The sequence below is a fragment of the Chelon labrosus genome, assembly GCF_963514085.1.
Source record: "Chelon labrosus genome assembly, chromosome: 14".
Taxonomy (NCBI): Eukaryota; Metazoa; Chordata; class Actinopteri; order Mugiliformes; family Mugilidae; genus Chelon; species Chelon labrosus.
In genome coordinates, this window is record NC_140347.1 from 20,646,915 (window position 1) to 20,789,753 (window position 142,839).

General features: G+C 43.6%; 6 protein-coding genes across 16 annotated transcripts in view; 4 read left to right on the forward strand and 2 right to left on the reverse strand.

Moving 5' to 3' along the window:
* The first annotated feature begins 16,529 nt into the window (after positions 1-16,529).
* On the forward strand, positions 16,530-53,328 carry runx2b (RUNX family transcription factor 2b). Of its 4 annotated transcripts, none has more exons than XM_084560175.1 (8): positions 16,530-17,043; positions 17,260-17,383; positions 34,145-34,407; positions 35,864-36,020; positions 37,991-38,095; positions 47,565-47,726; positions 49,498-49,659; positions 52,144-53,328. In XM_084560175.1, the coding sequence occupies exons 2-8, from the start codon at positions 17,326-17,328 to the stop codon at positions 52,620-52,622; spliced, it is 1,386 nt and encodes a 461-aa protein (XP_084416301.1). In that variant the 5' UTR covers positions 16,530-17,043; positions 17,260-17,325; the 3' UTR covers positions 52,623-53,328. The 4 variants fall into 4 exon arrangements, with proteins under 4 accessions (XP_084416301.1, XP_084416300.1, XP_084416303.1 ...); XM_084560174.1 differs by having other exon boundaries at positions 16,530-17,039; XM_084560177.1 differs by lacking the exon at positions 49,498-49,659 and having other exon boundaries at positions 16,530-17,039.
* Positions 53,329-64,038: 10,710 nt separating this feature from the next.
* clic5b (chloride intracellular channel 5b) lies at positions 64,039-77,945 on the reverse strand (the record flags this gene model as incomplete). Of its 2 annotated transcripts, none has more annotated exons than XM_084559830.1 (6): positions 64,039-64,203; positions 65,838-66,019; positions 66,230-66,336; positions 67,772-67,897; positions 67,999-68,108; positions 77,292-77,945. In XM_084559830.1, 6 exons carry the CDS (start codon positions 77,943-77,945, stop codon positions 64,039-64,041), a joined length of 1,344 nt encoding a protein of 447 aa, XP_084415956.1. The 2 variants fall into 2 exon arrangements, with proteins under 2 accessions (XP_084415956.1, XP_084415957.1); XM_084559831.1 differs by lacking the exon at positions 77,292-77,945 and adding an exon at positions 72,632-72,682.
* A 1,347-nt stretch (positions 77,946-79,292) lies between these two features.
* enpp5 (ectonucleotide pyrophosphatase/phosphodiesterase 5) lies at positions 79,293-85,777 on the reverse strand. Of its 4 annotated transcripts, XM_084559829.1 has the most exons (5): positions 85,556-85,566; positions 84,339-84,661; positions 83,321-84,219; positions 82,858-83,034; positions 79,293-81,637 (listed from the first exon to the last, which is right to left on the reverse strand). In XM_084559829.1, exons 3-5 carry the CDS (start codon positions 84,198-84,200, stop codon positions 81,219-81,221), a joined length of 1,476 nt encoding a protein of 491 aa, XP_084415955.1. In that variant the 5' UTR covers positions 84,201-84,219; positions 84,339-84,661; positions 85,556-85,566; the 3' UTR covers positions 79,293-81,218. The 4 variants fall into 4 exon arrangements, with proteins under 4 accessions (XP_084415955.1, XP_084415954.1, XP_084415952.1 ...); XM_084559828.1 differs by lacking the exon at positions 84,339-84,661 and having other exon boundaries at positions 85,556-85,777; XM_084559826.1 differs by lacking the exons at positions 84,339-84,661; positions 85,556-85,566 and adding an exon at positions 85,156-85,544.
* A 7,310-nt stretch (positions 85,778-93,087) lies between these two features.
* On the forward strand, positions 93,088-100,305 carry hmgn3 (high mobility group nucleosomal binding domain 3). Of its 2 annotated transcripts, none has more exons than XM_084560929.1 (6): positions 93,088-93,253; positions 95,019-95,069; positions 95,327-95,356; positions 97,005-97,055; positions 97,436-97,534; positions 99,424-100,305. In XM_084560929.1, the coding sequence occupies exons 1-6, from the start codon at positions 93,239-93,241 to the stop codon at positions 99,460-99,462; spliced, it is 285 nt and encodes a 94-aa protein (XP_084417055.1). In that variant the 5' UTR covers positions 93,088-93,238; the 3' UTR covers positions 99,463-100,305. The 2 variants fall into 2 exon arrangements, with proteins under 2 accessions (XP_084417055.1, XP_084417056.1); XM_084560930.1 differs by having other exon boundaries at positions 97,439-97,534.
* Positions 100,306-103,800: 3,495 nt separating this feature from the next.
* Positions 103,801-137,120, forward strand: phip (PHIP subunit of CUL4-Ring ligase complex). Of its 2 annotated transcripts, XM_084560631.1 has the most exons (40): positions 103,801-104,412; positions 104,526-104,584; positions 104,670-104,699; positions 104,851-104,910; positions 107,953-108,103; positions 108,330-108,428; positions 108,587-108,747; positions 112,687-112,908; positions 114,399-114,499; positions 114,861-114,931; positions 115,339-115,439; positions 115,877-115,917; positions 116,427-116,525; positions 117,557-117,713; positions 118,256-118,390; positions 120,706-120,834; positions 120,937-121,162; positions 121,807-121,938; positions 123,594-123,777; positions 123,906-124,008; positions 124,089-124,226; positions 124,446-124,549; positions 124,689-124,896; positions 125,823-125,933; positions 126,266-126,373; positions 127,379-127,503; positions 127,693-127,775; positions 127,915-128,026; positions 129,852-129,913; positions 130,009-130,197; positions 130,809-130,929; positions 131,017-131,142; positions 131,237-131,312; positions 131,690-131,749; positions 131,884-132,036; positions 132,481-132,633; positions 132,745-132,956; positions 133,059-133,300; positions 133,747-133,890; positions 134,555-137,120. In XM_084560631.1, exons 1-40 carry the CDS (start codon positions 104,373-104,375, stop codon positions 135,262-135,264), a joined length of 5,538 nt encoding a protein of 1,845 aa, XP_084416757.1. In that variant the 5' UTR covers positions 103,801-104,372; the 3' UTR covers positions 135,265-137,120. The 2 variants fall into 2 exon arrangements, with proteins under 2 accessions (XP_084416757.1, XP_084416756.1); XM_084560630.1 differs by having other exon boundaries at positions 103,801-104,584.
* A 2,918-nt stretch (positions 137,121-140,038) lies between these two features.
* The window catches only part of LOC311499162 (uncharacterized protein), a 3,212-nt gene continuing 411 nt past the window's right edge, over positions 140,039-142,839 (forward strand). The window contains exons 1-6 of one of the 2 annotated variants that reach the window (XM_084560037.1): positions 140,039-140,291; positions 140,528-140,744; positions 140,978-141,067; positions 141,291-141,385; positions 142,336-142,496; positions 142,586-142,702. In XM_084560037.1, the coding sequence (XP_084416163.1) occupies positions 140,617-140,744; positions 140,978-141,067; positions 141,291-141,385; positions 142,336-142,496; positions 142,586-142,702 (591 nt within the window). In that variant the 5' untranslated portion in view covers positions 140,039-140,291; positions 140,528-140,616. The remainder of the gene's footprint in view (positions 140,292-140,527; positions 140,745-140,977; positions 141,068-141,290; positions 141,386-142,335; positions 142,497-142,585; positions 142,703-142,839) is intronic. The other variant, XM_084560036.1, reaches the window with a different exon arrangement.

A 142,839-nucleotide genomic window follows, 5' to 3' on the forward strand; every position in this document is an offset into this window, starting at 1 on the left:
TTTCATTTCATTTCCATTTCATTTAAAACTTTACTGAAATATGACTTCCTATTGTTCTGTTAAATTTGAATTGAACAGATCCTGCAGCCGTTTCTTTTCCGGCATAGAGATAAAGACTGGTCATTAAACAAAGGTCTCAGCCAGATGTAGCTCATGGTTGGCGAGCAAACCCAGAGGACAAGCAGGATAATTAACCAGCAGGGTGCCTCATTCTGCAGTTATTATTTTATAGTCTTCCGTTTGTCGAACATGGATAAAAGATGTTATGGCCATACTGTATATAAGCAGAACGTGTTTAAGCTACAAGCCTGAATGTAGACAAGCTGATGGACATCTGAAAGCTGGTGTTGCAAGGAGATGCACTGTCAACATAGGGTTAGGGTTAGGGTTACAACGGACTAGAGAACATCATAGCCCTGATTAACCCACAAATAGCTGTGCCCTGTTGTGCCTTTAACCACCAGCATTTACCACCACCAGTCATGTGCTTTAATTTGAATTCCACACACAAAGTGGAAGCTAGTTAGAGTAGCTTATTAAAGTTAGCAGTAAATCTTGCTAAGCATAATTTCTTATCATTTTATCGAACCACTAACCCTCTGGTTTGTGGACAACCCGCTCGTCTCTACCACAGCAGGTAGAGACGACAATGAATTTGACGACTTTTTAGAATCCTTCTTTGACAACTTTTTTGGATGAGCTTAAACTGACGGTGGTCAGTGAATACAGCACAACGTTCATTAGCATTACAGTGCATGAGTAGTGAATGCAGGGGAAAGGTCCCACCCTTTCCAGTTTAACATCTTCCGAGGTTACATTCGAAAAAATCCTACGATAGCCAGAAGATCATTTTGCATGTCAAGAATCTTGACGAAGGATGTAGTTCACTGAGCAAACAAACAAAATAACACTATCTTTGCTACAAAGTGCAACTTTCTTGATTTTAAGTTGATAAACTTCACATTTGTAATTCACGGCACAATTCAAATGGAATCAACACCGTGTTTGTATCTAGTTATTGAATACCATACAGCTTTTTTAGTCCCATGGTGTTCTAGTGGAAGTTACAGGACTTGGATTCTGTATACGCGCAACCATCCTTGTTGAAGCTCAGGGCTACAGGGCCTATTACTTCCCTCAGCAGCTTAAAATCATTTACTTCAGCCACACTGCACATTCTGCTTGCTTTGCACAGTGTTACTGCTGCACCGACAGCTTCCTGATTTCCAAAATTACGCTGTGGTCCATTGTCATAATAACAGAAAGTGCTTGTGTTAATCGTGGGTCAAAAAAAAAAAAAAAGTTGTAAAGGGAAATTGTGTTCGAAGGAATTTGTGTTAACACGTTATTAATGCATTAACTTTGGAAGCCCTAACAAGAAATTCTCTCTCTGTTAGTCAGTTGTTTGTCCCTATCATGTGTCCCTTTCACCCGCCCTACTAACTTTGTGCCTGTTCCAGATTACTCAGATGAGCCGATGAGTCCTAAGGTTTAATGGGCCTCTGCTCTCTTTCATCAGCAGAGAGCCCAGTCATCACTACTGAGTGGAGAGCCTATGTGGGATGACTGCTCAGGGAATAAGAGCAGGATTAAGTGATATCATATTGTTTAGCAGGGGATCTCCCTCCCTTGGCTTCAGCCCTGAGATTCAGTCATGCCTTCAATAGGGGGGTAGTCATCGTATCTTCTGATTCGCCTCTGTAACAAGAGCTCTCCACACTGGTGATATTTTATCTTACAGCTGTCATGACAATAAATTGAAATTAAAATGAAGGCATTTGTTAGAAACGGGTGAGTCACTTGTATATCATACAGGCACATTCGTACAGTCATATTACACACGGAGAAGCATCTGCTCCAGTCGGTCTTTCTGTTCCCCAGCTGAGAAAGTGAGTGGGTGCGACCTGTTACTTCATTCCCTCGAGGCTTGTTTTTGCATGGAGAGTAAGTCCGTATTGATGGTGTATATATTATAGAACATTTTGTCTTGTTTTTTAGTAATTACTCCAGTAACACCAGAGCACTTGGCCCTGGAGTTTTGCGCTTGTATGTACACTGGCTTACACTGGAACTTAGATGAACTTACTGTAGCACAGATATGCTTTAAGGAAGCCTGGCCCTGGTTATAAGAGAATGTCAGGGTAGATAACTGCTGCAACTGAGAGACTTTATAATAGCAGTTGACACCGGGCCTCGGATGGCTCCCCTGTGGCACTTTAGCTCACACAACAAAAGATAACGTCAATTTCAGGGCCTTCACACTGTGAAACCTGAACTCCCTGAAGCCTTACAGTATTGTGCAAAATTAGACCATCCAAGAGAGATTCATGTCTGGCTGAATTGGACTTTATGCTTAAATAATACGACATGTGTATCCTGATTCATTTTGAGGTTTTCTGAAATAAATGAAAGGAGGAGACGCTGTACCTGAAACAACACAAAAGCACTGCGGTTGTATTAGAGGAAAGGGCATAGTTTGGGCCTGTGAATAAGCAGACCCCTACGTCCACCATTCCACTCTAATTAGGTGCAACAGATTCAATATAAACGTCACGGATTTTCATATAATCGTGCCCATTAAAATAAGAACCATCATTAGGGAACACTGATGTAATGACTGTTATGAAGGCAAGCAGTTCTAAATGTCAAATGTCATTTGTCATGGCCACCCAAGTTTTTCCAGTTTTATGAAACCTTCAGGAAGGTTCACAGAGGATTATCAAAATGCTAAACAAGACCTTTTCTTGGTCAAACAGACAAATCCCAAAAGGGAAGAGGGAAGTATGAAAGAGGATAAAATAACGTGTTTCATTTGAAACGAAGCACATTCTCCAACTTGGCTTCCGCTTTCAAATAAAACATTCCCAACTGCAGGTTTAGCTACATACAGAGGTACAGTATGTTAGGGAGTACATTGTATTGTATCAGAAATCATACAGGCACTGAAATTGAAGGGGAATTACCATTTTTTACAACCTGGACCTTATTTCTGGCATAAAATACGATCGTTTACTCACCACTATAACTGTGGTGTCAATTTGGTGTTATATATCCATATATTTTCCAGGGGGCGGATGTGGCTCAGTAGGCAGAGTTCATTCACGAACCAGAGGGTAAGCAGTTCGATCCACGGGATGTGCCACATGCCGAAGTGTCCCTGAGCAAGACACTGAACCCCCAGTTGCTCCCAGTGGTGTGTGAATGTGTGTGAGTGCTTGTGTCTGTGACTGTAAAGCGCTTTGAGTACCAATAGGTAGAAAAGCACTATATAAAAGCAAGGCCATTTACCATTTACCATATTGGGAGTGACTGGGGCACCGAAACACAGCCTCTAAATAACGCATTATCTGCCGCAAAACTCATTCATTTCACCAGTATTTTGTTATGATACGCTAGTGCTATTACCCGTTGAGTCCACAGCTACCTGTTATCTATTCGCGGACGTGCAGCAGTTTGTTGTTCTTTGGCCAGCTGTTCCTCTCTCTGAATGTTTCGGTGCCCCAGTCACTCCCACTATATGGATATACGTAGATCTAAATATCATCCAAACAACTCCAAATGACACCAAAGTTATATGGGTGAGTAAACGATCGTATTTTATGTCAGAAATAAGGTCCAGGTTGTAAAAAATGGTAATTCCCCTTTAAATATTATATGACTAGGGTTTGAGCTAGCGATATTAACAAATCGTAACGTCACACTACCTTGACCTTTTGGCACCCAGTTGGCCATTAAAAATCATAAATGATATTAGGTTTAAATTTCCTCAGTTGTAATAAACATTTTTTGAGTGAACCAAATTATCCAATGAACATGCATGACAGCAGTGTCTCTGCTCCTAGCATCAGGTCAAAGTCAATTTGTTATGCAGTGACATGTATAAATAAGGACTGTCTCCTTTTGCATTAGGCTACTGACTCATGTTAGCTGATAGGTTGATCACTTGGAAGCTTTTAAGTATGAGATGACTTTCTTCTCTTTAGCGTAAGGGCCATTTTACTCAGTACACCTGTCAACTCTACAATATATCAGCTCAGCCACAACAGCTTTGATTGACAGTTTTAGAAGGTTGATTTAATGATACGGTTAGTTTGCACTGGAGTTGAGCATGACTGCTTCCAGTAAAGAGATTCTCGCAAAATTTGTGCAATCATGAGATCTCACGGCAGACCAACCTTGCGAGGCTTTAAATTACGCTCCTGTGGCAGATCCACATTGGTGCACAGGGTCCTATGAAGAGCTTCTTGCTGTACGTTTTAGAGTCACTTTTACGCACAAATATTCCTAACAAAGACCGGCTACCAATATGCCGACTATAATGCTAGTTACATTGGGTGGTTGGTGGCTTTCAAAGCTCCTCAGACTGAAGATTGTTATGTTTTCTCTTCTGTGCTTTCCTACCAGTGACATGGTTTCTTGATTTGACTGGTTGAAGATAGCCAGACAGATGTTTCATCCAGTCATCGGACAAGTATTTTTTGAAAGTGTCTGCTCATTCCAAACAGTTTCCAAGGGCGACTCACTGAAATCTCTCTGTGTAACAAACTATCTTGCGCATCACGTTACAAGATATAAGAGCTAACACACTGTATACCTTTTCCATTTCTAGATATAAAGTGTTAATCACTGCGTTTACATGTTCTTTAGTATCCCGGTTTTGAGGCTTATCCCGGCTTTGAGCATATCCGGGATATGGTGTTTACATGGAACACAGAGAAACCCGGTTATTCATATCCCTGTATACATGATAAATACCAGAAACCCGTTTTCTGATCACTGCATCCTATCTGCGCATGTGTGTTTTACGTCTTTTTCAATGTTTTCCAACGCGACCTAACTTGTTCAACAGTGCGAGGTGGAAAACCAGCGTCACGTAGCTTTTCCGCAACAGACTTGAATATGTCGGCAATTCTGTGTTTTCTGCCATCTAAACACGTAGTTACGTTGAGTTCTTTCATTATTTTAAGGCAAAATTCAGTCTCTTCGTCGCTCCAAAAGTGAGAAGTTCTCGTTGCCGCCATGTTGATTGTATATCTAGTGCGTCGCCTGGCGTCACTCGCGCCTGCGCAGACAGTGGGCAGCCGTCAGAGATCGGGATAAGGTGTATACATGCTCCAGTATCCCGGCTTCCATCGGAGTAGGCCTACTCCAGGTGGCAAAACCCGATTTCTGAATTCGGGATATGGTGTTTACATGGACAAACACAAAAACGGGATACTTCAAAAACCCAATCAAAACCGGGATACTAAAGACCATGTAAACGCAGTCAATGACAACAGTTTTCTGTTCACGTATCTTGTGTTGAAACTTAAGCCAGGGCGAGTTAAAATCATTTTAAGAGTGCAAACGTTCATTTGGCACCTGAATTACTACAGATCACCTCTGCATTATTAGAAACAATAAAGAAATTGCATTCACCGCAGAATTTACAAGTGTTATCAATAGGTTTAAACTAAGAAATGCATAGTGGTTAAACGTTTCTACGTTTTAAAGTGAAAAAGCAGAACTTGGGTTATATTGATTCATTCCCCTCATGTGTAATTTTAGTAGTGCCTTCTGGAAATATCTGTTCCTGTGGTTGGTTATGCTAAGAACAACACAAAGAGACACTTTAGAACATTTCGTCAAATTTCATGACAGGGAGAAAAATACAACAAGACAAATATTATTTTTAAGTTTATGACAGTTGACAGTAACTGTGATATATGAAGTGCAATGTGTAAGTTAGAAACTTCTTCACTTCTCAAATGCGGCCAGGTCTTCCAGAGGAAACAGCTTTAAGTATGAAGTGTTCCTTCAGTCTATTTCAGAGTCAGCGTTGGTTTACTTAATATACTGGAAAATCACATTTTCTATGCTGGTCTGCAGCACAAAAAAAAGAGGAAGATTTTGGATTCCAAATAAAGACTGAGACGGTTTTGTCTTTAATGTCTTATTCTTGTTATTTCAGCAGGATCCAGTGGTTGTACTTTGCTTGAGCAGAAGTCAGTAAACAGTACAGCAAATATGTACGTTGGACAGACTGGAATGTCTCAGCATTTAAAAAGTAAGTCTTGACGAACTTCATAAGCTTAAAGAAATCTCCTCCAGTCAAGAAGAGCTTATAGTTAATTGTGTAGCGATGATGTCTGTGCAGACATAAAAATGTTGCTTCCCCACCCCGACTCTTTAGGGAAGACACCAAGGGGAAAAACTGTAAATCTTTCATATGCAAGACTTTCAACAATTTAGTCACCCTTTGAAATTTGCCTTGATGAGCAGTAATTGCCATCCAGGCCTTTCCATCTTCTGCACACTTTCATGTCCCCTCAGTGGGTCTTGAATCATGGCATCTCGTGGTCTCCTAAACGACCCTTTGGGTGTCTGATCTCTGAGAGAAGACCACCAAAATTGCAAAACTTTGGCACCCCAGAAGGTCCTTTGGTGTGCCCATTAAATCATCCAACCCTATTCCCATCCCAATATAGCCATGTATTTCTGAACAAGGTAAATATTTGACTAATACATACTGTAGGTGCAGCACTGGGCTCGGGCCAAGAGCAGCACTATCAAAACATGAGGGAAAGAGGAGCATTCATAAGTCGCTCTTTATTGCAGACGCAGTGTTCGCACGTCTCTGATAAGGATCTTTTTTATTTGGAGAATTGAACTCCAATTACACCTTGTAAATAAAACATCACACACTGACCTAAAGCCACAAAGTCAGTCTTTGTATTTAGATTTCTTATTGATACAAATTAGCCTTTACAAATAACATCTAGAAAGGTTGGCAGGCACTTGCGCTCTTGAAATCTGCCGGTTGAAGGACTATTTGATAATTAAATAGAAAAATAATTGCAGACTAAATGTCCTCGGTTTCAAAGGAAACTTAGTTACATTCAGAGCTTTTCCTTCAATTACAAACTGTTTCAAAAATATCAGATATAATGTGGAAAAAATAAACACTGATAATTTGTTGAGAGACAATTTTGAAATGTTTACGGTATCTCAGTTACATAATGCCTTTTGGGTTGTAGTCCAATTGGAGAGACACTGCTGGCTTTCATTAGCAGCAGGCATTTTTCTTCATCATATTGAGCGATGCTGCCAGAAGTCTGTGCTTCTGAAAACATTGCAGGGCCCTGCCAACAAGTCCCCCCGGCCCCCCTCCCCAACCTCACCCCCGCCGCTCCCGGCGCAGCCAGAGCGGGGCCAGATTGCTGAAAGGCAGCACAGGCAGTGTGGCGCTTCTCCAAGCCTGGCCACTTTGGAAATCGCCACACGCAAGCTGCTGGCCTCCCTGTCGGTGGCGTGATGGGGTCACCTCTGGGGCCTGGGGTGGGTAAACACACATGACCCAAGACAAACTTTCACAATTCCGCCAGGTGTGCAAACAGGAGGCCGCAAAAATACCCGGAAAAGTCTGACCATGCAAAAACAATATAACTACCTCTGATGAACTCCTCCAAATGCAAAAGGAGAGGCAGAAAGGCCAAATACTCAAGGGTGCAACTCCTGTCAGCCGAGAGGGCATGTTATTATGCATAGAAATTTGTCAAGGATTAGAGAATGAGTTAAATGATTGATTCAGACCAAAGACTTACCTGCCCTGACAGGCCGCCAATGTGGAACTCATCCAGCCCACCCAGCTAGCTGAGAAAATCCATATCTTAACGGAGGAATAAAATGAGAAACGGGAAAAGAATACATGTTTTTAACAGTGTAGATTAAATCTGAGCCGGCCTACGTTTTGCCTCGTCTCCAGAATTGTAGCTCAGTAAAACGCCCCACGTGGCCAGTGGTCTATTTAATGTCTCCAGCCTATTTTTTTATTTTTTTTTCATGGCCTGCACCAGCGATTCAACCACCCTGTCCTGATCCATTGTCTCCTGGGCCGGTGAGTCCTGAAGCTGACCTCTGTGGGGAGTCTTCCAGGCACCGCATGTTGGTTTTGTGTTCATATGAACTCGGCTTGCTTGAGCAGTTGGGCCTATGGCACCAAGTCTGAAGGACACAGCAAAACAAGAATTTAACTACAACCAGATGCAGCACTGTCCTCGCAGATCATCTGTTATGCTTTGTGTCAGATCTCCCTCAGATAGCCGTGCTGCCAGTGGAAGGGCACGTCTGTTTGTTTGTTCACAAGGGACAATCAGAGCGCTGCAATGCATTCGCAAATTTATTTTAAATTGTATTTATTTTAACTCTGGCTGCCAGCTATTGCCATGGCACAGACCAAACATCTGGTTATGCATTTCTGAATGTGTTTTTTCCGTTTCAGAATTATTCATTAATGTTAATTAATGGACAGTTTTACAACTGACACACAGTGTAACGACAAACAGATCATTTTTTTTTGAACTGCTGTAAATCTCTGTCATAACAACATGCAATTTGAGCCAACCAATCTCTCCTTCATAATGATATCATTGTTACAGCTTACCTCTGCTCACCCCTGCTGCTAGACATTGAGTGAGCACGTAGCAGCCTGCTGGTTATACTATTAGCAATACAGATGAGAGATGTCTGCATGTCTGCAAAGTCAACCTGTAATTATCATGGCTGTATGTCCCGAGGCAAGAGACTAAGTCAGATTTATAGATTTATTCTGTCTTCAAATTAGCATCATGCCTCGGATTCCAGCATTTCATCTTCCAGGCTGCAGGAATGTTTTGAGAGTAAAAAAAGGGAGTCATTGTAATTCACAACTACACATCCCAAAACCGCCATCTGTAAAATGGTGTTGGAGAGGCAGCTATGTGCGAGTGTACTTTTCAAAGCACACACATTAGAAACCTCATTTCTCTGCAGCTGTGCTCCTTTTTGTATTTTTGGAAGAGCTTGGGACTGTTTGGGATGAGTTGGGATTAAAAAAAAATAAAAATATGTAACTTTGTACATTGTTTGGAAATGAGACTGGACTCCTACAACAGGGAGACGTGCAATTAGACGTCCACAGCAACTGGAACTGCATTAGGTCATTTTGCCAGTTTAGACCTCATGAATGATTTTTTCCTGCTGCGTTGACATGCGTTGCCGCCTCAAGGCTGGGTTCAGCAATCCATTCACAAATAGAGCCTTTCAGCAGTACATCGAGAGACACACATGTGGATGCTTAGTTCGAGCCGTGATTAAAACTGAAATTGCATTTACCACAACACAGGTTAGATCACATTAAAACATGTTCCATTCACCTACTTAGTCTTTTAGTTTGTAATGCATTTTTATCCCTTTTTGTTCTCTGTGATGGCACAGTAAGATATATAAACACACATAGGAAATTAGTTTTTAATATATATAATAAAATAACCTTTTACAAAGACAAGAAAAATCCCAGTGGTAGCATGTACCAGGATTTTACTTACTTACGGTGTTTACATTACTTTGGCTAAGTCATTTTATACTACAGTTCTCTCTTTTATAGCATTTGGTCCATGATACTCCACTACTTTTATCTAATAAATACTATTATTAATACTTTTGTAACATGTTATTTCTAATGCAGGACTTGTAATGAACCATTTTATTCACTACTGAATTCACTACTGAATATATATATATATATATATATATATACACTTGTATATATATATATATACACATATATACACATATATATATATACATATATATATATATATATATTATTTATTTATTTTATTTATTTTTTTTCAGGTATGCATGCAAATTCAAATATTCTCCTGTGCCACGTTTTGTAACAACATACTTCTGTGCAACAGAGGTTTTGAGAGTCTTGCTCTCACGTAAAAACGTCTCCCAGCTACAGTCAGCTTGTAATTTTTCACAGGCCAATTTAATCCGCATGCGTTTTTCAGCAGCGCATACTGGAATGTGTTTAGTGCTGTCTTACCCCGCCGTACTGTAATAAATGCGTTCCTGCGCGCCAATATGCTGTTTGAATTCCCTCATACATTACAGTGGGATTGCCGCTTTCTCTTTGAAGTTAAATGCTTTCTCCGTGAGGAGTAAATACATTCCTCAGCTGGCTTGTCCTGGACTGATCTCTGCTGACTCAGAGGAGTGCATACCTAGCAAACATCTAATTGACAATGCCTTGAGGCTACCTCTGTGCATGCTTTGTGTGGAGAACAATGTTTACAGTTCAGCCCAGTCCTTGGGGTAGCGACACCGACACTCAATTGTGTGTTTCTGCAGACATTAGTACCCCACTGTTGACAGCAAGAAAGACACATTCGTCTTGCAAGAGGTGCAGGTGATGCATATCATCACTTTATAAATCCTTCCCCGAAACAGCTTCATTGTTCTACTGATATATTTGTGCAATGCTTCACACTGTCGCAGCTTCCTTTTCTATTCAGTCTTGATCTGGGTTGAGTTGGAGTGCTCCCATCTGATCTGAATTTGATATTCGCACAGCAATAAGATATAAGACCTTAAACTGTGGCACAATTGTGCGAGCACTCTTTTCAAATGGTTCTCCTAAGACAATGCAGCCAGTGAACTCTGGGAGCTCTGGCCTGCCTGTCTGCGCTTCAGGCTGTATTATGACTGGTTCAAGTCGGCGTCCTGCTCGTACATCTTTCTAAAATTATACACCACAACGAAGAAAAGCGGCCACTTCTAAACAATGTCAAAAATTCAGATTTAGGTGCCCCCCCTCCTCATTTTTTTTTTTTATTTTTTTTTTATCTTGTTATTGTGTTACACAGGGACTGAAAGACGAGTCACAGCATTATGAAATCATGTGAGGAGGGCAATTATCCATCACAAAAGCCCCACAGAAAAAAAAGGAATAACCCACCGGCTTGAGAAGACAACAGAGCCTTTTGTTCGCCCCATTGTCAGTGACACAGTGCCGAACTCCTCCTCATAATAGCTTGTTTCTCCAGTGAGCTGTCTGCATTTATCAGGGATACTTTGTTCTCCTCGGCTAGTAAACTGAGTTTCTGATACACATAATAGACAGCTTATCTGTAAGCTCATTCAGGTTGCGACTGGCTGTTTTGACCTCCAGATCTGAGTCACGGCCAGCGCAGAGTTAATGTATTCTCCCTCGCGCTCTCTGTGCATGACACACAGTCATTTCTGTTATTGACATTTGCCTAGAGTGACGGCATCATGTGACCAGGGGGTGTCACGTGACCCTTGCCGTGGAGTTGTATCATCAGTGCAGTGTAATTATGATGCTGACTTAGCAGTTCAGCTGCTTGAACTCTGTCAACCTCGGCCTAGCAACTATTGTAAAATCTCTGAGTTGTTGACAAGTGACCGCACAATGACAGGGTGGCCACAGTGGCCACAGCTATACTGTACCAGCTTCACTGGACAAGGACTGGAGAGAAAATCAGAGTGGAGCAGGCGCAGGGATGTCACCAAGGTCCTCAGTCATGGTCAGAAAGTCTTTGGTATGAAGAAGCCACTGCACGTCTCAGCTCAGACCCCGGCGGCTGAACCTGTCTTCACCTTTAACACAGCATGGCATATATAAACCAGACAGCGGGACTTGTCGAAGACCAGCGTGCTTTCACAGAGAAAGTAGCATGAAGAATCACAGAGGTGGAGAAATAGCGGGAGACTGGTGCGTGTGCCAAAGTAAGGAAGATATATATAAGTCCAACTCCATCTACTTAGCACACAAATTAAACCAACTTGTCAGTGAACATTTAGAAATCATCGCTTGGGTCTCAGCGGGCCTCGCTGTTTGAACTGCAGTGTAGGTAGGCACTGTTTATCCTGGACCGGGCCCTTGATTAAAATGAGGAATGGAGGAAGAAAAAAAAAAAGAAATGGCTCAGTCTCTCGGTGGTCAGCCACAGCCTCCTCATCGCAGCCTCCACCAATGATCTTACTTTACCCCTTTTATTTTTTTTTTCTTGCAATTTTATGTAATCACAACTCCAAGAGCTATTTTTAATGTGTGTTTGGGTTGTGCGCGCGCCATTCGATATTAAACATTTCCCCTTATTACTTAAAGGCCGACTTTATTTTCCCTCATAGCTGTGACTCCAAAAACAGCTGTCCAGACACCACAAGAAAGGGCCTTAAGTCACTGGAAGATGTAGATACCACTGCTGGACTCCAAAAGAAAAATATCTACTTTTCGTTAAGATTATACCATACCGTACTTCACCAAACAATTCACATAGAACATCAACATCCTCTCGCCGAAGCGGCGTCGTAGGTTGAGTTTCTGCTCCTCCGTGAGTCTTGGACCGGGTTGAAGCGAACGTCTCCGCGGCTCTTGCTCCATTCTCCGGCTGCGAGTCGCCAGTCTGCCTCGGCGGCGCTGTAAGGAGATATTTACGTTCGCACCAGCGGCGGGGCGGCCAACAGGAGCTGATTGCAAGTAGCGGTGTTTGTTTCCAATGAAAGCACGTTAATTCGGGCCCGGCCGCAGTGTAAACTACCTTGGCGTTTTACAGATGTCGCCTGTTAAAGTGAATCACTGTACCTGCCTGTTTGCCCCGACCGGGCCGTTCTGATGCCTCGCCAGAGAGAGTACACAACACGAGCCAAAAGGGCTATTAATAAGCCCTACCTTTTCTAATACTGTAATCCTTCCACGTGTGTAATGTCTGCTGCTAATTATGTCATGTCATTTTTAGCGTTCGCAGAGCAATACAGACAGCCTCTGTCTGAGTTAATTTTAACTCATCTTAGGTGTCATTATCCCCTAATATTTTTCCAGAAATACTCAGCTGCAAGACACAATTTTCTGCGAAAACAGCCGCCTGCGAAGGTCATCCCCCGCGACAAAGAGAGGAGACCGTCTGCCGTGCCCAGCAGCACTACATCACACGCGTGTTAATAGCGTGCGTCATTTTAAGCGTCTTCCAGCACATGATACCTCTATTATGTTTCTTTGAGAGCTTGTGATAACAAAGCGAGTCCATTTGAAGGTGTGTGGTCCTGAGAGGTAGGAGAGCGAAAGTGTCTGGCAGGGTGGGCCATCAACCACAGTCCTCAGGGCAGACCTTGGCCAGAGCTCAGGGTATGGCCAAGCACTTCAGCTCCGCGCAGACACACAAGTATAGCAAGTGTAGTATACGGCCACCAGTGGAGAACCAGTAATGAATGAAATATTATATTCCACATCATATTCCAGCCTTAACATTATTACCCAAACATAAAGGTATTTTTTTTTTTGACAGCAAGGAGTACATATATTACAAAATTGTCTCTACAGCAAAATTAAGCCTCTGGACTGGCGGTGCAGCCCTCTTTTTTTTTTTTTTTTCATGAGATGCTGTATAGTACTTCCACCTCTACTTATATACACATGTCATATGATTAGATATGTTAAAACCATTAAACAAAACAGATGGGCTCTGCCTTGCTTAGCTCTTGTCTCGACGTAATTTCCAAAAAGTCTTCCAGTCAGTCCGGAGCAGAGTCGATAAATGCATTTTCAAATGTTAATTTACCAAACGTTCCAAAAACATTATTCTTTATGAAAACAAAATCAGACCTCGCATGGTTTCTGGAGTCAAATCATGAGAGTTGCTTACAGACAAGAGTAGCGCTTCCAGTCAAGGTTCCAGTGATGGAAAAGTTTGTTGTGGTTTTCTTAAGGTGGGTGAACCGCTGACCTGACCGAGAAAAGAGGCAAGAAAAACAATATTTGGCCTGCTTTAGCTAAACTTTGTTACTGTATCGGGCAGGGGAGGGGGGCTCCATCATTTCTTCTACTTGCAATCACTGCAGTTCGTCCCGAATCCGTGCAGAGATATCCGAGACTCCAACATCATCACAGTTGAGATTTTTGCCATCAAGGTTGTTTATCACACGCCATGCCACCCAAGAAGCTGCGTTTCCTGCCACATGAGCGGGGCTTGACATTCATGCTTTATTTTTCATTCCATGTTTTAGATTCAAGCACGATGTGCAAATTATATCCCCATCAAACTTCATGTAATTTAGTGTGGCTCAGCGGAACTCACAGCGGGGCTGGACTCTGTCCTAAAGTTGAATGCTTCTGACAGAAAATCATCCATTTGCAATAACCTAAAAAATGTTTATACATGACCTTAAATATTATTCTTGAAATACTTCAGTATCAAGTACCAAACTAATCCTTATGTATAGCCGGTCTTTGCTATTGCAGTGCTGATCCAAAACGTATGAAGTCTAGCAATTATTAAGGATTCTGTTCCATAGTTTGGAGTTTTTATATTTAGACTGAAGGTAAACTGCATGGGTGACATGATCGATTAAATCTCCAGATGGAAACGGGTCCTGTGTGATATTCAGCAGTGTGTTTGCAGAATTTGAATAGCCCTTCCCTAAGGATTCTGTAACATGCGCTGCAACTCAAGAGGCATGTTCTTGTTTTAGACAGCAAATATTTACAAAGCACCGGGCCAAGGAAAATGTTTCACTGCACAAAAATAAGGTAGGTGGCAAGGATTTGTGGAAATGCTGTTGTGCTGTGGAGGAGTGGGCGGAGGTGCTTATAGTTTACGTTTGACATTTTTATTCGCTTTTTTTTTTTGTTTTTTTCTAAACTTATAATGAGGTCAGTAATATTAGAAAGAAATAAGGGCGCAGACTAGAATATGACAACATGCTGGGCTTGAGCATTTGGACTAAAAGCGTAGAGCGTGTAATTAGGTTTTTATGGCTTATTTACTTATTTTAAAAAAAATGTTTAGCAAAGATTTTTTTCAGATTGAGCTACAGGCACTAATTCATTCATTCGCGAAAAGAGAAAAAGTTAATTGCTGATACACATTAGTTTTATATGTTAGTTTGGCCGTGTGCTGTCATTTTTCAGAAATTGTTTCTAAAAGAAAAAGGTTATATTTGTTTTATTATTGAATTACTACATCTTAAAATACTCAGCCAATTATCACATTGTTACATCAATGCCATTATGCTTCCTGTTTATACCATATAGCAGTTATCCATTAAAGCTAATTACAAATTACAAGTTTTCTACTTTCATACTGTAAGGTATCTTGCTTCCTAAAATGTTTTAGTTTCATCTGACTAGCTTTAAAGACACTAAAGTCTACTACCACCCAAAACCAACTGAGGTCAAATTAACTTTGATTGTGGTGCTATAAATTTGAATTAAAATTTTTGCAGCGTGATTAATCCACAATTCAGTTTTCACTGGAACTACTGCCTGAACTTTCTACCAAGGAAGAGTTCTTGCAAAAACTGGTCATGGTGATAAGTCGCAACCACTAATTATCCTGTTAGCCGTGTTTGTTAAACGCAGTCCAAAGTTTTGAAGAAATTCTGTTGGTGGGGGGGTAGGAATATTAAGGTTTTTAAAATCCTTGGCCCACGAATGCAAAACTACCTGCATGGCTAGTTAATTAGATTTCCTTTCTTTAAATTGCAACTAATTAAACGCAGAAAGTTTCTTCTGCCAATAACAAACCTTAACAAAGTAGACTGGTCTATGTCTGTGAAGGTTCTCAGCTCTCCAGGTCAAGGTATATCCAAAGACCAAGCTAAAACAAGAGCAAATGGACTTGTAGGGTTTCTTGAATATGTTTCACCACTCATCCAGGTAGCTTCTTCAGTTTTAAACTCCCCGTCAGTCTTTAGAACTGAAGAAGCTACTTGGATGAGTGGTGAAACATCTTCAGGAAACTCTATAAGTCCAGTTGCCCTTTTTTTTTTTTTTTTTTTACACAAGCCTGGTCTACCAACCCAAACCTCTGCTACTTAGTCACACTTGCCCGCTTGCTGGTGACAAGAGACCTGATAACACTTCCAAACCTGACCGAGCTCCCAGCTTCATTCCACACATTCCTCCGCGCCTGTGCTAATACCCCTTCTGCGTTTTTGATCTGTTGTAACAAACACCTGTGATCGCTGATCAAAGACGAGCCGTGCTGGGATGTGTGAGAATGCTTGTTTATGTGTGTGGCATAGGTATGTGTGTGTGGGTGCGTGTGTGTGATGATTCATGGCTGATTGTCATGACCTGCCTGCTCTGCGCTACATGCTGGCGAGGCCGTTCTTGCAGGGCGTCTGTGTTTGCATGTCTCCGAGTGTTAGCGAGGCAGTGAGAAGGCATCCCTTTCACGGAGAAGACAGGTGGCCAATGATCTATGGCCTCTTACAGGAATCGCCCACGTCTGTCGCGTCTGTGAGAGCCGGTGAGTGCTCGGCACAGGCCTGGGTATGTGCGCAAACACGGCTATTACAGTAATAACACAATAACATGACTAGTGTCTGCGACAGAGCAACACGTGAAACAGGAGACAGAGAACGAACTCGGGCTGCGCTGAGGCGACTCTTCAGACGCTCTCCTCTGTAAATAAGCAGAGTGTCACACCACCTCCGCTTCCCTCCACACACACACACACACACACACACACTAAGTTTTCTCTCTCTTTCTCAACGCTGCATACGCAGACAAACACACACGCTCTTACACACCCAGTCTCACACACCGCCAGCCCGCCAGCCAGCCATTCGCTCCTCACTCACACCCTCGAATCTTACCACGCTCAGCTCTCCCTGCTCAGAGGCAGACAGGAGCAGCACGGCAGCCTGTTAAAGGAGTTGAGGGACGGAGCGGCAAAGAGAGGGAGAGAGGGAGAGAAGGGAGGGGGATGAAAGAGTGAGGGGAGAGCAAAGCAGAGAGAGCACTGTTCCCCATATGCTGAGGGGGCATGGGCGGTTGAACAAGCTGCCCCCCACAAGCTGAAGCCTCCTGACTCATGGGAGCGTCAGACCCCGGTCCCAAGAGAGCCTGGAAACGCTGCCGAACCACGCGCAACAGAGAAGGAGGGGAGCCAGAGAGCGCAGAGAAAAAAGCCCGTGGAGAGGAGAGGCGAGGGAAGAAAGCCACAACGGTAGGCTGTCCCACTCAACTGCTGTGCCGTGATGACGTCAGAGGGCATGTGACCCAGGCTCTCCAGTGACGGCACATGGAGGGCAGGAAAGAGACGAGTTTTAAAGCTGGTGCCTTTTGGGTTGTGTGAGGGCTCTGCTCGCCTCCCAAACAACCACAGAACCACAGACGTGCGGCTCGGGGTTGGTGTTTGAGGGCGACCCGGAGTGTAAATGGTTAATCGTCGCGGGCCAGCACCAGTCACAAGGACGGCGCTAAGCGAGTAAGTACGTTCCAACCACACTCGCCAAGCAAGCAAGTCCGACACCATCTGATCTATCCGCAAAGGCGATATTTGCCTCTGCAATTTTTTTTTTCTCTATAAAACCAGACCTGGTTGTTACTTGTGGTCATCCAAATAGTTGATACGTAAAAGCATGTCTTGTGGATGGCTTTTTCCATTTTTTTCCTTCATGACATGCTCACGCGTGCTCTTGGTTTAGGACGTGTCAAGGGTCACGGAAACCACAGAGGAACAAAAGTGGGGCTTGCTGCGACCAGAGGCAGCTATGGCATCTAACAGCCTTTTCAGCACAGTGACACCATGTCAACAAAACTTCTTCTGGGGTGAGTACTGCTTCGCCGGCTGCTTTTTATTTTTTCCCTGCTTGAAGGTGGGTTAGGGGCTCGGGTCACGCGCAGGACTCGGGGTCAGGTGTTGAGGTTTGTGGAATTAAAGGGTTTGGGTAAAACGGTTCAACGTCTTGGATCCGATGGAAGCGTTTGCGTCCAGATGAGTGGAGGGGATCAGCTGAGGTCATTGAGGACTCTGCTATCAAGGTCCAAGCTTTTGTGGTGGAACAGAGACCCAACTATCATCAGGGATTTTTTTTTTTTTTGTGGCACACAAATGCAAAAAAGTAACTATAAAAAAAAAAAACTCTGCGCTTAGAGATTCCAGTATTTACTCTATGTGATGTTTATAAATATTTCTGAAAGAGCGAGATGACATGTTTGTGCAACATACCCTTAGATTTACAAAGCGATGCCATTGCGGAACCAAAAACAAAAGCACGGGTGATATTTTTGACAGACGTAAACAGACGACGCACAAGAGAGTTTACAGTTGAGCATTGAAACAAGATGTGGGGATCACAGGGCTGTGTGCGCCGGGTGTCTCTGTTGTGCATGGAGAAGGAGCTTATTGATTAGTTTGCCAAGAAGGCTCTGTAATCGCTTCCTGAAATTGTTCAGTCACGCTGCTGTCGTTGATTAATCAGTGTCGATTTCTGTGGCCTCCGGGGAGCGTTTAATCGGCAGACATAAATCCAGACCGAACAAGAAGTTGATCCAACGTCGGCTTTCATTCTATGAACTCTCAAGTCAAGTCTGTAGTAATTAATTTAAACCTATAACAATGGCTTTGCTCGGATTTATTGCCTCTGCACAAATAACTAAAACGATCAAATTTGATTTAGTTGGGATGCTAAAATCTTAATTAGCTCTTTCTTCTCCTAGAAATATTTCACTTTAGAAGCTTATTTTATTTCTTGTGTTTTCTTACTCTTTATTTGTCCAGTTCTTAATCCAAGATCATCCCTCCTCTCTAAAATGAATGTATAGGAAACCAAATATCAAATATGTGAGCCAAATTAAATCCTGTGAACAGTAGCTGTGACATCCTAATGATTTCCAACTACCTGTGAAGGCCAGCCTTGCACGCTCCAGTTTGGGGCCTCTGCTTTGGCTTTGCTGTGCTCTGCTGTGACAGCTCCTTTAATTTAATCAGCTAAAGAAATGATGTTTTAGGTTTGCCGGATGAGTTTTCCCGTTCAAAACAAACACGTCCCTTCCCCCGCGACAAGAAGGGGACAGGCTCGGTTTAAATAGACCCCCGGCTGCCTCCCGCTCCGGTCCGCAGCCTCCGCTCCTCCTGTCCAAATCAAATGTTTAAAAGATGTTTTTAAGAAGTCGCCCCGTGGTCAGGCACAGCTGTTACGGGCTCCTGATCCGCACAGAAGCAGGGTGGCTCCTAATGCGCTCTGAAAGCCGGGAGAGAGTGAGCGTCCTCCACCAATCACCACCACCTATTACCACGTTAACCCCCTGACCCCTCGGTGCGTCTCAGGGGTCGGAGCGCGGGAGAAAGAGAGGAGAGGAGCACCGCCACAGGAAATTGAAAGCATGCTGTGCTAGTGGCAGGCAGACAGACACAGAGAGAGAGCGGAGAGCAGAGCAGAGCAGAGCAGATGTGCACAGATGTTCAGGTAGGAAGACTCACAGGGAAGACACTCACTGATCTCTTCTCATAAAGTATTGCTGATTGATACTGTGCCGCGCCTCATTGACATTGCCCCTGTTTATGAACATCTGGGCAATAAATCTGTCAGTACAACCACAAAAAGTCCCCTTGACAGCACAGTGTGATTTTGCAAGACCACCAGCTCTTTCAGTTGTATTTATAATTCTGAATAAATAAATGTAGTGTAGTGTAGTGTAGTGTAGTGTAGTGTGTCAGAAATTAGGACTGGCATCCTGAATATTTTTACTTCGGTCAGAGAAAAAGGATGTTAAATATATCATTAAAAGCACAGATTTCAAAACTAGACGTCTTAACTCAGAAGCATTAGCTGTGTTTTCTCTTATCAGTTCCTCTCAACTTGAATCCATATGGTGGACGTGAATGTGATCAAGCCGAGCACAACTACTGCCCTTTTGTTTATATAACATATTTTCTTAAGTTCCCCTTCTATGTTTCTCCTGGATCATTTTGTCTGGCGTCAGCCAGTTTGCTGAGAGTTACAAAATATTGTTTTGCCAGTTAGAAAGCCACATTACTCCATTCCGTCTGTATATTTGCGTTTATTAAGGACATTTTTAATTTAGGACTGAGCATACATTCCCAGCGATAAATTGAGCTGACTTGAGGGAACGGGCAAATATTCCAAATTGAGAAAAGGGGGCTCATTAAAATTTGTCTTGGCATTTACATCAAGCAGTTTTCATTTAAATTGCTTCAAATACATTTTTTATAACTTCTCATACTGCCAGCTCGGATGGAGAGGGCAGAATAATCTTCAACATGTGTGGCACCCACTCAACCACCATGCCTCTCTGGGGAACATTTAAGTGCCTCTTTTCTCTATTACAAACTTAATTACATATAGACAATTAAGTCATGGGAGCAATTATCGTTCAGTAAAGTTGCGCTGTCGCAGTAGAGAGAGAGAAAAAAAAAAAAAAACTGCTTACAGAGAGAGACCCAAATCAACACGATCAAAAGAGGACCGGGACGATGTGGGTAAATATCTGAAGACTCCAGGCGGAAAACTTTCCCCAAAGAAAATCTCCAATAATTTGCAGGGAAACCGTATATGTATTTGAGTATTTGAGAAAGGCAGCTTCTGTTGCATAAGTGTTGCCTTAGATCTAACCACAGGCCTGCTTCTTGGAGACATCTTAAGAGTGAACCAGACATCCTCCCTCCTCCCCCCGTAGCCAGGCAGAGACGTGAAGCCCACTCATCAATAGGTAATTTGAAAATGCCAGGGGGGGAAAAATCTGAGCGCTTCACTGGCTGCTACTGTGCAGGGAAGACTCTTCCCTTAACCCGTGGCTCAAAGGAACTCTATTTAGCGTCGCTTAATTGTACCTCAGAGGCAAACATGTTATTTAATCCCGGCAGGCTCATTGATGGAGTAAAATGGCGCTGTTTGTGTTTGCGAGCTGCGCCAGCTATTAGGTCTTATTAGTGCTGGTGGTTCGCATTAGTCTTCATAATTCCTGGGGGTAATCAGGGAGGTGCAGAGTGTTAATGTGATCAGGGTTTAATCAAAGATAGATTAATTGGTCTGCAATTCCACTCAAACGCAGTGAATGGTGGGCTGATTGTGGCCAAAAATAGGCTGTAGGCAGTTATTAAGGTCTAAATGAGAGCGTCGTGGGAGCACTAGAACCTGGGATTTTAATGGCACCAAATACGTCTTTCTCACTGCTGATGTGAAGGTTGTGGAAGGTTTTCTGTAATTAAAAAAATAAAACTACAGTGTCAATGAGAGTTTCTGAGGCGAGCGAAAGTTAGGACTTCATTTTCAGTCACTTTCCTTTATGCTGCAGATTTTAAAGGCTGCTCCAAACCTGTAATTTTCTATAAAGTGTGGTGTCCTTCCTGTAAACTGACGCACTTTGTTTCTCGTCTGACTGCGGAGATCTGATTCGTGTAATGTCGGCTTCTCTTCTGTCTAAATAAAGCTGTGAAAAGTTGTTGGAACGGGTTAGATTACGCTCAAACCTGTAATAAGGAGACTGCAACAACAAATGGAGAAATCAGTGTAAATACTCGCAGGACATTCTGTGTTATCCCTTGTTTTATCCCCATATTCAGTAGCTGTGGGGCTAATTACTCTATTATGATAGGGTAACCCGCCTGTAGACTGTGCTTACTGTAGAGTTCTGCCTATTTGAAGTGATAATAGACTCAAAAACAATCTTCCTCAAAGGGGCTATAAAGCTTATTTGCCAAACACCGTTAGAGCAAATATCTTTGCTTTTTAATTAGCCTCATACATCAGTGCTAAATATCTTTGCAGTGTTTACTCGAGATAAAAGCCAAGCTATTCTTGGATAGCTTCGCATAGTCGTGCCTCGCATAGCTATGATTTTTGAACGCACCATAATTACCAGGTAGCTTGATGCCACTGCGTTAACCAGCGGAGCTTTTAATGCTGCGCTGTGCTATTTTCACACTTAACAAGATCCTGCAGCCCATCATCCATTTCAATAGCATCATGCTGGGCGAATTACCGTTATCCGATATAAGCCCTCAGAGAGGAAGTAACTACCTAACACTTTGAAAATTGGTCTATCTTGGAACCGGTTCACCCTAATGAAACAGAACACCAGTATTATAACTCGGTTCACTCTGCTCTTTCTCCTTCACGTCCTCCCTTGTCTATTTATTCATGTTTTATTGTAGCTGTTTAAGTCAGAAGATGGCTTTAAGCAGAGCTGATACAGCAAACCGCAGGAAGGCTGAACGGTATTGTTTCTCCACGCCTCCCCGCAAAAAAAAAAAACGTTTGCGCCGGCTTCGCTTCCACTCTCCCGTGTTTCTATAAGGGGGAAATATGGAGTGTCGAGCCTTCTGGATGTTTGGATTCAGCCTGTAACGATGTGAGCGAGAGCGCGGCTACACCAGCGCCTGCACAAGGCCTTACCTGTTCTGCCCCACGGCGGGGAAAAGCGCAGGTTTTTCACCTTGTTGGTTTAATCTTAAAGGAATGCGGCATCCCCTCTGACTCAGGCAGGACTCCCGAATATATAACCCTGCTTTGCAGCAGATCAGGAGAAGGCATGGACGTGTTTTGTTTGAAGACATTCTAATTATTTACATGATGCAACACAGTACGTGCAGGATCGTGTTCGGCTTTTGAGGAGAAGGTGAAACGAGACGAGTAATCATCAAAGAGTTAGCGTGAGCTGGCTGCGATCTATAGCCTGGCAACACATCAGTGGAGCCGTCTGAGGGGATAAGTACAACTTGTTGCAGTGTGTCTGCAGACGGTGGTATCAGCGCTCGCTTTTAATCATTTATTTTTTGGAAGCTGGGAGTTTGGAATGTAAAAGTCATGAAATAATGACAGAACAGTTTGTAGTTATCAAGCACAATAGAGTGTGTGTGTGTGCATTAAAGGTGTGTGTGACAGGAAGATCTGTCCTCTTGATTAATGCTCTCACTCAAACTGGCACCTGGAACCAATCCCCTTGTCCTGCTGCCCCCATGTTCAACGTGTGTGCATGTGTGTGTGTGTGTGCATGCCGTACACTGTGCCTTTAGAGGGACTGAGGGTGGGTGTTCAGCGTGAGGCGCAGATGGCACAGAGGGACTCGGAGCGGAAGAAAAGAAAGGTGTGTGCTGAGGAGGGAACAATAGGTGGACGTGCAGTGGAGGGTATGGGGTGTCATTAATAGCGCGCAGGCCCCATCTCCTAATTTGCTCAAATTACCTGCCCACACAGTGGGCCCCCCGCCAGCGCTGAGGTGTGAACACAACAGATCAAATACACCTGAAAATCAGAGAGCCCACCCACTCAGCAACGCCCACACAAGCCTTTTATGGCGGTCTCGCCACTCTGAGCGCATTTGTGTGGACGAGGCGTGTTTTTGTTCGTCATGTTGTGATAGAGTTAAATGTGGGAGTGGTAAAAACATTAAAAGAGAAAAGTGAGATAGGATACAAAGGAGAGGATCAGTTCGAGATCATGAGGCATCCAGCAAGAGCAATACAAAACTGACTCTTTCAAACCACCTCCCATATGGCACCGTGGGGGTGGTCATTTGCCATCATCATCCCTCCTTGCCTCCCTTCTTCCCTTTGCTTCCTTCTTCTCCTTCCACTTAAGTCCTCCCTCCATCCTTCCCCTCCCACCCACGCTTTCAGGAACAAGGGGCCGATGACAAATGTGATGGGGCGGCGATGCTTTGGTCACCGCAATAATCAGAGTCACCGGCGCTGAGCCACCTGTGGCGCGCACAAGCACACGCTGGAGACTCGAATTCAAACGTGTGCGGGGACACTGAAATTAAATATGCCCCGGAGACACAAAAGGGGCCAGGAGGGTGTGTGTAGGTGTGTGTAGTGGGATGCTGGTCTTTGAACTTTGAATGGTGTGTATAGCTGATATTGACAAGTCTCTGGGGAAGAGGGAGGGAAGCCAGAAAGGGTAGCTTTCATTTGTCAAGTGGCCTCCAGAGGAAAAAAAAAAAAAAAAAGAAAGAAAGAAAGGAGGTTGCGTGCTTATACTTTTACCCCCATCTTTAGCATTTAGAATGAATGTAAAATGGTTTAGAGTACACAGTAATGTAATTAGAAGCAGATACAAGGACACTTTTCTTGCCTCTAAGTGTTTCTTTGCCAAACAATTTAGACCTTTCACTGGCGCACAGATGCACATGATGATCACTGCGATCACAAATGAGGACTAGAACCAAAGGAGAAGCCCAAAAACCTTTCCCAAAGTTTATTTAGTTGTCTGCTTGTCTGGGAGCTTTTTGTCACAGCTTAAAGAAGTTGATTGTCACAAGAGATGCATTAATGATTATATTAGTTCTTAATTAATATTACTAGAGCAAGACTGCGGTTTAAGGCCCTCATCAGAAAGAGTTAGAGTTATTAACAAAGGCATTGCAGACATTTCATTTCCTTTTATTTGCTGGCAGCAGCATTACATTACATTGTGTTCTAAACCACTCATTATGTGTTAATCTATTTAACGCTAAGCACGTTAACATAGTGTTCTTTTGTCCTTCAACTTTGCTGTAAATTTTCTGAAGTCTGCGGCGTCTTCTGCTTGTGGAAACAAAAAAAGTTTCGAACAATTTCTGCCGGAACAGCAGTGTTACAAAACTGCAGAATCCCCCCCCACGTTACGTTTTCTGCTTGTTTCAAAGTGCTTTCCTGTGACCGGAGCTTTTTGAGAACTTATTTTCACGTTGATCCCGGAGCTGTTCCAGTTCACACAATCCAATCACACCGCTCCGACAGGCGGCGGCAGCGGCGGCGGCTCCGTCTGATCAGGGTCTATAGACATGCACGCCGTCTGATCCTCGCTGCAGCAGGCTTTTCAGTCTGGAGCTGAATCCTGTCACTCACCCAGACAGCTGCTCTCTTACAGTCGTCTGTAGTTTGTTTTGTTGTCGCAGTCAAAAGTTTCCCTTCAACTGTTGCTCTGTTCATTCTATTTTGCGTCTTTCCCCCAGAGGAAATAGGTCTCTCTCCCTCTCCCTCTCTCTTCCTTCTTTTTTGGACAGAGACCAATAACAGGCCTTTTCCACTTCACTTCTCCTGATGCTGAATGAGCAAAGGAGGATCCCAGAGGAGCAGGAATATTTTATTAGAGTGATATTTTGAAAGTTCCTCTCCTCCTCCTCCTCCTCCTCCTCCTCTGTCTTTCTTCCTCTCCCGTGATGGAATTTTAGGATGCTGCAACAATTCTGTCTGTGTGTCTGTGTGTGTGAAAGAAAACAGCTCACACAGAGCAAAGACAATTCAAAGCTACAGCTAAATGACAGGCTGGGAGCTCCACTCTTTTGAATTGTATTGTTTTCTTTTAATGCCTGCTTGGGAGAAGGATTGGTGAAAAAAAAAAAATAAAAAAAAAAACACACTGAAAAAAAGCCCAATTGGGACAGAAAGCGAGCAGTCTGGTCTCCAGAGAATTACTCTCAGCACAAACAAAAATGGCAGTCATTTTTCTGCTGACAAACACTTTTTTAATGCGAGGGTGTGTTTTTTTTTTCTATTTTGTGAAGTTGGGCTCTTTTTGTTTTCTTATTTATGACAAAGCTTCCATTTCGGGATAGAAAGGGGCGAGTATGTATATCGCAGCCTTGATTTACTGTAGCTGCTTGAAGATGTATGAGGAGAATAGGGCAATGAGGGGACGTCGGAGTCCTTTAGTTGGGAGCAGCGGTTCCTTTAAAGGCAACAGATTATGTGTGAATTTAGATAAATGTATAATTCACATGATCTCTGTAACAGCCACAGACAAATTTACTTTCACCAACAAAGAGACGCTCTGGCATTTAGTTTTCCCTACGCACAGGATGACACCTACGCACTCTGTTTGCGCGCACAGACAGACAGACAGACAGACAGATACACACCCTTTTCCTGCAGGACCCTGCAGATGCAGCAGAAACAGTAGAGTCGGCCTCTCTGGTAAACAAACAGTGAGAGGCTGCTGGGAGTCTTCACTGGGCCTCTAAATTATAGTCTGGTTAACCAAAGTCTCAGAGCCAGCCCCTTTACTGCTACACATATACCATACATACGCGCACGCCCACACGCGTATGCGCACATATGCACATGACTACGTACATTAAAGGCACTATAGAGGCACACGTATACAATCGGGTTCTAATGGGAACTTGTCTGTGCTACAGTTGAGTTGTAAGGGTAGAAGGTTTTATAGACATAAGAGAGACTGAGAGGGAAGCACACCCTAAGGGCCCATAATAAATATTACCCAATCATCAGGCTCACACTGTGAGCCTATTACTGATGAAAAAGAAGCCCTCGCAACGTAAACACAGGTTTAATGTTTACAGCTTTTAACCCTCTATATCCGTTTTATGATTCTCAGGTTTTCTTAACTGGAGTAGGGCTGGTCTGTGACGCCTGAGACATGGTTCAGGGAGCTTTACGATAAGCCTCCGTGGTTTGTAAGACGTCAAATATTTGCCTCTTTTGCAGGAACGATTCAAATAGAGCACTTATTTGGTGATAAACTTTTTTAAACCGTGGTTTACTGAGAGGATCTTGGCTTGTTTAGAGCTCCTTTAATTGTCTGTAAATGAGTTCTGCAACTACTGGGGACAGTTTTGAGTCCCTGGAGGACGCGAGGACACATCAGAGTGATCTATGGTGCCATAAAATCTAGTTAAAATATTTAGGATGATCAGTTCTCTCGAAATTATTCGCCGTAAATCTTGTGCTTCCAGAGTGACAGCATATTCCGAGCGGACAATTTAATTGTCAGCTCGAGACCACATCCCAACAACCCCGTTGCCACGGAGGGGTTTTTTATGTGCGTGACGTTCGGATTCTCAGCTTTGCCATAATGCAACACCACAGAATTGATTGTGTTTGAAGGACAGCGTTTCACAACCTAATTGATGTTCCCTCTGGGAGCGAGCAGTCGATGAGTCTCTGCTGAGGACTCGATGTAGGCGCTGTAAAGCTGGCGTCATCGGAGTTTCAGCTTGGGACAGAGCAGAAATGACATGTAAAGGCCTTGTCCTTGAGTAACCAGCAAGTTCTGAGTGTACGTGAAAAGTACAGGGTCATAGGTCACATAATCGCACAACATAGTCATACAACAGTCATTTATCTTCTGCATGGTTTCCCTTAACTTCGATGATGCTTTCGCCCATTGAAAATTCTTTTCCAAACATGACTGGAAGTGATTTTGTCTGAGGACATCATCAGGCTGGAGGCGATGAAAGTGAACTCCATCCACCCGTCTCTTGTCTCCACACCCCCACCTTGCCGTGAGTCATTTCTGACCAGTAGCCTAATAAGCACAGTGTAATTACAGGCTAAGGTTTAAGGCAAAGGCCAATCTCTGAGTGAGCAACATCAGGCGTAGCGCTCTCAACTTTAACTCATTCAGCACACAGGGCATCGGATCCTGCACGTTAAGGCCTCTCAAAGCGTTCACGAGCCGAGGCTTCCTGGGGCCGTTTTGACGTCTGAACGGTTTGGAATTCAGTACGTATGGCTCCAGGTTTCAGGGTTCAGACTGAGTGCGTTGGAGCTGCTCCGAGCTGGACCGTGATCAGGAAGAGATCAGGAAAAAAGAGGAAGGGAGCGAGATCCAAACGCTCAGAGTGGCTGTTGCTCGACGCAGCCCAGTGCGGTGGCTGCTCGCGCTGCCTGCCCGATACCACTTTTCTTCATTTTCAGTTTATCTGATTGGCTGTTGTCTCGATGTTCGACATGTTCACATGACTGACTGACAGCTTTTATGGTGATTGCCCCCCAGAAATGAAACAGCAAAGCAGTGCCAGGGCTTTCACTAAAGCTTTTCTGCTCGGACGTAGAAGTCCATTCCTAGTGCCCATTGTGTGATGATAGCCAAGCTAAACAAATGGTGTACTTAATACAAATTTCAAATGTATATGGGACATTTCCAGGTGTGGGTTTCCTCCATCTATGGTTAAATGTTTATGTCTGTGTGCAACTGAGCATCCGCGACAGACTTTTTCCCTCCTCCATCTGGCAATTCTTCTACACCTTCCCATGTTGATTTGGACATTCCTCCTCACTGCCTCCATACATACACATACATACATCCTTGCCTCCTGTCTGCTTCCCCTTCCTCCCTGTCTCCAGCCACTGCCTGTCCTTCCTTACCTTCCTCCAGTCTCGACACAGGAGCAGTGGAAATGGGCGAGCGATAGGCGATAGCCCCCCTGTGAGCGCTAGTCTGGGCTGCTGCCTGTTCGCCTCTCTCTGCGTAGTCACCCTATCTATCTCGCCTGTGCGTCCTCACCTCACATAAATCATCCTCTATCGTACCACACAGACAGGCAGAACAGAGAGAAATATCCCCCCGTAAATCTGGTATTAGTTTTACCTCGCATAATGAACACAGGGCTAAACGGACCCGGATACATGAGAACAGCATGTCTTGCAGATGTACTATAAATATTTTGATACTAGCCGGCTAGTTTGCAGAGGGGAAGTAGACCAGTGAAATACACAGAGGAAGGGAAAAGTGTAAAGTGGAATGTTGGCCTAGCCCGAGTGTCTGTATTGTCTTTAGCACCTACAGAGGGTCTCAGTCCAAGAAAAACGCTCTTTACAGGGTTCCTGTTCCCTGCCGTGGTCCGGTACCACTCCTGGATACGCTGCGTTTCCTTCAAGCCAATCCTTCAAACTGGTCTCAGAGGAGCAGGAGGAGGGGGGGTCATTGTTTGATTAATAGCCCGATCAGACCTGATTGAGTGATAGATGGTTTGAAAAGAAAACCAGCACAGCTTTAGGGACATTCTGGGACCTAGTCTGGGAAAGGCTGCCCCAGGGAAGGTTTGATTGGTGGAACGGCTGAATTGAAGTGAAGGAGTAATAATAGCTTAGCTAATGACACAAAAGCTGCACAGAGATTTTCTTGATGGCTTTACAAATATACTGTTGCAATGTAAAGACAAACTGTGAAATATAAGACAACACTTGCATTCAGAAGTGGAAAAACTGACCCCCCCCGCACACTTTATGGCATGTTTCTGGGCTCAGCCTTGGGCACTGTCACCCTACTCCATTAAAGAGCCACACACACACACACACACACTACACACGCACAGGAAAACTACAAATACACATGCACTCTTTTAGTGCATTGACAGCAGGTGGTGTGTGACACGCCAACATCTGAAGGCTCCCTGGCAGACACAGCAAGAGTTCTCAGCTCCTTGCCCCAGTCGCTCTGATCTATCATTGGGACTCTTTAATGGCAGCCTTCGTCACATATTACTGCTTTATTTTCTCCTCTCCATCGCCCAGGCCGCAGAAGTTCCTTTTTTGTTCCTATTTTTAAGTACAAGTGATCTCAATTAGGGACCTCCATGAAGGCTGTAGGCGGCAGACAGTCAGAGCAATAAGAGCGGAGAGGAAATTGTCTTTATACCCCTCCTCTCTCTCTCTCTCCCTCCCTCTCTACCCTCCTGCCACAAGCATTGAGCAGACGCCCCCTCCGTGTCTCCATCTCTTGCCTTGTTGCTTTTTATTGCAAAAAGAGTGAAACTTTTTCTGCATCGAACTGAAATATACGTACATTAGACTCCAGCTCTCTCGAGGGCTATTACAACTTGGATTGCCCTCTTTGAAAATCGTTGCACAGGGACACACACACACACACACACACACCACAAAACGTGCCATCCTCATCCTAACAGTTCACGGTGATGTCACGGGCTCGGTCGCAAACAGTCATTAGAGGCTTAGCTGTGATCTGGGATCAGTGCGTGGATGTGAGTCGGTGAGGTCGCGCCGATGAGGTCACGACGACTTCCCGCCCGTCGTCATCCTTTTCAGCCGGCTAGCCGCTACGCTAATGGCCCGGCCCGCGTCTCTTGTTCTCCTGGTTGACTGGCTAGCGGACTCTGATATTTGGCTGGTTCGCTGCCTAGCCTGGTGGGCTCGCTGATTGGTTTGCTGGCAAGCACGCCGGGCTGGTGGCCTGCCAAACGTGGAAACATCCCGTTAGAGCAGAGAGAGCCTGGGCCTCGTCACTGCGCCCCTCTAGAAAGCTATAATTAAGTGTCTTGAAAAATGCACCAATGTGAAATGGAGCCTTAATCCTGAGTCTTAAGTGGCTGTACTTTTCCTCTTGAAGGACGAGAGTAGAGTATATGCTTGTGAATAGGAGAATGACTGGGGAAGAGTGGTACAGAGAGACAGTAACGTTGCTCACGAGTGTTTGTCTATTAAAAAACGTATAGCCCGTGAGCCCATGCTCTTTTTTAGCATCAACATGGCGCTTTATGTGTCCTGTCATCTTTCCTAATGAGGTGTTGTACTTAGCGAGGATACAAGGGCCTCTTAAGTGTACATCTGTGTGTGCATGTCAGATAGTGAAAGAGATGTAAAGTGAAGGATCCTGCACGGTTAGTTTACTGACAACATTATAGACGGCGTGTGTGCCTACATGTTAGCGGCTCACGCAGTCTTTGTCATTCCAAGCGGGAATGAGTACAAGAAGCTTTTATTACACGCTTGATATCTCGACAGGACGATTAGTCAGAGAATGTCAGCTGAGTTTGATTTTTATTGAGAGCAAATAATTGAAACTGAGCGGCAGAAATACAATATTACCATAAATCATGAAACGCACATCCTGCTCAATGTGGTACACTGTGGTTCCTCACTGTTAGTGACTTCTCCTACTGTGCGATGACTCCAAGCCAGTGTAACACAGTAGATGAATAATACCAGAGCTGAGGGAGACGATCCAGCTGTGCGCCAGGCGAGCAGAAAACCCAGCGAATCGCTAAACAGCTTTATGCTCGATTCATTACTGCATCACATTAAATCTGTTAATACCGAGCAGGATCGGTCAGATATCTTAAAAGTCCAGCGTTCACATTTAATCAAACGTTAAAGGATAAATCCGCAGCGGCGAAGGGGAGAAACTGTATTTTTGATTGAGCATATTCTGGCACATTAACGCCTGCTCTGCTGTATCCCTCACATCTCCTACGACATCAAACGGTTGGACTTTAAACTCGCGCAAAGTTTGCCCAATACCTCTAAATGACAGAGAGCCAGACAGCGAGGCCTCGCTGTATGAATGCATCCTGTATGGAGCTGGAAGACAGATGCTGGATGTGCAGCGGAGAAGTAAAGCGGAGTCAGATGGGACAAACACTCTTTGATGAGCCGAGCTTGTCAGGGCTGGAGTCACGACTAGGTGGAGGGGGGCGTTCAAGGCCTGAGGTCGGGCAGGGAAAATATGCCGCCTGTGATGGGACAATAACAGAGTGCAGCAAATCCAAATTTAGAACTAATTAGTTTGCCTTAGAAAAGTTGCAAAATTTTAACAATGTACTTCTTGATGGGCCTTTTACTCATAAACCATGCAGAAAGACAGCTCAAAAATGAAATTCCATCTCAAATTTGAGTCAAGATTAAAAGTAATAGGCCTTATTGAGCTCATGGCATGAAATCGACTCGAAGGTTGTTATTATTTCATCCCTAACATTTCCTAAATTAAATTCCACTACAACATTTAGGATGTTTTCCACATTATTCCACATGAATTCATCGCTAAAAAAACAATATTATCTGAGCTGAAACTTAACTCTGTTGGAATAACCGGCTCCACGGTTCCTGCAAGGCCATGTTTATCGCTATTACAGATTTAATTACTACTATTCACATTTATCCATCCATGAATTGTTAGTTGATCTTTGAGAATGTTGGACAATGTGAACCATATTTCTGGTGTTTGGGGCACAAGGAAGGGAAGTGTAACTCAATCACTCTCCACCCCCCCCTCCCCATCCACATGACGAGGTGCCAGATGCGTGTCAGTGCTTTCAGACTTTATATATATCCCTCCCACATCCTCACACTCGCACACATGCTAGCAGATGTGTACGCCTGTGCACACGCACGTATATGGATACTTATGAAACATAAGAAGTCGAGTTATTTCAAGTGCTCCGGCTGAAGTCCTTAGGATAAACCTTTTTTTGTCGCAGCACAGAAAACCTTTTGTAAAACGTATATAAAAAAGTATATCCAAGTTTAAAACGTGAAAACAAACTACAAAAGCCCTAACAGGATCCAAATAACCCAACAGCTGTGCCTCCCAGTAGTCCCATTTATTTTGAAACGGGCCCGAAGTATCAAAGACCTTTGTCTTAAAGACTTCTCTGCAATAAAAGCCTGTTTGGGAGCAACGGAAAAGGAACACAGAGTGGCAATACAGATGCTGCTGTGTGATGTGGCACTCAAACAAGTCTCCCTGGGAGACTGATGGGTAATCAGGGCAGAGGGTGGGGTGGGTGATGAGAGCCAGCTGAGATACGGAGTCTCACAGAGGGTAGATGATGCCCTCTACAGTAGACGCAAGAGGGGCAGGCAAAGTAGACCTTCTCCTCTGCGTCTTTTAGAGCAGCATCCACATGGAATATTTTAGAAATAAAAACTGAGAAATTACTTTTTTTAAAATGTATTTATTTATTTTGTTCATGTATGACATTGATGCAGGACTTTAAAGATGTAGTTTGCTTTGCTTTGCTTTTTAAAGACACGATTGGAACACAAATTGTAGATTTTAGTTTTATTATTCGTTTGCAAATATATCTCAATTCCAGATTAAATACTGTCGCTACTGATAATTTTCAGTGGTGTTCAGATGATTTATTTAAGTATAAATAGCAATTGTAAAAGATAAAAAGCATTACTAAAAAATATGTGCTGAAAATATTGCAAGTAAAAGTACTTCTAATGCAAAAAACAGCCCTGTGAGAGTGATAGTAACTGTTGTGTCTGACATTACTGGATCCATTCATTTGAGACTAATTTGAATCATTTACGATTTAATTAGTAGATCAATCTAGAAGAGTTCATCATATATTTTGAATTTGTTTTGTGGTCTATGTAAAGTCTAAATCTGCAAAGTAGCAAAAACATTTAAGTGTCAAATATGTAGTTGCATGTCACATATTTTCCCACTGAGCTGTATAAAAGTAAAATAAAAAATTAAAATATTCAGGTAAAAAGCAAGTCTTTAAGCGCTGTGTCTCAAAATTAAACTAACTCCACTACTGTCATTTTATAATGTGATGTCGTGCGTAATTACGCATTCTCGAAATAATCCATGGACTCATATCTTGGTGCTTTTTTTCAAATCGTTTAATTGTCATGTAATGAAACAGTACAAAATCTGGTGAAGGTGGATTTTCCATGAGAAGCTTTCCCGAAAGCCACGTGGATTGGCGAACATAAATTAAAGCCCGATACCTGTACACCTGCACAACAGCTCTCCCCTGCGACCGGGTGAAACTCAACTCCTGCGTCTCTACCTGACTCACCGCTCTCCGGTGACTCACTCACTCCTGCCGTATGGAGTGCAACTCACTTCTCAGCCGGGCTGGTCTCTGTGAGACTGCTACTGCGAGCCGCATATTGTGGTAACACAACACGGTCTGATGGAGCGGTGCGTGTTGCTGACTGGAAATGACCACCTCCGGAGTTAGGGGTGCGCGAACGGTCCAGAGGAGCGGTGATATGTCGGTACGTACGGCAGACTGTGCGAACTCTTAGGTGTGAATAACGACAGGCAGAGCGGTGTGAGACTTAGCTCCATGTGTGTTTCATGAAGGTATAGACATTACACGGGGAGCTGTCCGGCTGCCTATATAGGCGTGATAGATTATGGCGGAGGGAATGGATCTGACTCCAGACACCACGTGTTGGAGTCGCATCAGCGCAATAATTGCTGGGCGCCCGAGCTATATAAACCACAAAAAGCCTGAGCACGGGAAACCCCGGCCTCCAAATACTAACCACATTTACGGCTACAAAAACGGGATTCGTTTTTCCGCCTCCTTCATCTCACCGGCGATGATTTTTCCCCCCTCCTCGACTTCATCAACCTTTTTTAACCCTGTACACAAAACCTGCGCCTCGACCGGAAGACTTTACAGAAAATTATGTCCAAGTTATAGGCGTCGCGGGATTATAAATAGCCCTGTTAAGTATTGTTAAAGCGTATCCCTTTGATTTTGAAATCTTTTTTGTGCGTGTACATAGCCCGCGGGCTTCCACAGTGCCTTTAAGTTTGGCACAAAGACTTCAATGACGCACCTGGAGCAGCGCTTTGACTTTTCTCTAAAGGAAGACAGACAAAAACCTTTTTTGAGCATCTGGGTCCACTGTTCCATTTTAGCCCTGCTTTCTTTCGTAATTGTATAGCCTATTACGCGCTCGGACATTTATTTGATGTTATTTATATCCACACATGAGCAGCTACGCCTGCGTTATGGCACACGGACTTTTCCCCCGAGAAGCCTGAAAAAAAGACCTTGTCATTTAAAACATCATCAACTTTTCAAGGGTTGTTTTTCTTGCCGGGGAAAGAATATTTTATGTCGTTTGAAGGCGCCCACTGAAGTTTGTAGTGGAGAGGGTTTTGAAACGCGGTGTGCGCTCGGCAAGTCCCATTTTCCATTGGCAGGCGCGCTGAGGTTCCGCGAGCAGCGGCGCACACTCCGAATTTCTCCCTGAGTGTGTGAGAGAGAAAGAAAGAAAGAGAGGAGCTGGAGAGCCTTCGGTGCCTTTTCTGATAATCCACGCTGTTGTGATGCGAATTCCCGTAGATCCCAGCGCCAGCCGGAGGTTCAGTCCGCCGTCCAGTAGCCTCCAGCCGGTCCCAGGGAAGATGAACGATGTGAGCTCTCCCGCCGGGCAGCCGGACGCAGCGGCAGCGGTGCCAAGACTGCGTCCCCACGAAAACCGCAGCATGGCCGAGATCATCGCGGACCACCCGGCCGAGCTGGTCCGGACCGACAGCCCCAACTTTCTCTGCTCGGTCCTGCCCTCCCACTGGCGGTGCAACAAGACGCTGCCCGTCGCCTTTAAGGTGAGCCCCGACCCAGTGATGTGCTGCTAAATTAAAATATGTGCGATCCTGGTGTTTACTGTAAGGCAAACAAACACTAAATGAACTCGAAAGCTGTTTTTTATTAAAGAAGTTATGCAGGATTTTTACTTAAATAAGTTGAATAAATTTATTGTAGGGTTGTATTTGTTCCTTGTTTCCCACTTGACTCTTTATCACCTGGATTTATTGAACTTTATGGAAAATGTGTGCTACAAACGTCAGATTGTGTGCTGTTGGTAGCAACATGCGTGATCCGGAAGTCATTAATATGGCGATACAAACAGAAGTAAAGGAAGGAAAATTAAATTAGAAATGAAGTTAATTATGAAAAGTAGTCCACGTGATGTTTAAAGGGCAGCAGTTGGAAGAGTTTGAACGTTTGAAATGAAGAAAAGGAAAGAAAGAAATCACATACTCTTGTCTTCTTACATAGTGTCAGTAAATAAAACAACATTTTATTGATTTTTTTTTTAATAATTAGCAAATGTGATGAACTTATTACGTCTTCTCAAACGTCCTTATCCGGTGAGAAAGACACAAAGACAGCACTATACTGAAGGTGGTGAATCATAATTTTCTCTTTTAGTCTCTACGTGTAAAGGATTCAACAAATATAACAACTTGTTTTTTATGTTATAACCACATTTTGTCCCATTTTAATCTACGTTTTAATGCTTATACTGAAACTATTGTGATTTGTCTTTACACTTCAGCTCAGTGAGATTTTAATAGTTTGAAACGGATAGAAAAAAAATAAACATTTTAAAGGCTCAATGCTGTATATGTTTTAGGCCTTCTGTAGGCTCTTTGAAGCTTGACATAATTTTTGCTCCCATGATATTTCACAGGAAAGGCCCTATTAATTACGTGACAGATTTTATTTAAAGGACGGATCAAAGGCAAAATAAAGTGGAAATTTGTAGCTGTGGCTCTGGCTCCAAATCAAATGTGACACTTTTTATAATATAAGTGTTATTCAACTATTCTTATTGCCACGGCTCTGTAATTATTGGAGCTCTGTAGGCCTGCTCATCCTCTTTTATCTTTATCCAAGAATCTAAATGATAACACCAGGGCCTTGTTTGAGACACTTCATTTGAGATGATTCACATAATCACATTTATAATTTATCAAACCGCTTCAGGGACATAAAATTAAAACCATTTATCATCGTAATTTGGAGGAGGGTGGCATGATGCAAAACGAGGAGTCTGGATGGTGTGTTATGAGTAGAAACTAAACTGAGACAGAGTTTCGGTTTCACGAGGCTTTTGGCTTACATTTTTGTTCACGCTTGAAGATAGAGGAGATGTTGTAGCATAGATGGATGCTATAATCTAGCAGATTTTCGTCACAGGATCGGTGAGTACTCCCTTTAAACTTTGTTCTGACCAGTTCTTGAATTTCTACCCTTTGACCTCTGTGTCTCTGGCAGGTGGTTGCCCTGGGAGACATACCCGACGGGACCGTTGTCACCGTCATGGCGGGCAACGACGAGAACTACTCCGCTGAGCTGCGGAACGCCTCAGGTGTGATGAAGAACCAAGTAGCACGCTTCAACGACCTGCGCTTTGTGGGCCGCAGTGGCCGAGGTGAGAAGCTCTCTGTGCTCCGTTCACTTCACACGGCTGCGATCAGTAGGAGCTATTAGGTTCAGTGGTGTGGATTAGTGGCCACATTCCCTACGTGGCAACCACATAATGATCCCTCTAACTCCAGACTCAAATCCCACCTCCCATCTCCTCAAGTCTGAGTGGTGAATCATGTTGCTTCCATTTTGGTGGCCTTTTAAACGAGGCTTCATAATAAATGTTCTATCTTGTAATCCAGATAGCACAGAGAAGCTTTGTCAAAGCTACTTTTGATCTTTGCCTTTTGGTTTAAGAAACAAAGACAGGATGTGTGACATCCAGAATCAGCTGCATTAGAGAGTGTTAATCTGATAACAAGATATAAGCCTCTTTTTTTTCATGCTTTTCATTCATGTTCACCTGAAATGACCCAGCTCAGTTTGAGGCTCATAAACATGTTGGGTGGTGCTGCAGCCCCACGGCAGATCACTCTCTGTGCATGTCTTCAGGCTGTCAGGCAGAAACGCGCTCCTATTGAGTCAAATGACATTCCCTGAATGTTTGGCATCACGAAAGCGACTCTGTGTGTAATTTACCGGCTTGTTACTAAATCATCTTATTTACAGCTCTAGATTTGGCACTGTCAGTGTGCTCTCGCCCTCTCCAAAATTTCTGAAACTATTTTCCTACAGACTACAGACTTATTTTGTACTCACAGAAAGTGACCGCCTACAATAAGTTGATGGTGATAAGTGTTGTCAGCAGCTATACCAGCAACTTTTGCTTAGCTGTCACAAAGGGAGGGAGCAGGGGAAGTCAGGAGCGATGAGAGGAGAGGAGAGGAGGCATGGTGGCTCGACCTGTTGCCACGGAGACCTTGCGTGCGTCCCTTTGCTGTGACAAGGAATCTAGTAACAGGAAGTGACATAGGAGCCAGGGTAGATCAGACTACGAGGTGTCTGAAATGAATACCCTGCAATGACAGCGATAAGTACAAGGAGAGCAAACTGATAGGATGTTAGATAGCTAAATGTCATGCACAGAGAGAACCCACAGAGATGGACTGTGATCAATAGTTACACAACTGAAATGATGTCGCTGTGTGATGAAAGCACGGATACATTGGACATGTAATTCAGAGAGGAATCAGATACTAATGACAGACGTATTAGTTTAGTGGTGTACCGGCTTACCTTGACGGTAATCACAAATGAGATCACAGCTAATCGACGACAGCAGTAATGATGGCGGGGAGGCAGGAAAGTGACGCACTAGGTGTCCCACTTTATCAGAGATCGCCAGCTCTGCTCCACCCGCATGCACCTCGGATCGGGTATGTGGGACACCTGTTGCATCTGCGATCTGCTATCTCCCCGACTCATCTTATCACTTCTTTGAGCAGCATGTTTATAGAGTGCTGAGCGGAAGAGGGGAGGACACACACGGGCAGACGGCTGTGACTGAATGGACAGCTGCTCGGATGAGTCCCTGCAGCAACCTGCCCCCCACTTCCTGTTTCCTGCGTGCAGCCATGGTTACATGACGCGTCTGCATACCTCAGACGTTAGTGTTGCTGCTGACTTGGCTGTTGCGCTCTGATTCACAGCATTCCTCGTCCGTGCACATAGGAACATTCACACTTGCACAGACAAACGCTCAACCCCAGGGCAGCAACTGCTGGGGATTATCGAGAAAGGAAGTGACTATTAAAATGCCTCTCGCCCACTCACACTGCATTAAAAATTCTGGATAACAAGATACTGGCTCCTGCAGTCAATCTTCCATTTAGACCCTGCCAAGCAACCTAAATAGACCCTCTCAAACAGCCAATGTTGTCTGTTGTTAATCCTCTTAAAGTCCATTTTTCCCAGTTTGTATTGGCTATTATGTGATCACAACCACACTTGTGACTTGGGGATGGTTTAGAGATGAATACCAGTCATTGTCTCCATGGATGGCATGTCATTTGATGTTGTTTGATGTCACTACAGGCAAGAGCTTCACACTGACAATCACAGTATTCACCAACCCACCACAAGTGGCCACTTACCATCGAGCCATAAAGGTCACCGTGGATGGACCACGTGAGCCCAGGAGTGAGTACTAACACACGCACGTTCAGCACATCATGGAATTATGCTTACATGCGAGAAAGAACGCGTAGTCCTTGCATTGATTTAATTATAATCAGTGATTTATTATTGTGCTTACAAAATATGAGGGAGTCACAAGAGACAGGTTTCAAAAAGGCCAAGGCAGCAGAGGCCAAAACGTCCTTTAGTCCTCCAAAAATACTTCATTTCCCATAATACTACACAACAGATGAAAGCCTGCACCTCTGGTTTGTGTTGCAGGATCAGATTTTAGATCAGACTTCTTGTGACATCATCAGTGTTTCTTTTTCAAACTGTGGAAAATACACAGCGGAGCCACAGTGACTCAACTATTATTACACAGCAACATCTGAAGAGGATGTGCAAAATCCGTGTAGTGGCCCTTTAACTGAGCAGTGGGCGTGGCTCACTGTGCAGCCAGCCAATGGCGGCAGGCGCACATCTAAAAATGATGACAGGGTATTAAAAAACGGAAATGAACAAAAGCGGTTTTACTGGAAACAGTTCTAAATTGTGTTAATTTAGAACTCAACAGGCCGTTAATTGAAGATAACCTCTCAGGAAGCTGGTCAGCCTCCCATGTGACAATTTGAGAGACAGAGGAGAAACAAAATTTGAGACAAAGTATTCCTGAGAGGGTACACTGGGTAGCAGAGTGCTAGCATCAGCTCATTTTAATGGGCCATATAAAAACAACTGAGGAGGAAAAAAAAAACTTTACTATAGCCATCAGTGCCAACTGGTCTGGCATGCAGCTGTTTCCACAACCCTCCTCCCTATTCATAAAAAAAGAAAACATATTCTCATCTCATGGCGTCTCAATGAACAATATCACATCACAAACAACCCACCCACTCGCCTGCCCTGTCACATATGGCACCAAGACACGCGGAGACACAGAGGAGCCGGGAGACAGTAGGATTAGTACCACCATCAGTCTCCGTTGTAGGAAACCTGCCCGTGGTGCCAAAAAATGCCTCACACACTCGACATTCAGCGCTCATCAACATGCACCCTGAAACAAAGGCATATGCTTGTCCTCAAACGCACATGTACTCACGATCACACCCACTCGCTCCCCCCCTCCTCGCCATCCGTTCTCACTCTCGAGCCATCTTGTTTGATCAAAAGCATTTCCTGTGCATCTGCCGTCCCCCGTCAGATGACTTTCAAACAAGTCCTGTTATTTGGTGGCGAGCAGATGGGAGTCGGAACTGAAATTGTTTAGAAAAGCTTGGTTTGGCCTCAACAAAGTTGCTGTCTTAGACTTGCGTCCAGAGAGCCTTACTGGGAGCCTGAACATGTGAGGAGTGGTATATCTCATTCTACCTGTGAGTAGATTCTGGCAGAGTGAAGACACATTCACTCATTGTTTTTCCTTCAATTTGCGGTCGCAGAAAAAGGTTAACGTTTGCATGTTCTAACTTCAGTCTCAGGACAGTAATTTAAGCAATAAAGACTATGTCATCATACATAACCCCTGAACTTCTTTCCTTTGCTGTTAAGTGGTCAGAATTACATTGGTGGTATAATTTACCCAAAAACTACAGCCAGAACACGTCTCCCTCTCAGGGGTCATTAAGCCGAGGTCGAAGTGTGGCAAAACACACATGTGCCCTCTCCTCCGAGCCTCCCCTCCTCCAGGTTTTCCAGCGCGGAGACTTCGGAGCTGAGAGCACCGGCTGTCTCCAAAACTGCGATTCTATCTGTGAACGCTTCATTGAGACATGGGGGGCTTTGTCGGCCATTACAGCTCTATTTTGTGTTAAACGAGTGGGTAATTAGGAGGCCTGTGGTATACGGGGCGCCTACAGGGAGGGGTCCGCACAGAGAAGGAACAGTAGTTGACATACACTGGCACTCTGTGGTCCTCCTCTGTAAAAACACTGTGTTGTTTCTAGAAAATGAGTTGACAATAACACTAGATTTCAACGTGGGCTAAATGTAGAACATTCTTTTATTGACATATTTTCTCTCCTTCTTAATGACTCGCCTGCTTGTGGGTGTCTCTTTCAGGAAGGACATTTTGTTTCAGTGTGTTTGATGAGCCTTATGGTAGCCATATGAGTCTTTCAGGGGGATGTCATTTCCCCCCGGCGGTTCCTCATCTAATATCAGTGGGGTAAAGCGGGACCACCCATGAACGAACGGGGCTCATATCTCTGAACTGCGGAGTGGAGCCTTAGTTAATTAATTGCGTGGTTAGAGTGACGAATATCACTGAGGCCTAGGTTAAAGATCTGTGGTTTGATTTTCCTCAGAGGCTTACAGTGTGTGTGTGCGGGTATGGTAAGCGGTTAGTCAGGTCCCTCTGGCCACTGTGTTATTAGCGGGAGGCTAACTCGGTTTCTGTGGCTCGCATTGTACTTAATCGCTTGACAGCTCTTGGTTACCCTGTGGTTTGCCACTGTACCAACAACTGTGTGCGTCTGTGTGTGGGTTCATGAGCAATGTGTCTGCTGGTGTAGATATGATTTGAAAATGCACGTACGTCTGCTTTGTAGCGCCGGTGTCTGCTCGTGTGCAGCCCCACGACATGTTTTGCAGAGAGAGTGTGCGTTATTGGTGTCATTAGTCTAGTGTAGCCACAGTGCTGATTTGGAGCACAGCTAATAGGCCTCATTAAATGTCATTTTGAGCTAATAGACAGGGAGTGGCTGTTTAAACCAATATGCTTTTATAGGTGGTTCTGTCTCCCTTCAGCTGCTCCTGAAGGTGGCTGTGGCCAGCTGAGACAAACTTCCTGAGTGATAATAGCCCAGCCGTAATAACACAATATACAAGGCTTTCTGTCCAAACCCACTGTTCTCATTATAGTTAATTGATGACAGACAAACATGGAAGGTGGCAGTAACCATTGTGGCATCGCACATACTGTGTCTTGCCGTGTCATATTGCCTCGGTTATTCCACATAATGAGAGTGTGTGTGTGTGTGTGTGAGAGAGAGAGAGAGAGAGAGAGAGCCATGCGCCGGCGGTGGAGGTTAGCGGTCAGGCCCGTCTCTGCTCTCTGGCGTTCCTGAAGCCGTCGGGTCTTGGGGGTTCTGGGCTTGGGGACGGGGTCGTGTTTTGGTTCGGTTTTGGTCAGGGTGTTAACAAGCCTGGTGAAGAGGCCCCTGGTACTTACACGCCTGCAGACAATATTAGTGGTTCAGGAGACCAGTCTGCCAAGCCAAACTCTCGCGACGCACACACACACTCGCTCACACACAGGCACACAATACCAACAGGCACATATGCTATGTATTGACCATAATAGCAATTTAATTTTGCACAAAGTTCTTCAGAGAGCAAGAATTAGAAGATGAATATGTGCATAAATATAACTAGAAAAATGCAGTAATGAGTAAAATACTCAAGGAGAATCTGGTTGTGAATGATGAGCATAAAAATGTATGTAGAGGGACTAAAACATTGATAGACAAGCAGAAGTTTGTCTGACAGGTAATTCCAAAGCTAAGAAGTCCTCACAGTGAAGGCTTTGTCTTCTTCAGTGACTAACCTGGACATCCCTCAGGAATACTCATCACTCGGTTATGTTTTGTGAGCAAAAGATAATCATTTGGAAATGAGAATTGATTCTGAATCCAATCCTGACGCAAATGGATTGGAACTTGAATTGATTGCCAAAGGATCACACTCCTGTAAACAATCTTATTCAAGTGGTTGTGAGGTTACAACCCGTCAAAACTTTTAAAAAATGCCATCTCTGGAATCTTTAGCCTGGAAACAGTATGAGTAAGTGAGATGACTTCAGTATCATTGGTCATGATGACACCTTTGGTGTCATCACACACAACCACACACATGCCATTACATGCACTGGCAGGGTACTGTTACCTGCACAGGGCCTGGACTTTGTTCCCCACAGCAGCCGTTTACTCTCAGTGCTAAATGCTGAGAGCTTCACAGATGCTAATTACGTTGTACCACAATATTTAGATGATGTCAGCCAGCTACCATTTAATTTCCTCGCATTATGTGCAGGAGTGAGGCCCTTTATCTGTGTGTATTATCACGCTGTCAGAAACTGCCTCAAGCAGCCCGTCCAAAAGTAGAGCGTGCTTTTGTTCCATATCCAGTTAATTAAAGAGGATTTCAGAAGATTCACCTATCTGCTGTCGCCTCACTTCAAGCGGGCTTTAACAATGAGAGCCGGACAAATAAAACTCACCCAAACATCAAGAAGAAAGGGAATGAAAAGAAAGAGGAAGGGAGGAGGGGGGAAAAAGAGAGAAGAGAAAAAAAAAAAAAAAACACTTCAGGCTTTTCCAGAGGCAGCCAGTCACTTGAATGTCTTATGAAGTTCCTTGAAGAGGTGCCAAGGCCTCTACAACGCAAAACACAAAATTATTCAGTGGGAGGGAGAGACAAAGAGGGAGACAGAAGAATAAAGAGTGAGAAGGGGAGGCAGAAAGCGAATTATAATGGGAGATAAAGATAAAAAGTCTGGATTCGGTTGGCTCCAAGATGCAACAGAAAACATCTCAGTAGGATTTGTTCTCCCCTGTTCTGAATCAAAACACTTTAATGTGAGCAGAGAGGTGCAGAGAGAGGCTGTCTGAAAACCACACACAAGCCGAGCTGTGTGTGTGTGTGTGTGTGAGCGTGTGTGCACTTTAAACTTTGTACAGTATTGTACAAATGTGTATAAAGTGTGTTTGAGTTCAATAAATGTATCGCCTTTGGGAATTGTTGTGTATGTAGATGTGTGTGTGTGTGTGTGCCCTTCCCTTGCCTGGCTAGCTTCCTCCAGGCTGGAACGCATGGACCACACAGACGGCTGGCAGCTCTCCACGACAGCCTGGCTCCCCCTTTCTCTCTTTTTCCTTCTCTCCTTCGCTGCCTCGTCTCCCACACCTCCTCTCTCTTTTTTCACTTCTTCCTCTTTTCTCTCCTTTTCCCCCAATTCTGTTTTTTATTGTCTTCTTTTTCTCTTCTCCCTCCCTCCCTCCCTCCCTCCCTCTCCTCCCTTTCCTCCCTTATTACCAGACCCCCATGGTAGACTGGCGTTCTACCCCCTTGAGCCATGCTTTGCCAGCTTCAGATTGCCACCTGAAATAATTCATTGTTTCTGACCACTCCACAAAAAACAACATGGCCTCTGTGAGGGCCCTGAATAAAAAAAGTGAAATGTGGACCCAGTGTATTCATTCATCGACTTTACTGTTCCACCGTGAGATGACTGACACACTCATACACAGACTGGCTGATTCAACCCAGGCTCCATGAGCATGGGGGGGTGTTCTGACTCAGCCCCAAAGATACATTCATCCAAGCTCACCCAGTGATCATAAACCAGACTGAGGGGCTTAGAGGGCATGACGTGACACCAAATTTATAAATTATCCCATTTATTCAGGATTTCTGGCGCTCTACATTTTCCTCACATGTTACTGAGTCAGGCTTCAGGCAGGAGAATTTCCTACTGATGTGTCGGTGGCGATGGTTGAAACTTGATGTGTTCAAAGAGGAGGACCTTTAAAGCCATAGTGCAGGACTTTTAAATATAAATGAACATTCGAGCCCTTAAATGAGTCAAATGAGTTCACACAGTGCTGATTAAGCTAATCAACAGCAGGTAAATCTGTCTGTATTTCAGGATATACAGGAATTTTAAATGGGCGACATTCCCTCGGTGGAATAGCAGTAACGATGAATTCAGAGCAACTGTAGCAACAGAGTTAAAGTAGGTTAGGAAAAGTCGTCTGCAGACGCTCGGTGTTCAAATGATTACATTATCCATAAGCTGGAACCCTAATACCACTGCTGTTGCCTTTTAGAAGCAACTGAGGCTAACAGTTTAGCAAGCTAATGACCAGGTGACTAAATGTGAGAAAAAAATGCGAAATCAACAAACACATAACCATTAACTCGGACCGTACAGAAAATTTCCACTTACCAGGTTGTGAATATCACAAGCAGGAGCAATTCATGTGTCATACATATATGTCAACCGTGTTTTTGTAATTCCTGTCACTGCCATAAGGGGGAAACAACAAGTTTGCGCTGTACCTTTAAATATTAATATTCTGGAAATATGCTTATATTTGCAGCTAGGTGGGACGTGAGAGTTGATTCTACTCTCTAGTAAATATGAAGCTATAACCAAGAGGCATTAGTTTAGCTTAGCACTGAACACATGGGAAACAGCCATCTTGGCTTTCTCATATTCACCTAGCAGACTCTCTAAAGCTCACTGATGAACACATTATGTCTTGTTTCTGTCATATCAATTTTATTAACTTTAGAGAAAGCTGGACTAGCTGTTCCTTCGTTTCCTGTCTATGCTAAGCTAGCATGCTACTGTCTGTAGCTTCCTAAACTGTATGTTATTTTTGTCCTGAGAGTGGTATAAAATCTTTTGTCTTTTTCTTTGACTCTTCAGGAAAAAAAATAATCAGTAGATTTCACAAAATTCGTTCACCCATTCATAACATTTTAGTGCCTTGAACCACCGAAGACGAAAAAAAAGTACATTAATACCTTGTCTTGTACTTGCCGTGTGAAATCCTATACAAATTATTCTTTAGCTTAAAGAGCTGCAGGGTATCTGAGGGATATTTTCAACCCGGACACATAAAGGAACAGCTTACATTTCATCAGAGATCTCTGTGCTTACGCTGAGATTCAAACTAATCCTGCCATTAATTACAGAGGACTTATATTCTATTTGCCTACTTGCTCTTACTAACTGTTATCAGATCTGCAGGGGTGAGTTGAATCCAGACTTATGTCTGTGGGACGGCTGAAATAATACTATTCTAAGGATCACTGGGCAACTGTGTGATTAGAGATACTATCTATAGAGGTGTTATCTAATCATCATTAATCTTTTATAGTGTGTGTGCCTGTGTGAGCCGGTAGTGTGCAATGATTGCGTGTGCCGAAGTGTGTTTCCATACGTCCTGTCTCGCACGTGTGTGTGTTTCTGCGCCTGTGCAAGTTGCTCACATCTGGTCTGAATCTGTCCATGTTTCCGGCTGCTGGCTGGGCAGGGAAGTGGCAGGCGCTATCGAAAATCTCCGCTGTTTTCACAGGGATGATGGGAATCTCAGGGACTTTCCCTACGGCAGTGAAATCATCCGCCTTTCCCGCTCCTTTAAATACCCCCGGCTCATTCCTCCGCCCTGCTAGGGTTCCGATAAAACAGCTGAGACTGTCTTGTGTTTGGCAACAGTTGTCGTCTAAAAGGTGTAATTAACTCATGAAAAACTGTATTTACTGTCAGGGCCTGCTAAACTAATGGACTTGAGGTCTGGCTGTTTGGAGTGTAAATTGGACCTTAATGCGGTGGTTGACATGCTGCATTCCTATAGGAGAAAAATACAGAGGTTTACTTTAAACCTGGTCGTGTCAGTAGATATAGGATGGTCCAGGATGGGAGCTGAGAGTTGCTGAAATTGTGACAGAAGATTTAAGCTACCAGTGAGGGACCTTATCATTCACATCATGTTTTAATCTTCCTAGATATACATCAAAATATCTGCATGGAATTTGCGATTGAGTTCAAAGATGTTGAAATCCTAAACCCCTTCTTAACTATTTCACCATTCGCTTCACTCAGCGCCCTTCATGGAGCCTGTGTCGCCTGACTTGTCCGGACGCATGCAGCGCTCTTAATTTACTGGTCATCAGGGTCTCTTCTTCTCCCTGTGCCTCCTCCCAAGTTGCGTCTGTCCCCCTCTGTCTCCCTTGGTCTTCCATTGCTATTTATTCCCATCACTAGGAGACAGGCTGTGCACAAAGCCCTCACTGTGTCCCAAGGCTTTTTTAGAATAGAAATTCAGTCTGTTGAAAATGGAAACGCTTTGATTGACTGGGCACAGCTTGCACAGACAGAGACGAGGATCGCCAAACGGGCAGCACAAATGATCCGCGGGAACGATGGGGAAATATTAATGAAATATGGACTTGAATTATGTTATAAAGTCTTCAATGAGCTGAGGTTTTTAAGTAGCCGATATTATTGTCTGCTCCAAAGCAACTAGAAGAAGCCGATGATGAGATTGTCTGTTTATTTTGAGCCGGACGATGCCAGTCCGCTAACGTCACTGTAATAAAAATCATGGTCTGTCTGCCTGTCATTGGCCGCCTAAGTCACATTTCATCGCAGCAGTATTTGGTATTAAAATTCCGGACCGTTGTTGCGGAGTCAATTCATTTGTTGTCAGATGGTTAGTAATGGCGTATCTGAGGCTGAAATAATGTTTTGATGTTGTCGTAAAAAAATGCTCCGTGGTTTTTGAAGGATTTCGTCCTTGTCATTTTGAATTTAGTTGACAGTGAAAGTGAAAAAAGTCTGCAGAAAGAGAAAAGGCTGGGTGTAACAAGCAACGCAGCCCCTCAGCCGGGATGCCATTACATACGCATTAGGCTGTGTGAAGGTTCATGTGGTTTTTGATCTTCATAATGATGCTTTAGTAACACAACTGATTAATCTTTTTCGGGATTGCTTTGTTCACCTTCTCCTCGCTCCTACACCGCCTCCCTGTTATACTATAGGTGCAGTGCCAGGTCTTTGTTCCCAGTCCAGGCAGTAGGCAGGTTGGGCAGGATTCTGAAGCAGCTCGTTGTTTCTCCCTGGGCCAGCTGGAGCTCTGCCAAGCACAGCAGGAGTTTCTACACTCTTCTGTTTGATATTTACTTTGCCGCCTTTACAGGGGAACTAGTGCAAGACCAGACAGACGTACCGACAGAGGACTGTCTCCCTGTCTACCCCACCTTTGCTAAGCTATAGTCTACACCGGGGCAAGTTTTGATTCGGTTGCCACTGTAGGCCCCATAGGGCTGCTGGGACAGGGATGGGCTCTGATAGAGCGAGTGACACGCTGTCTTGTGTTAAGCCTGTTTGCTTACTTACCGTGTACGTGTTAGCAAAGTGTAGGCACTGTATTTGCATATCAGAGGAGTGTAGGGTTACCAGCCTGAACAAGTGATGAGAATAGAAGCGGGGATATGAATGGTATAAAATTAACTGCGAAGGCATGCAGGAAATGATCAGGCATAATATATTTGGCAAGGGTTGTGACTCCTGTGGGGATAATGGGGCAATGGCGTGAGAGCTTGTGTTTACCTGAGGAAGAAGATAAAACTGAACATACATGCAACATCGCCCTCTTAGTACACCTCTCTTTTCACTCTCATTTTTTTGCTCTAGTTTTTGTTGAGTAGCAGGATGTGGGATCCCGTTCCTAAAAGCTTCCCCGGCTCCTCCTTGTTAAAGCATGACACGAAAAAATTAGTCATTAAGATGTTCATTGTACAGGATAACTTACAAACTCTGCGCTAAGAGAACAGCAAACAACCCCAGAGCTGAATGTTGACATTATTTCACAGTGATAAAAATATGACTAGCATGCAACTGCTCTCATAATCTCTGATTAAATAAAATAGCGACCCTTTGTTACGTCAACATAACTGTTGCAACGCTGCTTTCCTGTGTCTGCAGGGCATCGTCAAAAGCTTGAGGATCCTCCCAAAACTGGCCTGTTCTCAGACCGCCTCACTGAGTTGGAGAGGATGAGGGTGAGGGTCCCCACTCAAGGCCCCCGGCCAACTCTCAACGCAGCGGCCAACTCCTTCAACCCACAGGGACAGACACAGATAACAGGTGAGCTCCCAAAACCTGCTCTCACCCACGGTGAACCAGAACCAGCAAAACATCAAGCATCTCAACCTCTGGGATGATGTAGTGTCTTGCATTACATACAAATATTAATTTTTTTTTTTGCACAAATATTCATCTTCACAATTTATGATGTCTGTGAATGTTTTTTTTCTGATTTAATACACCCTGATAGAACACACATTACTCAGGATTACATTGAATTTCATCATTGTACATGTTATTATTTCCTTATCATATCAGCTCAATATCAGAGACAATATTCTTAATAATATCGCAAATGATTTTGAACAGCCAAGAAACTATAGCTGAAGAAACAGTAACGACTACAGTGTGCACCACACTCTTTCTGAACACGGTCCTGTGTGTGAGGTGAAATATCAAACCCACGACTGGAGCCGCAGGCACATCTTGATAGGACCAGTGGTTGCGCCATAAATCGCAAGATTGCAGTGTGTCTCGTTGCCTCTGAGATCGTTTGTCTTTCTCGGCTCCACCAATCTATCAGTCTTGGACGGTAACACCATCTCTCACGGTTCGGGATGGCGGCTACACAATTGGCCACACCTCGGGAGGCCAGTCACACGTGGCCATTTAACTCTTAGTTACTCTCTGGTGGTGCTACTTAGTGGATCATTTGAGGCATGGTTAAACAGCATAAAAGTGTAGCAATGAGTATTATATACTGGACTGAATGGAGCGTGGGAGTGAAACATACAATAGCCTGTCATCTGCATCACCTGCAACTTTGCAGATGTTTTATTATTTTATTATTATTTAATATTAATTTTATATATAAGTGGGTGTTCATTTGCTTATAAAATTGAACTGTCAGTGATTAGTATTTTTACTACTGATTGGAGTTGTAAAATCTGGGCAACTATTTTCCCATTTCAGCTGTTAGCTGTTAGCTGTTAGCTGTTAGCTACTGTTAGCTACCGTTAGCTACTATTAGCTGTTTCGGCCGCACTCTTTCTCCAGGTTCAACAAATTACATTCCTCTGTGCTCTTTAATCAACCCTTACTTGAGATTACTTTGGTAACTCTTTGAACACATCATTATTTATTTTTAGGCGTCTTTGTTTAGCCACTGTTTTTAGCAAATGATCTCTGCTAGCTTGCTAAGCAGTTTCATACACTCTTAGAAGTGAATATACTTTTTAATGAAACATTAATTATTTCAATTAGTTGCGCAAATCTCCATCTCCACATCTCCACACCCCGTAACCCTCAGTTCCCTAGCTGTACATATATTTGTATACGCTACATAAAATCCTGGTCTCAATCAACTTCCTTGCCCTGTTTTCGTGTTGCTGCGCAGACACAATGATAAAGCGCGCTGTGGTTGTCTGCTGGTGTGTTTACACCCTGGGTGAGTGCCAGCAAGGCTCTCTGTGCCTTAGCTACAAGCACAATGTTTTATAAGGCAAACAGGAAGATCTTCTCTTCGAAGGTAAACATCAGATGTGTCATTATAGAGGATGTTGCATAACGAGCCCAACTGATACTTACCCCTAAACACGAGCGCAGAGAAACAGAGACACAAATAATGTCTGCAGTTTTTGTGAATGTTGTTGTCGTGTTTCAGCAAAAACAATTAGAATATTTGAGCTAGCATGTGGCCCACTGGTAATTATTCTTTCTTTCTTTTCCTGTCTGTTTTTTTTCTCTTTGTATGTCTTCTTGGGCTTTTTTTTTTTTTTTTACTTTTACTTTTGTTTCTCTTTCCCTCCCTCACTTCATTTCTCCCCATCAGACCCTCGTCAGTCCCAGTCCTCTCCTCCATGGTCTTATGAACAGACGTATCCGTCCTACCTGAGTCCCATGGCGTCCCCCTCAGTCCACTCCACCACCCCCCTCTCCTCCAGCCGAGGCACGGGCCTGCCTGCCATCAGTGACGTGCCTAGACGATTGCCAGGTAGAACCACTACTCAGCCACATTCTGAAACCACCCAGTCTCCTCGTCCCGTCAGCTTTATCTGATCTGCTACAAGTAGTTCACTTATAACATCCGATAGAAGGGGGAGAAAGGCAGGCGTGCATGTACATCATTTCACACAAAAACATATATAGATTAAAAAAAGAGAATAGTACAGCACAGCATGCCGCTGTTAGCTCATTCTCTAATGAGTGTGAGGAAGTCCTGTCTGTCCAGAGAGCAGTTTGAGTGCCTTTTTTCAAACAGTGGAGGAAAAAAGCGATTGTTTCCTTTTTTCCTAACTCCCAGCCTTTGATCCCAAAGGAGTACGGGTAATAACAGGCCGGGGGATAATAACAGGCTCGTGACTGACAAATAAAGTGTCTTTACAGCGATACGCCACTCTCACAAAGCATTCTGGGTAACTGCATTAGCCAGTCTGCTTGCAGTAACGGCAGCATCTGTGTTCCAATTTGTCCCCCTTTTTTTTAACTCTACTGCTCCTTTAAAATCCTTACATGCCGCCAGACAAGTTTCTCCCCCATACACCTGTTTGACTCGGTGCCATTTTTTTTTTTCAACCCTTCTTTTTCTTTCTGCTTCCTTGTGCTAACATACTACACCCTCCTCTGCATGTGTGTGTGCGTGTGCCCCGAGCGAGGGTGAGTGATTAAGCGATGCAGCCGTGTGACTCTGCATCAGAAAGGGTTTAAAATCCAGCCAGCTGCCTTGTCAGCTTTGATTAGTTCGGTCTTTCCCCTCAGCTTTCATCTCACGAGCGTCGGCCTTTGTTCTTGAAGTGACACGTGCACGTGCGCACGCGCAAGCGCCGGGCAAGGCTTCGCCTTCGCCCACTCGCACACCTTCGAGCTCTTAATGCCTCCTAAGTGATGTGACTAAGGCCCTCAGATCTCTGGAGATCATGTTGACACCTCTCCAGGCTGCTCTGTAACAGTATCCCACCACAGAACATACCGACAAGTACAAGCAGAAGCTGATATGGATGCTGTAGTGCTAACTCCGTACCGTCCCACCCCCTCCACACGCCTTCTAACAACCCAGCTCATGTGTAGAATTGTTGCATACGCCTGGGAGCGGCTACAAAAGTTCATCAGTCAAGTCAGACACCTAATTCGGAAGTGATGCTCAAGAGTTTGGAAAACCCCTCCAAATATTTAGACGTTCCACTTTGGTTTTATTTGTTCAAATAAAGTTTGATCTGGCTCATCATGACTGAAATGAGCACTAAAATGGGCCTAAACGTTAAAAGCAGGAGTTTATTGAACAGCACCGGTCACATGTGAGATCACTGCTCCTCCACCGTGGAGACAATCACCTACTATTCCTATTAGAATCGAACAGATCTCGTGGAAAGAGGAAGTTTAAGAGCCTTAATTGGCAGCATATGCTATCTGACGCTAGCGACAAACCCGGCTTCGCAATCCCTCCCCACACATAAACACTGCGTCCCCCCCTCCTCTTCTTCCACACCACCCCCTGTCCTCTCGCAGCAGACATGGTGACACGGAAGACGCCTGGTGATTTATGATAAGAGCGCCATGGCTGGACTAAACCACCGAGAGGAGACGGGAGGGAGGGAGGGAGGGAGGGAGCGCGAGAGGGGGAGGACCTCCTATTCTCCTTAAACTCTTCGCCCAGCGCGAAGCTCGCCGCAGCCAGTTAGTGGTTTTGGGGTATTTTTTAAGGGATGAAGCGAAAAGAGGAACGAAGGGTGAGATGGAGCGGCTCCTTCTCGGCTCTCTCTTGCGCGCGCGCTCGCCCGCACGGACGCACACGTACACACACACGCTGGAGCCGATGGGAGGCGAGGAGAGGAGCCACATCAGAGCTCAGCCCTGCCTCATTATGGATCTCATGGAAACTGTTTCTGCTCAAAGTGTTTCCACATGTGCAGCTCCTGATTCATCCCAACTGCTTTTTTTATGTGCATACAGTATTCACACACATATACCAAGCCCCACACACACACACACACACACCACACACACAAACACACAGCGCTTGCACACTCGTATTTGCATGCATAAACAGTTACACAGATGCACATCAGCATGCGCCAACACACGCACAGACAGACATAAATATGCAGAGGTGTAAACATATGAATGCACATGCGTGTATGGGGCTGATGTGTTTATGAACTTTATCATCACTTAGGAGCTTTGGTGAGAAACGGATCTCAAGTCGATGCGCCATACTGAAAGATAAATCCTGGTCTCTTAATATACATATCATTCTCCAAATGACAATTCAGTTTACTACCGTTTTATTTCTCTTTATTTCTCATGGGACCTATTTGTTAAATTCAATTATTCTACAAGACAAATTGTTAAATAGTCCAAGCCACATTTCACATAATCCTAACTGACAATGTAGTGAGAAGATGTGCACTTATTAGGCTTTCAGGAGCTGCCTTGTTGATGTCAGGAAATCCTAAAGAAATGGATGTTTCTGTGTTTTTAGGCTCCTCCGACCTGAGCCCCTTCCCTGGTCAGTTCGAGCGCCAGTTCCCGGGCCTCTCCTCCATCACGGACAGCCGTTTCTCCAGCCCGCGGATGCACTACCCGGCCACCTTCACCTACACCCCGCCCGTCACCTCGGCCATGTCGCTGGGCAGCACCCACTACCACACCTACCTTCCCCCTCCGTACCCGGGCTCCACCCAGAGCCAGAGCGGACCCTTCCAGACCAGCAGCACGCCCTATCTCTACTACGGCGCTTCGTCCAACTCGTATCCCTTCTCCATGGTCCCCGGCGGGGACCGCTCGCCGTCCCGGATGATCCCGCCTTGCACTAGCGCCTCCACGGGCACCTCCCTGGTGAACCCTAACCTGCCCAGCCAGACGGAGGGAGGCGTGGACGGCGACGGCAGCCACAGTAATTCGCCGACCGTCCTCAACCCCGGGGGCCGCATGGATGAAGCCGTCTGGAGGCCATATTGAAGAAGCCCAGGGGGCGAGAGAGATAAGAAGTCAACTGATGTCATGGTTTGAAAGCACAAAACCTTTTTTGTAATGAAAAGGGGACTTTTGAGCTCTCAACAGCCGTCTCCACCTTTTGCCTGGAAATTAAGGTCGAGATAAAAAAAATAAAAAAAAGACCACGCTAGTACGGACTTGTCTTCCTGGAATGTGTTTTGACCAAGGCACTACAAAGGGAGTCATTCTCACAGCAATAATGAGAAAGACAATTTTGGTTTACTAGGCCCAAGTGGATGAGACTTTTATTTCAGTTTTATTATAGTCCACGAGCTAAGGGATGCTTCGACAATATTTGTAAGAGACTGCCTCTTTTGTATAGTGTTTGTACTTCATTAAGGCTTTTTTGCAGAGCATGTTTTTGTACTACGACAATATCAAGATGCAAGTTAAGCACTGAGTAGCAAGCGATGAGAGTAACACATATGTTACCTTACGAGGCGTGGACAGTAAATTTGCTTTAAACCAATTAATTTAACTTGTACATTGTGGGTGACACGTTGATGTAGATTGAGGCGTTTTCTTAGTTTTAACTTATAAAGCCATAAATTATGTATTGTATTTGAAACTTGAGTCAAAGACGTGTAATCTGAATATTTTTGTTGCATCTATATGACTAAGTTAAAAAAAATTTTGATAGGTAATTTAAGAGAGTAAAAGGTTTAATTTCTTTTTTTTTTTTCTCTTCTTTTCGTAGCACCCAAAGATTTAAATCGTTTCGAATATGAAATGTAATTTCCAAAGAGTATTGCAACATGTTTCTTCTGGTGTAACTTTCAGTGTGACTGCTCTACACATTAGGAGCCCGACATCTTCGCTAGGCGTTGACACACATTTGGCTTGGAATTTAACCTTTGGTATTTATTGAGCAATAACTCGTATTGTGCCTCTTGGCAACATACCGTGAAAGAGAGCTTCAATGGGGGAAAAATAATTATCCGTTTGGGGGAAATTCTGCTTGATTTCTTTACTTTGTCTTGTCTGACATGCACACAGACGCTCGTGTTTTTTTTCTTTTTTTTTTTCTTTTCCAAATATGAAACGGTACATTTACACGCAAATTGACATTCAGACCGAAGATGATTAGAGCGGTGCCACACCTCGTGGTGTGCTTTAAAGGTCAGACTTTACGGTACAGTTATTTTGTGACACACGAACTCCTCAGGACTGGAATAATCCTCGGATGATCCCAGAGATTCGCTATATCTGCATTTCTGTTTTCATACCCAGCCTGGCTGAAAGCTCCGACGAGATTATAGCTTAAACATGCCAAGTCTATTATGGCTTTCATATCATGTGCAGAAAGATAGCTTTGAAAAAGTTTGTCTCAGTGTGTGACACACACAGGTTTGCATTTTGACGTTTTTCCTCTTTTAGTCTTTGAGACCGAAAAGGAAAATCTCACAGTTAAAGACGGAGCTGACTGTGACATTCCTTCAGGCCTTTATTTATTTTACATCTTTTACTTTTGTTGGTTTACCAAATTAGATCGGTGCCCTCCTCCCAGACTAAAGCCTGAAATCATGCCGTGGCTCCAGTGTGAGGGGAGGTCTGAATACGAAATTACTGTTTGAGATTCTAAAAAGTTAAAGGAAAAAGTGCAAACAGCGAGGTGATTGGATTCAGCTGCTGGCAGCAAACTGGTAACCAGAAAATATGGGAGACTTGTGTATGTTTGTTTCATAAAGCACTTATTTCTTGTTTTATTTCTAGTGGCACTTGCGGCAGGCTGCCAGCAGGGCTCGTGGTTTTGGTCCTCAGCGCAGATATAACGCCACTGGAGTCACACACACACACACACACATACACACACACAGAATGGATAACACTTGGCCAAACAAGCCATTTACATTGGAGTTGAATCTGATCTCACAAGGCAGTTGGTATTTGTTTGAAGAAAAAAAAAAAAAAAGCATTTCGTCTCTCTGCTTTCATACAGTGCGATATGGAGTGCATGGAGGTAATGTAATAACCCGATCTGAAAAAGCTGAGAAAAACACGGCCCTGTCCAAGGATCAGACTTCAAGCTTTTCATTGAAGGCTTGCACGCAGTCTCTGCAGAGGATGTTCTGAACTCACTCAACGCGATTGCACATGTCACACTACATTTCCTCGACTTCTCCGGCCCAAACAAAGAGGATTCCTGCTGTTGCAGCGTAACACGAGAAAGCAAACAAAGAGTTAGGTTGTTGTTATGTTAAAGCATTCTCAAAATTAAAACTTCATATCCAGCATCTCCTTAGCAACTATGCACATCTGTTGGATTTTATTCAGCCTGCTTCTTTCTTTTCGAACTTCGAACAGGAAATGGTCTCTTAAGAACTGTTTACACATCAACGCAGCACTGACATCCCATACTGTCCTCATCTGCTTTTGTTTGTGTTGTGTGTTTATTTCTTTCCTCAAAAAAAACAGAGGTTCATCTTTTTTTCTTTTTTTTTTTTAAATGTTGCATACAGACTGTCGTTAAAAACCTTGTATTATTTAATGATCAACATGTATGATATCCAGGAATTGTACTTTACCTTGCTCTCATGTAAAGTTTACTTGTTCTTTCTGTTGCTATGCTTCTACTCATGAACTCTTGTCAGGAAACCCAATCTAACGGAGGCTCTGTTGGATTTTTGCTGGTACGTTTCATAAAGTTCATAAGGTTGTTGTTTTTCTGTTCTTTTTTTTTTTTTTTTTTTTTAAGGGACAAACCTGACAACAGTGAGTGAAATTGGCATTGTGATTGTACATTTTGTTTATTTTAAGAATAAAATAGGAATTTTGTAACTTACCTTTCCCTCTTCGCTTCGTCTCGCCACTAAAATCGCACTTTGTTTATTTTTTTCAGGGACCTGCTTTTCTTTTCTTTAATTCCTTTCAATCTTGGGGGTTCATATGTAAAAGTTATTCTCGTGAGCTTAGGATTCAGACTGACCTGAATTCTCATTAGCTCGTCAGAAATTTCTTTAAATGCCAAGTAGTATTATATGTATCTAATGTGCTCCAGCAAACAAATAACCTTGGTTAAATCACACAGTAAGGGGGTAATAAGTGTAATTTTACCACGCAAAGTCGCCCTACTAATATTTTTGTTCCTGCCAATGTCGCTACTGCCCACTATTATGGTTCAGATTCTCAAACATGTATGGAATGAGAAATTAGTTTAATTAGTAAGCTTGCTATTTGATTTTGGAACCTCTGCAAATGCAAAATGACGAGGCAAACGCCTGTCAATCAGAAGGAAGTTGGCTCTCAGTGAATGGGGCGTCTTAAAGGGACAGTACCTAAAACGGCTTGTTTTCAAGCAGAGGCTCAACTGAGAGGCCGCAAATGGGCAGTAGGAGATAAATAGGGATTTTTTTAACTGTAAATTCTGCAAAGGTACTCTAGTGGAGTCTCAGAATTAACATTTGGAGGTGAAAATTTGCATAATAAATTCACCTTTAAAAGGCCATATGTAAATCTGGATATTTCAATTTATCTGTGCGCTGATTCATCAATTTAAATACACAATTCAAAACTTCCTTTTTGATTATTAATGGAGGATTGTATGCTGTGCAGGGGTTAGTACTCAAACCTGAGTTAAACACACGTGAAAAGCAAAAGACTCTGACATCATGTGAAGCGTGGAAGCCATTAGTGATCTGATGTTACAACTGAGTTTAATAAGTTTGATGTGGAAACTCCACATCAAATCTCCAGTGTTCAAAGACAATCAGTGGGAAAATTGTGAATGGACAATTGACCCTATGGAGGATCTTTAATCTCAAAATGTGTTTTTTTTTTTTTTTATTTAGATCTGATTTTCCATTTCAGTATGAAGGACCACCTGCACTCTTAATATGCCAAGAACATTTAGCACCCATTTAATCTCTTGTGAAAGCCTTAACAAGCAGATCTCTGCGTTTGTTCCGTGTAGAGTAGCACATTTAGCGGTGTCATCTCTGGTCTGCCGCTCTGTCTGCACCAACATTGTCTTTGGACGGGGGACTGAGGCGGGCTGGGGCCCCCTGCGCGCTCGCTCAGCCAGACGGCTGCTACCACTGCCACTGCCATGGCTGCATTTCAAAGGTACTCTGGGAAACCGAAGCGGCGGAGACAGGAGCAGAGACAAGGAGAACCAGGGAAGCTGTTTTACATTATTCCAAGACATAATAGAGCCAATCTGAAAGTGTGCGCACGCGTGCTGCAACAGAGAGAGAGAGAGAGGGAGCTCTAACACCATCCCTGTGTGTTGTTTTAAGGTTCAGATTGAGAACATTCTCGGGATTTCCCTGAATATAGATTGCGTGGAAAAAAAAAAAAGCTCCCGCTGGTTTCAGGTTCACATTCTCAGCGTTCTCAGCCATGTCTAGCAATTATAATAATGAACTCCGGAGGAGCAGCGGGACCCAGACACCCGGGGAAATTAGCATAATGTCCTGCATGCACGGGAGAGAGACAGCAGACTCATTTGAGAGGGGTTAGTATCGAGTTTTTGCCCTTGTTAAATCTGGCGGTTGAACGCGATGCCAGCGATGATGTGCGCTTGATTTTCATACCAGGTCGTGAGTAGTTTTGCAGGAGCAGCAGCACAAAGCAGACTGCACTCTCTTCCTTTACATTATGTAATCAACAGAGAGGAGGACAAACAAGAGTTTATGAGGAGACGAAACCACTCCATTTGAAGGGCGCGCACACGCTCACACAAACACACACACAGCTGACAGCCCAATACAAACTGTTTACTTGACCTCTGCAAACGTTTCAGAGAAGCAGCTCAGGCGGGAAGTGATCCTCAAGGGCCTCATACCACTCACAGAGCTGTATATCTCTTCCTATGTTTCCGTCTCCACTAACAGGGTTTTGTGTGTGTGTGTGTATGTGTGTATATGTGTGTGTGTGTGTGCGTTTTCTGCCCTCAAACAGGAATCTGTGCATCTTGATTTCTCATTTAGTCCCAGGATAAACTCAAGCCTCAGCAGTGCGGGCCCCCGCTGTTGAATCAGCATGCAGCATTTGACCTCCCTGAACCTCAGTTATCTGAAGTCGTCCGAGCTTCTCGGCGACGACAGTCCTCATTAACGCCCCAGAGTTAGACCATCTCCAAGCTCCGTCCCTGCCCACCATGAAATACATCGAACTGATTGTAACTGACCCCTCCTGACCACCACCCACCCACGCTCGGTCCTTGAGCTTTTCAAAACTGACAACAATAACTGTGTACTTTGGCGCTCTCTAGTGGGCTTTTCTTTTTATCTCACCGTAGGGACCAGGGTGTGGGTTCCCACCTATACTGTTTGGTGTTCCATGCAGCCAAAGCCAGCCCAAACTTAGAGGGACTGTTGCTAAAGTTCCGACATCCCACATTTCTTTTTCCGTCTTTTCCGCCGTAAATGGACGCCGCATATGAAAAGCTGCTCACCCTTCACAGAGAGAGAGAGGGGTGGGGGCGTTGTAACTTGTCTTTTGACCTGCAATAAAAGAAATGATCAACTGGCAGGCGAGCTGCACCCAGGCAGTGGCCCAGAACCTCACAGACATGGTAGGGTTGTAAGGCAGCCTGCAGTCCTTGCACCAGAACCCATTCATCATTAGATTAAAGCGTGCCTGTGTCTTTAGCCTGCTTTTGGAAAACATTTGAGCCCGCGAAACCATTTTGCTGCCCGAGCGAAGAGAGTGCACTCATGAAAGCTAAAATGCCTTCACTTAATGAGAGCTGCCAGTTCAGATTATGCAATATGATACTGGTCGCGCGGCCTGATCAAAAAATAAAAATAAGTAAAAAAAAATAGAGGAATTACTGCAAAAAATGCGAGTGTCAGGACCATGGAGAGCGACCAAACACACAAACAAAAGGCCCCTTTGTCCGAGGCCTTCGCTTCATGTCAGTGTTTCAAATTATACACCATCTCAGCTGTCAAAAAATGGCAAACCGTTGCAGCGCGACAGAGTGTACAGAACATAAGACAGGATAAACCTCCGCTCGGAGCCAAATATTCATGCAAAACAGGCCTTTTCCATAGGTTTCAGCCAGGCAATAAAATTTGAAAAATTTGGGCAGGGGCCTCATCTTTCGCCTGAAACCGAGCATGAAGGAGCTCTATGTGTTCTCTCTGTCAGATGAAGGGTTGTTAAAACTTTATCAGGCGAGTGTTAATTGAGAACTAATGCACTGGTAATGCGGAGCGGTCACAATGATCCAGCTCACAGATGAGTGACATACAACCCTGGTGACATTTACACCGTGCTGGGGCCTTTTTTGGAAAAACACGCCACACGAGCGCAGCTGTATGGGGATGCCAGGCGAAACGGGGGATGAAGGATGCCCGCCGACGAGTCTGGTTCTGCTTTAGACATTCATCCTCTCTGTCTCCAAGGATCATAACTCGTGTTAGAGGCAGGTTTTATGGTTTATGACTGGAAAATAAAATGCCGCGTGTTTCCTGCAGGCGAAGCGATGATTTACAACTATGAATGATAAAGTGAGGGCCCGTCTGACAGTGCGGATGTGTGTGAGGGCTGCTGGGGATCCAGACATGTCCGACATGTGGATGTGCGGTGCGGTCGTATAGCGAGTGTGGTCACCACAGTGCGGTTATATACATTGGAACATGGCACGGAGGGAAAAGTTCTGGCTCACTCGCAGGTATCAATACCTGACATCATCATCTCACATAATTAGCACGGTGTCCACATCCTTCTCCAGTGACCAAGGATTATTTCATGTGGTTCGCAATTGGAACTGAAACCCCAACCAGTAAATCTAACCAGAGAGCAGAAATACCCCTGGGCTCAGCCTTCTGCAGACACGGTTACTCACTGCAGCGACTCCTCTCCAAAAGTCCAATCAGATATGTTTATTGTTATCTTCTGCCCAACCTTGGGCCTGATTATTTAAATACGCAGAAGAATGTCTCCATCACCTGGCTCCGAAGCGTCCGCACTTCAGGCCACGACAGGCCTGTCCCAGCCGCCATGCAGCTGAACTGAGACGGAGGAACGGCGCGTGCCAAGAGCTCTCTCTGGTGAGGTCGTCAGTCTTACGCCGAAAACCGCAGGCGCGCGCCAGGCAGATCAATAATCCCCATCAAGCTTCACCACAAGTCACTCAAACCTCCGAGGGCAGGCGAGCGGAGGAGGGTTGGGGGACCTGCTGGGAACCCGATACTCTCTGGGATGCTCTCTGTCTCGGCGTGGAAGACATGCGGACTCATCCTGTCTCTCTTTTAAACATGATCTCCTGTTACGACACGGTTCCTGTGCTCTGGTTAGACACATCCTCCTCAGGCCCAGTCACATGTCAGTCACTGAAAAGCATGAGGAGCTAGGGCTAGTTGTTAAATCTGTTTTCCTGCTCTAACTTGCATTATCATTACATTTAAATCACAAAGGAAAGCATGTGTGTTTCTGAAAAATAAACATCCATCACTATTTTAGGCATTCAGAACTGTTCTGTTCTGGAGGAATTTTCTGAAATCAAAGACTCTTCTTCCCACCAGGATAAAAAAAATAATAATTTTGAGAACTAAAGACGTTACAACTAAAATTCAGTCAGAGCAACGAATAAACCGTACTTGCATTTGCAGTTAATTACTACATTTTGCTGGGTTCTGGGACTCTGCGTGGACAGCTTAAGGCAGGGGGAGTAACAGCAAAGACCCCATGATACAGAACAGACACTGCTTTAAAGGAGGAGCTGGGGTGGAGGCGAGTTGCAAAGAAACTTGCAGAGGAAACAGCAATTATGGTTGGGCTACAGCAACTGTAGGTGTGCGTGTGAATCGTTGTCTCTCTGTGTTAGCCCTGTGATAGACTGGACACCTGTCCAGGGTGTACCCCTGCCCCTCGACCAAAGACCAAAGCTGTTACTGGGTGAGAGGTAGGCTACATCAAAGACAAAGACAAAAAAACATTCACTCTAACATGCACACCTTCGGCCAATTTAGAATTACCAATGAACCTAACGACCATGTCTTTGGATGGTGGGAGGAAGCTGGAGAGAACCCACGCAGACACAGGGAGAACATGCAAACTCCACACAGAAAGGCCCCAGTCGGAGCATGGAATCAAACCCAGAACCTTCTTGCTGTGAGGCCTCACCACTGTACCACCCTTAACCTAAGTATCTCTCAACTAATACCTCTGGAAAACTTCCCTGCTTCACTTTCTATGCACCGGTCTTGTACAGGTAACGTTGCTCGTTTCATTTTCATTTAGTCAGACACAGCCCGCTTCTTCCACCTCTGAAACTGTACCTTTATCACGAGACAGAAATGATACAAATTAAACTTATAACTGCTCAGACACAGTGATTTATTTTGGGCGTGTTGTTTCAAGTCAGGAGTGTGAGAACAAGGTCTAGCACTAAAGAGATGAATCATTTCCTGCTTGTCAGTCCAGACACTGGAACCGGTGACCTACTGTCCCTAGCCCACTTACTCAACCACTGGTTCACAGCTGCCTAGAAAATGTCCCAGCTGACGTGGACGTGCCTTCCTAATAGAGACAAAATTAGATGTTCAGCTCAGCTTGAAGTTAATAATAGTACATAACTTGTGTAGTCTGTGTAACGTTTATGCTGAAGCTGAAGAAATCTTTGATTGACAGCACCTCGAGACTGACAGTGGGTCTTAGAGCAGGACAGGGACAAACAGTCTCCTCCAACGACAGATAAGTATCTACCCGTTAACAGACACTAGTCAAGCAAGTTTCTGAAGAGCAACGCTCAGTTTTTCCTATTTAAACCCCAACTCCCTGCCAGTCTTTTAGAACTGAAGAAGCTACTTGGATGAGAGGCGTCTTCAAGAAACTCTACAAGTCCAGTTGCCTTTCATTAACGTTTTTGGACATGCTTAATAGAGGCTCTCAGCCAAGCAAAGAATGACGGTAAAACTAAACTTCACCTCAGACTGAAACATATACAGTACGTCTCTCTCCCTGGCGCAGTGTCTCATAGCAAGCAGCGGCTCAATTTGACTGGTGCACTGAGGCCTATATGGCAGTATTTCTTAAACTATGGGTCTGGCCTTTAATTGGATCACAGGTCTGTTTCTGGTGGGTCCTCACACGTCAAACACGCCAGTTTGTTTTAATCAGCTCAGGTCTCAAAGCAAGACTCAATTTACACAATTTATGCCCGAGCTGCAAAGGTTTAGTAAACCTGGCTATAAAAGTGCACGGTGTGTGAGCCCCTGTCAGCCTATGCGGACTCGTTGCGCTACGGTGGCCGAGCCAAGGCCAGCGACTGGTGGATCCACTGGGAGCGTAATAACAGATTAATGTGGCGAGCCAGGCCCCACGACCAGACGTGTTTGACGCTAATGCTCCACTGTATATTATCCAGCGCGCAGAAATGTTGGATGTGAGCGATGGGATCCAAGGACAGGGATGTTTAGGTACTAATTACCAAACAGCAAGGCACAAGTCTCGCTCCATATTTCCTTACTCCTGTGGAAACACTAGGCAGGCTCCATTTATTTTCTTTGACTGTTGTTTCTGGCAAGGCCGCGTCTCAGTAAACACCACTCGCCCACCATTGTAAATCCGACAGGCGCAGATCTTTCAAGTTAGACTCCTTTGAGGAAAAATGGAGACAGATCGGATGGCGGCGCTCGGGTTTTCCGTCTTAATGAGAGAGTGGAGAAGAGGGATGGCGTTTGATCCCTGGCATGGAAGCCTCTATTTAAGCCTGTCAACGGTCATCACTCTCTCTCTCTCCCTCTCTCTCTTTCTTTCTTTCTTTCTCTCCACTTCTTTCTCTATTTTATGGATAGAGAAACAGACCTGCACCACTGGATTTGATCAGGGCGCACTTAACCCTTTTCGGAGCCAGGACCCAGACTCCTCCAGGAACCCTCGCTATCACCCAGAGACGCGGACCCCCCCCCCCCCCTTCCAAAACCTGACGACCTGCAAGCATCAGCACTGATTGATCACCTAGCTGGAAAAGAAAAGAAAGAGGCAGAAGCAGATCTGTGAAAATATTATTTTATTTGCAGAGCTCTGCAACGAGCAAGCCTCTCAGTCATCATGCTCCGATTTCATATCATGTGTTTGTCCAAAACCACACAAGAGCCACATGGTTCTTCAAGGAAGTCTCGCTACAGTCGCAGCCTGACACCAAGCCAAAGACGATAAGCCCCGAGGCAAATTTCCATCCTCTCCGAGCGGACAATGAAACTTTTGAACTTTAACTTTTTAGGCAGCGGATGTTGATAGACTCCTCAGTAAAGGAAATGTCTTTCTGATGAAGGGCTGGAGGGCAGGACTCCTGACCATCGCGGACCTGGCCTGGAAGACGCTTTTCATCGCAGCACTAATGGCTCTGCCCAATCAGGCCTGATTGGGGCTGCTAAATAAATACTCTCTCCATTTATAATATCATGCGTAACTTAAGACAAAATCAATACCTAGACCGAACACTAATAGCTGGAGGCAAAACAAACGTCTCAGCTCTGGCTGCAATACATTTTTCAGAATGAGTCCATCAGTGACATTGGCATGGATTTCTGATACTTCCAAATAAAAAGGCACGTAGTGGAGGATTTTTCATCTTTTTTAAACAGGCTCCGTATCAGGTTTCAATATTGCATTTAAAAATTTTTGCATGTAAGCAATCCAAGCCTTGTTCTAAGCTGTTAGTGCCCTTAGTTAGCTACACTTTGTTCAGTCGAGTCTAAACATTGTTTTCTTCAAATCAAACTTTAAGAATCAGGAGGGAATCTGAATATACAAGCTCCAGAAAAAAAACTGAAAATAAAACCACCGTTGCAGCGGTGAGCGGCGACCGAAATGAAACTGCAGATTGGTACGGTCATATTCAGCAAACAATTAGCATCAATCATCAATCACAGATGAATCAAGGTGTCTACCCCGGGAGCCAGGGCTCGATAATAAACACTGGAGTCAGACTAGACTTCTGTGGGCTTGGGAATAAATAAAGCGAACGACCTTGACATCAGCAGCTAGTAAAACGTTTGGCCGTGTGCTGGAGCATGTATGAAAGAGAGCTTTGTGTTAGTCACGAGGAATAAATATAGACAGACACAATCGTGTTTGAGTGAAAGGAAAAAAAAAAGAGAGAGAGTTATGTCAGAAGTTTCACAGCAGCAAAATTTGAACTTGCGTTTGGATTGCCAATCAAGTTAAATGCATTTGATTTATCTCCTGCTCCACTTCTGCTTTGCCATGTCTGCTTGATCGAAATACCATACGCACTGAACGACTGAAATCCATCGCATCTGGAGCTGCGAGGCAGAGTAATCCACCCTACAGCGCAGACTTCTGATCTGTTTACTACGACAGACCAAAAGCTTTCTGAAAAACGCCAATGACGGTCACGTGTTGGTTGTGAAGTGATGTTTCTTGATGCCGGTTTGTTTTGCCGGGGCTCGGATCAGTTGGCGAGTTACTTGGCCAGCCGCCTCGCCACGTCCTTGTAGGCGGTCTCGATCTCCAGGTCGGCGGCGCAGGTGTTGGTGAACTCGTCGCGTGCGTAGGAGTTCTTCAGATACCGCCACACCCCTGTCATGCCCGAGGGGATGTCATAGTTGCGGTACTTCTTAGCAACAACCTAGGAGACAGGGCAAAGGTGTAACTACCTCCCCAGGGAACTCTAACCAAGTCAGTCTTTATCTGTTAGGCGTATGTTCAGCCCCGTCTATGAGGCCTGTTTCAACCTGCGTCCCACTATTTTTACAGTTCATAAATGTAAGAATGAATTACTCTCATTGACGTCCCAGGTGTACGGCATGTTGTAAATTTAAAGTATCCAGGAAACTACTAGCAGACTGCTGTTTGATTCTGCTGCTGGTGGAGAGAATCAGGGTGAAGGAGAGACTGAACATTTGTGAGAGCATTTCATTGGACGCAATATTAGTACACGCCCCCGAGTGCAAGATGAGTCATCAACATTTTTTCAAGTCGTTTTCAAGACATATAATAATACAAATACAATATAAAACTATTTAAACTACTTTTGTCAGTGTTGGGCCAGATATTAGCGAGTTACGTGAGTCTGGTAACTCGCCATTAGGATTTCATTATGAGGCGTGTTTCAACCAATTCGATAAAAACAACCTTTGTACACTATTGGATAGTCCTACAACCAGTCACAGCCATTTTATAGTACATAAATTCAACTCCACGGTGCTCAGATGATGTGTATTACTATGTTGGTGTTACTCTTCAGCCCATCACTGTGTAAAACCTGCCCATATAATGGGATTGGCCAGGCAGATCTTTGGCGGAGCATAATCAGTTTCCAATGGAGGGGTTCCAGACCAACTTTCTGCCACAAAGAAATTGTGGGTGGGGAAAGTTGGTCTAACTTCCAGGCTAAACATACTTTATAGAAAAAGACATTTCGTACAATAACAATACTTTGAATGACATTTAATGTGGACTTTAAGTCAAGCAACGTTTTGTTAGTGACACTGCAAAGCTGTTGAGGCATTAATAAATTATCAATCATCAAGTCATTAGCACTGAAGGGTCTGGGAGTGTGGCATTTTTGTCTGGGTGCTCCAGCCTCCTCCCACAGACCAAAGGTCTAAACCAAATGTTGGACTGAGTGGCTGTTTTTAACTGTTTACCCCATGATGGAAACATTTACTCTAATGCTCTATCCAAATACCATTTTGAGGTGCTTTTACTTGACTTGAGTATTTCTATTTTGTAGTACTTTAATCTGGCAATCCCCTACATTTCAGGGAGAAATACTGCACAGTCTAGTCCTCTTCATTTATTTGTAGATGAGTTGTTAACAGCTGGTTTCATGTCAATAAACATTGAAATGATCCATTATCTCACTGCAAATCAAATAACAGAGGAAAGGTCCAAACACTAAGACCGGATTTGTGTATCAGAACCTGTGACAGAATTTTCTTTCTCCTCCCACTGACTATCTCAGCCTCATCCTCTGTAACTGCACACATGTGAATGTCATCAGTTTAGCCGTTATCTGTTCACAGGTTGCACTTTAGAAACAAGTCAGGGGAGTCTGGATATAAAACAGCAGCGTTTCTGCTTTAGATGCTAGCAAAAGAGTACAGGAAAATATTCAGCACACTCAGTTATTGCTTTTTTCAGCTGCATGTCTGGAGAAATGCAAATCTTGTTTTTCACTTGTTATATTTAAGTGACAAGCTGTTGTCTATATTTGGCATTTCTATAGCTGAATATGGAATATGTGACCTCCCTCTTTACCTTGACTATGTGCAGTTTAGGCAGCAGGTTGCAGTCTGCTAGAGTCAGCTCGTTTCCATCCAGGAAGCCTCTGTTGGAGGCCTTCTCCTCCTCCATACTGTCGGCATCGATCTCCTCTGGCAACGGGCTGTTCAGGTAGTCATCCAGCTTCTTCAGGGCCTTGGTTAAACCTTTCTCTAGAACTAAATACACAGGCCACAAACAATCAGGTGGAAAGTGACACAAGTTGTGTCGTGGTAAACTCACTAGGTGGCAGCACAGCAAGCTCTATGAGTCTAGCCCTCAAACACTGGACTCTGCTACAGCCTAGTGGAGGAATGTAATAATGACGCTCATGTGCTTTTTCATCCTGTTCTACTGTGAGTGTAAAGGGCATAAAGTGAGCGGCCCACCGGCGTTGGCTTCTGGTTTGGTGTTCTTGATGTAGGCCGAGAACTTGGCAAAGGTGTCATTTCCAGCTGTGTTGGACTCTCTGTGCCTGGCGGCCAGTCTGGGATACCTGAGCAGACGCAGGGACAGAGGCAGGAGACGCAGTCAGACCAAACCATCTGGATAGCATTAACACCTGGACTGGAACTCAGCCCCGGACTTAAAACATGTTACACACTCACTACGAGTTGGCCGCTCGCCCCTTGGGCTCCCTCGCACTAAGGTCCATTTATAATGTAAAAATCTTTACAGGCAGTAAAAAGAAAGATTTAGTTAATCTGCCATTTTTCTCGGCTAATGCTCACACACTGGATCTGAAGTTTTTATGGAATGACAATAACAAAAAAGGGAGTAGATAGTCAGAGTGGCAATCTATCAGATCTCCGAATCTATGCCCCACTGAGGAAAGCATTGCAATATTCATATACTTTATTATTATTATGGTCTGGGTGTAGTGGAAAATGCTTCATTAAGTAACTGATAATCTCTATAAACATATATATGATAGGAAAAGCTAAATTGCCATCAGATTATACTCGATGGGTCAGCAATAACCGTTGATTTGGATCATCAGCTAGTCTCTGGTAATCCAGTTTCTACAAAACAAGACAACTGTCATGCTCTTTTTACATTTTCTGACAGCAGATCAGTTTGACATATTTCAGGGAGTAATAAAACAAGAAGGGGCAGCCACAGTGATCTAGAAGCTGTCTCCTGCAGCTCTTCATCTAACAGATCACTGTGGAGGCTCAGCTTCTCATTAAGGTAATCAGCTCCTATCAATGTGCTCTGCTGTTCACAGACGCTTTATGCGGTGATAGACAGAAGAGTAATAGAAACACAGTCATGTGCGTCATCTGAGCGCCGTGGAAATGCATTAGTTTACAACAAACTGGTTCTGATTGGTTGTTGGACTGCCCAATTGTGTGTGGAGTGTTTATTTTCTCTGTATTGGCTGAAACATGCCCCATAATGAAGTCCAAATGGTGCGTTACCAGACACCTTGTCTAGATCTGAGCCAGGTTAGTGTGCAGCATAAAGATCATGTCAAGATTAGATCAGTATTGTTCACGACATAATGGAAAAAGATTATTGTCTCACTTCTTTATTACAGCTTCCACAGTTTGTTATGTTGCCAACAGAATTCTGTGACCTGTAGTCCTCAACCTGACTTATTGTGACCACCAGTATGTACAGGCGTCAAACCAACCAGGAAGTGATCTATATTGCCACTTTTGGGTTTTTAGTGCTAAAAATTAAATGAGCACAGTGACCCAGTACACATTCGCTATCCACAAAAAGATTTAGAGCATTCACGAACAACAAACAGTTAAAGTCAGTCTTCATCAAATACAGCACTCCTTTACTGGACTAAAGAGTTTCCTGTTCTGTCAACAGCGGCGCTGAAGTGAAATAAATCAACCCAAAAGCAGGACGCGTGTAGTCAGCGGTAGTATAACCTGATACTGTACACTAAGAGCAGTAAAACCTTTGTGTTGACTCACTGCGGAGGACACAGCGTATCCTCGAGAAACTCCTCAATCTTGTTGATATCGGTCTTGACCTCTCCGTTGAAGGTCAGGAAAGGAGGGTGGGTGCCCGGGGCCAGGTTGTGCAGGTCTGCTGGCTTCCTGCGCAGGACAGAGAGAAAACAGAACGTCACCACGAGCGAAGTTAGCACACGCAGGGAGTTAGGTCTTTTTTTTCGTGCTTTGCGCCTCTGTGTCCTCACCTCTTGAGGTCGACGGTCGTGACGTTGAACACGACCCCTTTGAGCCAGAGGATCATGAAGAGGCGCTGAGAGAAGGGACAGTTGCCGATGCTCTCTCCATCACTGCCCGCCTGCACACAAACACAAGACAATGAGTTATGACATAAGGTGAAGCCATAGCTCGAACAGGGAAATACAAGCACACAGTGGAGGGATTAAATAACAGGAGTGGAGTGACTGCAGCAGAAGCAGCAACAACCCTGTGACACGGTCTCAACAGGGCTAGAATATTCTTCTCTGAAGAACAAAGTAGATGCTTGCTTTTCTCTAAGTTTGAGGGATATGATCCATGTCAGAGGTTTGAAGTGGACGGACACATCTCTTAGTCGCTGTTAGATCTTCCTGCCATACTCACAGGGATTAGTGTCGTGAAAATCAATTATGTGAGACTTTGTTCACCAGGTTGCTGCTAAGAATTAATTTGTATCTAAACATACTGTCATGGTTTTGAATTTTAAATGTTTACGTGACCCCATGTGGTTCCTGTTTTTATTTTGTAAAGTTCTTCCTTGGTGTCTTTTCATCTTGCTTCACTTCCTGTGTTTCCGCTCTTTGATTGTGTGATTGGTTTCTCTTTGTGCGCTCCGCCCTCATTGGGTTCACCTGTGTTAGCCCCTCTGCCCATGTGTATATGTAGCCCTGCCTTCCCCTTTATTCTCTGTTAAGTCGCCTGTGATGTTGTCCTTGTTTGTCTCCCTGTTCAGTTCGTTGTGTTCTTGTTTTTGGTTTTTGGTCTTCACCAGTTCCTTTTGTATTTGTGTGTATGGATTACTCTGCCATACCTGCAGCACCTTAAGTTCTGTTTTTTGTTTTGTTTGCCTGCTCCTGCCACTCCTTTGTGACTTGCATTTGGGTCCTCACCCCCCTGCTACTATTTGTGACACTTCTATTTAAATGTGTCACCATAGCCTGGCGTAATCAGACTCAATTCTTATCAGAATATGCCATTTGAATTTCATTAAGGGCTGTGTTTTATGTGTTTTAAGCGATAGAAAGGGGGAAAAAGATGACATGTATAACTATATCACTCTCATTCTTCTGTCCATCACTGCATAAAGCCTGCCCAAACAATGTGATTGGCAAAGCATAGTCACTTTCCAATGGAAGGGTTCCGGACCAACTTTCCCCTACAAAAAAAAAAAATGTGAGCAGTGAAGTTGATCTGGCTTCCACGCTAACGTCATATTGAAATTCCTGTTACAAACTTAGAATAATGTCAGAATCAAACCAAATCTACACATACTAGAAGCTGCCACTAGTGGCATGGTCAGATCGTTTAGTCAGGAATAATGCAGTTACAAATAAAAGTGTGGCAGTGAAAATATAGCTACACCTGCAGTTGTAGAGCTGCTACTTATTAAATTCAAGTGAAATGAATATTAAGAAAACATAGTTTGGGATTAACTCGTAACAGTATACACCGATCACGCATAACATTATGACCACCTTCCTGATATTGTGTAGGTCTCCCTTGTGCCTCCAAAACAGTTGTGACTCAACAGAGAATGAACATGGGCCTTCTGAGGATGTCCTGTTGTGTCTGTCAACAGAATGTTGTTAATGGGGGCCTTTGGGTCATATGGGTTGAGGATAGGGGCCTCTGTGGATCATCCCACAGATACTTGATCAGTTTGGGATCTAGTGAATTTGGAGGCCAGGTCAACACCTTGTGATGTTCTTCGTGTTTTTTTTTTTGTTTTTTGTTTTTTGAGTTGTTCCTAAACTGTTTTTGTGTGTGTGCCTGTGCCAGGCTGCATCCTGCTGGGGATGGCTGCTGCCATCAAGGAGTGTCATTGCTATGGGGTGGGGGTGCCTGGTCTGGTCTAGGTGGGTGCTACATGTCTAAGTAACATCCACACGAATGCCAGGTCCAAAAGTTTCCCAGTAGAACATTGTATTGTTGTGGCTGAGCGGTGAAGCATATTTTTTATGTGCACCATGTTTTCCATGAAGTGTCAATATCAAAGTCTCTAAAGTTGTGGAGTATAGTAAAAGGTAGAGTTTTCACTGCAAAATTGGAGTGTAAAGTAGTATGAAATGAAATTGCTTAAGTAAAGTATAAACTAAATCCCCTGACATTTGTTCTTACTTCAGTCAATTCACATCAATTGTTATACTGAATAGTGTCTGTGGAGATTTGGGGATGTAACAGAAGCAGCACACCTTTGCTGTCAGCTGCAAGAATTAACCAAATGTTAGAAAGAGAGCTATTTTTTTTTCTTTCTTTTGCATTTATTAAAATGGGGTTTGAAATGGGTTCATTAATTGTGCGTCAAATGAGAACAGAGCGTGAAAATAAACTAAACGAGAGTCGCATGTTTTCTTTGTGACTGCGACGGTGCATAGAATCACTTCCTCCCCTTCACACACTCGTATACACGCAGTAATATCACGTGTCGGCATGTACGGATGCACTGCAGAGCGCCGACAGTGACACCTGATCAGCGGCCCAGATGAATTATACATAGCGATTCCATCATCTGGTTCACTGACCACTGGGGCACAGAGTGCAGGCTGTGACCTGGAGTCACACAGAGACCCAAAATACACAACAAAATAAGAGCACTGACCTCGTGGTCAGCAGGGTGAGATTTGACAAGAGGGGTCAGTCTCCCTCATTTAAGAATTATTTTTAAATTAAACCATCTTAAACTTCAGATGCCAGTAGATAAATCTCATGTGAAGTTTTTCCATTTCAAATTCTTGAGACGCTTGGGTGCAATCATTTCACAAGCCACTTTACCAAAGTGGAAAACACTTTGCCGTTCACCATCTCTACACAGCTCCCAGCGAGGACCAGACAAAAAGAGATGTCAGTCTGAAAGTAGCTGAGCCAACTGTATGTACGCCAGCCATTGATGCTCTCAGCGCTGTCACGCTGTCTGTGCACATGTGATGCTTCTGTCTGTGTATTGTGATGGCCGGGCTCAGTCGCGCAGTGGTAACACAATACAGGGTCCGCAGATAATAGCCAATCAACATCTAGAATATAGGGGACAAAAGCCGACCACACACAGATAGACCTATTGGCACGGGTGTATGGAGCTGCTGAGTGATCCCATGATGAGTGGGGTCTCCTGAAGTTAATTCATCCATCGCACAGTGTAACCAGGGGCCCACAGTTTGTCTGATTACACATGTCATTGTTTTATGTTAACTCTTTCATATTGCTATTAACTCTTTCAAATCATTTAAACAGAAAGATCAGATTAACAATTAAATGTGTTACTTTTAATTTAGTATTCTACATCCATAAGGTCCATAAGGAAGACTGATTAGAGTTGCTCAGAGTTGTTGCTGCTCAGATAGTTCTTTGCATCCCATGATGCAACCAATCGCATATTTGTGTCAGTGGAGCCACACTGCCTGGCGAACTCCCACGTCTCCAACTTCACTCCCCAAGTTTGTACAACTTTCTGCCAGACGTCCATGGTTTTCATCGAGGCCTTTCGTCTTTTCTGACAAATTTCAGGGTGTAATAGTCATTCAGAGGCTATTTAATCACTAAACCATGTGAGGACTCGTTACTTAATGAGGGTTGATGTCAACCCTACGATGTGATCATGATGCTACATGCTTTCCCCATCCTCACATTTATATAAAGTAGTTCAATTCAGAAGAGCTGTGATCCATCAATGTAGTCCACACAAACACCCAGATACTTACACGATCGAAGGCTAATTCCTGTTCTATGTGTCTCTCCTGTACCACTGCAGGATACTCCTCTGTCCATCTAGGTCACATCTCAGATGGCAGCAGGAGGAAAAAATATTATTCGGGTTGCAGCTATGGAGACCACTCTGTCGATCTATATATAAGGTTTGTGCATCAGACTGGTCCTGCATGTCACACAAATGTGAGTCTAGTCGGAATTTACAACTAAATGTAAAACAAAAGACGAATCATCCAGCTAACTAGGGTACTCTATTTCTAGATATAATAGTGTCAGGTGGTTTGCAAATGGCAAGGCTTAAAAGTGATGATGCTGCTGTGGTGGTGACTGGTTTCCTAGGAGCTGGATTGACCCAACCAGCCTTAACGCCAGCTAATTGGGTCAGTGCACCCGGCTCATCTGCTTCCACCTCACCTGCCTCAGGTATTTTCACCTGCCTCTAACATTTCTCAGGGGAACTGAAGTGCATCTTGTTATGAAGCAAAACACTACTGCTCTATCATTGAAGGTGGATCTCTCTTTTTTTTTTTTTTTGCTCCTGTATCTCAGGTTAAAATCTGAAACATTTAATGATCAGTAAATACCTGAACAAAACAGAATAATAGTCAGTTACATAATACAGTAGTTCTTTTAAATAAAAATGTTGGACTTCAGTAATGGTGCCACCATGGAGCCTGACACAGGCATCCCACAATCAACAAGCAGCTTCAGTATCACTGTCACAACAATCCTGGGTCAGCATAGAGCTCAGTGTGCCGGTGCCGCTGTAACTCTACCTCTGCTATTGGGTTACGCCGGCTTTCCATAACAGCACAGTGATGCTCAGCTGAAATGTTCTGTGGGTTTATTGTCGCTATATCGATAAAAGCTTCAGAAAATATTTTAGATACATAGATGGTCACAGCTCTGCCTCCGTCTTACCTTTACAAAAAGTTCAATATCGGGGTCTCTGTCTTGACCGTTTGTGGACATGACGCCTGGTTCTGTCTGTCACCTTGAGTCTTTTTCTTCTGCAGTCCCTGTTTATCCTTGGAGGTCTACATCCTCCAAAAAACATCAACATAAAAAAAAAAACTTCCCTCAGAGATTAACTTCTTGCCACTGGAGGTGATCTCTCACACCTAAGTAAGTTCCCTTTAGATCTCAGTCCCAGATTGAAGATTTCCACCACAGTTTGGTCCTATAAAGCTGGTTATCTGCCTTGCTTGTGTCTCCCAGGTGAAGCTGAGAGTCGGTCCAGGTGGTAGTTAGAGCCCTGTGCTCTGATTTAGACACAGATGGAGAGCAGAGCTAGCTCTCACTGAGCACCACAGAGTGGTAAACAGGTGTCAGTCTATACCAGGGGGTGGAGCCCCATCTCTCTCTTCCTACCGCTGCAACTAAACCCCGACTAAAACACAGACACCACTACACCACCTACTCTCTTATCTATCTCATCCTTTCCAAACAACTAAATTGTATTATTTTCTGCAGCTGCATATCATTATATTTGACTCTTTACTTAAAAATCTATTTAAGTGAACTTTTCAGAGACAATCCAAAATATCATCACACCCCATCTGACTTCCTAAAATGAGATGATATTTGTGTCAGTTTTAGTCCCAGCAGCCGTCACTCTGTGGATTCTTGAGTCACTAGAGAGGCGGCGTTCATATTTAATTCATGTTCCCATGTGTTTGACTCTGGCGGGTTTTATTTGATCAGCAGCAGCAGCAGCAGCAGACCTGGAGAAGATTCCTCTGTGAATTATTGATGGACAGTTTTGGTTTTAAGGCGGGAATTAGAATTCATTTACAGAAACATGCTACATGGCTACAACAAAAAAAAAATCCAAGCAGGTACATTTATCACTGAGTTGTTATTTTGGCTGGCCTACTTAAAAATAAAACACAGGAGTCTGACAGATAAAACCAAAACCTGAAAGTCAAAGTAAAACAGAAAAAGAAAGTCAGATGTTGGGCTGACTGTTTCTATTTATAGAGCAGCTCCCTCTCCTGGCTGACAACATTCGGCACAAACCAATTACTGGGCGCTGCAGAAGAGGGAGGTGTTCATTATCGGCGGTCATGATGGAAATTGTAGGGTTGTTTTTCCAAATGTGTTATTTTAATGTTTCGTAAGATCATTAGCAAAGCTGCAGACTCCTCAATCCATGCATGATGAAAACAATGCACGATAATGAGCTGAGCCCAAAGCTCCTTCAGCTTTAAAACTCATAAACCAAATATGGCAGCAGTAAATAGAAAAGAGCATCCGTGTTTAACGCTTTGGAAAGAAGCTTCTTCTTCACTGAAAGCAAAGGCTGATAGGCAGTTTAGGCTTCTGCGTCAATTTGAAGCCGTAGCTATGGCGACAGCGTAGAGCATACGCAGACCCTACGCAGACTGAGCGCAAGAGCTGTGATTGGTCCGCTTGGTAGCAGCGTGTTTCCGCTTTCGTATTTCCAGCTGTTTCTCCATCTCCACAGTTTTTGAATTGGTTGTTTTGGATAAATAAAGATGGAGCACATCGAGGAAAGGTTAACTGAGGAGGTTCGGAGATACGAACATTTACGTGACTCGTCTTAGTTTCAGTCGCCATTGTTGAAAGTGAAGCAGGAGGTGGAAACAAAAATTAACCCGACTGGTAAAAAAGACACAGCGCCGACTAGGGTTTGGTGGCGTTTTTACAGAGCTAGCCAGACTGACGAGAGCACAAGTAGGCTAGCCTTTAAATGGCTCTCACCGGAGTACGTTGCAGCGCCTATGTTCCGCAGTAGCCTGAATGAGCCTTAAAAGTTGACCCCATAACACACTTTGTTATTGGGGAAATAAATAGGATGGAAATAATAAAGAAATAATACACTGATAAATACATGAACAATTACATCTGATAAAGAACCAACTAGCAAATCAAACATGAGATGGGCATTACTACAAAAGTAAATAAATATTATACAGAAGCAAGGAAAATGATTTCTTTATCTTTTTATGACATTTTATGGATTGATAAATGCCTATATTTATATTTAATAGTCATTTTAGCGCCTTTAATGGCAGGCAATTAGATTTATTTATTGACTGATTATGACAGCTTGGCCTAGTGTGAAAGGTTGTCTGTCTCTCTAGCCCTGCTAGAGAGCCCTGAGACAGACTGGCGACCTGTCCAGGGTGGACCCCGCCTCTCGCTCGATGACAGCTGGGATAGGCTCCAGCTCTCGCGTGACCCTTCACAGGACAAGCAGTTACAGAAGATGAATGAATGAATAAATGACAGCTTGGCCTCCATATATGGTTATCTTAGTTAGACTGGAAACAGCTAATCTACCTCGATTCAATGGTAACATCTTATTTTTTTCTTCTTCCATTGTTGAACAAGTTACTTTTTCTGGACATCCACCACCAGACTCTTATCTACTCTGAGTTTGGAAATCTCCCAACAAATCAGTTTAAAAAGTGGATTAATCAGAGGAGACGTTTCCATTAATGGGCTTTTGTTCGGAGGCAGAACCAGACTGGTTGTTTCCTGTGTCTCCAGCCTACTCTAGCTTTTTATTTAGCAGACAAACATTTCGCAAAATGTTGGACTTGTTCCTTGTGGATTTCTACATACCTGGTGATAATAAAACCAGGGATTGGGGGGAAAAAAAGAAAAAAAGCACTTTGTATCCTTCTGAGCCAAAGAGAGGCTCAACTCACAGACTTCTTGAGCTAATTATTCACCGTCGGCATCAAACAGTAACAGGTATTTCCATGGTGTCAAGTAGACGGGGAGTGTGTGAACTCTCCTGATGTGTTGAAACACACTTGACAAGTGTTGACCAAGTACTTTTATAAGCGGCGCCTTATATTGCCTTGAAGGTTAAACTGTTGGGAAATCCACCCACATGGGCTGGATTCCCTCAGATAGGAAGGCCCAGATAGGGGAATGAAGGTGGTGGTGGTGGTGGTATGTATGGATGGAGTCAAGGACTTCCACCGTGAACTATGGTCAGTGTTTATCATAGCTGCGATATAATGACATCTTGATAGCATATCCACATGAGCGAATTATGTGCTTTAATGTCATACATGCAGACTGAGGTGAATGCTCATATCTTAACAAGATTGCTTCAGATCATTAAGAAAATATTACTGAACCAAAACCAAAAACCCTATTACCTTTTCTGGAGTTCACAGTTTTCCTGTCACGACAACTATAGGAAGGGAATTGCCCTTTATGGAGCTGACAGATATATTGTACTGGGACATGTAGGAGCAGCCACAGTGATCTGTTAGATGAAGAGCTGCAGGAAACTCCTTTCACTGAAGACTCCTGCTGTGTGCAGAATAAAATCCCATAATGGTTAGATTAGTATTTAGTAAGTTTTAAAACTACAATAGTTTGTTATGCTGCCCTCAGGACTCTGTGACCTTTAGTATCAACCCGTATTTATAGTTACCTCAGTAACTACAGGTGTCAACCAGGACTTAAATGTTCAAGCCTGCACGTTTGAGCCTGTCCAGCTTTTTTCACTCTTGTTAATTGACAGGTTGGACCAGTGACTAGTGACAGACGGGACATACAGGGAGAGAGAGGATTACAACATGCAACTCAGGTCCCTGGCTGGAATCACACCAGGATGTTGCAGTCCTTCATAAGACTGGCAACCGCTCGACTTGTTTGCATCTGTGCATTTTTACCCAACGGCGGCCTTTGCCGATACTGCTACTGACAGAGACACAGCATTTGTCAAAAGCCACCTCTGCCGTTACCTATCACAAGACATGTGATGAGCTCAGACTTCGCGGAGCTCCTCTGAGTAGAGCCCAGCCCACGGATTCAATCTCAGCAGCCCAATCAGCAAAGTGACCCCTGCCTGAGCTGATAGTAGCGCACTCCGCAGAGCCGCCTATCACTAAAAGCAGCAAAGCACACAGATGGATTTACTCAAGCATGGAGTTCACCCCTGGTTTCTATGGCAGTACAGTAAACAGGTTAATTATTAAATGAAGCTGCCTCCAGATTAAAGTCACAGGTAAAGTTTGTCCCTGATTTTGACTTCTTAAATCACAACATTTATGTCTAAAGTTTGTATATTATATTATATTATATTATATTATATTATATTATATTATATTACTTCCAGCTACTAATCCAGATTATCTTTATTGCCACTAACATAAACCAGATAAAACACACATTACTGGTTGTAAATAAATACAGTAATGGTTTACATACAATATATCCAGGTATATAGCACACTTTTTAATCACAATAGTGCTGTTCTAAGGTTTAAATCAAGCAAAACATGTATGGCCCATGCACAAGGGCAAATGATGTGAGTCTGTCTGAGCCTGGCTGCAATCAGTTTGTCTGTTTTAATATCTACAAATGCAGAATTGGTTGAGACTGAAGGATGATTTATTTAAGTCACTGGTTTTTAATGATCAGTAACACAAGTTTACAAAACCTAGCCTCAAGGAGAGTGGAATTCTCCTCTCCTCCTGCAGCTGCTACATCTTATGCCTCATGCTGATATTGAGGCAAACTGATGCATGACCCCGGCCAACCCTTCTAAAACTTCCCTGTCTTGTCTTGTCCGCTTGTCTGTGTTTCTTACCTTGACGAACAGGGCGATGTCAGGCTTGCTGGGGTCATCCGGAGCAGCGTTGCTCTCATCCAGAGTGACATTCTCCAGAGTTGTCAGGCTGCTGTCGACGGACACCTCCGGCCCGGTGTCGGTGTTGGGTTCTGTGTTCGCCATCAGCATCCCGTCCTCGGGATTATCCTCTTCCTGGATCCGAGGCTGGATGGGCGGGTCGTCGCACGGGTCTCCCGCAGGGGCGGATGATCCCGAGGAGGACGATGAGCGCCTGGAACTGTCGTGCGCCTCTTCGCTCGCCTCCTTCTCCTCCTCATCCTCCTCCTTCTCCTCCTTTGCTTTGCTTTCCTCCACCATCACCTCTTCCACAGGCTGCGGCTCCACTGTCACCTCTACTTTTTCCTCTGCCTCTTCTTCTTTTTCTTTGCCTTCATCCTCGTCGTCGCTGGATGAGGAAGACGAGCTGCTGTGTTTGTCTCCGTCCCTGATTTCCATGTAGTCCGGCGAGCTGCGCTCTCCCTCCGCAGAGACGTGGACCTGCACCTCGCTGTACAGCTGCGCCCTGGCCTCACCTGCGTTCTCATTTTTAGGTTGTTGATCGGGGCTGTCAGCTCCATCCCGGCTCTCTTCAAGCACAATCCCCTGATCTGGTGTGTCATAGGTGTGCTCCATGTTCGCTGGTATTGTCACTTAGTGTTCAAGGTGGAGGAGGAGAGCTGGAGTGGTCGAAGTGGTGGCACACAGTCCGCCTGCCTCTGGCTGACTGAGTGCTTGGGCAAATTCCAGTGATAACTCATGAAAGACCTTTGATCCTGCAAGTTAACCAGTGAGTCAAGCAGAGGCCAGTGCCTTCAAGGACGTTTAGGAAGGCGTTCAGCTTTAAGTGTGTTTTAATCTGTAACTTAATAACATTTGTCAGTCAGTTTAATTTAAAGTTTCAATCTTGAAGTTTTTCATTAAAAAAAAAAAGGAAAAGGTCTGCAAGGTCACTATTACTGAATGAGGTAACAGTGCTAACTAGTGTGGTGGGTTCAGAGTTCGCTTATGCAAACTCAACGTTTCCGATCGATGCAGCCTCACAATAAAAGCCTCTAACTGTCAGCACTGACTGTTAAACAGAGGATGTGTTTGAAATATCTCAGGCAGCAATGGAACAAGAAGCTGTAGGCTACCCAAAAACAAGCTGAAAGGAGAGCACCTGACTTTCTTGAAGACGTTTCGCCACTCATCCGCGTAGCTTCTGATTCTGTTTTCCTTGCCGTGGATCATAACAGTTTCTTCCAACTACAGGCTAGATCTGGTCAACAGACACCAGTCGTGTGAATTTCCAACAAGCACAAACACAGACATTCCTATTTGCACCCCAACTTCTGCCAGTCTTTTAGAACTGAAGAAGCTACTTGGATGATTGTCTAAACGTCTTCCAGTTGCTCTTGTTTCAGCTTGTTTTTTGGACACACTATGACCTTGAAGTCCGAGAACTTTCACGAACAAGAAGGAGCAGTCACAGTGATCTGTTAGATGAAGAGCTGCAGACTTCCAACTTCTCAGTGAGGTGACCACCTTCTTTCACTACGACCTGCTGTTCATAGACTTAAGCATTGTGCAGCATAAAATCAGATCCTGGTTGCTCACGGAATGAAGAAAAATGCCAATTATTTAAATAAGGCCCTGGCCCCTTCATAAAAACTACAACAATTTGTTACGCTGACCTCAGAACTCTGTCAGCTTTAGTATCAATCCTGGACATCAACTAGGACGTACTAAAATGTTCCCGATTTCCCCTTTAAATCTCAAATTTGAGTTTGTCCAACTTTCTTCATTCTTCATGGACACTTTTAAGCCACTGAAGTTACTTCCTCACTTTGTTTCCCTCACACCATTTAGAATCAGATTTATTTAACAGTTTGGACTCTTTGAGGAAAGTGACTATACAAATGACGTGGTTGTGGTCCTTGAAGAAAAGGCCATGGACTGCACAAACACACAAAACGTACGAAGAAACTCAAATGAAGTCAGTTTCACATTAGTCCCTTTATTTTCAGAAGACTCTTTAATTCTCTCCACATGGCAAAGATAGTTCATTTGTAGACTGTAATACATACTCACATTTTAAATTCAAGGCAACAGCAAACTGATCTAATAAGTACTGTCTCGTAACAACTTCAAAGGAATCATTTTTAAATATAGCATGGATATATTTCATTTCTCTTTCAGAAACTGGGGAAAATTATCAGACAACACATTTCTTTTCATAAAACGATACAGTTATCAGAAAATTATCGTATAAATTCTTTCAATTTATGAATTTAAATTTCGTAAAAAGTATATATCACAGTGATGTCTGTCATTTTTTGGGCACAGGTGTTAGTCAGTGCATCAAAAAAGCAAGAGGAGTAAAATCGAACCAATTCTTTCTTAAAAATCGCTGAAAAAATATGAGAATATTTGATTTGCAGATTTGGATTCTACGTCTTCTTTCTATCTTTATGCTAATTAAAAAGCTTTTTTGGCAAAAGCTGCTATTTTCTTTTTATATGTATATATAATTTCAAACAGCAACTACAATCTACGAGTGCAAATTAAACACATGACCTAAGAAGCCTCCAACTACTTCCCCTTCGTTCTGTTTCATTTCGATCCTGTAGTGCAAATTAGGGGAACGGTTCTTGCAAGTCATGCCGAGATCGTCTTCTCAACCAAACAACAGTGAAACCCTTAAGATCCCTAAGACCAAATACTGACCAATAGCAATTGCACTTCACATTTCACCAACAAATGGCCATGGTTATGACAGTTAACGTATCAAGAGGAAGGCAGTACACAGTCAGCTACACAGGAAAAGAATGCCCTCCTAACACAAACTCTACAAAAAACAGACTGACACACAAACAACTGCACACCTTAGAGAGATTTTCTTCGTTAAGTTAAAAAGGCAAATGGCAACTAAAGGGCGAGGTTGTGGTGTGATCGGTTCACAGAATGACCTACGCATAAGAGCATTTAGCTTGGCACGTGGAGTGAATTTTTAGTGGACCGTCTGCTTCCAAGTAACATTCAAAAGAAACACTGACTGTGGCCAACCTCCCAAAACTAGTTATAAGTACTTCAAAGCAACATCCTATCCAGTGCTCAGACCACCAAGTAGAACAAGTGGTAGAAAAACCCTAACAAGAATCTTTACTTAATGACACACAAATCTGTGTCGCGTAGATTTGAAAATGTCAAATAAAGTAAACTGACTGCTCTCTAACACTCCCGCTGCAGCAGGTGTGAGTATGCTTCCAAGGATAATCATCAGATCATCCTGAACAGTCTGAGCAGTCTGAATAAAGGCCTAACAGCGTTTGCCATTTTGCGATCGCACTCCCTTGAAGCAGCTACTAGGCAGGCTGCAAGTGTTTGAACTTCTCCTCACACGTACAAACGAGCGCAACACAATGAATGCCATCAAGGTAAGATTGTCTGAAAGTGCACACAGTTATCCTAAATGATTGCTTCCCGCCACTCTCTATGACAAGCTTAACACGTCGTCCTGGAGTGTGATCTAATATTACCCAAGTCATACTTTTGGCCACCTTCACACTCGTCAGAATCCCAGGTTAAATTCCACTCTTAGTCATTAGTTATTAAGTGACGATGAAAACATTGAGATGACATTAGGTAAAACTTACAATCAAAGCAAAGCCACTAAAAACCCATGTAAAGGTTTAGTATTTTGATTAAGCCTGCAACAGAAGCAAGCCCTAGACACGTCCCTTACACTTGAGCATGATGCACCTCTACATGATTAGAAAGTTAGATTTGATCTCCAACCAATAAAAAGAGCAGCACAATCGGATTTAGCGGTGTAAGGGGTTCATTTAGGGGATGCTTCTGAGCAGAGCGGAGTATACCTTGGGGAGCAATAGCTCCTCTTCTTTTATGTGCCACCCTTTGTTTCGGCTACAGGTGCAAGTCCTCTTGCAGTAAGGGCTGCGACATCTCCCAGCTTCTGCGTTTTAGCGCGGGGCGCTGTTTGAGCGTCACTAGTATGATGTAGACCACCAGGAAGCCCAGCACCAACACCACACCGAGGAAGGAGCCCACGACGGGAGCGTAGGAGTATCCGTTGACTTTAGGAGGAATGGGTAGATGGGGCGGGGCGGTTGTGGATGGAGGCGGCGCTTCAGACAGCAGGTCTTGAACATTAAGGAGGGAGCCGTTGTTCGGTAGCGGGCGGGTGGACAGGATGTGGCACATGAGAGGGTAGAGGTCAACGGAGCGCATGGAGGTCTTGACGTATTTCTGGCGAAAGGCCGGCCCACGAGCCACAAACACGGGCTGCATGCTGCGTAAGGTGTTGTCATAGCCGTGGTTTCCCACTGTGGAGACAAGACAATACATATATTTGAATAAGAATGTGCAATACTTTCATGTCCACCTCCATTTTTTCACATCCCATCAACGCACATTTATGAAATCCGGCCTTGCTTCTCTACCTGATGATTTACTACCGCCACTGCTTTCCTCAGCTGACCGGATAAAGGCAAATAAATAACAGCAACACGGCGACAAAACTGAGAATTAAATCAACAGACACAAGCTAAGACAGGTTAACTGCTGCTCCTAAAATTATCAGCGCTATTAAATTCCTGGAGAACTGACATTATTCTGTCACGGGCTGTTAGTAAAATCAATACAGTTTATCAGCGCTGCTGCCCGCTGCTAACAACCATCCAACCAGGTCCAGGATCTCACTATTTTTAGATTAAAGATATGATGAGGAGATTACGATCACCAATAATGCTATGGAGAAATGTTAAAATGCACGAGGATGGACAAACGCAAGTACACGCTTGCTAACACAATGCTGCATTTAATATAAATTTAGCTTTTATGCAACAATTCTGCAATTCTGGGAAACTGAATATTCTTTTTGGCCAAACTGTATTTTCCCATAACTTTAATCATTAGCCAGCAGAAAGTGCAGATCCAGTCCACGTGACCTGGTAATAATTAGCAGCAAGTGAGCATAATTTTCAAAAAAGTGGATCTACCTCTGGATTAGCTCACTGTAATCCAGGGCCCATTGCACTTCCACAAATCAAACAACTCTACAGTAGAGACACCTTTTTATTTGCACATAGCGTCATACGACATACGCTGTATGTAGCTCGGCAGGTTCACATCATGTTGTCCCTGCGAGTCAGCAGGTTTTCCACCCAGCAGCATTCTCCACCTGGTCAATTTACTGATTAACAACCGCTCAACCAGAGAGGAGGAATCCAGCTATCGCATTAGCTGGCGTAGAAAAAAAACCACTCTGCAACCTAATTTGAAAAGGATTGGCTTTACCTGAATTGAATAAAGAAAAATAACCGCGGGCCGACGCGCACCAAGCAAATCTGCCTTTCTTTGTTAATTACTGCTGGTGTAACACAAGCTTCGGTTCAGCGACTGAAATAAATCTCCTTTGAAGCTATTATTAGAGCAGACAAGCGCCGCTGTTTTAACAAGCTGACAAAACCCATATAATGTGAACAGCAAGCAGACCAGAATATTATCTCTGCCCCGTTGTGATGTTGAGGTCTGAAAAACGTACACATGAAGGGTCCGGTCCTGTTCTGCAGGATGGTCCAGCCCTCCTTGGCCTCTATGAGGATGGGCATGATCCTGACGTTGTGCTGATAATGGAAGCGCTCGGGGATGTCTTCCTTCTTGTACACCACCATGTTTGGGTTTGCGTCCACCAGCAGGCTGTACACCTCCTCCAGCTTCCCTGCACGACAGATAACAGGCAACAGTAGAAAATGTCTATGGGTGCAGAAACTATATTCAGCAGCACATACGCGAGAAGTATTTCAGAGCATTTTTCAGAGATTATTCTGGATTTAATCTTAATATTCTTAAAATGTATGTACGTTCATGTAAACATAAGAAGAATAGTTCAACATTATAGTAATTTAGGTTGCCAAGAGTTACTTCTCTCTCTGTACAGTACATATCTCTGTTATCTGTCTGTTAACAGACAATTAATGCATTTCTCTAAATCCTGTAGGCGATACCTTCTTTGGGCAGGATTCCCACCACTGGACTCTTATCCACCCAGGTGTACAGGTCTCTGCTCACATACTCGTCCAGTTCTATGATGTTGTCGTTGGACAGCTGTGCCATGCCGTGGTCACTGGTCACTATGAGGTTCACTTTCTCGTACAGCCCAGCCTTCTTCAGCTCGTTGATGAGGAAGCCAAGCTGCTCGTCAATCCCTGCGATGACTTCATCCATAAGTGGACTCTGAGGCCCCAGGCTGTGGCCGCTCTCATCGGGCTCCTCCCAGTACAGAACTCCAAAATCCACCGCTTCCTCTTTAGATGCGGAGAACCACTCGATAATCCGTTCCACTCTGGTTTCAAAGGAGACTGATGAGTTGTAATGGAGGTATTGAGAGGGCAACATGCCGTGGATCGTCACATCAGACCCAGGCCACATTGCCGCTCCGCTCCGCCCTCCGTCTTTCTGGATGGTCACCCAGAGAGGCACAGCCTCCTCCCACCACCGCGATTCATAAATACTGTCCGTCTCCATGGAGAAGGACTGGTTCAGAGCGGGGTCGTACATCTCATTGGCCACGATGCCATGCGACTCAGCGTACAGCCCCGTCACTAAGCTGTAATGGTTGGGGAAGGTTTTGGTGATATAGGCGTTCTGCACGTACTCCACCGTCACCCCTTCGTCACTGATGCTGTGGAAGTTGGGGGTGGGCACGCGGTCGATGTAGTCCCAGCGGAAGCCATCGAAGGACACGAGCAGCAGCTTGGGGCGGTCCTTCGCGGTGTGGTCCCTCCGTCCGTGGTGGCTCAAGCGATGGAGGGAGGCCAGAGGCAGAAGCAGGGCCCACAGGCAGAGCAGAGGGCTGCAGCCTCCTCGCAGCAAGTAGCACAGCATAGTGTGATGAAGACACAACCTGTAAAAGGTAAGAGCTACAACTTACAACACCATAATATATGAATCTGACAAACAAAATCTATACAAAATCTAAAAATTTCTCATGGAATCGGAAGTAAATGCTCAGTGATTACATACAGTTCTAAGTCCTTTTTGTCTTTAAACGATTATGAAAGGTTCATCCATGTTTTCATTTCACCCCGTCTTGACTACTGTAAGCTGTTCTCTCTCACATCTGCAGCTGGTGCAGAATGCTGCATCCCCTCTTTTAACAAGAGCATGCAAGCGTGAACGCACTTCCTCCGTTCTGGAAGGCTTAGGATTGATTTTAAGTATCCACTGGTCCTCATACAAATCACTGAATGGTCTGGCTCCGACACATCCTTCTGAACTCCTACAACCGCAGTTAAGGTCGCTCAGGTCAGCTGACCGCTGGCTTCTGGTTTGTCCCTAGAACAAGACTGAAGAGCACGGAGATCAAGTTTTTGCAGCTGCAGCCTCCAAACTTTGGAATCGTTTGTTTCTGCACATTAAGCAGGCCCAATCACCGCCTGCTTTTGAATCCCTTAAAATTTTTTCTCCTCCGGCATTTAATTTAGATTGAGAGCTGCTCTTTTTATGGTAACAAGGAGTGTTTTAATGTAGTCCTTTTAATTCACGTTCCTCTTCCTTGTCTTTGTTTTTGTGTATGTATTTTTTTTCACGCTCTGACTACTCTGTATGACACTTGACAACATAAATTGACACTGACATTGACAGTCAACATTTTTGAATATGCACGGAACAACAACCTGAAAGATAACACTCTGAGCTTTAAGAACTTGTGTCCCTCAATTATTAATCAAAAAAACAAATGGATAGATCACCAAGTAGTGAAAATAACTGCTACTGTAGCCTGAATATGACAACAACTCATGAAGAAAAAGTAGTAAAAAAATGATTATCAGTATTATACCACAATATTGGTAACATATTAATGAACCCAGGTCTAGAGACTGCACAGCACAGCAGTTTGTCACATTATTTCTGAAGACATGACAGGTCAGGACAGCAATGATGTCACTCGAAATTAGGCAGACTGAGACGACTGCAGTGCATCTGTGAGCGCGTCTTCATTTTAGACGGATTAAAGTCAACACTGCCGCTGACAGCCAGTCACAACAAAGATGGATCCGTATTTTAGCATTCTGCACAGCTAACAGCTAAAACGCGCAGTTGTGCCTTGCTTGCAACAATGCCCACGTCCACGGGCAGCGAGTCCAGTCCAGTTCAGTCAGTCAGTGCGACAGAGAGATACACCGGGGCGGTGAGAAAAACAGCGCACATCCAGAGAGGAGCGCTGTCAACGAGCTTACCTCGTTATCGGATCCTGCACTGGCTCGATCCCCCCTGCTGCTGCAGCCCGAGATAAACAGCCGGACTCGGTCAGTTGCGCACGGAGGAAGTCCCGCCTATTAACCCTGCTGGCGTCTCTTTAACGGACGTTAAACACATGAAGACAAAAGGCTGCCCGGTGCTTCTTGCGGGTGCATGCTTCGCATGGTGAGGAGCTGCACCCCTCAAATTCATCCGTTAGACGAAGTGCACGGTTCCCAATGACGTAATGTGGGGTGGAGAGGAGGAGGGTGGGAGGGGACCGGTGTAAATATCTGGGTGTCTGTCTTTCAGGTTCATTTTTGCTTTAAGAAGAGAAATCTATTTTTAAAAGAGAGAGAGAGAGAGAGAGAGAGAGAGAGAGAGCGAGAGAGAGAGCGTATATTATATATATTTATATATTCACTGAAAAAGATTGCACTCAAAATAAAAATAAAAATGAAAATCAAATCCAATGCTGCTCTTAATCCTTCACCCCGTTTATAATAATGCTGAACCAAATGCTGTAACTGAATAACGCAACCTGCAGAAAAATAAAAGTTTAAATCATAACCAGAACTGTCCACTAGGTGTCAGTCAAGTCCCGTCTACAGGTGATCCAGGCCAGAGTCTGTCTTTCTTCACATTCAGAAAGAAAAATGGCATCCCAGTAATGTTGCTGCATGGTGAGAGTGGGACTATTTCTGACCCACTGACAAGCACTTCATCTCCGAAGAGATAAACACGGCCCTTTGTTAATGGTCACTGCTCGAATGCGTCATTTTAATTTCTCCTCGTCGCTGTAAATGATTTCAAAGTATTTATGGTCAGAAGCTCCAAGGCGACTAATAAATAGTTGTGAGGGCAGTTGTTTTAAGTATGAAGTACATTTTTAAACAAACCCCGGCAGTTAGTAATCTGTTGGTGGAGAATAAGTTCCTCTTGGAGCCCTTTTGGTATTTGATGAATTTTATAAGATGTGTTTATTAAAGGGAAACTACTGTTTTTTACAACCTGGACCTTATTTCTAGCATAAAATACGATCGTTTACTCACCCATATAACTTTTGTGTCATTTGCACTCGTTCAGGAGATAATTAGATCAGCGTATATCCATATGTTTACCATGTTAGCTCAGGGCTCCTATAAAAGACAGTGACAGTAAATTATAACTGTCAGAAAAATGTAAATGTGAACCATCTCATGACAAACTGGACATGGAAAGCTCCAGAAGTGGTTAAAGGGACCTTAAAGTGGCCTTCATCATAGATTTTCATTACAGTAAATACCCCTGTCTGTCACCAAACGAAGCAACACAGTTTCAATTGACGGCCCACTAATGTAATCATATAAAAGTCCTTCTATTTATAGTGTTATGAAGCGGGCGTCTGTGGAGACGTTCTCGAGCCAAATCACAAGCCGTGCATAGTTAGTTATACTGCCAGAGAGAGTAGCGGAGCTAACGTTGCCGACTATCTCTGCAAGTCACCTCGGTGTCAGTTGTGAGTCTGTGGGAGCGAGCTGCAAGTAAATATTACTATGGTTGAACAAACAAAGACCAGGTTACTGTCATGGAGACGTGGGCCAGATGCTAATGGACAACTGACAATGGTCTGAAGAGGTCATAAAAAGCGTAGGTGCCGCGAAAGACAACAAAAACGAAGGGTCTTTGAGGTCGGAACTTTAACTTGAAATAGTTTTGTCTGTCTGCTGTAGTTTCCAAGTTCAAGTATTGGGGTCATTTCATTTAGTCAGGGGTCACAATTTTTAATACACTGCCTGGCCAAAAAAAATGTCGCTGCCGAAAAAAAGGTCACGCACTCTAATATTTTTCGTTGGACCACCTTTAGCTTTGATAACAGCATGCGTTCGCTGTGGCATTATTTTGATAAGCTTCTGCAATGTCACAAGATTTATTTCCATCCAGTGTTGCATTCATTTTTCACCGAGATCTTGTATTGATGATGGGAGAGTCTGACCACTGCACAAAGCCTTCTCCAGCACATCCCAAAGGTTCTCAGTGGGGTTAAGGTCTGGACTCTGTGGTGGCCAATCCATGTGTGAAAATGATGTCTCATGCTCCCTGAACCACTCTTTCACAATGTGAGCCCCATGAATCCTGGCATTGTCTTCTTGGAATATGGCCCTACCATCAGGGAAGAAAAAATCCATTGATGTAATAACCTGGTCCTTCAGTACATTCAGGTAGTCAGCTGACCTCATTCTTTGGACACATAATGTTGCTGAACCTAGACCTGAGCAACTGCAGCGACCCCAGATCATAGCACTGCCCCCACAGGCTTGTACAGTAGGCACTAGGCATGATGGGTGCATCACTTCATCTGCCTCTCTTCTTACCCTGATGTCCCCATCACTCTGGAACAGGGTAAATCTGGACTCATCAGACCACATGACCTTCTTCCATTGCTCCAGAGTCCAATCTTTATGCTCCCTAGCAAATTGAAGTCTTTTTTTCCAGTTAAATTTGTGGTTTTCTAATGCTCTTACTTTCACTATTTAACATATGCCTGAGTTCTACTGTTAAACAACCATGTAGAAAGAAATGAGAAGCTACTCATTGCTTCAGTTGGGGTTAAATAACTTGTTGCCGGCTGAAAGATAATCGCCCATGCAGTAATTATCCAACAGGAGGCTCATACCTATTTTCTTAGTTAAATCCAGGTGGTGACTGTTTTTTTTGGCCATGCAGTGGAATGAAACATACAATCAAAACATATCTCCATACAGGGCTCAATGAATGACAACATTTGTATGAAAATTCCATTTTAATTTATGTTGCTTTATCCTTTAATTTGTCACATAAGATGTTTTCAGCAGCGCATGGGTACAGTAAATCATCACCAACGCACTCAAATCACCTAATGTAAAGTGAATGTACCGTACATTAGATTAAAAATACAGATCTTGAGTTAGCTTTGAAATGAATTTAATTTAGAGCTCATTTAGAGCATAAATGGTGAAAGCTGTTTCTTGCGTTTCATGAGAAGATCCACATAGATTCTGTACCCAGCATATTAAATACAACAGAGAAGGGCTTTATTATGAACACAGTGATAAACAAACCCAACTAATTTTAGTTAATAAAAACATGTTTAGAACATTTCACTGTATATTAGTAGGTCTGATCTATTGTATGTCCCTTAGGTTTTTGCTTTTATTTCAGAAAGTCTGATCCAGAACAAAATGCCAAAACAATATGACGGAACAATTCTTCAGTTATACCCATTGTTTTCATTCTGTAAAAGTTATTGTCTTGTGACTCGATTAGGATGAGTTTGGTTACTTTAAATTGATTAGAGTAACAGTATCACGTGACCGCTGAGTAAACTGAGAGACCATTGTATCATCTACTGCCATTGTGACATTCCTATTATTTTTAGCCACGCTGGTGGTGTGACAGTGTCCAGGACTGTGGTCCACAGTTGGATATATCTACAATGGGGTGGACTGTTACATGTCACTCTGAGTTCTTCTCTAGCGCCAACAGCCTGTTAATATTGGTGGTTTTAAATGACACTTACACCAGGCATAACAGATCAAACATCAACACCAGGCATAACATTATGACCGTTCTAATATTGTGTAGGTATCGCTTGTGCCTCCAAAACAGTTGTGTGACTCATCAGAGAATGGACATGGGCCTTCTGAGGGTGTCCTGTGGTGTCTGGCAACAGAATGTTGTTAGTGGGGGCCTTTGGGTCCTTTGGGTTGAGGGGAGGGGTCTCTGTGGATCAGGCTTGTTCCAGTGCATCCCACAGATTGGGTTGAGTTTGGGATCTAGGGAATTTGGAGGCCATAGCTGCTGCCATCAAGGAGTGTCATTGCTATGGGGTGGGGGTGCCTGGTCTGGTCTAGGTGGATGGTACATGTCTAAGTAATGTCCACACAAATGCCAGGTCCAAAAGTTTCCTAGCAGAACATTGAATTGTCACAAGATGGTCAATGTTATTTACTTGACCTGTCAGTGGTTTTAATGTTGTGGCTGACTGGAGTATGTACAGTCATTTGCTGGATTTTCACCAAATGTAGACATTGTCCAGTCTGTATTGACTGAACACTGTATAACTAAGGACTCTCCTGTCAGCCTTAGTTGCACTTTAAAGCTAATTATCAAATGTTAGGATGCTATCATCCTCAAATGACAAGGTGAACATGGTATACATATCATACTAGCTAAACATTAGCATGTACTCATTATTATTGGAACGTTGATGTTAGCATTTAGCTCCCAATGTACAATGTACAACAAATGTTCAATTTTACAAGCCCTTCTGTGGAGAAAATAACGTCATTCGGCGCGTGTATTTTGAAAAGCAGCTGATATTCATTCATTCCATGCAGAAGAAAACTAGAAAACTATGCATCAACCGTGGACATGAGAAAATGTAAAGAGAAAAGGGAAACAACTTTGGGACAATGTCTGTGGCACCTTAATTAAAATGTGACTTATCATTACTAAATGCTGTATTGTAACAACAAAACAACTTAGCTAAACTGGCACCACAATTTACAATATTTTATTCATCCATTGTGTGTGTTTCGTGTTTGTATGTGTATTTCTCTGTATTATCTCCTCACCAAAAGTGCTTCGTAGGTGCACAGATTTGAAAACGCACCATTAAACATCTAAAATGAAAACACACCATAAAGGAAAAGTATCCAAACAAATGAGTTATGTTGCGTATTACATACAGTACCATGTACAGTATCTGTCACTAAGAGAAAATGCATGAAGAGTATTTGTTCACCTGTCCTCACCTTCCATCATTGTTGTGTCTTTCATGTGTACTGTATGTGTTGTACAGGTGCTCCTCATTGTGTTTTCCTCCCGTTCAGCTGACTGGGTGAATCTACGTGGGCAGAGTGGAGCAGTCATCAAGCTACCTGCTCCTGTGTGTTCTGGGTGGACTTCTGTGTATTCTATGTAGAAATGAAGGGGTTTTTGTTTGTTTGGGCGGGAAAGCTCTGTCCATTGTCAGATTTGTGTATCTCTCCCCTTTTTTTCTCTTTTTTTTTTGTACAGTCATTTGCAGCCCATTGCGACATTGCACATGAATGTGGAGGTTTTGCTTTTGTTGATTTCTGCACAATGTTTTAATGGCCGTTGTATGTTTAAATGGTGTCATATATGCTGTAAGGTACACTTTTACATATCACAGAAGATGGAGAAAGCAGTTGTTTCTTAGAAGAGGTTCTGGATATTTGTAGTTCAACAGTTTAAGGATGGGTTGATTTACTGTACTGTGTGACTTATACGCTTTTAAATAAAAAATAAGCATGATGTGGATGAATTGGGCCTTAGACGTAACGTAAAACATTTGCCACAAATAAAGAAAATGCCTGTAGAGTTGAAACAGCTCGTCAGTCAGTTGACAACTAATTTCAAGTCTTTCCACAAGCAACACATCAAGTTGATGCTAGAGAAGTGCTGAAAGTGTGTTGTCTCTCTTTCTCATTCAGCCATTATTGATGGAGGACACAATTAATAATAATTAACTTTTACTTTAATAAAATAATTAGTGGGCATTTAGCACAGCCCTATTTCAACTTTGCAACAGACTTACTGTCAATATATTGGTGCAGAAGGGATATATTCCAGCAACACACTACAGCGAAGGACAACTTTTCATAAGGGACATCCATTCAGCAAAAAAAAAAAAAAAGATTTTGATAACTGTCATTTAAGTCTGTCTTATCAACTGATAAATCCAGTGGCTATGACAGAGACCTGACTGGAGGAATAACTGGTACTGAATGTGAAAGCTGCGTCAGGCATGGGCAAACTTAGCCATAAGATGTTTGGTTCATATTCGGGTTTTCCTAATAGGCTATTACCTTGACACAGAGTGAGTCGTCTGGGCTTAGGGCCGTTTTGAGGCTCAGTAGATACTTGAGCCAACCACAGGGGGATTTTCTCTGATCAGGTAGGGCGCCGTGATTACTAGAGGAACAGGAGGTTCCTTTGGGTTCCTAAAGCTTACCTGGTAATTTGGGCATTATAAGGAAAAGCCTAAAAGACATCCTCCAACAAACAAAAACTAAGGAACGCAAATTGAAGTTTTAAATTACATTAACTTGAATGATACTCACAACCTCTGCCTATGCATTATATAAACAAACATTGTTTCTTAATGGAAATTCATGCATGTGTAGATTCAAATTCAAATTTAGATTCAGATTCAGACAATTTTAATTGTCCCAGGGGAGCACTTTTAAAGACACAGGAAATAGAATAGAAGCTATGCTAAAATGTTTGAAACTTTCCAAACCATCCATAGAGGATGTAAACAAGGCTGTGTGAATAAAGTGAATCTAAAGTGCAGGGTGAGTGGAAACTGTGGAGTTACAGGCATTATATAATTACGTCTTATTGCAGAGGTAATGTGGATAATTAATAATAAATAACAACAGAAGAGAGGTGCATGAAAAAGGTGCATAAAAAACGACAGCAAAAAAACTATGATAGAGGAGAGTCCTTAAGCTATAGTTTCTTCTCTAATTACAACAGTTCCTTCTTTATTTACATGTAAATCTGAGCTTTTCACCAGACTCTTTTTATATATTATTTGTATATTGTGAATATGTTGTATTCTTCTCATATCTTACAAACCGCCAAGATATATTCATGCATACGAGGCAATGAACAGCATTCTGATTCTGAAATTCTCATTTGCTGTGTGCGTCACTGGCTTGAATGTTGTGACCTTGGCTGTTCAAGGTGGGCCTTATCTGGGTTGTCCGCCAAGTATGAACTTAACCCAGGAAGGACATACATTTAAATTCTTCAGAAACATTCTTAAGAAAAAACAACAACAACAACAACAACAAAAAATCTTTATTATTAATGTATTATTGTTATTATATTCCTTTCAACTGATGTTACTGATTGGGCTATTTTTGGACTTTATTCCTGGGCCTAAAATGCACTTCCACACAATTTAGCCTTGGTACGTGTACACCTGTCTGACACGGGCCAAATCATGTTTTACATTTTTCATGAAACATGTGAAAGACATCACTGAAATGAAAAAGCCCACTTGCACATCTTTGTAACCTTATGCATTGTTTAACTTAGTGCCACGTTCATATACTGCATGGTGTCATTGCTGTGAAAAAGAAGGAAAAAATAAATAAAAAAAGAGGCTTTACGGCAGAAAACCTACAAGACACAATGGCCAACAGCTTTTCTGGAGCCCGTGTGATCGACAATGTGCCATTGTACGCGTTTTTTCTGGCTCTTTGTATTTTATTTACAACGTTCTTTATCATCCTACATTACCCAGATCCTCCGAGAGCAGGCTGCGCTTTTATTGGCCCGTCTCCACTTTCCCTCTCAGCCATGGCTGTCTGGTGGGATCTGCGCACAAAGAGCGCGCAGCCAATCGCAGGTAGACTCTGATAAATCTCAGCCAATGTCCGCACCCCTCTTATTTACATACAGGCGACACGAGCCAATCGGGAGTAAGCACAGGAGAGGATTTTGACCCCTCTACCCAATGGCTGTGGGAGGTATAGAGTTTTGGGGAGTGCATATAATCAACATATTATCGAAGGTACTTAGATATTGATCCCGTATTTCGTTGTAGTTCAAATTCACCTCTCCTGGCCATTCGGGTTTGACCTTAAAATTTTCCCCAGCTTGGTGGAGCATAATTCACGTGAAAAATGCCGAAGAGAAAGGTGAGTACCGTTCCTGCCGTCCAGCACACTTCATTGTAGTTTTTCCAGCTCTTGCATTTGAGGAAAATAGCGGTGCGCGATTTCTGTGGCGACGTCGAGGCAGGTGAGGTGATGCCAAAGTTTCAGGAAGCGTTATTTCGTCCTCAAGCCTTCAGGTGTATTTAACTCGCGTCTGTTTATACAAGACACAATTCCCGGATAGTGTTTGTTTAATTTGGAACCATGAACCTCACAGAGTTCATTTCAATGGCCGTTCTTGTGGTCGTTTTATTTGCCACTTCCCTGTCCACAGTGCGCACTGGTGAATGTCAGACGGAGCCGCCGGATGGATGGACGCGTAAATCCCGAAGGGGACGTGCGTGCCTGTAGTTCTTCTGGTTTCACGCATATATGAGACGAATCGATTTTTTTTTTTTTTTTTTTAAATAATGTTCAATGTTACACTGAGGAAAAAGAGGAGATCAACACCTCCCCGTCTAATATTTGGTTCTTCAGGGGTGATGAATGGTAGGCGCCGAGCCGAACGAACAATCCCGTATCCAGACGGAGAGAAAGGAATAAAGAAAGAGAGGACCAGAGACAATTGCTGCTGTGTAAAAAAAGAAAAAAGAAAAAAAAGCCCGTGACACTGTCTAAACAGCACTGCTCGGCGAGCTCCAGGGTATTGTATCAGCGCATACATGGAAACTGGCTTTTCTACCACCTAAAAAACTGCCATTGTCTGCGCAGATTCGCCTTTGAGGACAGAGAATGGGGGGCCTCCAGGGGCGGAGGTCGCCCACATGCAAATGATGCGGCTGCCAACCTGCAGGCTATACCAACTGTATTTTATTTTATTTTTTTTCCTTTCCCGGTGGGGGTGGACTCTCTTGCGCGCAGTCCTCGCCTACCTGCAGCCGGAACATACCCCGTTCATTACACGATCAGCGAGTCCGAATGACGCTGGGGTCTGAATTAAGCCGTGTTTATAGTCCATCATCCTCCAGTTTGTTTGTTTTTTTTAGTCTGTAAACACGGCGTCTCCATTTAAATAGAAATCACCAGACATCGTCAGCCGTCATCATCAGATCATATTAAACTGCAGAGCACCAATTTTAGACTCATAAGATCAAAAATGTGATTTCATTACGTGAAGCACAAATTAACAAAGATTTCTATTATTTTGAGGAAAAATACACAACTAATGTAAATTAGTACATTTATTCAGAAAATGATTTAGAATGATTCAATTTAAGAATATCAAAAGTGTTGGAGTTGTGAGCCGCCGTTTTAAAATCCTTAGACTACCATCATAGCTGGCATGTACAGTAAATAATAAAAGTCTTTCATTGATTTTCATGATGAGTTAATCATTTTTGGATTAAATCTGATCATTAGTTCAGTAGCGTTTTTAAATGAGCAAAAAATAAATTTGGAAACCCAAAGCTACCCACCTTACTGACATAAAAGATGAAGACAACGAGCAACTGAAGATAAAAGATTAACTACTGACAAGTTTTACGTAAGAAAAAGATTATGATGTCATTCATGAGTAGGACATTTGTTTAAAAAGTAAGGCATTCTGACAGTATTTAAATCGACAGTGTTTGAACTGTTAGCCTTTTTCTAGCCTTCCATGCATCATGTATTACTGAGAAAAGCTAAGCTGTCTATGTGCAGCCTATCAGCGGGAACGATAGTAAATCAAATCCCGTTTTCATAATTCAAGAAGTAAAAATTCATTGATGATTTTTTAACATGGATGTTTTACTCACTTCCTGTCTAGTCTCCAGAGGGTCCTGAGGGCAAGGAGGCCCCCAAAGTCACAAAACAAGAGGTAACCGTTCCATCTGTGTTTGCGTGCTGTGTGTGTGTTTGTATGCTGTGTTTTTCTTTTACAGTATTGAGTGTGTGTGTGAGTGCGTGCGTGTCAGGGAATAGGCATGTGACAGGTTAATCATTAGGATATTTGTCACCGACTTGATCAGCTGAAGATCAGCCCATAAAGGTACAACTGATCTCTCTCTGTCACTCTCTCTCTCTCTGTCTTTCTCTCTCTCTCTCTCTCTCCTTGATCATCCCTTGCTCCCATAGCCCACCAGAAGGTCAGAGAGATTATCAGCGGTAAGTCCCGTTCTCCCGTCCCTGTCTTCACCTCTGTCACTCTCCTCTTCTTCCTCTCCACGTCTCCTCCTCATCCCGCCTCAGCCTCGTGGGATGATCGGTGTCACATAACCAAGTCTCAGAGTAAAGTCCTCTTCCAGATTATGGATTTGATCAAGGCAGTAAGCATGTACAAATTCCATAAACCTGCACCTGGAGGACTGGTTCTGGCTTGGTGTGCATGTCTTTTTTTCTGTTGTCTTTGTCCGTTCTCAGCGTGGCCTGTGGCATGGCTGCATGATTCAAACAGTTACATTTTGCACTTTATTGTTCCGGTATATATTTATGTTTATATATAAGATATACGTGAAATGTGAAAGTTTCAGTGGTAACCATGGCAATACCATCTAGAAAGTGTGTCAGCGATGTGATCACGCAGCTCTGCCATACAGGTCACGTGTTTCTGTGTGTGTTTTACTTTGCACGTTAAACCCATGCGTCCTGCGTCTTTGCATGTACATTTGCATGTGCACTTCAAAGGAATATTTCGACATCCTGGAAAACCTGTGCAGTCCCCTTCTCACTGAGAGTTTGATGACAAGATCAGATTGAGTTAATAGATTTTAAGTCAATATAGACTTAGCTAGCGGCTAAGTTACCACTTAGTAGCTAGCTTAGCTTATCTTAGCTTAACTTAGCTTAGCATAATAACTGTAAATGAGGGGAATGGCTAGCCTAAGTGCAAGCAGCTTGGCCTCATTGAGCTTTATTGAGTGTTGTAATCATGGTGAGGTTGCCAAGCAATCAGCAGAGGCTCCAGACAATCACAGCACTAGCAGTTACCTCCATCTCCAGTTATTGTGCTAAGCTAAGCTAACGTTCTCTTAGAAAAAGGACTATTGATAGTTTCATCAAACACCATGTGAGAAAGACACTTTCCGAAAATGTCCAAGTATTCTGTCTTCGGTGAGACACTGTTATTGATCATGATCCATTTGGACACAACGATTAATACAGTCTTCCTTGCGTTTCCCTTCGTTCTAAGAAGTTGAAATTGTAAACTTCAAGCCTCACCCTCATATCTAGGGATATATATTCCTTTCATTCTGGGTTCTCATTTGCAGAGGGTTAGGGTTAGAGAAGATGTGGCTAGAGAAGAAAAACAGAGATATTTTGGACTGAGAATCACATGATTTCATTTTGTCACAGCGGTGCTACTGTAGCTCGTGGCTTCAGGGTAACGTGGTCCACACTCAGCAGCCTGGAAAATTTCTGCAGCAAACTCGCTCGCTCTGAGTGGGTAGACTTCTTTTGCTCCCATCTGATAGAGTCATTGAAGAGTGGTTTGAGGTCAGTTCACTCGCAGATGCAGATATTAACGAGGGAATAATGTCAGAGCCCGGTTGCTTATGAAATACAGTGAGTGCTTCGTCCTTATTAATATTTACAGTGAGATTCAGTTCGGGCATTCCAGTCTTGCATGAGATCTGTGTTTTTCCTAATGAATTTGCTCAGCTGCTCTTCAGGCTGAAGCAATATTATTATAAACAGCACCGAAATGGCTCTGTAAGTGTGGCGAGGAGAGGGAACTGAAGATAAACTAATGTTTCCTCAAAGACAGTAGCTGCGAGAACGATTGAATCTAACAGTTTTTATGTGTAACCTGCAGAAACCTGCTCCACCCAAGACTGAGCCCAAGCCCAAGAAGGCCGTCGTCAAGGTGAAGTACATGCACAGATACACACGCAACCACGTGCAAGCAATCCGATAATAATGTATGAAAAGCCACATAAATTTATAACAGTCTGAGACAGTGGGTTACTCTTCGCCACTCTTCCTTCATGTGCAGGAGCAAAGCGGACACAAACATGTAAACATACCTGTCAGGTACCAAGCTGTAGCGGCCAAGTCTCATTATTTTCCATCCCATATATTTTGAAGTAGAATCTCTTTATATATTTTAAAAGAACTAAATGAGGGGCCTCACACATACAAAAAGAAATAGTAGAGGTCAAATAGAGAACGCTTTCCGTATACAATAATGTCTACCGTCACTGAGTTTATATGCGTCTTGTCGTCTCCTCTTTCCATTCTGCGCAGAAGGTGGTAGACGATAAGGGGGCGAAGGCAAAGAAAGGCGGCGCCAAGGGGAAGAAGGAAGACGGCCCCGCCCAGAACGGAGAGACCAAGACCAATGAGGTATGGGGAGGGGAAAATTAAATATAAAAAAAAAAGTTTATTCAGTAAGGAACGAACAAGAAAATAATGACCTTTATTTCCTTATTTTGTCAATGTGTCTACAAACACACCGATACTCCTCCTCAATCACATCAATTTCGTACCTCCACTGCATCTCTTTCCGCTGACGTGTACACATGCTCACACATACCTACGCACACACACACACACACAGATCTACGTGTCTCGTCCGTCTGTCAGTGTGTCTTCCACCAGAAGCACGGCTCCCTCCTTGATGTCTGTGAGAGGGCAGAGTGAGACAGTCAGAGTTAAGGGTACGGTTGTGTGTTTCTAATTAATGCGCCTGTGTGTGTGTTTGGACACTAACACCTAACCTATACCGGGAAGTTAACAGAGCAAACATTTGCTCAGTGGTGTGCGTTGGAGTGCTGTGTTAATTAGAATGTTTAAGAAAGAGAGAGAGAGAGAGAGAGAGAGAGAGAGAAGATGTCTCTCTTGCTGTGTGCAGTGAAGGGGTCCAAGGACAACTTTTGACATTAGCTGAGCAGTGATGTGAAATATAATTGGCTCACTGGTTCATAGACAGCTGGTTCTACCAATGGTCGGGCAGATGGAGCAGAGAGAAGATGTTCAGCGCAGTAGATCACAACTGTTGAGATGCTGTTGATTCCTGCAGGTATAGTGGGAGTCGTGGGTTAAACCTAGCTGTGGATCCATAAATACTGCTAAACTCAGGAGAGAAATATCCGCAAAGCTAAACAGGGGACTGCAGCTTTTGAAGCAGGATGTTTGTTTAAAAAGCATCACAATCATTTGAGCTGTGGCTATCTTAAAGCTAGGCCAGTCAGCAAGTTGAGTTGAGTGGAGACATTTCACGTATTGAAACTCACGGACACCCACCTCACCTGGGGTCACATTAAAGAGCTGTTTCAAGCAGATCGAATGTGTTTCATTTACTGAGGTGTGACTGTTCCATGTCACAGCAGGCCACATGACATTCAGCCAACACTAGCGGCGAGTGAGAAAATGCAGGGGCTGGTCGGGGAAGTGAACCTGAAACATTAAAAACGTCGTCGGGAGTGATGCACTCGCCTTCTTTTATTGCTCAGAGGAAGAGACTGATGCCACTGTTGTGTCAGTACGGTACACATGAAGCCAGGGCCAGGAGGTAGCTTAGCATAAGCAGAAACTGAGTGGAAACACTTTGGTAGTGTGATGCCAACTTTGAACGGAGCCAAGCTAGCAATATCGCTGTATCTGGTTTTCATGCTAAGTGGAGCTAACGGTGACTGTTTTATATTTGGCAAACCACCTGCTTCCTCTTGTTCATACTCACCAGACATGAAAGTGGCTTCAACCTCAAATGTAGTAGAGTGGGTCATCCACTAATTGATTGCGGGGTTGGCAGTTTGATCCCAGCACCATCATGTCCTTGTGGCAAAGTGTTCTTGGCCAGAAGAACCAAGAATGTTGCAGTAAGCGCCACCAATAAGATTCTATATCCCAGACACTTTATATATCAAATCATACATAGATAGGTATGGGAACTGTTGCGCTAGGTGGGAAGAGTAGTTCTGTGAAAAGAAATGACTACTGAATAAATGTAATCGAGAAAGACAGTTGCTTTGGTGCTTGTGGGTTTCAGTAATCCAGATAACTCCGTCAACGTCCTCCTATAAACAGACGGCTCAAGCTAAATCAAACAGTTGGCTTTATGGAGAATGCATTTGGTGTACGCCTACAAAGGGCTTGCCTGCTGAACCTTGGCAGACCCAGCTGGCTGGAATTTCTAGGCTAGTTAATCCCAGCACTTGCTGGAATCTACCTGCGGTGAATGACGATAACACCTGTATCCCCCGTCTAAGTGTTCCTTCTCTTCCCCCTTCCAGGTTACTGAAGCAGCAGAGGCGGCAGAGGAGAAGGCGTAAAGACACGGGCGCGTCCACCGACTCGTCCCCTCTGACTTCATGGCAGCAAAGCATCTTTTTTTACTGACGATTTTTGTACCATGCTGAATTTTTTTTAGACTTGTGATAGTAGAGACAGACATCCAGCAACCCGGCTCTGTATCTTCACACTCCTCCAACCTCTGCTTTCGCTCGATGCTCCTCTCTCCTCTCTCCTCTCTCCTCCATCCTGTATAGCTATATACCGTACGCCTCTTTGAATCAGAAAGGCAGAATGAATCGGTTTTATCAGACAGCTGCAGATGTTCTCTGTTTTTGCCTGAAGGGGGCCATAAACAAGACTGTTACAATCTTTAAACGAGCTCTGCCTTTGTTTGCAGTTATTCTTCTCTATTAAAGATTATCATCATTAATAGCACTCTGTCTGTAATGAGTAAGACGCTCAAAAGCCCTCCCCTCCCTTCCATGGTCAAGGTTGTAGACGTGTATCAACAGTCAGGACGTAGAGCTAAGAGAAACCAGTTCCACGGTTGCCGTGGAGAACATCTGCAGCTTTTTAAACATCTTAGTTTTTAGAATCGCCACCACTGTGTTCCACATAGCTCTTTTGTATGTGTGTGCTGGAGTGAATGTGTTTGTGGGTCTCTGTGTTTGACTTGGTTTACTTCATCTCCCCCCTCCTCCCCTCTTTCTTTTTCTTTTTCTTCACCCCCCTCTGACCGCCTTGTCCTGCAGCAGACTGACACAGCAATAATGAGTGGTGCTTCTGTTCTAGACGGCTCTATTGGCTTTGGACCCTCTGGGCTTCTCTGAGTTTCATCCTGTTGGGAGAATATTTTGAAATAAAAGGAAAAGTTGATGTCACGTGGTCGTCTATCTGTGTCTCTTCACTTATCGTTGAACTGTGCACTGTGTGTAGAGCACTGCATCTACACTGTCTCTAGCTGTACAGCAGTGCTATCTTTTTTAACTGTCGTTCTATGGCCTCGCACACGTTGCTCTTTGTAGTGTGGAAAACCCGACTACGAGAATGCACATGTATGCATGCGTCCCGCCTGTGTTCAAGAGCTCCTTTTCAGTGGGTTCATGTTAACAAGTACTTTTAAACCAACACAAAGCCACCACTGTGTGCTCATCTTTGTGTGCATGTGTGCGTGAGAGGTCGACAAGGGCACGTGGCAGTGTTAAATACAACTGCTGCGTCAGGAAGTGAAAGGTCAGCATTTGCCAGAGTGGTGGGACTTGTGAAGCTGTACGGTCCCTTCATTGTGGCACGAGCTGTCACTCATACTCAGGGACCAATGGCCAATTCCTTTTTTTTTTTTTAGCATGTAGAGGTGAGTAGTGATGATGTCTGTATACCATGTACACTGACGAGACTAATTAAAATGTATCACCAGGAGTGTCTCTCAACAACATGCATTACTCCTCAACAGAAGGGGATGTATGCTTGTGAATATTGCTTCAAATGATTTGTTGTGAGTAGGAAATCCATCCCCAGGCATGTTTGACCTTCTAACCCCCACACTATACCGGTGAATCTGAAAAGCCGCAAGGTACCCTACTGATATTAAAATCTCTGTGATACCTAATAGCTACAAGAACCTAATGACAGTGAAATATAAATATTTGCAAAAAAATGTCCATCAAAGCTCCACGACCGCACAAGGTATAACTTATCAAACAAAATCAACAAACTCCTGACAATGGCCTTCAACTGTGGCTTTTCTGTATGGTTGACACAGAGGAAAAAACATAGTTTGATGTGGACTTATTTAGTCAGTGATCCGAAAGCTAAAAACTAAATCAACATGAATGAAAACGGTGTTGATTTAAAAGTTACAGAAGGTTATGAAAAAATTGGTTTAGTATCTTCTGGTTAACTGTGTGCATTGGTCAAGTAAACATTAAAAGCACCAAACACCATTGTTTTTTTTCCTCTACGTGTTCACCACTAATTAGTTCATTCTTATTTGTAAGGGAGGAAACTGTAACCGATTACGTTCCTCCTCAACATGCATTGAGCCCTTTACGGCTGCTTGTTCAACTGAGTGGCACAGGGTGAGGTTGCCTCCTTGTGGTCATGTCAGCCAGCACAGTTACATTTATGCCTGTGTGTACAAGAGAACAGGTAAAATGGAAGTAGTTGACTAGGCCTAAAATCTCAAACTTGTTAAAGGATTCTTTTTATATGCTATAGTTTTAGTTCAGTTTCTATATTAAGCCATTCTTGCTGGTTGACTGCACTTAGTCAAAGGAATCACCAAGTACTAAGGAAGAAAATAAGAGGCCAATTCAAAGTCATATGATGTGCACAGGGCAGCACAGTGGCGTGGCGGTTGGCACTGTTGCCTCACAGCAAGAAGGCTCTGGGTTGGAATCCATATCAGCCGACTGGGCCTTTCTGTGTGGAGTTTACATGTTCTCCCTGTGTCTGCGTGAGTTCTCTCCTGGTACTCCAGCTTCCTCCCACCGTCCAAAGACATGCTGGTTAGGTTCATTGGTGATTCTAAATTGGCCGTAGGTGTGCATGTGAATGTCAATGGTTGTCTGTCTCTCCGTGTTAGCCCTGCGATGGACTGGGGACCTGTAAAGGGTGTACACCCAGTGACAGCTGGTATAGGCTCCAGCCTCCCCGCGACCCTCCAGAGGACAAGCGGTTATGGAAATTGAATGAAGTGCACATTTTGCACAAATGATCAAGAGTTCTATTAGTGGGAGATGTGGGAAACCTAAAATATAACTTCTGCTTCCTCCCAGAGTAAAGATTACATCCGCCTACCTACCAGATGACTTCTGACACAGAAAAATAGGTTGTGTAGCCACTATTTTATGCTGTTCTGCTCCCTTGGAAAAAACAACAAATTCATCCGCCCATTAATTATTTACAAGTGAGGGTCAAGGGGGGCTGCAGAGTGTCCCTAGGCATTGGGCGAGAGGCGGGGGTACACCCTGGACAGTCCGCCATTCTATGGCAGAGCTGACACAGACACACAAACAACCATTTACACTGACACCTACGGCCAATTGAGACTGAGCTGTTTTACCCAACGTGCACGTTAACCCCCAGCAGAAAGGCCCTTCCTTGCTGCGTGGTAACCACTGCACAAAACAAGTGTCAGCTCAGACATAACATGCCTTTAAGATATTACACATTCATTTGATTAACAACACCCTGTTAGGTATTTTTCAAATAATGAAATTACTCCATTTAAATGACTAAAATGGTACGTATTAATTGAGGTCCCTCGTGGGTTGACAGTTTACAGGAAATAAATTGTTCAAACTGCATTAAGGCAGTAGTAACGCCGACTGATATTTTATTTTTAGATTTATATATAATTAGCATAGTCAAAGTCTCATATTGAAGTCTCAGTTGGGTATTTAAATTATAATATGAACAGAAGAATGACTATTTTTGAAATAACCCAATTAGATAATTGATAATGGTTCCAGTATGCATTAAATACAAGGATAAACTTCTCCAGTAATTGCTTATTTTGATAGACAGTAGTATGACCGTACTTTATAACAAAGTGAGGGGAAAAAAATAGAAAAGATGCGAGAGCAACTTCAAGATATACCTTATCAGTAGTGTGTAAAAGACACCTTACTTCCTCATAATGTGTAAATATCTCACACTTTGACTTTAGGGTTGTGCGCTTCCTGTATCAAATCTCAATAGTAACCTCACTTTGGAGATTTTTGTTTCTCAATTAAAAAATATATTTTAAAACTGTTCCAGAAAGAATGTAAAAAGATAAAGTGCATACCGTGGACATTTTTCTTATTACTTAAGATTTCCTTGATGTCTAACCTCACATAAAATTAGACACTTTACAGGGTCGAAGAGAGAGAGTGAGAAAAAACAAGGCTCGCTTTAGTTGCTGTTTAATAAAATTATAGTAATACATATAAAATTTACTGTCAAAAAAAGAAAAAACAACGTCTTCCATTTTTTATGTACAGCTGCCTAGTGATGACAGAGGAAGTGAGCTGTCATGTATTTCCTTGATAATCTCCTTGATCTCGCATCAGTGTGTCCATTGCCATTAGATTGCCGTAACTCACAGGGACTCATTCATTAAGCTGCATTCCCGTTCTCCTCCAACCCTTCCCCCATTTTACTGCCTGGCACTATTTGGAAGAGAAATGGACGACTTCCCCACCAAACGGCTCCCAGTGAGAGTGGGTGTGTTAGCTAGACGTCTTGTTACACAATTACGACAGAGGAACGACAAGCGAGGCCAAGGAGAACTGACTGGCTGAACACAGTTAGCTAGTTAGCCGTAATATTTAGTAAAACCTAGCTGGAACGGTTAGATCGGCTGTAAATCCCTCTCAAACACGAGAGCTAAATTCTACATCCGCAGCTACGAAAAAATGAAAAAAATTTAACAGGAATTACGTTGTGTTTGTCCGAAATTAACTTTAATCTAAGACGGCATACTACTGTAATTACTACAACGTACTAAATGTCATTTAGCTAAAAAGTAATTCTGCAGCAATGTGTCCTCTCCTTTAGCAGGCTGCCATTTCTACCTCCCCTCGACAGTGGCGTGCGTGATACACACCGCTCGTCCTCTTCCGCAAAGGGCTTGCGCCTTTTCCTTTGAGGGGGAGGGGGATTTAAACAAAAATGCCTCTACAGCGCACCGACCGCGATTGAAATTCACCCCGAGCGACAGTCAATGCAGTAATACTTTAGCGGTTCGTTCTTTGAAATGGGAAGACGGCGTTTTGAGGGGTAAACATCACAGCACGCACTAGTTGCCGCTTCGCGGATGAGTACAGGACGCAGCCGGGACTCACTGTGTGAGCCGAGCTGAATGGAGGCAGCCTCTTCCTGGTGGATAAACAGTGACAGCTACAGGGCAGCCACCTAGACCCACCACACAGGCTCTGGCGCTGCCCTGGCAAACAACACCAAAATGGCTTCAGACAGTACACACATCGCGCAGTTGACTTCTGGTGAGTAAAGGAGATCGGTAAATGTGTCATGGTGTTTGTAATATCCCCACAATTTCCTCGGTGCCCTCTTCTAACGCAGCTCCCGTCCTCTTCTCCCCCTCCAACCATACCAGAACTGTACTTCCTAATAGCCCGATTTCTAGAAGCTGGACCGTGTCAGAAAGCAGCCGAGGTTGGTGTTTTTGCATTTTAGGACAATTTATAATACGTCCGAGATTGTCATGAGGTGTAATTTTGTATTTTTATGCTATTTTCAGACCCTGATAAGGGAGGTGGAGGAGAAGGAGGTAAGCAGTCAGCAGTACGAGAGAGATGCTTCTCTCTGCACTGTACTTTGTGATGTAGCCTTTACTCTGATTTACCATTTACTGTTTTAAAACATCCCTCGGTACATTTATGAACTGGATGATCACGGTCGACACTGTTTTTCCACCCCAGCTGCTGCCCAGAAGGCTGGACTGGACGGGGCAGGAACACCCCGGGACGTACGAAAATTTGGTAAGGGAGCTCTATAACTGAGGAAAAAGTTTTTAGAGAGCAAAATAAAAATTGAATTTCCCGCAATTTTTAAATCAGGTGGCAGGGAAAAAAAAACGAAAAGGACTTTGCAGGGCGAGTTGGCCGCAGGTTCGGGGCCGTTTTTTTGGGGGGGCACCAAACGGGTCGGGTCCCAACCTCCCGTGCACCGTGGCGTGCGAGTTCGGTGCCATGCATGTCCAAAAGGTTTGAACAGTTGTTGGGGGAAAAAAAAAAAATGTGTGTGTGAAATGCTGATACGTCATGAGTGTTGTGGTGTAGGAGCGCCAGGATCCGGAGGAGGGACTCCCTGCGCCACAAGCCAGAGAGAGATGGAGGCGCTCTTGTCCTGCAAGAACCACAGTTTGTGTGCATGGGTTGAAAACACACAGGGGGCAAGAGTTAGAAAACAGGACTTTTTTTTTGAGGAGAATATAAACAGTATATTCGGTTAAGCCGGAGTTACTGCTCCCAGCTGAGGCTCGATCGGCTGCTGCCCGCGTGTTGCTGGAGTCATTTTGGAGTTTTAGAGGACTGGTGCTGCCAGCTCGCGTGGAAGAGGGAGATCAGTTCATGTGGAAATGAGAGGTAACGTTGAGCTGATATCTTATAATATTAATTGGGGTGCTAATTGTCATGTAAACAAACAGGGCTCGCCTGAAAGCGCCGTTTTTTTTTTTTTACGCATGGGGGCGTGGAGAGAATTCACCATCGCTCACACACGTTTATTTCGTAGCCAGACCGCTGAAAGTGCGCACCGCTGTTATTTAAAAGCTATTTTATGAGTTTTATTTTAATATTAAAAATGCAATGACCTATAACCTATATAATCAATAGAGAGCTCTGCGTTTGCGTAATTTCCTTGACATATCCAAAAAACAGACGGATTGACATCCGAGAGCAGATCGCATGAAGTGCAGCTCGAAGAGATAGAGTAAATCTATACGTTTAAGAAATTATTAACAGCGTCTCTGCCTGCCTGTGTGTGTGTGTTTTTTTTCTCTCTCTCTCTCTCTTCCTGCTTGGCTCGCTGGGCTCTCTCCGTTCCTCCTCCTCCTCCTCCCATCCCCGGCCGTTCAGCCTGCCTCCTGTCTATTGTGCATAATTTCCCGTATTTAAAAAAAAAAAAAAAAAGAAAAAAAAATACTGCGGGGGGGGTTTTAATTATCAGACCAAATGGAATCAGGGAGTTTGAAGGCAGAAGGATCTCGCTCGGACTCCCGTTTGTCAGCTCAGATGTCGGCGCTGCCACAGACCGGGGTCTGGTCTGGGCAGCAGCAGCAGAAGCAGCAGCAGCGAGGAATCGTCGCTGACTTCAATGATATTGTAATAATTAACAATATTAATTGCGTCTAATTAATTAAGGCGGATTAATTAGACGCGTGGCTGTTTTCGTTTTGCGCATGAAATGGCGATCAGGCAGACAGTTAAACAGAGATGTATCAGAATGAAAATAATAATAAAAAAAAACCTGGCTCCGTTACAACGTAAATACATTTACACCAGTTTATTAATCTTCGGTTGTTACCCATTAATGAGGGGGAACTTCCAACATGGCGGCTCGTGTTTATTCAAATGAATCAATGTCAGAGGCAGTTTAGGTGAAAGGCATTTGTAGGTTTTTGTGCAGCGTCTTGCAAAGCAAGGTGATAATAACACAGGGTCCAGTGGTGTGTAGGACCATGTGCTTCCTGGTGCCGTGGGAGGGGGAGTGTCATCAGTTGCACTCAGATGCAAGGAAAATGGAGCAAATTGTTATTGCACTCAGTTAGTGCTACACCAGTGTGTGTTGGTGGTACCTGCTTGTGCGCTGATGTGCGCTTAGAAACACAGATCACGTCTCTGCACCAGCAAGGATGCTGAAAGCAATTAAGGGGTCATTAATTGTGTGTGTGTGTGTGTGTGTGTCAGAGAGACAGAAAATGAGTGTCAGATGAAGGAATGGAGAAAATGTGCGCGTGGAATAATTGTTTAATTTCAGGCTTATCTGACCCCCGTTCAGATATGTAAATCAGATGAAGCAGAGCTGATTGCCGCACGTCTGATTTAAATTAATACGTTTAAAAACAACCCCTCAGCCTGAAATAAACACGAGGCTGCACGCTGCAGTTTTTACATTTTTTTTGTCTCTTTCTCATCCTGTGGCGTGTAACGTGCTCTTCCAGTCACTCAGGCGTGTGTGTGTTTCTTCAGAAGTAGGCCATGCAGGAATGTCCCCATGTGTCAGTGGAATCAGAGACACAACAGTGTGGGTTTCGTCCTGCTTCATGCTTATGTTGCACGCCACGCCCCCCTCCCCCCCAGCCCGTGCTGTTGTAAGATGCTGCTGTGAGCTGCATCCTTTTAAATTGAATCTGAATTTCATCATTCATGTCTCTGCACAGTGTATAATTTTTTCATTTTGTCATATAAATATGTAATAGTGTTTTCATCTGTGTTCCTACTTGACATAATGATGTTTGCAGTTTGGGAATAAATGTAATACATTATTTGTCTGTATTAACCTTGCTCGGTGTATTTCTATTGAAATCCTTAGGGAATGTTTTTTTAATACAGATTTTAGAGGGCACCTTTACCTTTGAAATTCTCAGCAAGTACACAAACAGGTGTTTGTGGTAGTGACCTTGTTTTTCACTTCTCCTAATTTCGCAGAATGTATCCCTTTTCATGTGTTTGCTTATAAGTTTGAAAATGCAGAAAGTGCACATTTATTCATGTCTGTCTTTTGGTTTTCTGGATCCTGTTTTGCCATCAAGACCTATTTAATTTATTTTTTTTAGACCTCAGCTCAAATCAAGTTTGGTGTTTTCCACATTCGTCAGGGTCGCTGCAGACAGAGCAAAAAAATTAATATAACAGTAGAGCTGCTAAGGGTTACACGTCTTGACACATCTGCAAATCTTGCAAAACACGCTTCTTTCGCTTTCCCTTTTGACTGCACCTCCCTGCTTCTTGTGACTGGTGTTTTGCTGGTAGTCTATCAGCCTGACTTGAAAACTTATCCGAGCGTGCGCTTGTGTCCAGGTGAAGCTCAACAGGCACATCACTCCAGACCACCTTCTGCAGGTCTGCTCCATAGTTTGTCCACTGCTGGAGAGGGAGGTCCCTGCCAGCGTTCCTGGACTTACCAGCCTTCTGGGGGCCGGCAGGCAGAATCTCCTCCGCACCGCCAAGAGTGAGTGGACGGACAGTGCGTGTGCACACAGGCTACTTTAATGCACCCACGTGCAAACACACCCACCCACTTGCTGCATGTATGTGTAGACTGACATACCTTGCGTAAATACATTCATTCATGTCTTTTTTCGCAAATATAGAGTGAGTGCAGGCGTACAGATAAGTGCATTTAGAACTGCGTTTTATGATATTTACGCGTCTGCGCTGCGTTTGACTTCTTCCAGGCTGCAAGCATGTTGTGTGGAAGGGCTCAGCGTTGGCTGCGCTGCACTGTGGACGACCACCGGAGCCGCCGATTATATACGGGAGCCCACCGAACATTGGTAAAAGAATAACATTCAGTCTTTGCTTAACAATGATGTTATTATTGATTTATTTCTGCACTCACCGCTGCAGACCAACATATTTCAGTATATCAGGGCTTTAATTGATGTGTATGATGACATCCTTCCTTCCTTGTGTCGCCTCGGCCCACGTCCAGTCGAGACAAGCTACGGCCGCCGGCTGAACGGCTCCTACCGCCTGCGCCAGCTGGTGCCCACGGCCGTGTACCAGCACATGAAGATGCACAAGAGGATCCTGGGACACCTGTCGTCTGTGTACTGCGTGACCTTCGACAGGACGGGCCGACGCATCTTCACGGTAAAGGCTGCGGTCTGTGTGTATGCGTGTGTTTGTGTTAACCTCATCTCCCAGCTTGTGATGGATCTCTGTGCGTAGCGGAGCCTGATTCCAGTGATCCGGTAGTCTGTTTAGAGTCATCTCTTGTGTGTTTGATTGTTACAAGGTGTCTTTAGCTTATGAGCCATCTGCATGTGTTCGGGTAGGAGGTAATTACTGTTTACCTTACTGTAGTGGGATTCTTGTGTTCAGTGATGTACACGGTGATTCACAGCTATAACCTGTAGGCGAGACAATTCACGCAACTTAGCGGTAAAAGTCGTGTTTTAAAGAAGGGGAACAAGGGATTGTTGTTGTTTTACACTCAAAAGAAGGAAGTTGACCATTGCCCTCTGGATGCCCATGTGCTGTGTTAGTCCTCGCAGTCATCGGTAGAGTTACAGCATCTGGTAATGTGTTGAATATTAAGTGAACAATGAGACAGTGTTGATTTAATGTTGCCGTCCTTCTGCTCGGATCCTCGAGTCAAACACCGCCTGCTGCTATACACCATTTTCAGCTTTCACTTCTTAAATCTCTAAAAATGGCTGGCTGCTGAGAGGGAGGGGGGTCAGATTGAGTCCCTCTGTCTCTCTTTTCCTGTTATCTCTCTCTCTCTCTCTCTCTCTCTCTCTCTCTCTCTCTCTCTCTCTCTCTCTCTTTCTTTTTTTTTTCCCCGCTCCCCCGTCCTCATCCTGCGCTGCCCCTCCTTTGTTCCTTTCTCTCCATCCCACCCTCCCTGCTCTCTTCTCCCCCTCTTCTCGCTATTTCTCATCATAACTGGAGAAAATGTTTCCTCTGAGGCGCTGGCTAAGTGCCAGAATTAAAATTCATTCTTGGTCTCCCTCACTTTCTCCTTCTCCCTGTTTTTTTTTCGCTCGTTTTTTTCTCCCTCTCTGTGTCTCCTTTCATCACAAGATCATTTTTATTTTTATATTTTCTTATTTTTGGATCTCGAGTCCTTTTTACTTGCTGCAGTTGCGGGCAGATTGATTGATCGCGCCGTGCAGCCTTGTGCGTTCACCGTGATCGCGGCGCTCAGCGAGCACATACATGTATGTTTGGTTTAACAATTGATTGACAGTATTGATTTGTATAATATAGCTTTAGAAATGGCAAGGAGCTCATTATCATGACCATTGGAGAGGACAAATGAAGACTAGTTGGTATGGATTATTTGTCCATGTGACAGTACTTGACATCTATAGTAGGAAAGAAACTTTATGTTAAGTGTTTCCAAACCTGGAGCCCGTCATCAGCGGCACTGGCTGATCACTCGCTTCAGTTTTACGTCTATGTTTTCGCAGTCATAATTTGTCCTTGAGCTTTTTTTAATCGTGGAACGCTTTCTGTTTTTGATCAGGCCGCACAAAAAAACAGCTTCAGTCAGACTCTGTTCTATTATCAATGGAGCGATTACAATTTATTCAAAGGAGGAAGATGGGTCTCACACAAATCTAAATCATTCGAAATACTTTGCAGATAAAAATGATGTCATTCTACTCAGATATGATCATCAGTACTGTCTCAGAAACCATTATGTGACTATATTATAATTTACCAAACACCCTTGAGTCTCTAGTCAGTGTTTTTCTCAAAAACATATCTGATCATGTCACTGTGTGTTTTTGCATCTAGATGATGGTTACCTGTCGACTTTAAGAAACATTCTGATATCTTAATCAAGGCACAGATGGATCTGGCACCACGGTGAATCACAAACATTTTAACCCCCCAACAAGCTGGATCACTGCCAGAGATTCTCCGTTTGGTCCCTGATGGCGGTTTTTATGTCTTGATTGAGGTCTTTTCAGACTGGAGGATGTTTAAAGAGCTGCTTCCAGGCTGGCAATTTCTTGAAAAGCTTTGCTGATTAGGTTATTATTTAATAATGTCCCCTTTTATGATGCTTTTTCTTTTTGTTCCCTTCTTTGCAGTTATTGTCATATGTCACTGAGGACGCATCCTCTCTAAAATTGCTGTTTTGCTATAAACTCCTTTATCAAAATGAGACATCTTCCGGTGTCTTTGGGAAGCCTCAGCCAGTGCACTTGTGTTCATCTACAGTCTGAGATTGCTCTATTTCCTTCAGCGCAGTTCTGTTGGTTTCAGATGGAGTGGAGAGTACACAGAGTGCAGACCAACCTATTTCACAGTGGTGGGGAAAATCTTGGTTGTGACTTGTCTGGATAGTTAACCCATTGGTTTGTTTCTCCTGTTTTTAAATGTTTACCTCATTGTTGTGAAAAATTAAATGAAGGTCACAGCTAAAAGATTACATTTAACGATCATTTAAGTGTGCAGACATGCAGAGTTTATGCAGTAGATAATGCTGCAAAGTAAAAGAAGGAAAACTAATCAGTACTTAATATTGTATTTTTTTTTCTTTTAATTAGAAAGATAATGCATCCAAAGATGCGTAAGGGATGCTATCATAACTTCCCTCTCCACAAGCGACACAGAGCTGCTGAAGATTGTCTCTGAAATGTGCCACAGTGATGACCATGTTTGTGTTGGTTGATGTGAGTTGTGGGAGGCGCAGCTCCAAAACGTAAAGTGTAGAAAGTGACAGTTTGTCGACTTCAACTTTATGGCACAAGTTCAAATGTGATCAGAAAAGGATTTGTCTCTTGTTTGTTGGTACTACTGTACATACACTCACTAGGCATTTCATTAGGTACACTAGTCTGCGGGGTTTCCCATACAATGTTAATACAATGGCGGTCTCATAACGAATTGGAAATATTTTCGCACGTCTCAAACAACGTTGTGCTCGTGTTGTGTTTTTCCTATTGCTCCTGAAATCATTACTCCTCATTTATACAGTCTGTGCTATTTTAAATAATTACAAGAGAGTTTTATCAAAACCCAGAGGAAGCGACTTCAGACGTAACATGCTCAACTTTCTAGCTATCCAAGTTAGAGTGAAAGTCAACTGTTTACTATAAACTGGTTTCATTCACTGATTTAATCTTACGTAAATCTGTCCATAGATTGCCACGTCTCAACGGCATTGTGTTTCGTTTTCCTGTTGTCAACCGCACAGGCTGCTGCTGTTTGTCGCTAAATGTAATATCTGTTACATATATCTGTTATGGTAATTTAAAGACAGACTGATACTTTAGAAACGCATTATCTCATTCTATGTGCAGACATTTCTTATACTGTAGTTTTTCATAGTTGGGATAACATCACAGTAGATAGTAGGGGCTTTTATCAAGACTGTAGAATTAACAATAAAGGTTAAGGTTGTACATTGTGCAACAAAACGGCATGGTCGCCACTGTGGGCCAACCTGACCCGGCGCCTAGCCCCCATGTTTTTTGATGGGAAGAAACCCACGCAAACACTGGGAGAACATGCAAAGTCCACATACAAAGGCCCCGTCCCTCTCTGCCCCACTTTAGAACAGCCAAGAAGGAGGATTTAATGCAGGACTGTTATATTAGAATGTATTAGTTTTCAGTGGTGTGCCTACTGAACTGAACATGTGAGTGGAGGCTTTCAATGTGAGGTCCCAGAGTGTCCACTGGACGGGATCTCTGTATTGTGTCTATAAGTTAACTCTGAACATTCCCGGTGCAAATAAGTTGCTAATAATCAACTTAGTAAGATGCTTGTAAATGTACGATCGGTCTTTAAATGTTCATTGTCAACTTTTGCCACAATGCAACTTAATCATTAACCTATTTCCACATTGGAAGACTTTCATTTCCTCTTGTGTTTGTCTTCCCAGCCTGCCAATCTGCTGACAGTCTAGAGCTGCACTGTGCCCAGATATATTTTAAAACTACTTTTGAACTTGACACGTTCAATTTTTCTTACCAGAAAAGTAGCCCAGAAGCAGACACGCTGCTTCCCGGACTATCTCAAATGCCAGTTTTCACTCATGCTTTCTTTCTTTCCCGCTAACCTTCCCAGGGCTCGGATGATTGTCTCGTGAAAATCTGGGGGACAGACGACGGGCGTCTGCTGGCGACCCTGCGCGGCCACGCTGCTGAGATTTCCGACATGGCCGTCAGCTACGAAAACACCATGATCGCAGCGGGGTCCTGTGACAAGACCATCAGAGTGTGGTGCTTACAGACCTGCGCCCCTCTGGCTGTCCTGGAGGGACACGCAGCCTCCATCACTTCACTACAGGTATGAGGACTGTAGGAGGGATGAAAGGCACTCACATTATTTTGAATTTTCGCCACCGTGCTGCGCATGTAGGACAGTTTAAAATATGGGCTTAAACTAAAATTGTTTTGTCTTGCATGTTGTTTTTGTGTATCATGTATTTGTCAGTGTATTGGGAAAAATATATTGAAACTTGGCTTGCTTGTCTGACATGCAGTCAACATGCCATCCAGATCAACAGAGTGGATCATTTATAGGTTATAAATAATATTAGTAGGCTAATAAGATGTATTTGTAAGATGTACGTCTTGACTTATCAGGCAGTACTGTTAGTTAGGTCTGTATATGTTTGAACGGTGACACATTTAGTTGTTATTTTAGTTTAGGAAAGCATATTCAAGTTATATTTTAAGAGTGAATGCATTATTCACACAGGTGTCTTAAGAAACAGCTTCGGAGTCAAATTCATTTGAGCCCCTGAAATAGGGGGCCGTTTAAAGAATGGTTGCAGTTGCTACAACTTTCCTCTAATTTGGATGTCGAATTAAAGCAAAGAGTCTGCACTTGAAGCCAAAACCTATTGTATAACTGTAACTTGAATATTTTTTTGGTAATTGCTTCAATGTTTAAATACACCGATCAGGCAGAACATTATGATAATATTGTGTAGGTCTCCCTTGTGCCTCCAAAGCAGTTGTGACTCATCAGAGAATGGACATGGGTCTCCTGAGGGTGTCCTGTGGTGTCTGGCAACAGAATGTTGTTAGTGGGGGCCTTTGGGTCCTATGGGTTGAGGGGAGGGGCCTCTGTGGATCATCCCACAGATACTTGATCAGTTTGGGATCTAGTGAATTTGGAGGCCAGGTCAACACCTTGTGCTGTTCTTCATGTTTGTTTATTTTTCAGTTGTTCCTAAAGCATTTTTGTGTACGTGCCTGTGTCAGGCTGCATCCTGCTGGGGATGAAAGAGTGTCATTGCTATGGGGTGGGGGTGCCTGGTCTGGTCTACCTTTGTACACCGATCAGCCATAACATTATGACGGTGATGACAGGTGAAATGAAAAGTACTGATTGAGATAAAATAAGATAATCCTTTATTTATCCCACAGTGTTGAAACTTACAATTGTCTGGTTATCATATCATGACGTCTGTCAGTGTATGGGATATATTAGGCAGCAAGTGAATATTTTTTTCTTTGATTTTGGCCTGATTTGTGATCGCTCAACGACTGTGTCAGAGGAAGGCTCATTGATGCATGTGGTCCAATCCAACAGCTACTGTTGCTGAAATCGCTGAAACAGTTAATGCTGGTTCTGATATAAAGGAACACAGAGTGCATCACAGTGTGCTTTGTAGGGAGACCTACACAATATAACGTTACAGCTGGTCGCTATGTATTACTATGGCTGTTTAATAAGCTTGCATTCATTGTCCTTTATTTTTTTGCTGAACTTAAGTTGCCCTTTCTACAGTATATTTAGCAGTAACCTCTAATTGGTTGCGTTTGCAGTTTTCTCCTCTCTGTTGCGGCTCCAAGCGCTACCTGTCCTCCACCGGAGCCGACGGCACCATCTGCTTCTGGCAGTGGGATGCACGCACGCTCAAGTTTGGGTGAGAACCACGAACACACATGCAGCATGTACACGGTCTCACCTGCACATGTGCTCTTCACACTTTTTGCATCAAGCATTTTGCCAACATGTCCTTGTTATTTTGTGTTTGTTTCTTAGTTAATTGCTGTGTGTTGACAGTATGGATTTACAGCCTTAGCACTTCCAGGAGCTTGTTTAAGACTGTGTTGATAATAATTAGACATGGATTTGGTATTGAATGTTTGCCACATTATTTCATGGCTGCTATTTAATCTGTGCCATGCCTGTCCACCTTTAAAATCTTTTTTTTTTTTTTTTTATTTAAACATGCAGATCAGTCTGTTTTATAAATGTTGTCTGTGCATTGTGTGTGTGTCCAGTCAGAGGCCGAGCAAATTCACAGAGCGCTCCAGACCTGGTGTCCAGATGATCTGCTCCTCCTTCAGTGCAGGTGAACATAGCTCCTTTGGTTTTCGTGCATGCTTCGCGCCCACGGGAGAGGAAACAGCAACAGAACAGAAAAAAATAAATAAATTATGCACAATTAGCCGAGATTAACTGAAGAGCTAGCACAGCAGACAGCCATCCTCAAGTATACCAGCTGATTTTCAGTTAATGAGGAATAAGTGCGCTTCAGTTTTTCAAGGCATTTTTCTGATTTGAGATGTTATTGACCTTGAACATCTTCACAAATGTCTTCAAAGTTGGAAGAGTTTAGAATAGAGAAGAGAAGCAGTAATACAAAATGAGTGCTCAAATGATTTTTAAAAGAATTAAAAAAAAAAAAATGAATGACATCTTTTAAAGAATAGTAAATGATCGGGTGCTGTAGTGTTTTAATCGTTTACGTTTGTGCAGGTGGTATGTTCCTCGCCACAGGAAGCACGGATCACATCATCAGGGTGTACTACTTTGGGTCGGGCCAACCAGAGAAGATTTCTGAGCTTGAGTCCCATACAGTGAGTCACCATGAAGCCCTTTTTACAAAAAGTGTGTGTTATAGTCAATACAATACGATTCTCAAAATTATAGAAACTATTTCCATGAGTTATAAGTTAATGAAGCTTGATACTTGGTTTACTTCATCTACATTAATCTGGAGGATTCTTGAACGAAGTAATTTGAAACGAATCATTGTCCACTTACTTGTCTTTTCTTTCCCTGAAGCTTTCAGCCGTATCTTATGATCTTGTTCAGGTGCATTTAAAGGGGAATTAACATCAGTTTGGGGACTGTTGCTCTTGTCACAGAGAGAGTTGTTTTCCTTGACAAGCACAAATGTAATAGAGAATTTTAAACATAATTTTATTGGTAACACACAATAAAACCGTGGATTTTGCAGAGAGACTTAGCAAGCTGGTGCTTGTTGACATGTCTCCCTTTTTTTCTCACCCAGGACAAAGTTGACAGCATCCAATTTTCACATTGCAGTGACAGGTAAGTTGGCAATTTGTGTTGATATATATATATATGTGTGTGTGCGTGTCTGAGCTACATAGTAGCTGGTGTAGTTCATTTTTGTATGTGCACCACTGTTCGTTTTTATGGAACCTCGGGGTGCTGTAATGTGACTTGATGGTGTCAGCAGAAACACCACCTTTACTTACCGTCTAATACAGTCTGTAATACACATTCTCTCTCACGCAGACACACACACTTATGCCTGCACATGTTGTGCACTCTGAGTGTTAAGCTGCGTGTGCCTAGATGGAGTTAGCAGAAAAACAAGCTCAGCTGTAATTCCCCTGGGTTGCTGTAATCTAAGCAGAGAGGAAGGAAGACTGTCTTTGCAAGGAGAAAGGGTGGTGGAGCTGGAAATCGAGGCGTACATAAAATTAGTGCATGTTGATGTGAGGAGATGGTGGGAACCATCGCGCTGCAGAAAGATGAACTAGAGCTCACTTGTACAAATCTTTGTTCACAAATCTGCGTGGTGTGTGTTGTAGGTTTGTGAGCGGCAGCAGGGACGGCACCGCTCGAATCTGGCAGCTGCAGCCTCAGGGCTGGAGGAGCATTCTGCTGGACATGCAGACCAAATTACCAGGGTACGTGTGTATATGTGTGTGTCTACGGTTGTCAAAAGTCTGGCCTTTCCATCAGAGCTGTTGTGCTTAGAGCTCAGACCTGTGAGCTGGTATGATCCTGGATGATAAGATGTCAGTTTAAATTAAAAAAAAAAAATCTCTCATTTGTTCAAACATATAATATGTGATGAACCCCTGCTGAAAATAATTCAGTTTTGCGAAACAAAAAAAAATTTCTTCAAACCTTTATTTAGAGTAGTATGACCTGCTGCATGGTGTGCAGCACATAAATAATTTACCTAAAGCAAAGAGAGCATTTTCACACTTGTGGCATAAAATGTGACATACTCATTGATTTTCTGTCTAAGAGAAAGTATAGCATCACATATAGAGCGGATAGAAAGAACACTGACAGGTCTTTATTGCCTCCATGAACACAAACAAACTGTATGCAGCAAAAGAAAAACACCCTATTATTGGTTTCTTCGAGCATTCAAGCTCAGACATTTTAAGTTACTTGAGAGTGTTACTGTCTCTTGTTAGGCCACTGACTGCCCTGGAAAGTACAAAAAGCAAGGTGAAGGAGTTGCACAAAAAGATGTTTGAGTTGCTGCTTTTCACAGTTTACATATGTAAACAGTAACAGCTGTGGCTGTGAATAATTATCTGGAGCAGAAGGAAGATTAGGTTTAACTGTCAAACTGGTCTAGCTCCTCATTAATGGTGTTAAATGTATAATAGAATAAATGTATTAGCAAGAATGGACAGGTGAACCAGTGACTACTGTTGTAGTCATAAGACTTGATAAGATTAGAAAAAAAGAGGTAATTTTTTAATTGTTTTTGTCATTTTAATCATTTTATAATAAGCCAAATCAAATGTGTATTTGAGGTATATACGAAAAATTTTGAGTATCGCAGTATGTCACAATACATTGAACCATGAGCCCTGTATCATGATACATACCACATGCTCATATAAAGATCTACTTTATATGTAAAGTAAATCAAAAGGACTGCATCTAGTCTAAGTGACAGTATCTTCCCCCACAGGAAGTACAACCCTCCTCCGCTGGAAGACAAGGTGACCAAACTGAAGGTTACCATGGTAGCATGGGATCGCCATGACGGCACGGTGATCACAGCAGCCAACAATCTGACGCTGAAGGTGTGGAACTCGACTACCGGGAATCTGGTCCATGTCCTGATGGTAAGTAGTGACTAAACGCTGAGAAATACACAGATATATTTTTAAAAACATATCTTCTAAAAACAAGCTTTTTTACATTTTACATTATTGGCACATTAACAGCTTGTATTTCATTTGCTTGTGCTTTACCTTTTAACATCTCAGATGATTGTTGATTGGTCCACCAATTTCCCCCAGGCTGGAATACATGTGTCAGATTGATGGCCTGTTCATTTCGTACAGACATTCATGGTCCCCAGAGGACGTAGCTTTTCGTTTACCGCCACCATTAAACAAAATTCCAGTTTGCGTCTGAACCTGTGAAACTACAGCCTTGGCTGTATTGTGTGTCTGTTGCTAGCTGGCAAATGTTTGGAGGGAAAACCTTGCACCTGATTAACTCTGTCATGTTACCATTGTTAGTGTGAGCATCTAAGCTTGCTCTTGTTCACTTCCTCAGATTTAATTTATGGATGCATTGGAAATCTAGCCGCTAGTTTACACAGTCTGCACCCCAAAGATGTCTCAATACGAATCTAGATGTCGATGTTGTTTGTTGACAGGGTCACGAGGATGAGGTGTTCGTCCTGGAGCCGCATCCCTTCGATCCGAGGATCCTTTTCTCAGCGGGGCATGACGGGAATTGCATTGTGTGGGATCTGGCCAGAGGAGTCAAGATCCGCTCCTATTTCAACATGGTGAGGCCCCTGTCCATCGTAAACCTCCTCACCTCTCTTTGTGTCCGTACCTTTGAAGCATTGCGTTCTCTTTTCTTGTCATTTACACTGAAGCCATTAGTCCCTCTCTTATGTGAAGAGGTTTGTGGTTTTTCATTGGGAATATTTCTTGAGTATTTGCTGCTTTCCCAGAACACATTCCTTTCCTGTTGATCTCCCACTGTCCCTCTTTGTCTGGCATTCTTTCCCTTTCACCCACTACTTTTCTTCTCCTCCCTTTTTGCTTTCACTTTCTCCGATTGCTTTCTTTTCACCTCCATTCCTGTATTTTCTGCTGTTCAGTGTATTTAGTATAGTTTAGCAGAGTAAAGTGTCACTCTACGTGTTCCTTTGTATGATAATCATTGTTGTATTTCCTGCTTTTGTTGCTGTGGTAACGAAGGATGGCATTAATCATAGTCTCGGAACATGTGAGTCACTAAGTGAGGTGGTCATTTGGCCGAATCAGTGAATGGTAATGTTTAACCACACAAAGTGTTTGTACGTTTGGAAAGGCCCAAGTATCAGTTTGAAACTTACTGTGAGGCTTCTGCTCATTAGCAGCCTCTGTTGACACAAGATGTGACAATTAGCGCATAATAGAGTGATAAAATGTAGATTAAGATTAGCATAACTAGACAGCAGTGTAGTAATTGTATCTGAACAGCATGATCCATATTGAGCTGGCTAATATTAGTGCACCATGCCCAGCAGAGTAATTTATTTCTTGTCCCTGTGGCTAGGCTTTTCTAAACCACCTGACTATGAGCCATGTTAGCTAACAATAGTCCACAGAAGCTACTGGACACAACAGATAGGGCTAAACTGATTACAGGAAAACGTCTAGGACATACTGTGATTTGATCTGTAAGAGAATTTTTGAAGTGAAGCGTGAGTTCAAAATTCTGAAAAACTACTGTAGTTTAAACACGCGATGGAGCGTTGGCACATAAAATACGATCAATCAGTATCATCTGCTCTACATTTCAAATCAAGGATGACAGATTAAAATATCTGAAATATGTTCACCATTTATTTCACACTCTGAAGTTAGATCAAAAAAAAAAAAGGGTAATGACTAAATTGCTAGCTTTGTGTTTTGCTAATGGCGTTGATAAATTTTTCAGCCTGAGCATCTGAGCAAAAACGACTATAGCGGCAAAACTTGTGAGAGTATAGATCTGAGTAAGGAGGAATTTATTAACTATTAATTCTAGTTTTTGTTTACACATTTCAAAAGTTGCTTTTATTGAACCAGGTGTGCTGGTTGCAGTCTGGTTACAAATGACACCAACAGACCCAAGATGGCGGCGTCCATTTTTATATACAGCCTATCCTCATGACATAGTTTTCTTACTACATCGTGTAACCAGCGGTATACAGTTAATGTATGCAACAAGGTCTGGTTAAGCTCTTGCTTTGCTAAACATGCTGCAAACACTTTTAGCCCTTCATCAACATGAATTCATGCTCTGTTAAAAAGACAACCGTATTAAATAGTCTGACAGAGGAGATTGTACTATATCCTTTTGTGACACAACATTTGAAGAGTTTGTAATGTTACTACTACTTCCGTTGTCATCCAGCTGTGTAAAAACACCTGCCTTTCCTGCTTATTCCAGCATTGAAGATGCCTGGAATTGAGCGTCAGGGTCTTAATAATTATACCCTCAAGGGGAAATTCCTTCTCTGCATTTAACCCATCCATTCATACAAATGCTTAGAGTAGCGAGCACACTCGGAGCACTGGGCAGCCATGCGTCCCTTTTCACGGGGTGCGTTTTGGGGGGGGATCATGTGCTTGCTCAAGGTATCTCAGCCGTGAGTGCTTTTTGAGTTTAGTGTTTTGGCAGACGCAGATGTTTTTTTTTTTTTTTTTATGAATAAGGCACAAAGAGTCTAAAACTGTAAAGAAATTGTTCATCTTGTGCTTGAGTGGAGCTATTGTGAGAGTGAAGGAGTACCCACAGATCTAACCAAAAGGAGCAGCTGGCAGACAGTGAGACCTGTTAGGATTTTGTCTCTGTCTCAACTTTCTGTTGATAAAGTTTCAGTTCCTGCAGGTGGCACTCCGTTGGGCAGTGGTCGCTGCCATTTTTCATAAACCGGCTGTTGGTGCGCTGTAAATGATTTTGTGATTCTTGTAGGTTAGTCCTTGTACGTGCTACTCCCAGGCTTGTGGACGAGACGGTTAGAGATGCATTCCATTCAGCAGCTGCAGTTCAGTGGAATTTCCCCTGGCAGAGGACTGTTATGATTTACAGTGTGCACCTATATCCTTGTCTTTCTCCTGATAGATTGAGGGTCAAGGACATGGAGCGCTGTTTGACTGCAAATGTAGTCCTGATGGGCAGCACTTCGCAGCCACCGATTCCCACGGACACCTGCTCATCTTTGGCTTTGGTTCTAGCAGCAAGTACGACAAGGTAAAACAACAGGCTGATCCTTAATAGTCATGCACGTACCCAACAGCTAATTGAATGTTATGAGGAATAACATATGCCCTCTCAACTTTAAACCTGCCTCAGATAGCAGACCAGATGTTCTTCCATACTGACTACCGGCCACTGATCCGGGATGCCAACAATTACGTGCTGGACGAGCAGACTCAGCAGGCGCCGCACCTGATGCCCCCTCCCTTCCTGGTGGACGTGGACGGGAACCCCCACCCCCCCAGATACCAGCGGCTGGTGCCTGGCAGGGAGGGCTGCAGGGATGAGCAGTTGATTCCTCAGATGGGGGTCACTTCCTCAGGTACAGAGGCTAATATCAGACCTTCAAGTTTGTCGTCTTCTTGGCCTGAGGGCACAAGCTCAGTTGTAGTTCCACTCCACTCTTGTCTGCTTGCGCCCCTCACATCAGATCACTGCCTGGAGGTGATGCTGTCGTCTTCTGTCTCATCACAGCCCATCTGCCAGCTAATCAAAGACACTTTTGTCAAGCTGATCATTCTGCTCTCATAGCCTGATAATACTATATCTGTCCTCAGATGTGCTTAATGTGAGGCTTTCATTGAAACTACACTAGCATTGGCAATTAAAATAAATTAATAAGGCCGTTGTAAAATCTTGGCAGGGATATAAACAGAAACAGTCAGTAGTTAATGAAATGGGTTTGTAGAGCACAGCGAAGAAAGGTGAAGGAGTCCAGAGGGGGAAGAGGGATTTCTCGTGAGGCAGTATGACTGACTTATGGGGAGAAGTTGTTGCCTTTGTGTCTTTAATTGTATTTAATTGTGATATTTGGGTTGTACAGAAGTGTTTCCAGCCATATCACAAAACAGTGGTACCATTCTTTAGGACTGCATCACTGCTTGGGTTTAAGCTTTGTTTGATTTTCTCTTTAACTGTTTATGTCTCTGATTCATTTTTTTTTCTCCACTCCCGTGTTTGCGTCAGGCCTCAACCAAGTGGTGAGTGAGCAGGCAGTGGACGGCTCCAGTCCTCTGGATACCATGATTCAGAGGCTGCAGCAGGAACAGGACCAAAGACTGGGCACAAATGACTCCTCCACCACCAGGTCCAACAGAGGTAGGACAAAGACACGACGTTAAAGCTGTACTGCTGAAGTGTGGGCAGCTTTTTATTGTGGTTCACAAATTATTTTTAGCGTTTGTTGTCATGTTTGCTTGTGCATTATTTAAAGCAATTAAGAGCAAACGGTGCTTGTATGTGGCACAGACCACATCCTCCAAAATGATCGTACAGTTGAATGATTCCCTTGCTTATGCTGTTTCAGCATGAACTGAACATTAGAGGAGTCATGAAGGGGGGTTTAGTGTGAGACTGTTGTGTAGGAATGCACCCACCTAGACCAGACCAGACACCCCCACCCCATAACAATGACACTCCTTGATGGCAGCAGCCATCCCCAGCAGGATGCAGCCTGACACGGACACACACAAAAACACTTTAGGAACAACTAAAAAAAAAACATGAAAAACAGCACAAGATGTTGACCTGGCCTCCAGATTCCCTACATCCCAAACTGATCAAGTATCTGTGGGATGATCCACAGAGGCCCCTCCACTCAACCCATAGGACCCAAAGGCCCCCACTAACAACATTCTGTTGCCAGACACTACAGGACACCCTCAGAAGACCCATGTCCACTCTCTGATGAGTCACAACTGCTTTTGAGTCACAAGGGAGACCTACACAACATGCAACATTCATAATGTACAGTTACATTTGTACATTTGTACATTTTCTGTGTCACAGAAAATGTACAAATGTACAATGTACAAATGATTCAATAAATCATACTTGACTCAGAGAGCTGGTGGATACAGAGAACCAGTTTTCACAGAATACAGGAAGTGTCTTTGGGAGATAGGCTGTTTCCCATTAAGTGCTGAGAACAGAAGATCTAAATTATTTGTGTCCCAAGTTTCTTTGCTCACAGAATGTTAAGTGACCTCATGCTGAAGGCTTCATTTAAAAAGGAAGGAAAATACCTCTGATCAAAAACAAAACTAAAGATATATTTTTATCTGATGCCTTATGGCTTCCTTTGTTTTATATAAAATGTCTTTACCTACGTATTTGACTCCCTCCTCATTCTCTAGTCTTACTTTGTGTATATTGCCTGTGAAGAGTGGAGTCCCACTACTTTAGAGCTGACACAGTTACTGGAGATAAAATGTACTGAATGTTGTAGTTTTTGATGAATTCATTTAAAAAATAAAAACTGTGTTCTAACATTTTATAGTGTAGTGTGTGATGTGCTGATTCTGAGGTTTGCAAACTCATCGTTTATCAATATCCCTTTAATACTGCTGGCAAAGTGATTTCAGGGGAATAATAACAGTTTGAGCTTGTAAACTGTTTCCATTGTTTGTAGTTGTAAATCAACCTTTTCAAACATTTAAAATGAATCTGCAAGAAAGCTCCAATTTGTGCATGAATAGAAATCTGCAGCAGAGATAAAGGCATCGGCAACGGAAGCCTTCTGATTGGATTGTTACTGTCTAATCGGATGCAGTTTTGAGAACAGGGCCAAAATTTATAACTTCAGTGTCACACATAATGATCTTTGAGCGTCAGGTTTTACATGCAGTTTCCTGCTTAGTATCTGTACACAGATAAGGATGTGAACATCTCTTTACAAGTTCAGAACCCTTTTGACTCTAATTCGAGCTCATAAAGCACCTTGTTTATCTCTTGACCCCCTTGTTCCCCCTCAGGATCGGTGGGTTCTCCCACAGAGGTACACTCCCCGCCCAATGTTGGTCTCCGACGCAGCGGGCAGATCGAGGGGGTCCGTCAGATGCACAGCAATGCCCCTCGCAGCCAGATGGCCACCGAGGGAGACCTGGTGGCCTGGAGCCGCAGGGTGCTGGTCCCTGAGCTGGAGGACGCCTCTGTCAGGTAACTCTCATACACAGATCCATACGACACACACACACACACTGAAGGATTTCATAGTATACTAGTAGCACAGTATTTGAGGTGAAAGCTGTAACAAATATTATGATCTGTATGTGTTTATGGTGTAGGAGACAAGTGAACTGGCGTGAGGCTAAAGGAGAGGAGGAGATCAATATTTATCAGTCAGAAAGGAGGAGGCGTACAATCCACTCGCTCCCCAAGGAGAGCCGGGTAGGTCAATGAGCATTAAACACGTTGCTGGAATTTCATAATTTTTCTTCTTCTGAACTCACCATTCATTGCATCTGTAGGTTCATCCCACATCAGAGTGCGTAGTAGACGAGGGCAGGAGGAGTCTGGGTAACCACGGCTACCAAACCCGCGCTGCCATGGAGGAGACGAGCCGCCAGAGCGCTGAGGCTGCTGATGACGACGAAAGCACCTCAGAGGTAGATGCTATGCTCATACCGTGTTGATTTGAATTTACTCTGGTACTTTATGTGTGATGTTTGTGGGGACTTGAAACTTAGAGCACATACTGTCTAAAGAGGATTTGAAGTTTTATATTAATTATTTTCATTTGTTAATTTTGATTGTTTCTTCACGTCATTTTCTGCGTTATCAGGTCAGTTGTTTGTGTACTGAAAAAAAGTGTTTTGTGTGTTCAGGGAGAGGTGGAGGTACGGCAAATTAATGGACATTCCTCGGAGGAGGAGAAGGAGAAGGAAGAGGAGGAAAAGGAGCCGTGGCCGGATGACCACAGTAGTTCAAGGTAATATACATGCAGTGCATCACACAGATTTATCTTTATCACTTGTCTTCCACAGATGCAAGTTTAATATACCAGCAGCAGTTGCGCTTATATCTGATTGCATTTAATCTCAATGTCTGTGGTGTCTGGTTGTGTGCAGCGATTACTCCAGCGACTATTCTGACTGGACCGCAGACGCGGGGATCAACCTTGAACCGCCCAAAAAGAGTGTTAAAGTGAAAAAGAAAAGCAGCGGCTCTGAGGAGGATGCAGAGAAGAAGAGGGAGGGGAAGAAGGAGAGAAAGAAAGACAAAGCAGACAAAGATGGTGCACTACCAAAGAAGAAAAAGCCAAAGGAGAAGAGGAAGGTTTGTTATTTATAAAATTGTCGTCCTTGTAGTTACAGGAATACTGACTAAGTGGACTAAGTTCATCCTTCAGCCATTTGTACAATGAGGGTTTAAATAAAGGATTATTTAAAAGCAGTTAAAGAAATAGACATACTCTTTACTATTTGGCAGTCTTGAAGATCTCTTTTTCTTTTTTTTTTGCTGGCATCTGTGGCAATAATTGGTAATGGTGGACCTTTGTGACATTGGACGTTACACAAACTTTGGACTTGCGTATTTAGTATTTCAGACTAGACAATTTTGTCTGTGAAGCACAAATTCTGGCAGACAGGAGGGCGCAGTACGCTTATTACAAGCAGCGCATTTGATGGCGCCCATGAAACGCATTCTGGGATACCTGGTTCTCCCAAGTCCACACAAGTTATCGTCCTCACTAAAACGCACAGGGAACAGCACATGTGGACATTTGGACTATACGTGTTTGGATTGGAACAGTACTTGGGCAGCGACTGATGCCGTTTCACAAATCCACAAGAACGTTCACTGATAATATTTCCTTCGAGTGAACGTTAGCTTCGGCTTTTTATCTCTGGCAGAAGGGTAACTTGTGCATGGTGGGACATGCGCGGCTTCTGATTTTGAGCTGGACTGTCTCCACAGACACCCAGGTTCAGTGACTGTAAACACATGGACTTTCCTGTAATTTCATCAGTGTGTCATAAGCTCCATCCTCATTTCAACACCGAATTAGGCGACACAGAGTGACTTAACAGACATTTATTTAAATTTATTTAAATGAAAAGAGATTGCAAGTGAGAAGTAACTACTAAGTGCGTGCTCATGTGAAGATGAAACCTTTTGCTAAAGAACAAGCTATAAATGCTAAATTTCAAGTTACTGAAACAACACTATGTGTGACACTTATTCTGCTGTGTGTCATTCAGAGGACGGAGTTAGAGGAGCAAGGGCTAACACTGGAGGAGTGGCTTCCCTCGGCCTGGATCACAGACAAGGTCCCGCGGAGATGTCCCTACATACCCCAGATGGGTGACGAGGTACACGCCTGACCGTCTCTGTTTCAACAGCCTCACCACATGTGCACCACATGTCTGCTAAAACCAAAACACGGGATCATGTTTTACATAGCAACAAGGCTAAGAGGCTGCGCCACAGCTAGCGGCCCCAAGAGGCTGTCGGTGCTCATTACATAAAAGAAACCGAGGCTCATACTGACTGACATGACCATCCCCCAGGAGTTATGTCATGTGTTTAAAGTGTGTGGCAAACATGCTGTATGTTTTTTAAGTTGTGTTACAAACCCTGCGGTTAAGAGATACAAATAAAGCCACAAACTGTTGTATATTTGTGTGTTCGTGTGTGTGCACAGGTGTACTACTTCAGGCAAGGGCATGAAGCTTATGTGGAGATGGCCAAACAAAAGAAGATTTTCAGCATCAATCCTAAAAAGCAGCCCTGGCATAAGATGGAGCTACGGGTAAGAAACTGTTTGATAAAGATGGATTTCTGTTCTCTGAAGGGAGACATCACTGTCTAGATCACATGTGTCTGGAGATACGTACTGCTTCTTTATTTGTGCGCACACAACCCCCTGAGGAGAAGCCCCTTTAAAAACAATAGTAAGAATTAAAGCAGGGTTCACACAGAAGAGCTACATTTGGAGAGTTATTCATTAAGCACCTAAATGTAGAAGTCACGGTAAAAACTCCTTGTTCATCTTGACTGATATTTTAGGGGTCTAATATCTTCAGTGGCAAGAATGTTGAATTTCCATGGTAACGGCTAAAAAGGTGAGCCCGCTAGGAATGAAAAACACGACACTCTTCCGGGAAATACTGTCCATACTTCCTAGGAATTTATGCATACCTCTACCTTCAATGGTGTAATCATTTACTGTCTTTTTTTTCCACTATGTCCTTTTGATCCCTTTCCTTGTCCTAAAAATGCCTCTCCACTAGAAGAAAAATGTCTGCTCCGTACAAAGGGTCATATTTTTGTCTGAAAGAATGAAATCCTGAAAGTAAAAGCTTATGGGATTGCATTTTTACTTGGTATGCATTTCTTTTTTTTCTCCCACTAGTGGAGGCAGGAATAGCTTTCTATGCAGACCATAATACAGTGAGACAGGTTGTACTTGTGTGTGAAATGCAGCATTCTCTCTTATATCTTTTTATCTTTATATATATATATATCTTTGAACTGCCAGACATGGTAACACTAAATCATGCCTGTCTTCAGCCTCTCTTTCTTGGCTGGAAAAACTTATTCACTTCCTTACGCTTTCTCAACCTACACACACAACACCTGAAACCCACCTGACCTGGGGCTGCCTTTGTAGAGAGGAAGAAATGACACATAATGTTTTAACAGAGAGTACAGAATGGACTGTGTTTAAAATTATGGGGTTGCGAATGATATTTTTTTTTTTTAAAGAAAAGTTTTGCTCACTTGCATTATCTCTCCTCCTGTTTGTGGTGTTTAGGAGCAGGAGTTGATGAAGATAGTTGGCATTAAGTATGAGGTGGGTCTGCCCACGCTCTGCTGTCTGAAGCTTTCTTTTTTGGACCCTGACACTGGCAAACTGACCGGAGGATCCTTCTCCATGAAGTAAGCGCCAATCTCGTCACAAGAGCAAATATTAGTGCAAACGAGCACACGTTTAAAATGGTACTATATATATCCTGTGAAGTTATTTTTTTATGTTTAGGCATTTGTCAAGATGCCAGTCACACTGCTGTATATTATGATGCGCTGCTTTGTCTTGAAGTAAATTTGTATATTTTGGTCTTCTTGCAGGTACCATGACATGCCCGATGTAATCGACTTCCTGGTGTTGCGGCAGCAGTTTGACAATGCCAGAAAGAGACAGTGGACTATAGGTCAGGCCATTTTTTATCTTCATATTACTTAAAATATGTGCAGCATTTAAATCAAATATCACGTCACATAATGCACATGTTCCAGCTCAGTTGTCAAAGACTTTGTAGAAACCTTAATGGTTCTGTGGCGTCCGTATAGGTGACAGGTTTCGGTCAGTGATCGACGATGCCTGGTGGTTTGGGACCATTGAGAGCCAGGAGCCTTTCCAGCCTCAGTATCCTGACAGCTTGTTCCAGTGCTACAATGTCTGGTATGGTCCTAGATAGGATTTACTATGTTGTCAAATGGCTTGCAGGTCTAATCACATTAAAATTTATCTACTACTTTCACGTGATAAATCACCTATAATCAAACCAAAAGTTTCCATTTTCTTTTAAATGAGAACTCTTAAATATGCTAGCCCACGTGTCTCACAGTGCACAAGCACATGGGGCAGAGAGGAAGACTGACATGAGAAACAGAAACTGCTTGCGAGGAACTACGCTAACAAGATCAAAATGAATCAGATTCAGAGAACTCGCTGGTGAAGGAGAGGAAAAGGAAGTAGAGGAAAGTGTCACATTGTTTTCATGTTCAGAGGTGATGATGGCAGTCATTACAGACTTGCACGTTTTAGCTGTAGTTACAGCTCTGAATGCTAGATATGTATCCGGCCGTTGGAAACAACAAAACGGAGAGGAACATGAAAAGATTATTAGAAAGCCTCAGGTACTCAACAGACAACTAGTATAACATGATAAACACCACTGTATACAGGCTATACTTGACTCATAGGCACAAGAAGGTTACAGAATAAATATGATTATAAATGATTACTATGATTACTAATTCATGGCACTAAAGGAAGGAAAATCACCCAGAAAATGTAATTAAGAAAGCCATATGAATCATAGAAATATCAACCAAGATTAGGTTTCAAAACCAGAGAAGCTGGCAAGGGTGACAGTGTGAAAACTTGAACTGAATCAGTTCCCACTTTGTCTACGCTACAGTTGGTCTCCTCGCACCATAGTTGAGGATCATAGTGAATACTGATCAGTATTAATGATTAAACAGAAGAAGAAATTGAAAATATTTATTTGTCTGTTTGGACAAATGCAGACAAATTACTTGTTGTGATAGCACTGCTTATGGAGTCATCAGGGAGCACCATGAAAATATATATGTAAATCTGTGGAAGAATAAATGTACACAAGTAAATAGAAAAGAAGTTGAGTACACAATTAAAAGGTTGAGTTCACAAGTAAATAGAAAAGAATATAGAAGTATGAGAAATAACAAAATATAAAGTAATATAAGAATTTTATTTATTTGCTTATTTATTTGCATATATAAAGTTTTCTGAATCTGAATCCATATAGATATATTTAATTAAGTATCAGAATGCATTTTGTTTTTGGATATAAATTACTATTTATTTCTATATAATTATATATTTTTGTATTTATTTTATTCCTTTATTTCTCTTGATTTTTCTTTTCTTCCACTTATAATTACTCTTGTGTGTGTTGTTATTTGTATTCACATTTACACATATTTATTTATATTATATTAATAACTCTATGTAATTTCGTTTGTGCTTTTTTGTGTAATTTTTAAAAATATACTTATCATGTAATTTATTGTTTTTTATAGTTCCGCTTATTCTTTTACAGGTTTCTTTTTTTTTTATGGCGCTCCATGTATTCTCTTCCCACAGATTTCATTAACTACATGAACACTTTAAGACTCGAATATTTCAAGAAGCTTAACACATTCATCCAAAACGACAGTTTGAATTTGATGTTTACAATAACTTTAACTTTGTTTCTTATTGCTGAACCTTCATTGTTAGTGACGTTCCAGTTTGAAGGATTAATAAGCATCCTTTAGAGTTACACAGAGCTCGTCACTGTCACGCATTATTTTAAAAATCTTGTTAGAGAATGACATGCTTTTTAGACTGAGAGAGGAACATCAGTGTCTGCAGTCTCGCACGTCACCTACAGAAAATACAGAGCCAATATCGTGCACAAAGACTGCAATGTTGATTGACTGCATGCTGATGATTCATGTTAACCCTGTTTCCCATTCAGCTGGGATAATGGAGACACGGAGAAGATGAGTCCTTGGGATATGGAGCCTATCCCAGATGATGGTAAATATCTAAAATGCACCCACGCTACAGCACGCTAATGTTTTGGCCAGTGAGTGTATTTTAACAACGTTTCTTAACAATTTTCATTTTTGAAGTTTTGTCTCCTTCTGCTCGTTCGCTCGCTGCAGCCACCTTCCCTGAGGAGTTGGGACTGAGTGTCCCGCTGACGGAAGAGGAGCAGAAGGAGCTGCTGTACGTCCCCCTGGATGGAGAATGGGGCTGCCGTGCGCGCTCAGACGAGTGCGAACGCATCATCAAAGCCATCGACCAGCTCTGCACACTCGGTACGTCGTCATCAGCCCCCCCTGTGGAAATAACAATCCATTTATGTCAGCTAAGCAGGGACGTGGAGGCAAGCCACGAGGGCTCATTTCTCGTAAAGGAGCAGCGGCAGCGGCGGCGGTACTCTCCACAACATGAGTCACCTCTGAGCTCATCAGCATGAGCCAGCACTGTGGATCATATGTGAAAAGAAATAAGCTGAAAGTGTCGAGCTAAATATTGAGGTGCTCGCTTGAATTCCCGTCAAGTGATGTAATGTCATATTAGACACAGACTTTGAATTACTGCAATCCTCCCTGTGGAGGAATGCTGGTCTGAGGGCTCCCTCTAGTGACAGTTTATGGACTAAACACACACAAGCACCCACAGCCAGCACATCTAATCCTTCGAGAGCTCACCCTTTTACTCCTACGCTTCATGCTGCAGCTGGATTACAGTACAGGATTCATTTTTGGTGCGTTTTTAGTATGAGGTGAAAATATTTAGGATAATAGGAATTAAAGCAAATATGCTGTATGTGATTATTGATGTAATGTTGGATGTGCACGTTTTATTTGAAAGGAGACAAAGACGTCTCCGCCATCTTGACCCTTGTTAAACTCTCCACTCTCAGATGTGGCAGCACCATTTGCCTTTCCGGTGGACCTTCAAGCTTACCCCACGTACTGCACAGTAGTGGCCTACGTCACTGACCTCAGCACTATACGCCAAAGGCTGGTGAACCGCTTTTACAGGTACTTAACCCGAGGTCGCATTAGATGCAGCACGTGTATGTGAATGACGTTTTAACAATGCTGTATTTGATTTGATTTTCTTTTAAGACGGCTTTCCTCTCTGATGTGGGAGCTTCGCTACATCGAACACAACGCCCAGACGTTCAACGAGCCGGGATCATTCATCGTCACCACTGCCAAGTTTGTCTCTGACCTCATGCTGCAGTTCATTAAGTGAGTGTGTTAGATGTGGAGTATTATTAATAAGGCACAGTCATTCATGTTTCATCGTCCCGACTCATTGTCCCTTTTCCTGTTTGTGTACCAGGGACCAAAGTCTGACGGACCTCATGCCCCTCTACAAAACCATGAAGAAGGCCACCTTCTCTGACTCTGAAGATGAGGTGCATTTGCATATATATTGTTTTACATTGCATTTTAGCTAAGCATTATCCAGGACAGTATCAGTACCAAACATGATTAAAAGCAATTAGTTTCACTTTTCATTTTCTTGTTAATTCTTTCTTGAAGATGTAGTCGTTGTGCAATACATAACATTTTTAGTAGCAAACACTGTTTCCGTTTTGTAAATGTTACTTACAAAGGGCTATAAAAGTATTTACTGTCCAATTTGTGCTCTTAGGTCATCTATTTTGAGAGCTTAAATACCCCAACAACACACAAACCCTTAAGTTTGTCTGTAAATCAGCAATTTTCTGTTGTGTAGCAGTCTATGATTCATGAGTATTATTACTGTAAGTGTTTTTTCTCTTGTTTGTAGGATGATGAGGAAGAGGATGAAGATACTAATACTCCTGGAACATCCACACGAAACCATAAGGTATACGCTCAAATCTTAATAATACCACACTATTTGGATTCATCTGTGGTGTCACATAATCCAACATCTAAAGAAGAGGAGGATGCTTTCTATAACATGCTGCATTTTCTTCATTACGTATTTTTTTTATGCAGGGCCGTCGACCCATGCAGCGGCAACTGCGGACCCGACCTCCTTCCTACGACCCTCATGCGTGGAGGGGGCGCTGTAAGGAGCTGCTGGATCTCATCTTTCAGTGTGAAGACTCAGAGCCCTTCAGAGAACCCGTGGACCTTCGAGAGTACCCGGTATGCAGCGCCTCAGAGAGAGAGAGAGTTTAGCTCATTGTGAATTTCCATTGGTGTTGCAGTGATTTGCATTTTAGGTCCCGTTATGTACAGTTTGTAAATACTTGAAGTTTAGTTAAACCATGTGGTGCAAAGTGATTGTTTGGTCTGAAGAACAAGCCTCTTCAGTCAGCATCTGAAATGAAGCCCTAATGGAACAGGTGTAGAAGTAGTGAAGGAGAAAACTGTGAACAGGCTCACAGCTTTAGTGGCTTTTAGTTCTCTTGTTAACAGGAGACAGGTGGAATTCCTTTGTTGTTGGTTTAGTTTTTTTCTCCGGTCCATTTAAAGGGAAACCCCAAATCCCCCCAAATCTCTCACTTCTTCACCCCCTCCTCTACTTCTTATGCTGTTCTCATCCCTTGATACCTTTAAATGAAATATTCTTCCCTCTGCTTCTCCAAGGACTACCTGCAAATAATTGAATCACCAATGGACTTTGGCACTGTTCTCAACACTCTGACGGAAGGAAAGTACCAAACACCCATCGAGCTCTGCAAAGACGTCAGGCTAATTTTTAGTAACTCCAAAGCTTACACGCCCAGTAAGAAGTCTCGGGTGAGAGCTGCATGAACTAACTACTTTTCCATATTTCCTATTACATCCAGCATCCATTTAATGGCTCCGTAAATAAAATGAATAAATGCATTTTCTTTGTTGTGTCTGCAGATATACAGCATGAGCCTGAGGCTTTCTGCACTGTTTGAGGAGCATGTCAGCTCCATCCTGGCTGATTACAAGGCCATCCACGGCCTGACAGATAAACTGACCAGACAGGGCTCCGACAGACAGACACGACACACTACAGACAGACAGACACGGCATGCAATGAAGAGGAGGAGGAGAAGGAGCGAGTCTCCCGCAAGCAGCACCGCATCCAGGTAAAAGAAATGACCTTTAGCTTTATCACTAAACACAATATTTGTCTTGTTTTCTGTAAAGATCGATTTCTAATAATCTTCTCCTGCTTCTGGCGCCTCTAGCCCAGAGAGGAAGAGACGTGTTTCGTCCAGGGTAACCGCTAAGAGGGAGCCGTCGCCGGCTTCTCCACGGCCCTCCTCCCTGAGACAGAGCCTCCCAGTGAAACAGCCGCCTCAGCTGGTCAACGGCAAGGTGGACGCGCCGCCTCCGGGGCGCACGCGCAGTGCTGCACGCCATTCCACGCACTCTCCTCCCTCCTCATCCTCCTCACAAGTCACCACAAACAACACACCTAGCACATCAGGTGAGACTATATTCAGTTATAAATAATACATATTAAAGATGCAGTCTGTTAATGTAAAAAGAAATAGGATTTTTCTTTCTGGGAATTAGATGAGAAGATTGAACGTACGTTGACGAAGCTGCTTGTTAGCTTAGTTGTCTGGCAGTCTTACAGTGGAAATAATCCTGCATGAATGATCAAGCCAGACCTAGAAATAGTCTGGCATACAGTCACGCTTAAAACCATTTGGTTTTTGAACCATTTTCACAAATAAATTTGTGATCTTTAGACGTGAAGTGTTGGTAGATAGATTTAGTTACCTTAGAGCTAGGTTAATCTTATACCTCAATATGTATTCTTGCTAAGCTAAGCTAATCAGACTCCTTTTTTTCCCCTCCAAAATGAATTAAGTTTATTGCAGAGCACATTGTTCATATGACTCTATTGTCTCTGTCTACCATCACCAGAGTCTACTCGCTCGTTGCGGGCTCATAACTCTGTATCAGCTGCACCACCACCAGCTCCCGAAAAAGTGACACCCTCCCAGCCCGCAGAAAGTAGCAGCGGAAGCACTCGTCGGAAGCTCAGGACGCCTGTGCGACTCACACCTGGTAGGTAGTGTCACAAAGGATGTGAAAGGCCCTGTTCAGACCTTGCAGTAACATCCGACCTGGGCAGTCACATCTCAAGTGTCCACCTCAACTTCCTCTGTGTTCACACCTGGCGTTAAAATACATCTCCACAGCCATCATTTGAGATCTGATCTCAGTTTTGTGCTATTTTCATGCAAATAAACGCAGACATCATTTGGGGCGCAGAAGAATATTGTAACAGCTGCTGTCTTTAATGAATCTCTACCCCTGTATCAGAACCGTGAACAGCTGTTTGTTGTCTACATGTCATGACTTGGGGGAAATGATACATATTTTGGGACAAGCTCTGAAGTCTCTCATTGAAATCACACAAGTTATTTATTTATTTATTTATTAATCTCCCCCCTGATGTTAGTTATTTTAGAGACCCGCACAAAGCTCACACTACCGAACGAATGTGGTTCAGACCTCCAAATGTGGTCACAGATCGGCTCAATCAAATACGACTTCAGTGGGTCCTCGGTGTGTTCACAGCTATGCTTTAAGCTGGCCACTTGAGATCAGATTGCCCGGTTTATGGTTTATGATTAAAGTCATAAATTAGACATTTAATGTCGCATGTCTGCCACTTATCTGTATTTTCTTCCTCTCGTCCTTCCCTCTCAATCCTTTTCCCTCTTAGGTTCCCCTCCCAGTCCTTCATCTCAGAGCACAGTCCACCTGAATGGCCACAGTAGTCATATGACTCTGGGTGTGGGTAGAAGGGGGCGCAAGTCCAAAATGGATCCGCCACTGAGTCCTCCAGAAGCCACAACTCCAGCCAGCCCTTCAAGACCCAGAGGTCGCCCGCCTGGCAAGAAAAGAGGCAGGAAGAGCAAGCAGGAGCTGGAGGAGATGGGAAGGAGCGGCAACCGCAGGAGCTCCACCCCTGACGATGAGCTCGACCACTCCACAGGCGATGAGGGTGGGACGTCTTCCGCACAGGAGACCTCTGTGCTGTCGGACTCTGGCATGCCGTCCACACCTAGACGGCGCGGCCGGCCCCGAATGGTAAGAACTGAGGAACCTGCTCCTCCCCCTGAGTCGCCTGAGCCCTCGCCGCTGAGGAGGAGCAGCAGGAGAGCCAACGAGGAAGTCACACCTCCTCCACAGACTCCTTCTCAGCGACCCAGTCGGAGGGAGTCTCCGAAGGAGGAGTCAGGGGAAGGGTCTGGAGGGTCCATGCGCACACGGAACCAAGGGCGACGGTCAGCCTGGTACATGGAGGAGGACTCTGAGGAGGAGCAGAGGCAGCTGCTGTTCGAGGACTCATCAATAACCTTTGGGACCTCCTCAAAGGGACGCGTCCGCAAACTGACAGAAAAGGCCAAAGCCAACCTTATAGGCTGGTAAGAGAACAGTCGACTGCTCTGAGAGAAGAAATCCAGCTGAGATTTTGGAGCGAACGTGCCGGAGGAGTGGCGGCTCGAGACAAGGAGGTCGTGCTTTGCGTCGTATGCATTTGTGTACGCTTACATGTGTGTGTGTACATCTGGGGAGCCCCTGGTCCCGCTGCTGCTATTTGAAGCTGTGTGGCTACAGAGAAAGAAACTGTTCAGTTACCTGTCCACTCCTCGCGCTGCCCCCCCCCCCACCTTCCTCTGTGCACAGTGCGCACATCAGAACGTCAACCGATGGCATGTTCATTTGTTCCTACATTATTGATCCATGTTGGATCCCACAGGAGCGCACAGAGTCTTACGCTGGTGGTGTTGTGACTCACTCCTGTCCAGTCAACCACTCTTGATGTCCGTCTGACCTTAACCGCAGTTCGGTGTCAGACCGGGCCAGACAGTTGTTGAACAGACTTTTAGTACTTGAAGAAATCATGAGGAGACCGGATGTATCTTACTATTTTTGAGGACTTTTCAAGCGTCTCTGCTGGGTAGATCAAAGATGCCCGCGGAGCTGAAACTGTTAGGTCTGGGATGGACCACAGACCGCTTGCCTAACAACGTCCTTTGCCCCCCTCCCCACCCACCCACCCTCCCAGCCCCCACTCTTCATTGTCCCCACTCTTTTTTTATACAACCTGCTCTCTGCTTTTTCTAAGATTTGTACGTGATGATCGGCTCTCTGTTTTGGAAGTCTTACACATTGGCTGACTTGAGCGTGTATGTCTGCGCTAAAATACCAAATGGCGTACCTTCGTAGGTACTGTAGATCTGTAGGTTTTGTTTACTATCCATGTGCGTGCGTGCGGTTCCGTCTTTGCATGTCAGTTAGAAGCATCTTTTCTCTTTTTTTTTTTATTATTATTTTATCGTTTTCCCCCGGAAGCTGTTTTTACTGTGACGAGGAGAGAAAGGATGCATGGGTGTAAGGGGTCATCCACGCCTACGTAGATCGTGTTTCAACGCGTCCTAAACATTAGCAATACCTTGTGCCTTTATGTCTTTGGTGTGGGCGTGCGTGCGTGCGTGCGTGTGTGTCTGTGCGTGCGTGCGTGCGCGTGTGTGTACGCGTGCTTGGCCTCTGCCCTGCAAAGTACATGTGCCTGTCGGTGTGTGAACTTACATAGTGACTATGCGAGAGCGCGTGGCGGGAGGAGCGTGCGTGTTTAGAACACAACGGAGCGTGTCATTCACTTTCAGCGTGCAAACAGTGGCATACAGTTTGATCGTTGTGAAACCTCTCAAAGAAATGTATTTATAGAAGTGGAAAGAATTTACTGTCGTAGTACACGTACCATTATCCATGTTGATATATTATCCTATAACCAACCTATCGTCAGTTTATACCTAAGGTACAGATGGGAGGAGCTTTGGGGTGACTAGCTTTGAGATGCACTTACCACAGACCGGTTATCAATGCAGTCTTAGGGAGTAACCATGTGTAAAAACTGTTAACATATAGAAATGAACTTTCAGCGTGTCGATATGTTTCTCCGGTGACTACACACACACACACACACACACGCACACGATTCTGTCTCGCATGTTCTAGCACTTTCTCATGGGTGAAAAGCAAACAGGACGGAGTCGGATCAAACTGGACCGAATCTGGACGGAAAGCAAACCCGGCGGAGAGAGACAAGTCTTATATTCATCTTTCTGATTGTGTGCCTTTGCTACTCTGGCATATTGAATCCTCCCGTTTCTCCTTTTCGAGGCCTTCCTTCTTTTGTTGTTTTATTATTTCTTTGACCTCCTGGTTCGGCTCGTCGCCGGGTTCAGAGAACTGGACTTCGGGGACTGGACTGGACCCGACTGGCTTGAACAAGAGGGGGGGGGGGGGGGGGATCATGATAGAGAAATCATGCCACTCTTTGTGCAACAGTTCATAATGGATGGCGGCCTCCATTTTTAGACATTATTTCTGTTTTTCCTTCCCCAGCATGGAGCAAGTGAATGCCAAAACCTTTCCACTTGTGTTGGGTGATGAGACTGGGGAGAACTGGACCGTAGCATCTATATACACCCTATTCATTTCATAGATCACATATTACTAAACATATATCATCTGTTTATGATTGGTTTTTGTTTGTTGTTGTTGTAATTTTTATTATGGATTTGTCAACGCCAAATTCTGTCTTTGGGCACTGAAGTTTTCGAACATGGCTTTTGAATGTGTTTCTTTTCTAAAGAGGTTTTATTGTCTCCATAGTGAGCTCGTCGAGCTGTTTTACGTATAATGTGTTTTCTGTCCGTGTCCCTGCCGTACAGGACGACGCATCAGTGGCTGCATCTGTGGAGACGGGATTACGCTCTGCCGCACTTATTTCAGTTAGCCTCACAAACGCTTGGTTTGTACCGTGTATATGAAGAGTTTTACTCCAAACTGAAACGGCCTGAAACACTGAGTCTTTCCTTTTCAAGTGACAGATGTGAAATCTTTTTTTTTTTTTTTTTTTTTAATGAGGTGTGGGATTTTTGCGAATTTGTAGGAAGCAGTTTTTTTCAATTTACCCGTGGCTCTCATTCATAAAGTTAATTAAACTCTTCATATGCACATAAAGGTTTTGGATTTTGCTTCTGTCTCAGTCGCAAATGATCACGTATGCACAGATTACCAGGAGTAGAGTGCGGGAGCTAAATTGCTGACCCCTGGCTTCTCAAGTTCGCGGTACGGTGTTATTTCCGAACACGGTGTTTACACTAGCTAACTAAAGGAAAGTATAGTCTGGAATCATCAGCATTTGCAGTGATTTTTTATAAGCTTTTGTTGCTTATATAAATGGAATCGTGGTCAACAGAATTTAGCTTCTATTCATCCCCTTCTAGTCTAGTATTTATTAGATTCACCCTTGCCAGCAGTCACAGCACTGAGGGCCAACTTTCTTCAACAGTGGCCTTCTCTCCTATAAAGCGTTGACTGGAGTGCAGCAGTCATTGTATGCACAGTCTGTCCTATCTGAAGATTTAAACTCCTTCAGAGTAGCCATAGGTGTCTTGGCGACGTCTCACACTAGTCTCCTTTTTGCACTTGTTTGTGACACAGGACGGCCTGCTCTAGTCAGATTTACACATGTGCCATGTTCCTTCCATTTCTTAGCGATGGATTTAACTGAACTCGAGGGTGTGTTCAGTGACTTGGACAATAATTTTGAATCCATCCTGTAACTTCTACTTTTCAAAAAGTACTTTTCATTTTGTCCTCATGGTTTACCTGATTCTATATGTATGTACTACAGCCACTTGAGACATACTAGCACCAGTTGACTGCACGTCTGGGCGAATACTTACCCAGCCCATCATTTTACAATCTATAATTGTAATTAACTGACATTACTTTGTAGAAATCTGTTCACACTCTGACAGCGAAGAGTTGTTTTTGTACATTTTTAGCAAAAGTCCTCAGTCATCCAGGTCATGGTGTATCCAAAACAAAGCCGTACATTCTTTTGTCGAAAAGCCACTTTATATAGACCACGATTCCTTTTATAAAAGTGATAAAAACCTTAATGGGGTGAATATAGGCACGGCACTGTATACTGGTGATGTGCCCGTCTTGAATTAAGAACTAACTGCAAGTGACAATGGTACATTTCTCCAGTTAGTAAGGGAATGGACAACCATATGTCAGTGAGCCAAAGTGGACGTCTACTACCACACCATCCTCTTCAGATCACCGATAATATACACTAATCATTTTAAAAGGGCCTTAAAAGAAGGTACTACATTTGGTGTCTTGATCATACCTTACTTTTATCAAGAACTTTTGAATCACTGGCTCAGCAGTTCAGAGCCGCACTTCTACTTCCTCGTGCAAACGTCCGTGTATCCAGCGCCAACGTGCGGCAGAGTCGTTCCGTCCGTGGCCTCTGACCGGCCGTCACAGTGTTTGATCGGAGGTTAAAGGTCACAGTGTGTGTGTGTGTGTGCGTTTGTGGGTGCGTGTGTGCGTTCGTGAAGTGGCTGCATGTGAGCCACCCGGGAAGCATTTTTGGGGGCGAGGACGAGAAAGAGAGAGAGTGAGAGAGAACTGAACGAGAACGGAACACGGGGGGGAGGGAGCTGATCGATGAGGTCGTCTTTGTTAGTTTGGATACTTTTTATATATAAAGGAATTAATGCAAAAAAGAAGCATAAAGCTAGAATGTATGTGTAGGGGAGTACTGCTGTCCTGTTAGTTCATACCAATATTTTAAGTAAATAAACAGTTGTGTTTCCATATCTACTCTTACTTCTGCTTGTTTCTTTTTTTTTGTGGCATCTGAAGAAATCGCGTCATTCACACAATCAGGGGCGTAAGCTGAAAACAATCTAAAAGAAGAATTTCAGTTTAAATCTGCTGCATACACCGATCAGCCACAACATTAAAACCACTGACAGGAGAAGTAAATACCATTTTGTGACAATCCAATGTCCTGCTGGGACATTTGGACCTGGCATTCATTCATGTGGATGTTACTTAGACATGTAGCACCCACCTAGACCAGACCAGGCCCCCCCACCCCCCGCCATAGCAGTGACACTCCTTGATGGGAACAGGACGCAGAGCTGTTTTGGAGGTACACAAGGGAGACCTACACAATTTTAGCCAGGTGGTCATAATATTATGCCTGATCTGTATATATATATATATAGCCCTGTCCTGTGAATGAACAACTCTTCCACCTTGCGTCGCCACATGGTAACTGCGCGCGGAAAACACCTCCCCACCCGGATCCTTCGGTCTCGGCTCTTCCTGACGTGGCGGGTCGCTAAAGGCCCGCTTGTTCCTCCGTGGGCTGCGGCGATTGGGCAGGGCACCTGTTTGGTGGCTTCTTACAAATAAAATGTAAATACACAGGTGGCGGCGACACGGGCTCAGCGTGTGGTTTTATGTAAATAAAACAGAAGTGAAACCGTGGCACTCTGGCTTCCAGGCGCAGCTTAGTCTGTCAAACGCAATGCCTGGCAGATAGTTGGGAGGAAGACTTTGGATTTTAAGAAAAGGTAAGAGTCCTGGAATTAAAAGAATGTCGATTTTTAGATCGCTAGACTTGCTCTTACTTATAGTTTTATTGAAACGCCGTGTGATCATAAACGTTGACATGTTCCTACTTTTACGCCCGCCGGTAAACAAACGCCCGTAACGTATCACCCAGCTGCGCCTGTTCGCACTAGAACTAGGCTTTAGCTTTACTCAAAGGCTCCCTGCCTGTTGTGATTTCTTTGCCTTTAATGATCAGCTTCGGACTGATGTAGCTTTGGGGGTCCCGCGCCGATCACTCATCCACCTGCCGCCGCCTCTCCGTCCCCAGGTGACAGCTGCGCAGTCATGCCCCAGCAGCTCAGCGCCGCCGCGGTGCTGCAGGTCGCGCTGCTGCTCTCCGCCGTGCCCGCGCAGTACATCATCTCCAAGTGGAGCGGATCCACGGCGGCGCAGCGCTACCATGCCACCACACGGTAGGATCCGCGCGTAAAACACGTGCTCCCTCTACTAAACACCTCTTAATATAGAGTTGGGAAGTGTCTTCAGTGGAGAGAACCTGTTTGAAAATGAACAGATGACCTGAAGGAATCATCCATATGGTTGAGACTGTACCACAGCAGCACTATATAGGAGTTTTATGATTTTAGTTTGTTATTATTATGATGATGATGATGATTATGTTGATTGGATTCATTAAATGTTCCAGATTGCTTCGAATCTGGAAAGAGTGGAGACTATCATACCTCAATGCCACTGCATGGACAGACTGGACGAGCCAGCAGCTGTCTAAAGTCAAGTAAGAGTTCACAGAATTCAAATGAGGGACTGAGACTCAATCCCATCCCGTCACTCTGACTCTCACTTATTTGCATGATCCTCTTTGAAATTCAAATCACAGACCCTTAAAGAGTGATTTCAAATGTTCTTGTCGAGATGTTTAGGGAAAGAGTGTACAGGGGAAACAAACCCACCACTCAGCTTTACACGGAGACTGATGATATTTTTTTTGCTTCTCGAAGGTCCCTGGTTGGTCTGGGACAGGACGATCAAGAGACACACGGGCCGCCTCCTGTAGAGACCATGCTTTTTGACAATGACCAGGGATTCTTTGGAGGTTTGTGCCTGCACACTGTAACTGCCACCTGTACCGGAAAGCTGCGGTCAGTTGCGGACACCGGCCACATGTGCACACACGCAGCCGCATTCTGGGGTTTAGCCTGACATCTTCATGACAGAACATGGTTTAACCAATTTCTAATCCCACATCTTCAGTTGTTCTCTTTCCTCTCTGAGCTGCATGCCTGAACTGTTACTAAATCCTGTGTGTTTCATGTGCAGGAGTGCACAGTTTATCACTGACTACATTAACATCTTTTAAGTCTTTATTCTATAAATACTTTGCATGGTGAACTAAATAATATTTGTAGTTTATTGGGTATTTTTCAGGTATTTTTTTACAGTTTATGTACAAAAAAGACAAAGTAAACTGGAGTAAATCATATGGTTAGTGTTGCATCAATACCGATACCAGAATACTGTGCTCACTGCATCTGAACATTTTCTGCAGTACGAATGCACTGAATACATAACGTTAACCTCTGTCTTATAGTGACAAAGTGTATTTTAGGTGTGGTGGCTATTTGAAGTAAAATAAACAGATATTTTACACATTTCTGCTTAGCCTTAACCTGCCTGAAAGACATCCGCATGCAGCTCAACCAGCAACACATGCTGACCTGCTACAACAGCACGTACTACGTTCCAGAGGCTTTTTAATTTAGCAGAGGTGTGCTCTGGGAATATTTGGATCTTAATATGAGCTCCCAGACAATCTGGCTGCTCACCATTGAACACTTCAGGAACAGGCTCCTGTTTTCTAGGGGCTCCATTTGGAGAGTTAACCGAAGATAGAGATGTTAGAGTTGAAAAGCTGATCTAAAAGCTAAAGCCAGTGTTTCCAGTACTTCCATGTTCAAGTTAAAAGCTCTCAGATGTTTAATTTGTGAGTGCTGCGTCGATACAAACATGTTTCACAGCTTTCTTTTCTGTCTCTGGCCCTTTCAGCCTCCAAGGCGGTGCGCAGCCCCCGCCCCCCGTACGTGTTCCTGCGGGTCGGAGAGGTGGTGTTGGAGAGGAAGGGTCACATGGTCGGAGTGGTGGTGAGCTGGGACCCGGAGCTCCGAGCTCCTCAAGAATGGGTCGACAGGATGTATTCCAACTCTGAGGTCATTGTCCGCGACTCACAAACTCACCGTTGAGGCTGAGAATTTAGAAATCGCCCAGTTCGCTAACCGTGTTTGTGTGCACCGCACAGGGCCCCACGGCAGAAAACACGCCTCACTACAAGGTGCTGTTCAGTGGACCCGGGCCCTCCTCTCTGTTAGTTGCGTACTTGCCTCAGACGCAGCTGGAGCGCATCACTGGGATGAGGGTGAGTACTGAAAACACACACACTCAACACATATTGGACTTGATGAGTGTGTTTACATCAACTCTAGTAGAATACCAGCCCAGTCTGAATAAAAAAGCCTCAGTAATCACCTCGATCAAAACAGACTGGCCTGATCC

Excerpts from the sequence above, each read along its gene's own strand:
- runx2b (XM_084560175.1), top strand. The coding sequence starts at position 17,326 with ATGGCATCTAACAGCCTTTTCAGCACAGTGACACCATGTCAACAAAAC. Across the intron at positions 34,408-35,863 it reads CGCTGCCCGTCGCCTTTAAG|GTGGTTGCCCTGGGAGACAT; the intron begins GTGAGCCCCGAC and ends TGTCTCTGGCAG. Across the intron at positions 38,096-47,564 it reads TGGACCACGTGAGCCCAGGA|GGCATCGTCAAAAGCTTGAG; the intron begins GTGAGTACTAAC and ends CTGTGTCTGCAG.
- enpp5 (XM_084559826.1), bottom strand. Across the intron at positions 83,035-83,320 it reads GGGAATCCTGCCCAAAGAAG|GGAAGCTGGAGGAGGTGTAC; the intron begins GTATCGCCTACA and ends TCTGTCGTGCAG. Across the intron at positions 81,638-82,857 it reads CAGGACCGGACCCTTCATGT|TGGGAAACCACGGCTATGAC; the intron begins GTACGTTTTTCA and ends TTGTCTCCACAG.
- hmgn3 (XM_084560929.1), top strand. Across the intron at positions 95,070-95,326 it reads CCAAAGTCACAAAACAAGAG|CCCACCAGAAGGTCAGAGAG; the intron begins GTAACCGTTCCA and ends TTGCTCCCATAG. Across the intron at positions 97,056-97,435 it reads CCAAGAAGGCCGTCGTCAAG|AAGGTGGTAGACGATAAGGG; the intron begins GTGAAGTACATG and ends CATTCTGCGCAG.
- phip (XM_084560630.1), top strand. The coding sequence starts at position 104,441 with ATGGTGTTTGTAATATCCCCACAATTTCCTCGGTGCCCTCTTCTAACG. Across the intron at positions 121,939-123,593 it reads CACCACCAGGTCCAACAGAG|GATCGGTGGGTTCTCCCACA; the intron begins GTAGGACAAAGA and ends GTTCCCCCTCAG. Across the intron at positions 124,550-124,688 it reads GATGACCACAGTAGTTCAAG|CGATTACTCCAGCGACTATT; the intron begins GTAATATACATG and ends GGTTGTGTGCAG.